General features: G+C 47.6%; 1 protein-coding gene across 1 annotated transcript; it reads right to left on the minus strand.

Annotated features, from left to right (window-relative positions):
* Positions 1 to 34,489: 34,489 nt before the first annotated feature.
* Positions 34,490 to 116,459, minus strand: VAV1 (vav guanine nucleotide exchange factor 1). The gene is made up of 27 exons (XM_033200263.1): positions 116,121 to 116,459; positions 70,871 to 70,987; positions 70,022 to 70,080; positions 69,842 to 69,910; positions 69,427 to 69,535; positions 69,234 to 69,329; positions 66,686 to 66,754; positions 66,429 to 66,532; positions 65,125 to 65,224; positions 63,346 to 63,441; positions 63,030 to 63,098; positions 62,810 to 62,896; positions 62,622 to 62,707; positions 61,531 to 61,663; positions 58,910 to 59,019; positions 57,853 to 57,954; positions 57,513 to 57,610; positions 57,405 to 57,427; positions 57,184 to 57,229; positions 53,699 to 53,835; positions 53,235 to 53,300; positions 48,585 to 48,616; positions 43,415 to 43,531; positions 41,326 to 41,413; positions 39,349 to 39,463; positions 38,268 to 38,419; positions 34,490 to 34,797 (listed from the first exon to the last, which is right to left on the minus strand). Exons 1-27 carry the CDS (start codon positions 116,322 to 116,324, stop codon positions 34,744 to 34,746), a joined length of 2,538 nt encoding a protein of 845 aa, XP_033056154.1. The 5' UTR covers positions 116,325 to 116,459; the 3' UTR covers positions 34,490 to 34,743.
* Positions 116,460 to 117,171: the final 712 nt, after the last annotated feature.

Genomic DNA, 117,171 nt, shown 5'->3' on the forward strand with positions numbered 1-117,171 from the left:
GGAAGGAGAAAGTGAAACAGGAAAGGCAAAGAGCCAATACTGGGTGTGTCTTCAAACAAGTTACATGGTGAGAAAGTGGAACTTAACCTTCCCAGGTACATCTGGGAAGTGGCATGGAACATACTCTTCAGTTATTCCAACCGAGGGGTGAGGGAGCTGAGGTATTTATATCCCACCTACTGTCAGTCATGGGTTGACTTGAGGCTTGCTCCTAGGGGGTGTCAACCCCTTGAAACTTCACGCCTGGCCTCCAAGCAGATAGAATGTGGTGCAGTTGATATAATCCCACTGATAACACTGATAACACTGAAGTAGTATCATCCATCTGGGGTAAAACCCAAGGTTGATTGCCTCACACCAAGGAAATAAAAAATGCAGACACGGGCAGGCGCCATGGCTCACACCTGTAATCCCAGCACTTTGGGAGGCTAAGGAGGATGGATCATGAGGTCAGGAGTTCAAGACCAGCCTGGCCAAGATGGTGAAATCCCGTTTCTACTAAAAATACAAAAAATTAGCCAGCGGGCGTGGTGTTAAGTGCCTGTAATCCCAGCTACCCCGGAGGCTGAGGCAGAGAATTGCTTGAACCCAGGAGGCGGAGGCTACAGTGAGCCGAGATCGTGCCACTGCACTCCAGCCTGGGCAACAGAGTGAGACTCCGTCTCAAAATAAAATAAAATAAAATAAAATAAAATAATGCAGACACACAAAAAATGAGTTTTAGGCAAAGGTTTAGGCTGGGCACAGTGGCTCATGCCTGTAATCCCAGCACTTTGGGAGGCCAAGACGGGTGGATCACCTAAGATCAGGAGTTCAAAACCAGCCTGGGCAACATGGTAAAACCCCGTCTCTACGAAAAATACAAAAATTAGCCGGGCGTGGTGGCGCATGTCTGTAATTCCAGATGCTCAGGAGGCTGAGGCAAGAGAATCGCTTGAACCCGGGAGGCAGAGGTTGCAATAAGCCGAGATCACGCTATTGCACTCCAGCCTGGGTGACAGAGTGAGACTCCATCTCAAAAAAAAAAGAAAGTCTGCCAATGGATATTTGGGTCTCTGAGACCTATGAGAAACACCAGCTCCAATTTGTTGGCTTCTGAGTCTTGGTTTATTTTGACTTTTCATGTCCCCTAGTTAGTATGTGAGGTCTATGTGCTCTTTTTTTCTTTTCCTTTTTTGGGCTGGGCACAGTGGCTCACGCCTGTAATCCCAGCACTTTCGGAGGCCGAGGCGGGTGGGTCACGAAGTCAGGAGTTTGGATCAGCCTGGTCAACATGGTAAAATCCCGTCTCTACTAAAAACACGAAAATTAGCTGGGCGTGGTGGTGGGTGCCTGTAATCCCAGCTACACGGAGGCTGAGGCAGGAGAATTGCTTAAACCTGGGAGGCAGAGGTTGCAGTGAGCCTAGACTGTGCCACTGCACTCAAGCCTGGGCGACAGAGCAAGACTCTGTCTCAAAAAAAAAAAAGAAAAGAAAAAACATTCTTTTTTGAATTGACAAATTAAATTGTATATATTTAGGGTGTACAACATGATGTTCTGAGATATGTGTATGTGGTGGAATGACTAAATCGAGGCAATAAACCTATCCGTTCCTTTGCATGCACGTCATTTTTTTTGTGGTAAGAATAGTTACATCTACCCTCTTAGCAATTTTCAAGGATATGCTACATTGTTCATTGTTATTAACTACAGTCACCATGTTGTACAATAGATCTCTTGAACATATGCCACTTGTTCAACGAAACTTTGTATTCTTTGACCAATGTCTCCCCACCCATAGCTTCTCCATCTGCTCCTGATCATAGGATGCTGAGTGTGGAGTCTCAGCATCTTATGAGGTCTCAGAGGACAAGTATCTCAGAGGTCTCAGATACCCAAATATCCAACTGGGGACTCACAAAGATTGTAAAGAAAAGGGATTGCCTGGAAAAGTGTCTGCTCTGCAGAGACCACAGATGTAGCTCTCCCCTCCCACCTCCCATCCCCTGGTGATATTGGGGATATTACCAATATTACCCTTCTCCTCCCCCCATAACTCCCTTTCAGGTAATGTTATCTACTAGAAGCGACTGCCAGAAGCTTGCACTTTCTCCTATAATCCTTGTTCAATGTATCCAGGAGTGTGGACTCTAGAGGCAGGTTCACCAGTGTGGTGGTTTTAACATATGTCCACCAATTCTTTAATATCTTCAGATGGTAAAGACTAATCCCCCTCTCCTTGAACATAGACTTAGTGACTTGCTTCTCTCTCTCTCTCTCTCTTTCTTTAAGACAGAATCTTGCTCTGTTGCCCAGGCTGGAGTACAGTGGCGTGATCATAGCTCATTGCAGCCTCCAAGTCCTGGGCTCAAGTGATCCTCCAACATGAGCCTCCCAAGTAGCTGGGACGACAAGCATGTGCCACCACACCCAGCTGACTTTTTGTTTGTTTGTTTGTTTGCAGAGACAGGATCTTGCTATGTTGCCCAGGTTGGTCTTGAACTCCTGGGTCCAAGTGGTCTTCCTGCCTCAGCCTCCCAAAGTGCTGGGATTACAGGCATGAGACACTATGCCCAGTGTGACTTGCTTCTATTGATCAGAAAAAGGAGCATGTGACAGTTTGTGACTAGGTCATACGTGCCATCGTGGCATCCTCGTTGCTCTCTCTTTCCAGGATCATGCACTGGGGAGAAGCCAGTCGCCATGTCATAAGGAGATTCAAGCAGCGCTGTGGAGGAACTGAGCCTCCCACCAACAGTCATGGGTGAGTTGCCCTGGAAGCAAAGCTTCCCACCCCAGTTGAACTTTCAGATGAGCCAGCCCTGGTCAATGGCTTGACTATAACCTCATGCGACAGCTGGAGCTGGAATTATTCAGCTCAGTCACCCCCAGACTCCTGACCCTCAGAAACTGTAAGAGACTAAGAGTTCCCTATTTTAAGCTGCCAAGTTTTTACATCATTTGATACACAGCAAGAGATAACCAATACACATAAGAAGCAGTTTTCACCATTAATAAAATGAGGGTAATAATGTATCTAACTAGGGCCAGGCACGGTGGCTCACGCCTGTAATCCCAGCAGTTTGAGAGGCCAAAGCAGGCAGATCATGAGGTCAGGAGATCAAGACCAGCCTGGTTAACATGGTAAAACCCCATCTCCACTAAAAATACAAAAAAATTAGGCAGGCATGGGGGCACACGCCTGTAGTGTCCCAGCTACTCGGGAGACTGAGGCAGGAGAATCACTTGAACCTGGGAGGCAGAGGTTGCAGTGAGCAGAGATGATGCTACTGCACTCCAGCCTGGGCAACAGAGCAAGAATCTGTCTCAAAAATAAATAAATAAATAAATAAATAAATAAATAAATAAATAAACAAAGTGTCTAGCTTCACAGGGTTTGAGGGTTAAGGTGATACAATAATAAAACCTTGCCTGGCACAGATTAAATGCTTAAATACTATTAGTTATTATTGCCATGATTATTATTGCACCATGCTAAATGGTCACAGCTACTCATAGAAAAAATCCTGATACCAGCAAAACTTGAATTGGAGAAGCCAGCAAATTTCATATCAGACAGAACCTTATAATGTGGGTGAAAGAGTTTAGGCTTTACCCTCGGGGCCATAAAAGGGGGTTCAGCAAGGGAGCCACAGGCTCAGGTTGGAATTTTACGCCTGTGTTTTGTAGGTGGGTATTGGACAGGATGGGTTCACAGATGGACAGATAGGGAGGAGGCTGGGGATACAGCCAGGAGAGAGAGAAGAGAGCAGTGGCCTGGTCTGGGGCGGGGGCTGTAGTGATGGAGAAGAATTTAGGAGACAGGAACAACCAAATTTGAGGACTGTCTCGATGTAGCAGGGGAGTTTGAGACGGAAGAAGGAGTTGACATTTGCAGGCTGGGCTAAAGAGTTGAAGGTTTTGCAAGCAAGCCCAGATCCCTCCTGGGGATGGGCATGGGATGAGGTTGGCCACGGACCCGGCAGATTGGGGAAACATAGATTAAGTATACGATTGATCCAGAGGTCAGAGTCCTCTTGAGTCTTATGGGACTGAAACCAAGATACCAGCAGGGCTGCGCTCCTTCCCGAGGTTCCAGGGCAGAATCCATTCCTTGTCTTTTCCGGCTTCTGGAGGCAACCCGCATGCCCTGGCTCACGGTTCCTTCCTTCCCATGCAAAGCCAGCAGCTTCAAATGTCTCTGGCATACTCTAAATCTCTCGTTCTTGCTCTCTCTCACTTTCCCTCCCTCTTGCTCTCTCATTCTCTCTCTCGCTCTCCCTCTCTCTTTTTCTCTGTCTCTCTCTCTCTCTAGTTCTCTCTCTAGCTTATTCTCTCACTTTTCCCTCCCTCTTGCTCTTTCATTCTCTCTTTTTTTCTTCTTTTTTTTTTTTTTTTGAGACAGAGTCTCACTCTGTCACCCAGGCTGGAGTGCAGTGGTACAATCTCGGCTCACTGCAACCTCCTCCTGTCGGGTTCAAGCAATTCTCCTGCCTCAGCCTCCCCAGTATAGCTGGGATTACAGGCATCTGCCACCATGCCTGGCTAACTTTTGTATTTTTAGAAGAGATGGGGTTTCATTCACCATATTGGCCAGGCCGACCTCGATCTTCTGACCTCAGGTGATCCGCCGGCCTCAGCCTCCCAAAGTGCTGGGATTACAGGTGTGAGCCACCACACCCGGCCCAGTGTCTCTGTCTTGTTCTCTCTTGTTGCTCTTGTTCTCTCTCTCTCTCTCTCTCTGTATATCTCTATCTCACCATCTCTATCTTTCCATCTCTCTCTCTCTAATCCTCCCATCTCCTTCTCATAAGAATTCTCGTAATGACATTGGGCGGAGGTTGCAGTGAGCCGAGATCGTGCCATTGCACTCCAGCCTGGGCAGCAGAGTAAGACTCTGTCCCCCAGCTCCTCCAAAAAAAATATAGTCCTTAACTGAATCCCATCTGCAAAAGTCCCTTTTGTCATAGAAGGGAACATATCCATGGGTTTTAGGTATTAGGCTGTGGATGCCTCGTGGAGGGAGAGGAGATCCCTTTATCCCACCTACCACAGGTGGGGTCTCGGGTCCTGGTGAGAAACTGAAGACCCAAGACTCCAGACACCCTTCAAACCCGCAGAGGTGACCGAGGTTATAGAGACCGTCCTGCAGCGGCCCTGCAAGTTGCAGGTGGGGGTGTGAGAACGAGAAGAGGAAGGATGTGGAAGAGGAAATCAACAATTCTGGCCAAGCAGCTTACAAAGTCTAACCCCTAATGACTTCCCTAGCAAAGGGGAATACAAGGGACTCTCAAGATTGAAGAAATAAGCCTTGGGAGTTGCAGGAACATCACTTACTGTCACACAGAGTGCAGGGAAGGGACGGGGAAGCTGGGGAATCCCTGCCTAACCTGTCCATGCCCTGCTTAGAGTCTAAACCCTTCCCTGGCTCCCTATTGCCCTCAGGATGAAGTTCAGGCTTATTAATACGGCACTCAAGGCTCTACTTAGTCTGACTCTGGTCTCCCCCTAAAGCTCTAGTGATGAGCTAGACACAGTGGCTCGTGCCTGTCATCCCACCCCTTTGGGAAATCAAGGTGGGAGGATCACTTGAGCCCAGGAGTTCAAGGTCAGCCTGGGTAACATACTGAGATCCTGTCTCTACAGAAAAAAAATTTTTTTTTAATTAGCTGGGCATAGTGGCTGGTGCACACCTGTGGTCCCAGCTACTCAAGAGGCTGAGGTGGGAGGATCATTTGAGTCCAGGAGTTCAAGGCCAGCTTGAGCAACGTGGCGAAATCCCATCTCTGCAAAAGAAAATTTTTAATAAGCCAGGCACAGTGGTGCATGCCTGTAGTCCCAGCTACTCGGGAGGATTGCTTGAGCCCAGGAGGTCAAGGTTCCAGTGAGCCGTGATGGCACCTCTACACTCCAGCCTGGGCAACAGAGTGAGACCCTGTCTCAAAACAACAACAACAACAAAAAGCCCCCCAGTGATTATAAAATACTTGAAGCCCCTGTTGTGGGTGCAGTCAACGCTGTGCCCGCTGGCCTTTCCCAGATTGGTGCACCCATCCCGGGGCTGCTGTGAGTGAGTGCTGCCTACAGTAGCTCATAGCTCACAGCTTTCCCCTTCTCCTCAGCTGAGCAACTGTGCAAACTCTCAGACCCAGCCCACAGCCATGACGGATGGTTACAGAAGTGCAGAATGCCAGCCTCATGCCCCCAGGGTGAGATCAACCTGGTGGCGCCAGTCACACTCCAGGGCTCCCCCTGGGATCTGGCTAAGGCTGGACTCCAGCTGAGACCACTTCCTTGCTTAGTTCTTTCCCTTGCTCTGTCCTGATCTTCTCCCTCAAAAACACCTGTGCACAAGAAACCTCACAGCAAGTTCTACTTCAAACTCTCTCTCTTTTTTTTTTTTGAGACAGGGTCTTGCTGTGTTGCCCAGGCTGGAGTGCAATGGCTCAATCACAGCTCACTGCAGCCTCAACTGCCTGAGTTCAAGCAATCCTCCCACCTCAGCCTCCTAAGTAGCTGAGATCACAGGCGTACACTACCATACCCTTTTTTTAGAGATGAGCTCTTGCTTTATTGCCCAGGCTGGTTTCAAACTCCTGGGCTCAAATGATCCTCTTGCCTCAGCCTCCCGAAGTGTTGGGATTACAGGCATGAGCCACCACACCCAGTTCTCTCTTGATGCCAAGTCTGAAATGCACATTCACCCCAATCTTATGCAACCTGTCTGCATAAATATCACCTCCTCCAGGAAGTCTTCCTTGACTTCCACTTGAGAGTGAGGCACCTCCTCCATCCTCCCCCACATCACTATAGTCGGTATTATCTATGCTTGCTTGAATGTCTGTTTCCCTCAAAAGACTGAGCATTTTCTCAGGGCAGGGAAATAATTTCACTGGCTGTTGTATCCTAGAAAGTAAAGAAACAAATGAGGAAAAAAAAGGGAAGAGAAATGGATGAATCTACTGACTTTTGCATCCCTACCCCGCTGCCCCAGAAAGAAGACCACGATTCTTGAGGGGGTGAGAAGTGAACAGCAGCTGCGCTTTTGCTGGAGAAAAGAATCAGGGTTTCTAAGAGGGAGGTGGATGCAAAGACCTCATCATCCTCCAAAGACTTCGTGGTTTATCTATGACTCCTAAGGCTCTTTCTTTAAAGGTAGGGGTGGTTTATCAGGAATCCCCAAAACTCCTCTCCCCAAACTCAATGATTCTCTAAGAAGACTCAGCATACAGTCATGCTAATGGCTACGATTTATGACAGTGAAAGGATACAGGGCAAAAATAAGAGGGAGCCCGGCATGATGGCTCACGTCTGTAATCCCAGTACTTTGGGAGGCCGAGGTAGGTGGATCGCTTGAGGTCAGCAATTCAAGACTAGCCTGACCAACATGGAGAAATCCCATCTCTACTAAAAATACAAAAATTACTACAAGTCTGTAGTTCCAGCTACTTGGGAGGCTGAGGTAGGAGGATCGCTTGAGCCCAGGAGTTCGAGGCTACCATGAGCCGTGATTGCGCCCCTGCACTCCAGCCTGAGTGACAGAGGAAGACCTCCATCCCTAAAAAAACAAAAAAAAATTGAGAAGCCATTCTGACGGTCCCACTTCTAGGTCACTACCCAGATGAAAAGAAATCATTTTCTCAAAAAGGTACCATACTTGTAGGTTTATTACAGCACTCTTCACAAGAGCAAAGATATGGAATCAGTTCAAGTGTCTATCTACAGAGAACTGGGTAAAGAAAACGTGGTGTATATGTACTGGGTCTGTCCCACAAACCCTGGCTGACGGGATAAAATGAGTACTCAGACACAGGTATGCAGTGTAAGAGCAGTTAGGTGACTGCCCGGCTCTAGCAGCCAGAGAGCAGCCCTGAGAAGTTGGAGCTGCTTGCATTTATTCAGTGTGGGCACAATGCCGAAAACATGGAGCACACACAACCCGCAGGTAATGAACATGTATACTTCCCCTTTTAGGGAACATCACATATGCAGATGATCAAAGGTCAGTTCCTGGTCAACACAAGTAAACAGGCCTGCTTAAGATAAATTTGCCCACATTCCCTTGTGCCTACTCCTTGCCCTCTGCCTCAGGGTTATAGAACAGTTGCCTTCAGCTATTCTTCCCCCGGGGCTCTGAAGAATCTCCCGATCTTTTAGAAGGTTTGAGTCCTTTCCATATAGTTTTTCCTACCACTCTGACCGAACCCCACATATATGAACCGTGAAATACTACTCAGCCATAAAAAAAGAATGAGATCTTGTCTTTTGCAACACTTGGATGGAACTGAAGGCCCACTATCTTAAGTAAAACGACTCAGAAACAGAAAGCCAAATACCACATACTCTCACTTACAAATAGGAGCTCAATAATGCGTGCACATGGACGTAGAGTGTGGAATAATAGACACTGGGGACTTGGAAGGGTGGAAGGGGAGTGAGGGATGAGAAATTACTTAGTGGGTGCAATATACATGGCTCAGGTGATGGCTACACTAAAAGCCCAGACTTCACCACTAAGCAGTACATCCATGTACCAAAACTGGCCTTGTACCCCACACATTATGCAAATTTTTGAAAAAAGAAAAGAAGCCAGACACAAAGAGGGAATAAACTAAAAGGATCTTGTATTATTCAAGGTTCCCCAGAGAAACAAAACTAAGTGGAGAGACAGAGAGACAGAAAGAGAGACAGAGAGGGGGAGACAGAAAGTCAGAGAAAGAGAGTGATTTTAAGGAATTGGCTCATGGGATTGTAGAGGTTACAAGTCCAAATTCCCTAGGGCAGTCTGACAGGCTGCAGATTCAGGTAAGAGGTGATACTGCAGTCTTGAGCCCAAAGGCTTAAAGCACAGGCAGAATTTCTTTCTTTTTTTAAAATTTATTTTATCCATTTTTTGAGACAAAGTCTCACTCTGTCACCAAGGCTGTAGTGCAATGGCATGATCTTGGCTCACTGCAACCTCTGCCTCCTGGGTTCAAGCAATTCTCCCATCTCAGCCTCCCGAGTAGCTGGGATTACAAGCATGCGCCACCACGCCTGGCTAACTTTTATATTTTTAGTAGAGACTAAAAATGGGGTTTCACCGTGTTGGCCAGGCTGCTCTCGAACTCCTGACCTCAGGTGATCCACCCGCCTTGGCCTCCCAAGGTGCTGGGATTACAGGTGTGAGCCACTGCATCCAGCCTTGTTTCTTTTTAAACATATTTTTAAATTTGTATTTTTAGTTCTGGGGTACATGTGCAGGATGTGCAGGTTTGTTACACAGGTAGACACGTGCCATGGTGGTTTGCTGCACCTATCATCCTGTCACCTAGGTATTAAGCCCAGCCTGTGTTAGCTGTTTATCCTAATACTCTCCCTCTCCCAACCCCACTCCCTGACAGGCCCCAGTGTATGTTGTTCCCCTTCCTGTGTCCCTATGTTCTCATTTTTCAGCTCCCACTCTAAGTGAGAACATGTGGTATTTGGTTTTCTGTTCTTGCATCAGTTTGCTGAGGATAATGGCTTCCAGCTTCATCCACATCCCTGCAAAGGACACTATCTCATTCCTATTTATGGCTGCATAGTATTCCATGGTGTATATGTACCATATTTTTTTAATCCAGTCTATCATTGATGGGCATTTGGGTAGATTCCATGTCCTTGCTATCGTGAGTAGTGCTGCAGTGAACGTAGGCATACATGTATCTTTGTAAGAGCATGATTTATATTCCTTTGGGTATATTTGCAGTAATGGGATTGCTGGGTCAAATGGTATTTCCGGTTCTAGATCTTTGAGGAATCGCCACACCATCTTCCATGATGGCTGAACTAACGTACTTTCCCACCAACAGTGTAAAAGCATTCCTATTTCTCTGCAGCCTCACCAGCATCTATTGTTTCTTGACTTTTTAATAGTGGTCATTCTGACTGGCATGAGATGGTATCTCACTGTGGTTTCAATTTGCATTTCTCTAATGATCATTGATGTTGAGCTTTTCTTCATATGTTTGTTGACTGCATGAATGTCTTCTTTTGAGAAGTGTCTGTTCATGTCCTTTGCCCACTTTTCAATGGCATTGTTTGTTTTTTTCTTGTAAATTTGTTTGAGTTCCTTGTAGATTCTGGGTATTCGACCTTTGTCAGATGAATAAATTGCAAAGATTTTCTCCCACTCTGTAGGTTGCCTGTTCACTTGTTTCTTGTTTGTTTGTTGCTTTTGGTTTTGTTTTTGTTTGTTTGTTTTTTTTTGAGACGGAGTCTCGCTCTGTTGCCCAGGCTGGAGTGCAGTGGTACAATCTCGGCGCACTGCAGCCTCAGCCTCCTGGGCTCAAGTGATCCTCCCACCTCAGCCACCCGAGTAGCTAGAACTACAGGCATGTGCCATCATGCCCAGTTAATTTTTTGTTTGTTTGAGATGGAGTCTTGCTCTGTCACCCAGGCTAGAGTGCAGTGGCATAATCTCGGCTCACTGCAACCTCCGCCTCCCAGGTTCAAGCAATTCTCCTGCCTCAGCCTCCCACGTAGTTGGGACTACAGGTGCCCGCCACCACGCCCAGCTAGTTTTTGTATTTTTAGTAAAGACAGGGTTTCACCATGTTGGGCAGGCTGGTCTCGAACTCCTGACCTCATGATCCACTCTCCTCAGCCTCCCAAAGTGCTGGGATTACAAGTGTGAGTCACCAGGCCTGGCCATTGCCTGTTCACTCTGATGACAGTTTCTTTTGCTGTGCAGGAGCTCTTTAGTTTAATTAGATCCCATTGGTCAATTTTTGCTTTCGTTGCAATTCACAGGCAGAATTTCTATATCTCTATGTTAAAGTTTGAAGTCAGAATTCCTTCTTCTTCGGGAAACCTGTCTTTGCTCCTAAGGAATCCAACTGATTAGAAGTGGCCCACTTACGTTATAGAGAGTCATCTAATTTACTGAAAGTCAACTGACTATAAACATTAATCATAACTTAAAAATACCTTCCCACAGTCTGGACAGGTTGACACATAAAATTAACCACTCTAAGCCTATGTATTTGAAATTCTAGAAAACACAACCACATATGGTTAGCGGTAGAGGAAGCAAATCAGCTGTTACCTAGGGCCAGGGGTGCAGGGAGGGATGAATTACAAGAGGGTCCCAGGGGACTTAGGGGGATGATAGAAATGATCTATGCATATTTTTTTAAGACGGGATCTTATTCTGTTGCCTAGGCTGGAGTGCAGTGGTGCAATCTTGGCTCACTGCAACCTCCGCCTCTTGGGTTCAAGCAATTCTTCTGCCTCAGCCTCCCGAGTAGCTGGGATGACAGGTATGCACCACCATGCCCAGCTAATTTTTGCATTTTTAGTAGAGATGGGGTTTCACCATGTTGGTCAGGCTGGTCTCCAACTCCTGACCTTGAGTGATCCGCCCGCCTCGGCCTTCCAAAGTGCTGGGATTACAGGCGTGAGCCACTGCGCCCAGACTGATCTATATTTTTACTGTAGCATTGTAGCAGCGCTTGTCAAAACATCACATTGTACACTGCCAAAGGATGCTATTTGTTGTACACACGATATTCCTTAATGAAGTTGATAAAATAGGCCCCAAAATAAAAGAGCACCCACCATCCTGTCAAATTATTTTATGGTGCATGCTGCATGAGGGGACCTCGCTCTTTTGTTGGCGCCTGTTCTACAAAGCAACCACATTATTTTATGGTGCCTGCTAAATGGAGGAATCAAATTATTTTATTGTGTATGCCATATCAAGCGACCTAATGACATTTGTTCTGAGCATCTGCAATGAAATATGATCTCTTAAATTTCTTTTAATATAGAGTTGATTTCATCGCTCAATGATAAAGACATGTGACCAGCCGGGTGCGGTGGCTCACGCCTGTCATCCCAGCACTTTCAGAGGCCGAGACGGGTGAATCACCTGAGGTCAGGAGTTCGATGTAGGGTCCAGTCCTACGGGGCTTAGCGGGTGTTCTCCCCGTGTGCGGAGATGAGAGATTGTAATAAATAAAGACATAAGACAAAAAAATAAAGAGAAAGCAGCAGGGCCCAGAGGACCACTACCATCAAGATGCGGAAACTGGTAGTGGCCCCGAACAGCTGGACGCGCTGACATTTATTGAATACAAGAGAAGGGGGCAGGATAAGGAGGGTGAATCTTCTAAGTGGATTGACAAGGCGAAGCAAGTCACGTGATTACAGGATAGGGCCCTTCCCTTTTAGGTAGCCGAAGCAGAGACAGAAGGCAGCATACGTCAGCGTTTTCTTCCCTGCACTTGTAAGAAGGATCAGTGACTTTAAGACTTTCACTGTTTCTTCTACTGCTATCTACTAGGAACGTCAAAGAGGAGCCAGGAGTACCGGAGGAGCATGAAAGTGGACAAGGAGCCTGACCACTGAAGCACAGCACCACAGGGAAGGGTTTAGGCCTCCCGATGACTGCGGGCAGGCCTGGATAATATCCAGCCTCCCACAGGAAGGTGGTGGAGCTGAGCGTTCCCTGACTCCTCCAAGGAAAGGAGACTCTCTTTCGCGGTCTGCTAAGTAATGGGTGTCTTCCCAGACACTGGGGTTACCGCTTGACCAAGGAGCCCTCAAGCGGCTCTTATGCTGGCGTGACAGAGGGCCCACCTCCTGCCTTCTAGGTCACTTCTCACAATGTCTCTTCAGCACCTGACCCTATACCCGCCGGTTATTCCTAGGTTATATTAGTAATCCAACAAAGAGTAATATTAAAAGCTAATGATTAATAATTTTTATGATAATGATTGATAATTGTTCGTGATCATCTCTATATCTAATCTGTATTATGACTATTCTTATTCTAACTATCTTCTTTATTATACTGAAACAGTTTCTGTCTTCAGTCTCTTGCCTCGGCACCTATGTAATCCTCCGCCGACAGTTCGAGACCAGCCTGGCCAACATGGTGAAACCCTGTCTCTCCTAAAAATACAAAAATTACCCGGGTGTGGTGGTGCATGCCTGTAATCCTAGCTACTTGGGAGGCTGAGGCAAGAGAATTGCTTGAACCCCAGAGGCGGAGGTTGCAATGAGCTGAGATCATGACACTGCACTCCAGCCTGGGCAACAGAGCAACACTCCATCTCAAAAAATAATAATAATAAAATAAAATAAATTAAAAAAAAGAAAAGAAAAAGACATATGACCTTATAAACCTTAGCAACAATCTAACCATATACTTCCTTAAAAACTAAAATAAAGCAATAAAAACTGGCGCAATTTTTGTTTCCTAACTGCGTGTTGCTGATAAGAAATACATCTTGGAAACCTTTCCCCAGTCCTGTTTAGAGCTCGGGGCACAGGCTCGTGAACTTACACAGTGTGCGGCTGTGTGTTTATCCAGTCCCTTTGCAAGGGTTACCTAACGTCTGCAAGCATTGCTATGCACAGACTCTTCCTCTGCAAATTTCTGCAAGTGTTTCTGGCTGAGCTCCAAGCCAGTTCCCTGAATGGTTTTACTTATCCTTGCAATTCACAGGGGGCAGAAGAACCAGCTAGAGGAACTGACACTCTAGACTGTCTTTGGACATTATGAGAAGATGACCCAGAAGAACATGTGAAAATGCCAAATGACTGAAGAAAAAAACAATAAATCATCACATTCATCCCCAAAGATAGGACCCCTGAGACCAGGCAGATGGGGAGCTGAATTTGAAGGAAGTGGGTCTCAAAGAATCTAGAGAAAGGAAATGGATCTCCAGGCCTAAGCGTCTGAGAAGGTAGAGGGTTCTCGGAAGTGGAGGAGTTACACAAAGATATTGTCTAAATAAGGGGCAATAGATCAGGCACGGTGGCTCATGCCTGTAATCCCAGCACTTTGGGAGGCTGAGGCGGGTGGATCACGAGGTCAGGAGTTCAAGACCAGCCAATATGATGACACCTCATCTCTGCTAAAAATATAGAAATTAGCCAGGCGTGGTGGTGGATGCCTGTAATCCCAGCTACTCGGGAGGCCAAGGCAGAAGAATCGCTTGAACCCAGGAGGTGGAGGTTGCAGTGAGCCAAGATCGTGCCATTGCACTCCAACCTGGGCGACAGAGCAACACTCTGTCTAAAAAAATTTTACAAAAGGGGCAATATATTCTGTCAGCTCACAGACTGGGCTTTTCTGGCAGATAGACCTAGTTTCACTGTATTGGTCTGTTAGGAATGGCATAACTAAGTACTACAGACTGGATGAGGGTTGGGTTTTTTAAATTACTATTATTGTTTTTGCTTTTGTTTTGAGATGGGGGTCTTGCTCTGTTGCCCAGGCTGGAGCACAATGGTACAGTTTTAGCTCACTGCAGCCTCAGCCTCCTGTGCTCAAGCCATCCTCTCACCTCAGCCTCCAGAGTAGCTGAGACTACAGGTGCAAGCTCCCACGCCCAGCTGATTTTTAAATTTTTTGTAGAGATGGGGGTCTCACTATGCTGAACAGGCTAGTCTTAAACTCTTGAGCTCAAACGATCCTCCCAGCTTGGTTTCCCAAAGTGCTGGGATTACAGGCATGAGCCACTGCCTGTGGCCCAGACTGGGTGGTTTAAACAACAGAAATTTGTCTCAATATTCTGGAGGCTGGAAGTCCTAGATCAGGTGTCGGTAGGGTTACTTTCTCCTGAGGCCCCTCTCCTGGCTTGTAGACAGCCATCTTCTTCCTGTGTCCTCACATGGTCATCCTTCTTCTGTTCATGTCTGTGTCCTAATCTCCTCTTTTTCTTTCTTTCTTTCTTTTTTTTTTTAAGACAGAGTCTCCCTCTGTTGCCCCGGCTGGAGTACAGTGGCACAATCTCGGCTCACTGCAACCTCTGCCTCCCGGGTTCAAGTGATCCCCCTGCCCCAGCGTTCCGAGTAGCTGAGATTACAGGCATGTGCCACCACACCCAGCTAATTTTTGTATTTTTAGTAGAGACACAGTTTCACCATGTGGGCCAGGCTGGTCTCGAACTCCTGACCTCAAGTGATCTGCCCGCCTCAATCTCCCAACATGCTGAGATTACAGGCGTGAGCCACCATGCCCAGCCCTAATCTCCTCTTCTTGGAAGGACCTCAGTCATACTGGATAAAGACTCACTCATATGACCTCATTTTAACTCAATTACCTTTTTAAAGACTCTGTCTCCAAACTCAGTCACATTGGGGGGTACTGAAGGTTAGGACTTCAACACAGGAATTTGGCAGGAGACACAACTGTGTCCCTAACATTCATATACCAGCCTCAACTGCTTACTGTGTACCCTTAACACGTGACTTCCTTAGCCTCTCTGATCCCCATTTTTCTCATCTGTTTGTAAACCAAAAATAAAATTCAAAGCCCCCCGGCCAGCTATCGGAATGGGTCCCTCCTGTCAGTCAAGGGCATTCCAAAGTTAACCTGAAAAACTTCAGGCCATGATGAGAAGGGAGGGTCAGAAATGATTCATTCTACCCTCCTCCCTTTTGGAATTCAGGAAGAGATGACCAGCACTAACATCAATACAGACCCTAAATCTGATAAGAAACCTTTACAATCTATTCTCTCTGAAGCCTGCTACCCGGAGGCTTCATCTACGTGATAAAACTCTGATCTCCACAACACCTTATTATCATAACCTGGACATTCTTTTCTATTGATTCCAGGTCTTCAGATAATAACTTACTTTGAGAGGCTGAGACAGGCAGATCATGAGGTCAGGAGTTCGAGACCAGCCTGGCCAACAGGGTGAAATGCCGTCTCTACTAAAAATATAAAAATTAGCCGGGCATGGTGGTGCAAACCTGTAATCCCAGCTACTTGGGAGGCTGAGGCAAGAGAATTGCTTGAACCCAGGAGGCGGAAGTTGCAGTGAGCCGAGATCGTGCCACTGCACTCCAGCCTGGGTGACAAAGCCAGACTCCATCTTGAAAATAAATAAGAATAATAACTTCAGTCTTTCAACCAATTGCCAATCAGAAAATGTTTAAATCCACCTATAACCTGGAAACGCCCCACTTCGGATTATACCACTTTTCCAGATCAAACCAATGTATACCTTACAGGTCTTGACTGATGTCTCCCTAAAAGATGTAAAAGCTAGCTGTACCCCAACCACCTTGGGCACAGGTCATCTGGATCTCCTGGGGCTGTATCACAAGTAGGTCCTTAACCCTGGCAGAATAGACTTTCTAAATTGATTGAGACCTGTCTCAGATACTTTGGGGTCCATGTACTCAAAAATAGATATTGACAACCAAAATGAGTGACTGAAAACAGGTGTTTCATTAATTGAAATGTATTGAGCCAGCTAGAGGGTGCACCCAGGAAAAACAGACTCACCTGGTGCTGTCTGTTTGTTTGTTTTTGTTTGTTTTGAGAGACAGAGTCTTGCTCTGCCACCCAGGTTGGAGTGCAGTGGCGCGATCTTGAGCTCGCTGCAACCTCTGCCTCCTGGGTTCAAATGATTCTCCTGCCTCAGCCTCCCAAGTAGCTGGAACTACAGGTGTGCACCACCACACCCAGTTGATTTTAGTAGAGATGAGGTTTCACTATATGTTGGCTAGGCTGGTCTCGAACTCCTGACCTTAGGTGATCTGCCGGCCTTGGCCTCCCAAAGTGCTGGGATTACAGGCATGAGCCACTGTGCCTGGCCTGGAGCTGTTTTTTCCAAAGAGGTTCTTAGGAGGTTCAGTATTTATACATTTTCCCTGGAAAGGGGAAGGCTGGCAGTAAGAGGAGTGGTTGCATACTTGTGAGACTTTAGTTAGTGTAAATGTACTGTCTATGAAAAGATTAAAACTCTGTAAAATATTTGAAGAGATTTAGTTTGAGCCAAATATGAGTGACCATGACCCATGACACAGCCTTTAGGAGGTCCTGAGAACATGTACCCAAGGTGGTCTGGGTGCAGCTTGGTTTTGTACGTTTTACGGAGGCATGAGACATCAATCAGATACATTTAAGAAATACATTGGTTTGACCGGGCACGGTGGCTCATGCCTGTAATCCCAGTACTTTGGGAGGCGCTGACAGGTGGATCATGAGGTCAGGAGATCAAGACCATCCTGGCTAACACAGTGAAAACCCGTCTGTACTAAAAAAATCCAAAAAAAAAAAAAAAAAAAATTAGCTGGGCATGGTGGCAGGAGCCTGTAGTCCCAGCTACTTGGAGGCTGAGGCAGAATAATGGCATGAACTCAAGAGGCAGAGCTTGCAGTGAGCCCAGATCACGCCACTGCACTCCAGTTTGGGCGACAGAGCAAGACTCGGTCTCAAAAAAAAAGAAAGAAAGAAAGAGAGAGAGAGAGAGAGAGAGAGAGAGAGAGAGAGAGAGAAAGAAAGAAAGAAAGAAAGAAAGAAAGAAAGAAAGAAAGAAAGAAAGAAAGAAAGAAAGAAAGAAAAAGAAATACATTGGTTTGGTCCAGAAAGGAGTGGCAACTCAAAGGGAGGGGCCAGCAGGGAGTGGGGGCTTCCAGACTATAGGTGAATTTAAATATTTTCTGGTTGACAATTGGTTGAGTTTGTCTAAAGACCTGGGATCGATAGAAAGGAAATGTTTAGGTTAAGATAAAAGATTGTGGAGACCAAGGTTCTTTTGAAGTCTTATAGTAGTTCCCCTTAGAGAGAATAAATGACAAATGTGTTTTCTATTCAGACTTTTTTTTTTTTTTTTTGAGATGGAGTCTTGCTCTGTTGCCCAGGCTGGAGTGCAGTGGTATGATCTTGGCTCACTGCAACCTCTGCCTCCCAGGTTTAAGTGATTCTCCTGCCTCAGCCTCATGAGTAGCTGGGACTACAGGCACGTGCCACCACGCCCAGCTAATTTTTGTTGTATTTTTAGTAGAGACGGGGTTTCACTATATTGGCCAGGCTAGTCTCGAACTCCTGACCTCATAATCTGCCAGCCTTGGCCTCCCAAAGTGCTGGGATTACAGGTTTGAGCTGCCGCACCCAGCCTCCTATTCAGATCTTTAAAAGGTGCTAGATTCTTAATCTCTTCAGGATTGAGAGGACCTGGAAGAAAAAGATGTAGCTATGTTAATAGAGATTCTTTACAGATGCAAATTTTCCCCCACAAAGGGCTGCTTTGCGGGGCGTTTCAAAACATGGCAAAAGAACGTATTTTGGGGTGAAAGTTTTACTTTCTTCTTTGTCACATAATGTTATGCCAGAGTCAGGTTGCAAAGTAAGTCACAATATATAGGGTTAAATAAAACCCATCTGATGAGAATGTATGGTTTGCAGGGCATGACTTTTCAGACCCCTTAGATAGGAATTTGGGCAAGATTTAAAAAACAAACAAACAAACAACAACAACAAAAACCAGCTTAGTCCTCACTACATTTTACATAAGAAAAGGTGAACATTTGAAGAAAAAAAGACTAGAAGAAGCAGGTGTCTTGGGGAGGAGTGAAGGAAGAATTGATCTCATCTTGTCTTTGTTCTGCATCTAGGAGGATAAGCTAGTAACGGACATTATCAGTGTGGAGTGTTTTGAAAGGGTTGGTTTCTGCTGAGCCCTTAGGGAAGAAAGCTATTAACAAAGGAGCAGCCGGGCGCAGTGGCTCACGCCTGTAATCCCAGCACTTTGGGAGGCCGAGGCAGGCGGATCATGAGTTCGGGAGACTGAGACCATACTGGCCAACATGGTGAAGCCCTGTCTCTACTAAAATACAAAAAACTTAACTGGAGGGTGTGGTGGTGCCTGCACCTGTAGTTCCAGCTACTCGGGAGGCTGAGGCAGGGAAATCGCTTGAACCTGGGAGGTGGAGGTTGCGGTGAGCTGAGATCGCACCGTTGCACTCCAGCCTGGGCGACAAGAGCGAAACTCCGTCTCAAAAAAAAAAAACCAAAAAACCAGGAGTGAGGTTCACAGTCCAGGGGCACTGCCTCACAAAAGATAGACACCTCGGGGAGTGGACATGTTCTCATCTTGTTTATCACTTTTCACCTTTATCACGAAGGGTAACGAAGGATGAGCACCCGAGATTCGTTAACGCTCCCAAGAACAAGCCACTGCGTCAGGAAGAACTTGCAAAGATCAATGTTCCTCACCTTTCTCAACATCATGGGGGACAGAGAAGGGGCAGGAGCCCACACACGTAAAGATTCTGCTCCAGGTGGGTGAGGAGGTGCACACCTGTAATCCCAGCACTTTGGGAGGCCGAGAGGGGAGGATCGCTTGAGCTTAGGAGTTTGAGACCAACCTGGGCAACATAATGAGACCCTGTCTCTACAAAAAATTAGCTAGGTGTGGTGGATGGTGCCTGTAGTCCCAGCTACTTGGGAGGCTGAGACAGGAGGTTTGCTTGAGCCTGGGGAGGTCAAGATTGCAGTGAGCTATGATGGTGCCACTACACTCCAGCCCGCACAACAGAACAAGACCCTATCTCAAAAAGAGAAAATGGTAAAAAAAAAAAAAAAAAAAGAGTACATTTTATGTGAGTTTGTGTTTCATGTTATGAAATTTTTGCTATGAATTTTATGTTATGAATAATTTGTTGTTATGAATTACGGGTTGTGTCTATTTCACCATACTTTAAAAATATAATTTTTAAAATCTTCCAATGGCTTCCTGTGACACCTACTGATGGCCTAAGAGGAGGCTTTGTGAGAATGCGAAAAAGATGTCCCAGCCGGGCATGGTGGCTCACTCCTGTAATAAATCCCAGCACTCTGGGAGGCCGAGGTGGGTGGATCATCTGAGGTCAGGAGTTCGAGACCAGCCTCGACCAACACAGTGAAACCTTGTCTCTACTAAAAATACAAAAATTAGCCAGGCGTAGTGGCACACCCTGTAATCCCAGCTGCTCAGGAAACTGAGGCAGGAGAATGGCATGAACCCAGGAGGCAGAGGTTGCAGTGAGCCGAGATCGCACCACTGCACTCCAGCCTGGGTGACAGATTGAGACTCTGTCTCAAAAAAAGAAAAAGAAAGAAAGAAAGAAAAAATGCTCTCGTCTGACAGATGCAGCCCAACTCTCAGAGTATCTGACTTAGCTCTGTTTAAGTTTCAGTCCTCAGCTGGGCACGGTGGCTCACGCCTGTAATCCTAGCACTTTGGGAGGCCAAGGTCAGGGGATTGCCTGAGCTCAGGAGTTCAAGAACAGCCTGGGCAACATGGTAAAACCCAGTCTGTATTAAAATTTTTAAAAAATAAACAAATAAAAATTATCAGGCCGTGGTGGTGCACACCTGTACTCCCAGCTCCTTGGGAGGCTGAGGCAGGAGAATCACTAGAACCCAGGAGGCAGCAGAGGTTGCAATGAGCCGAGATCATGCCACTGCACTCCAGCTTGGGCAACGGAGTAAGACTATGTCTCCAAAAAACTAAATAAATAAAGTTTCAGTCCTCACTTTATCCCTCATCCTGGCACCTTTCTGCAAAGCACAACTGTACACAGAGACACTGGCTTCCCATTATGATTAGAAAAAAATGTCAAGTTTTCACCATTGTTTGTCCCTGATGATCTCACCGCCTCCTCCTTTCCCCTCCTTACTCACTGGGTGCCAGGCCACTGTGGTCTTATGACTGTTCCCTCCCTCTTTCTTTCCTTCTTTCTTTCCTTCTTTCTTTCCTTCTTTCTTTCTTTCCTTCTTTCCTTCTTTCCTTCTTTCTTTCCTTCTTCTTTCTTTCTTTTCTTTTCTTTCTTTTCTTTCTTTCTTTCTTTCTTTCTCTTTCTTTTCTTTTCTTTCCTTCCTTCCTTCCTTCCTTCCTTTCCTTCCTCCCTCCCTCTCTCTTTCTTTCTTTCCTCTCTCTCTCTCTCTGTCTCTCTCTCTCTCTTTCTTTCTTTTTTGAGAGACTCCAGCTCTATATCCTAGGCTAGAGTACAGTGGTGGGATCATAGCTCACTGCAGCCTCAACCTCCTGGACTCAAGTGATCCTCCCTCCTCAAACTCCAAAAGTACTGAGATTGCAAGCATGAGCCACTGCACTCAGCCATTATGGCTACTTCTTGATTGCACCAAGCTCTTTCCCTAGTCAGAGGTTTCAGCTTGCTGTTCCTTCTGCCTAGAATACACATGTTTCAGCTCACTCTTGGGACTTGGATCTCAGCTCAAATATCAGAGACGCTTTCTCTAGTCACCCAATCAACAATAACCATCCACCACCATCAAGTGGTTCTTTGGCATAATTCTTTCTTTTCCTTTCTTTTCTTTTCTTTTCTTTTCTTTCTGACGGAGTTTCGCTCTTGTTGCCCAGGCTGGAGTGCAGTGGCACGATCTCGGCTCACCGCAACCTCTGCCTCCCGAGTTCAAGCGATTCTCTTGCCTCAGCCTCCCAAGTAGCTGGGATTATGTAGGGACCAGCCCTACAGGTTCTGTGGGTTTTTCTCCTCATGTGCGGAGATGAGAGATCATAGAAATAAAGACACAAGACAAAGAGATAGAAGAGAAGACAGCTGGGCACCGGAGGACCACTACCACCGAGACGCGGAGACTGATAGTGGCCCCGAATGCCTGGCTGCACTGTTATTTATTGGATACAAGGCAGAATGGGCAGGATAAGGAGTGTGAGTCATCTCCAGTGATTGATAAGGTCACATGAGTCATATGTCCACCGGACAGGAGACCCTTCCCTGTTTGGCAGCCAAGGTGGAGACAGAGAGAGAACAGCTATGCCATTATTTCTTCTATGCATTTCAAAGACTTTTAGTACTTTCACTAATTGTGCTACTGTTATCTAGAAGGCGGAGCCAGGTGTACAGGATGGAACATGAAGGCGGACTAGGAGCGTGACCGCTGAAGCGCAGCATCACAGGGAGACGGTCAGGCCTCCGGATGGCTGTGGGCGGGCCTGACTGATGTCAGACCTTTCACAAGAGGTGGTGGGACAGAGTCTTCTCTAACTCCCCTGGGGAAAGGGAGACTCCCTTTCCCAGTCTGCTAAGTAACGAGTGCCTTCCCAGGCACTGGCGCTACTGCTAGACCAAGGTCTGCTAAGTAACGGGTGCCTCCCTCAGGCACTGGTGCTACTGCTAGACCAAGGTCTGCTAAGGAACAGGTGACTTCCCAGGCACTGGCGTTATCACTGGACTATGACGCCTTCTAGTGGCTCTGTCTGGGCATAACAGAGGGCTCATACTCGTCTTCCGGTCACTTCTCACCACATACCTTCAGCTGCTCTCTCTGTATGGCCTGGTTTTTCCTAGGTTATAATTGTACAGCAAAGATTATTATAATATTGGAATAAAGAGTAATGCTACAAGTGAATGATTAATGATTTTCATATATAATCATATATATAATCTATTTCTAGTGTAATTATTTTTATTCTATATATTTTCTTTATTTTACTGGAACAGCTCGTGCCCTCGATCTCTTGCCTTGGCACCTGGGTGGCTTGCCACCCACAGGATTACAGGCAAGTGCCACCACGCCCGGGTAATTTTGTATTTTTAGTAGAGACAGGGTTTCTCCATGTTGGTCAGGCTGGTCTTGAACTCCCGACCTCAGGTGATCTGCCTGCCTCGGCCTCCCAAAGTGCTGGGATTACAGGCGTGAGCCACCATGCCCAGCCAATTTTTTTCTTTTTAAAGGCAGAGTCTCACTCTGTCTTCCAGGCTAGAGTACAGTGGCACGATCACAGCTCGCTGCAGCCTCAAACTCCTGGGCTCAAGTGATCCTGTCACCTCAGCCTCCCAGATAGCTGTGACCACAGGTGTGCACCATCACGCCCTGCTAAGTTTTTTAGTTTTTGTATAGATGGGAGTCTCAATATGTTGCCCAGACTGGTCTCGAACTCCTCCTCAACCGATCCTCCCACCTCAGCCTCCCGAGTAGCTGAGATTACAGGCACGTGCCACCACATCAGGTTCTAATGTGAATTTTAAAATCTGGTCTCCACACACAACAGAATGCTATTCAGCCTTTAAAAAGAAGGAAACCCTGTCATTTTCAATCACATGAATAAATCTTTATAACATTATATCTAAGTGAAATAAGCCTAAGACAGAAAGACTAATATTGGATGATCTCACTTACATGTGGAATCTAAAAAGTCGACCTAATCTGAAAACATCCAAAGAAGTAGAAAGGGCCAGGCCCGGTGGCTCACACATGTAATCCTAACATTTTGGGAGGCCGAGGTGGGTGGATCACTTGAGGTCAGGAGTTCAAGACCAGCCTGGCCAACATGGTGAAACCCCGTCTCTACTAAAAATACAAAAATGAGCCGGGCATGGTGGCGGGCACCTGTAATCCCAGCTACTCGGGAAGCCAAGGCAGGAGAATTGCTTGAACCTGGGAGGTGGAGGTTGCGGTGAACCAAAATGGTGCCATTGCACTCCAGCCCGGGTGACAGAGCAAGACTCCCTCTCAAAAAAAAGAAAATAAATAAAAAGTAGAATAGTAGTTGCCAGAGGCTGGGGAAAAGCTGTTCAAAGCACACAACGTTTCAGTTACACAGGAGGAATAAGTGCAAGAGATGTATTGTACAACATGGTGACTATATTAATAACAATATATTGTACTTCTTTTGGTGAAGGCAGGGTCTCACTCTGTCCTGGCTCAGGCTAGAGTGCAGTGGCACAATCATAGCTCACTGCAGCCTGAATCTCCTGAACTCAACCATCCTCCCGCCTCAACCCCCCGGGAGCTGGAACTACAGGCACCCACCACTATACCCAACTAATTTTTAATTTTTTGTACAGATGGGGTTTCACTATGTTGCCCAAGCTGGTCTCGAACTCCTGGGCTCAAGCAATCCTACCACCTCAGCGCCTCAAAGCACTGGGATTATAGGTGTGAGCCACCCTGCCCAGTCTGTATTCTTTTTTTTTTTTTCTCCCCGAGACAGAGTCTTGCTCTGTCCCAGGCTGGAGCATAGTGCTGTGATCTCGGCTCACTGCAACCTCTGCCTCCAGTGTTCAAGCAATTCTCCTACATCAGCCTCCCGAGTAGCTGGGATTACAGGCGCCCACCACTGTGCCCGGCTAATTTTTGTATTTTTAGTAGAGATGGGGTTTCACCATGTTGGCCAGGCTGGTCTCAAACTCGTGACCTCGTGATCCACCCGCCTTGGCCTCCCAAAGTTCTGGGATTACAGGTGTGATTTCTTTTTTTTTCCTTTTTTTTTTTTTTGGACAGATTCTTGCTCTGTCACCCAGTCTGGAGTGCAGCGGTGCCATCTTGGCTCACTGCAACCTCTACCTCCTGGGTTCAAGTGACTCTCCTGCCTCAGCCTCCTGAGTACCAGCCTGTATTTTTTTTTAAAATTAGCTGGGAGTAGATTTTGAGTATTCTCATCGCAATAAAATAAGTATGTGAGTAATGCATATGTTAATTAGCTCAATTTAGTCATTCTATAATGTGTGTGTCTCTCTATATATATATATTTCCTTCTTTTTTTTTTTTTTTTTTGAGACAGAGTCTCACTCTGTCACCCAGGCTGGAGTACAATGGCGCCATCTTAGCTCACTGCAACCTCCCCCTCCTAGGTTCAAGCAATTCTCACGCCTCAGCCTCCCGAGTAGCTGCGACTATAGTCATGCGCCACCACACCCAGCTAATTTTTTGTATTTTTAGTAGAGACAGGCCTTGCTATGTTGCCCTGATTGGTCTCAAACTCCTGACCTCAAGTGATCTGCCCACCTCAGCCTTCTAAAGTGCTGGGACGGATTACAGACGTGAGCCACTGCACCTGGTCAATATCTATATATTTCAGAACATCATGATGACCGCCATGAATATATACAATTTTTATGTGTCAATTTCAAAAAACTAAAAATAAAAAATAAAAACAAAACCTTTTTTGTTTTTCAAGTTTTAAATAAAAACTTGCTAGCATGTTACTCCACTTTATTTTTCTCCATGGAGCTAATCTCTAAGTAAACTCCAGCTGAAGCCACATCCTCACCCAGCTCTTTCCTCTGCCCCTTCCTGCTGACTGTGGCCAGCATGGCCAAGGCAGGAAGGGAGATGCAGATTAAATAGGACCTTGTAGTTATCCCCGTGCCTGAGGTCTCTGATGTTGGTTGTGCTTTTGCTGGGTGGACTGGAGGCAAGAAAAGTGAAGATACTTACGATGACTTGAAATCAGCTGTGGGCCAGGTGCGGTGGCCCACACCTGCAATCCCAGCACTTTAGGAGGCCGAGGTGGGCAGATGATCTGAGGTTGGGTGTTCAAGGCCAGCCTGGCCAACATGGCAAAACCCGGTCTCTGCTAAAAATACAAAAGTTAGCTGGGTGTGGTGGTGGGCACCTGTAATCCCAGCTACTCAGGCAGCTGAGGCAGGGAGAATTGCTGGAACCCAGGAGGGGGAGGGTGCAGTGACCTGAGATTGTGCCCCTGCATTCCAGCCTGGGCAACAGAGAGAGACTCCATGAAGAAAGAAAGAAAGAAAGAAAGAAAGAAAGAAAGAAAGAAGAAAGAAAGAAAGAAAGAAAGAAAGAGAGAAAGAGAGAGAGACAGGGAGGGAGGGAGGGAGGAAGGAAGGAAGGAAGGAAGGAAGGAAGGAAGGAGGGAAGGAAGGAAAGAAAGAAAGAGAAAAAAGAAATCAGGTGTGGTGGGACTATTTACACCATAGGAATGGGCACATGATACGCGAATATCCACTGTTTGAATCATCCCCACTCTGGCCAGGCACGGTGGCTCACACCTGTAATCCCAGCACTTTGGAAAGCCAAAGCCGATGGATCACCTGAGGTCAGGAGTTCGAGACCAGCCTGGCCAACATGGTGAAACCCCCCCCTCTCTACTCAAAAGAAAATACAAAAATTAGCTGGGCATGGTGGAGGGCTTTTGTAGTACCAGCTACTCGGGAGGCTGAGGGAGGAGAATCACTTGAACCTGGGAGGTGGAGGTTGCAGTGAGCCAAGATCACACCATTGCACTTCAGCCTGGGCGACAGAGCGAGACTGTGTCTCAAAAATAAATAAATAAATAAATAAATAAATAAATAAATAAATAAATAAATCACCCCCACACCACGGCTCCCCAAATCCTGCAGCTTAGAGCTCAAACATCCAAGCCTGACTTCTGAGGCCCCTTAACAGCCGTGTCTTTGGAAACAGTCTAGAGTTTGAGACACTGAAGCCAAATCACCGAAGGCCACCAGAGGGCAGCACATAGCTTCAAATTGGTGCTGTGCGGTTACAATGGGCAAGATACGGGGAACTTGGTTCCGAGGCTCAAAAGCCAGGGCAACGCGGAAGTATTGGCTGCCTAAGAACAAGTCCCGCCTTGCGTGAATGGTACCCATGAAATATGACGGCTTCCTGTGTGAAAATCTGCCCTGCGCCTAACTTCATTGCCTGGAATTCCACCATTAAGGAGTCATTCCTTTGGATAAAAAATGTTCCTCTGAAAGAAAAAAGGTTCCTCTGGGCCGGGCGCGGTGGCTCACGCCTGTAATCCCAACACTTTGGGAGGCTGAGGTGGGAGGATGACTTGGGGCCAGGAGTTCGAGACCAGCCTGGGCAACAGAGCAAGACCCCCGTCTCTACAAAAAAAATTTTTTTAATTAGCTGGGCATGGTGGTGTGCATCTGTAGTCCCAGCTACTCAGGATGCTAAGGGTGAGAGGATCACTTGAACTCAGGAGTCTAAGGATGCCATGAATTATGATTTCACCAATGTACCCCAGCCTGGACACCATAGCAAGACCCTGTCTCTTAAAAAAGATGAAAGAAAGAAAGAAAGAGGGTGTTTGTATTTTTGCTTCTTTTTTTTTCTTCTTTTTTTGGATGGAGTTAAGCTCTTGTTGCCCAGGCTGGAGTGCAGTGGTGCAATCAAGGCTCACTGCAAGCTCCGCCTCCCAGGTTCACGCCATTCTCCTGCCTCAGCCTCCTGAGTAGCTGGAGCTACAGGCGCCCGCCACCACACCTGGCTAATTTTTTATTCTTAGTAGAGATGGGTTTTCACCATGTTAGCCAGGATGGTCTTGATCTCCTGACCTCGTGATCCACCTGCCTCGGCCTCCCAAAGTGCTGGGATTACAGGTGTGAGCCACCACGCCCAGTCAGCAAGTAGTTTTTGACTGTCTGGGTCTATGTCCATCTGTGCATCTGCTTACCAAGAATGTAGGGTCATGGGGAGGGAATCTTTGTCTCTGTGAATCTCTGCAGTGTGTGCTTGTTTGTGTGTTATCTCCGGGGCTGTCTTCTTTATAAACATCTATGTGTCTGTTTTGGCCAGTTGCACACATAGGTATTTCTATGAGGACCTTTGTGTACAGTGTGTATGTGTGTTTGTCTGTCTGTCCTAGGGGTTGAATTGCTGCACCCCCTCCTCAAATTCACATATTGAAATCCTAATCCCCGGGACCTCCGAATGTGACCTTATTTGGAAACAGAGTCTTTACAGATGGAGTTAGTTAAGGATCTTGAGATGAAATCATGCTGGATTTAGGGTAGATCCTAAATATAATGACAATGTCTTTATGAGACAGGAGAAGGAGATTTGGACACAGAGGAGCTGTCCATATGAAGACAGAGGCAGAGATCGGGGCGATGTGTCTGCAAGGCAAGGAACACTGGAGATTGCCCGCCACCACCGGAAGCTGGAACAGGCAAGCAGAGATCCTGCCCTGGAGCTGTTAGGGCGAATGTGGCCCTGCCTACACCTTGATCTTAGACTTCTGGCCTCCAGAACTGGGAGAGAATCCGTTTCTGTTGTTTCAGACACTTTGGTGGTGGTGGTTTGGTATGGCAGCCCTAGACAACCAATACAGCGCCTGTGTGTGTGCACATGTGTGTGCCATGCACGTGGGTCTAGCAAGCTGATACAGTGTGTGCACACAGGTGCATGTGTGTGTGCACACGTGTGTGTATGAGTGTGCCACGCTTGTGGGTCCAGCAAACTAATAATAGTGTCTGTGTGCACGCACAAGTGTTTGTGTATGTGTGTGCATGTGTGTGTGCCACACAGGTGGGTCTAGCAAACTAATTGTGTGTGTGTCCACATATGTGCGTGTATGTGTGTGCGTGTGTATGTGCTATGCATGTGGGTCTAGCAAACTCATACAGGGTGTGTGAGCACACACGTGTGTGCCTGTGTGTGTGTGCACGTGAACACACACACACCTCCAGGCAGCCAGGAGTAACTGACATCCAGCCCCAGAGGGCTACCCAGTTAGAGCATTGTGAGGCCACTGTGTGAACTTTGAACCTCTGTATTTGCATATTGGGGTACCAGCTGTTCCTTCAAACCCAACTCCCCAGCCATCAGCAGAGGCCGCTTCAGGGCACACCTGAGGCCCTCAGAGCTGACCAAGGGCCCTTCATCACCTCCACCACACCTGCAAGAAGTGGCTTCCTCCATCGAGGTGCCTTCAGGATTCAGTTACTCCCTCTTTCTTCCTGGTCCCCCGGGGACACATAAGAAGGGAAATCTTGCATCAGGCCTCACCTGGGCTTCATCCGACTCCCAACAACCCTTTCTTTTCTTTTTCTTTTCCCTTTCTTTTTTTTTTTTTTTTTTTTTTTTTTGAGACGGAGTCTCGCTCTGTCGCCCAGGCTGGAGTGCAGTGGCCAGATCTTGGCTCACTGCAAGCTCCGCCTCCCGGCTTTACGCCAGTCTCCTGCCTCAGCCTCCCCAGTAGCTGGGACTACAGGCGCCCACCACCTCGCCCAGCTAGTTTTTTTGTATTTTTTAGTAGAAACGGGGTTTCACTGGGTTAGCCAGGATGGTCTCGATCTCCTGACCTCGTGATCCTCCTGTCTCGGTACAGGCTTGAGCCACCGCGCCCGGCCTTTTTTTTTTTTTTTTTTTTGAGATGGGATCTTGCTCCGTCATCCAGGCTGGAGTGCAGTGATGTAATCACAGCTCACTACAACCTCCCCCTCCTGGGTTCAAGTGATTCTCCTGCCACAGCCTCCTGGGTAGCTGGGATTACAGGTACATACCACCAAACCCGGCTAATTATATATATGTGTGTGTGTGTGTGTGTGTGTGTATTTTTTTTTAAGTAGAGATGGTGTTTCACCGTGTTGGCCAGGCTGGTTTCAAGCTCCTGACCTCAAGTGATCCACCTGCCTCAGCCTCCCACAGTGCTAGGATTATAGGCCTGAGCCACCGTGCCCAGTCTCCCAACAACTTTTCACCCACCCCACCCCCACTTTCCTCCCTCTCCAAGCAAAATGAGCCCCTTGAAGTTCCCGGAACCTCCCAGGATCACCATCATTTGCACCTCTCCCTAAAAAGCTTTCCCTTCATTTTTAATTTATTATTACTATTATTAGTGAGTCTCACTCTGTCATCCAGGCTGGGGCGCAGTGGCGCAATCTCAGCTCACTGCAATCTCCACCTCCCAGGTTCAAGTGATTCTCATGTCTCGACCTCCCAAGTAGCTGGGATTACAGGCACCTGCCACCATGCCCGGCTAATTTTTATATTTTTAGCAGAGACGAGATTTCACCATGTTGGCCAGGCTGGTCTCAAACTCCTGACCTCAACTGATCTGCCCGCCTCGGCCTCCCAAAGTGCTGGGATTACAGGTGTGAGCCACCGCACCTGGTCTGGTTGGTTTTTAGAGATGAAGTCTCACTCTGTTGCCTAGGCTGGAGTGCAGTGGTGCAATCATAGTTCACCACAGCCTCCACCTCCTGGGCATAAGCAGTCCTCCCACCTCAGCCTCCTGAGTAGCTGGGACTACAGTTGTGTGCCACCACGCAGAGCTAATTTTTTTTTTTTTTCTTTGTAGAGAGGAAGGTCTCACTATACTGTGCAGGCTGATCTCGAGCTCCTCGCCTGAAGCAATTCTCCGGCCTCAGCCTTCCTGGCTTTCAAACTTCAAAATCTTCCTTGGAGATCCTGAATCTTAATTTATGAGCGTTAAAAAAAAGTCTAAGGGCTGGGCGCGGTGGCTCACGCCTGTAATCCCAGCACTTTGGAAGGCCGAGGCAGGTGGATCATGAGGTCAGGAGATCGAGACCATCCTGGCCAACATGGGGAAACCCCATTTCTACTAAAACTATACAAATTAACTGGGCATGGTGGCTGGTGCCTGTATTCCCAGCTTCTTGAGAGACTGAAGCAGGAGAATCGCTTGAACCTCGGAGTCGGAAGTTACAGTGAGCCCAGATCACCACCACTGCATCCCAGCCTGGCGACAGAGCGAGACTCCGTCTCAAAAAAAAAAAAAAAAAAAAAAAAAATAGTAAAGAAAAGAAAAGTCTAAGCTCTAAAGGACTCCAGACAAAAATCTGGTCATAGTAGGTGCTAGGGGATAGGGGCAGAGAGGAATGGCAAGTTGATTAATGAGTACAGAGTTTCAGTTTTGCAAGATGAAAAAGTTCTGGAGATGGATAGTGGTGACGGTTGCACAACAGTGTGAATGTACTTAACACTATTGAACACTTAAAAATGGTTAAGATTGGCCAGGTGCAGTGGCTCACGCCTGTCATCCCAGCACTTTGGGAGGTTGAGGAGGGTGGATCACGAGGTCAGGAGTTCGAGACCAGCCTGGCCAAGATGGTGAACCCTCGTCTCTACTAAAAATACAAAAATTAGCCAGGTGCGGTGGCAGGCGCCTGTAATCCCAGCTACGAGGGAGGCTGAGATAGGAGAATCGCTTCAACCTGGAAGGCGAAGGTTTCAGTGAGCTGCGATCACGCCACTGCACTCTAGCCTGGGCAACAGAGCAAGACACCATCTCAGAAACAAACAAAAAAATCAAAACAAAACGGGCACTGTGGTTCATGCCTATAATCCCAGCACTTTGGGAGGCCAAGGTGGGTGGATCACAAGGTCAGGAGTTCAAGACCATCCTGGCTAACATTGTGAAACCCCGTCTCTACTAAAAATACAAAAAATTAGCCAAGCGTGGTGGCGGGTACCTGTAATCCCAGCTACTTGGGAGACTGAGGCAGGAGAATGGCATGAATCCAGGAGGTGGAGCTTGCAGTGAGCTGAGACGGCACCACTGCACTCCAGCCTGGGTGACAGAGCGAGACTCCGTCACCAAAAAAAAAAAAAAAAAATGGTTAAGATAATTTCATGTGATGTATATTTTACTGCAACTTTAATAATTAGTAAAGACTATTAAATAAAAAATGGCTGGGCGTGGTGGCTGACCCCTGTAATCCCAGCACTTTGGGAGGCCAAGCAGGTGGATCACCTGAGGTCAGGAGTTCCAGACCAGACCAGGCTGGCCAACATGGCAAAACCCCGTCTCTACTAAAAACACAAAAAATTAGCCGGGCATGGTGGCACATGCCCATAATTCCAGCTACTCGGGAGACTAAGGCAGGAAAATCACTTGAACCCAGGAAGCAAAGGTTGCAGTAAGCCGAGATTGCACCACTGCACTCCAGCCTAGGCAACAGAGCAAGACTCTGTCTCAAAAAGAAAAACAAATGAGGCCAGGTGCAGTGGTTCACACCTGTAATCCCAGCACTTTGGGAGGCCAGTGTGAGAGGACTGCTTGAGCCCATGAGATCGAGACCAGCCTGGCCGACATAGCAACACCCCCTCCCTACAAAAAAGAAAATAAAATATTAGTCAGGTGTGGTGGTGCTTGCTTTTAGTCCCAGCTACTTGGGAGGCTGATGTGGGAGGATCACTTGACACCAGGAGGTGGAGGCTGCAGTGATCTATGATCATGCCACTGCGCTCTGGCCTGGGCAACAGAGTAAGACTCTGTCCCTGAAAAAAATAAAATAAAATAATTTAAAAAGAAAGAAAAACGAATGAGCAGTACATTTTTGTGATCTTGAATCTTTGAGTATAAAATTCTTTCCTGAGTATAAAAATCTTTGAGTATAAACAAAAGAAATTCTCGCTTTTATTTATTTTCATTTATTTATTTATTTTATTATTATTTTTTTTTTGAGACAGAGTCTTTTTTTTGTTTGTTTGTTTTTTGTTTTTTTTTTTTGTTTTGTTTTGAGACGGAGTCTCGCTCTGTCGCCCAGGCTGGAGTGCAGTGGCCGGATCTCAGCTCACTGCAAGCTCCGCCTCCCGGGTTTACGCCATTCTCTCGCCTCAGCCTCCCGAGTAGCTGGGACTACAGGCGCCCGCCATCTCGCCCGGCTAATTTTTTGTATTTTTTTAGTAGAGACGGGGTTTCACCGTGTTAGCCAGGATGGTCTCGATCTCCTGACCTCGTGATCCGCCCGTCTCGGCCTCCCAAAGTGCTGGGATTACAGGCTTGAGCCACCGCGCCCGGCCGAGACAGAGTCTTGCTCTGTCACCCAGGCTGGAGTGCAGTGGCATGATCTCGGCTCACAGCAACCTCTGCCTCCTTGGTTCAAGTGATTCTCCTGCCTCAGCCTCCTGAGTAGCTGGGATTACAGGCACCTGCCACCACACCTGGTTAGTTTTTGTATGTTTAGTAAAGAGGGGGTTTCACCATATTGGCCAGGTTGGTCTTGAACTCCTGACCTCAGGCAATCCGCCCGCTTCAACCTCCCAAAGTGCTGGGATTACAAGCATGAGCTACTGCGCCCAGCAAATTCCCGCTTTGTTTGTTTGTTTGTTTGTTTATGAGATGGAGTCTCTGTTGACCAGGCTGAAGTGCAGTGGTGCAATCTCGGCTCACTGCAACCTCCGCCTCCCAGGTTCAAGCGATTCTCCTGCCTCAGCCTCCTGAGTAGTTGGGATTATAGGCACCAGGTAGTTTTTGTATTTTTATTAGAGACAGGGTTTTGCCATGTTGGCCAGGCTGGTCTTGAGCTCCCTGACCTCAGGTGATCCGCCCACCACGGCCTCCCAAAGTGCTGGGATTACAGGCATGAAGCACCACGCCGAGCCCAAAGGAAGGAATTTCATATCCCAGATTCAAGTTGTATTGTATTAATAAATGACAGAGAACAGCAATCAAGTTGGGAGACAGAAATTGGTGAGGGGCTTTTTGATTGGTGAGGGGCTTTGTGATTGGTGAGGGGCTTTGTCTGTGATTGGTGAGGGGCTTTGTCTGTGGATTGGTGAGGGGCTTTGTCTGTGATTGGTGAGGGGCTTTGTGATTGGTGAGGGGCTTTGTGATTGGTGAGGGGCTTTGTCTGTGATTGGTGAGGGGCTTTGTGATTGGTGAGGGGCTTTGTCTGTGATTGGTGAGGGGCTTTGTGATTGGTGAGGGGCTTTGTGATTGGTGAGGGGGCTTTGTCTGTGATTGGTGAGGGGCTTTGTGATTGGTGAGGGGTTTTGTCTATGGATTGGTGAGGGGGCTTTGTCTGTGGTTTGGTGAGGGGCTTTGTCTGTGGTTTGGTGAGGGGCTTTGTCTGTGATTGGTGAGGGGCTTTGTGATTGGTGAGGGGCTTTGTCTGTGATTGGTGAGGGGGCTTTGTCTGTGATTGGTGAGGGGCTTTGTCTGTGATTGGTGAGGGGCTTTGTGATTGGTGAGGGGCTTTGTGATTGGTGAGGGGTTTTGTCTATGGATTGGTGAGGGGCTTTGTCTGTGATTGGTGAGGGGCTTTGTGATTGGTGAGGGGCTTTGTGATTGGTGAGGGGCTTTGTCTGTGATTGGTGAGGGGCTTTGTCTGTGATTGGTGAGGGGCTTTGTGATTGGTGAGGGGCTTTGTGATTGGTGAGGGGGCTTTGTCTGTGATTGGTGAGGGGCTTTGTGATTGGTGAGGGGCTTTGTCTGTGGTTGGTGAAGGGCCTTTGTCTGTGATTGGTGAGGGGCTTTGTCTGTGGTTGGTGAAGGGCCTTTGTCTGTGATTGGTGAGGGGCTTTGTCTGTGCTTGGTGAGGGCCTTGTCTGTGATTGGTGAGGGGCTTTGTCTGTGATTGGTGAGGGACTTTGTCTGTGATTGGTGAGGGGCTTTGTCTGTGGATTGGTGAGGGGCTTTGTGGATGGTGAGGGCTTTGTGATTGGTGAGGGCTTTGTCTGTGATTGGTGAGGGGCTTTGTGATTGGTGAGGGGCTTTGTCTGTGATTGGTGAGGGGCTTGTGATTGGTGAGGGGCTTTGTCTGTGGATTGGTGAGGGCTTTGTGATTGATGAGGGGCTTTGTGATTGGTGAGGGCTTTGTCTGTGATTGGTGAGGGGCTTTGTCTGTGATTGGTGAGGGGCTTTGTCTTGTGTGATTGGTGAGGGGCTTTGTGATTGGTGGGGGCTTTGTCTGTGATTGGTGAGGGGCTTTGTGATTGGTGAGGGGCTTTGTCTGTGATTGGTGAGGGGCTTTGTCTGTGGATTGGTGAGGGGCTTTGTGATTGGTGAGGGCTTTGTCTGTGATTGGTGAGGGGCTTTGTGATTGGTGAGGGGCTTTGTGATTGGTGATGGGCTTTGTCTGTGATTGGTGAGGGGCTTGTGATTGGTGAGGGGCTTTGTCTGTGATTGGTGAGGGGCTTTGTCTGTGATTGGTGAGGGGCTTTGTGATTGGTGAGGGGCTTTGTCTGTGATTGGTGAGGGGCTTTGTCTGTGATTGGTGAGGGGCTTTATGATTGGTAAGGGGCTTTGTCTGTGATTGGTGAGGGGCTTTGTGATTGGTGAGGGGCTTTGTCTGTGATTGGTGAGGGGCTTTGTCTGTGGATTGGTGAGGGGCTTTGTGATTGGTGAGGGCTTTGTGATTGGTGAGGGGCTTTGTCTGTGGATTGGTGAGGGGCTTTGTCTGTGATTGGTGAGGGGCTTTGTCGGTGTGGCACACTCTTTCCCCATCTCTCTCCTGGCAGGTCCTTCTGAACGACACCAGGCCTTCCATCCATCTTCATCCTTTTATTAAATGTAACCCCCTTGAGCCCATCTGCTTGAGGGGACCCAAGAGGAAATCGGGGTGTTATAAATTAACCGTGACAGGGCACATCGCGGGAGCACCGCCAGCTGGACGCTGGTCTCCTCCAGTCCATCCCAAAGTCTCCACCCGCCGGGAGCTGTCACAGCCCCTGGCCCCACTGCCTGACCACGCCGGGCTCAGAGCCTGGAGTTTCTCGTCTCTCTGCCAATGCACCAGGGCTCAGCAGTATTCAGAATAATCTTCCTCCACGTAGTTGGCAGGGAACCAGCCAACCTGGAAACAGATGAGGAGTTCATCAGAGCAGCCTTCGCACATCCTCCTACTGCCCTTCCACACACCAGGCAGGCTCCCTCCCACCTCAGGGCCTTTGCACCTGCTATTCCTTCTACCCCAGAAAACACATCGCCCAACATACCCAAGGCTGACCACATACACACAGACACACACACACATACACACAGACACACACACACAGACACACACATACACACACACACACACACACACACACACCCATTACCTCCTAAAAGTCCCTCCCTAAATGTCACTTTATCAGCAAGGCCTTCCTACCCACCCTATTCAAAATTGCAAGCTCCACCCGCCCCAGGACTCACTCCTTAGCCCCTTTCCTTTTTCTTTTCTTTTCTTTTCTTTTTTTTTTTTTTTTGAGACAGAGTCTTGCTCTGTCCCCCAGGCTGGAGTGCAATGGCGCAATCTCAGCTCACTGCAACCTCCACCTCCTGGGTTCCAGTGATTCTCCTGCCTCAGCCTCCCGATTAGCTGGGATTACAGGCGCCTGCCACTACACCCGGCTAATTGTTTTGTATTTTTAGTAGAGACGGGGTTTCACCATGTTGGCCAGGCTGGTTTCAAACCTCGGACCTCTGGTGATCTGCCCACCTCAGCCTCCCAAAACGCTAGGATTACAGGCGTGAGCCACCGCGCCTGGATCCCGTTTTGTGCTTTATCTTTCTCTATAGCACCTATCACCATCGGATTCATTATGTTTCATTTGATTATTTACAAGCTTTATGTCTGTTCCCCTCCCTGCAACTACAATGTGAGCTTTGCAAGGGATAATTTTTTTTTTTTTTTTTTTTTTTTTTGAGACAGAATCTCACTTTGTTGCCCAGGCTAGAGTGCAGTGGCACGATCTCAGCTCACCACAACCTCCGCCTCCTGGGTTCAAGGAATTCTCCTGCCTCAGCTTAACGAGTAGCTGGGATTACAGGTGCATGTCACCATGTCCAGCTAATTTTTTTGTATCTTTAGTTAAGACAGGGTTTCACCATGTTGGCCAGGCGAGTCTCAAACTCCTCTCCTCAAGTGATCAACCCACCTTGACCTCCCAAAGTGCTCGGATTACAAGCATGAGCCACCACGCCTGGCCAGCAGGGATTTTTGTCTTTATTAATTGTCACTGAATCCCAAGAGCCTAGAACAGTTCCTGGCACACAGTAGCTACTTGATGAATATTTGTTGGATGGATGGATAGATGAATGGATGGATTATTGGATTGATGGGTAGGTGGATAGGTAGAAAGAAAGAAAGAAAGAAAGAAAGAAAGAAAGAAAGAAAGAAAGAAAGAAAATAGATAGATAGATAGATAATGGATAGGTAATGGATGGATGGAGGATGGATGGATGGATAGATGAATGGGTGGGTGGATACATGCTTTGGTGGATGGTGGTTGGATGGATGGATGGATGAATTAATGGCCTGGTGGGTAGGTAGATGGATGGATAAATATAGAGATAGATTAACAGATGGCTGCATGCATAGATAGATGGATGGATGCACAGACAGAAATGGATGAACAGATATTGGATGGATGGTGGATTAATGGATAGATTAATGTTTTAATGAGTGGGTAGGTGGATGGATGAATAGAGACAGATAGGTGAATGGAAGGGTGGGTGGATGAATGGATAGATGCATAGGCTGAGATGGATGGATGCACAGATGAATGGATGATTTGTGGATGGATGGATGGATGGATAGATGGATGGACGGATGAATGAATCCTTTACATCCCAATCCTTCCTCAATGCTCCAAAAGCCTCTCTCAAACCCTAATTGTCCTCCACTGCTCATTAAACTGACTCTCCAATGTTTTAACAAAACTCCTCATCTATGCAATTATCCAGATCATTTTTTCTTGTATGTTTTCCCCAGTAGAATGTAAGCTTTAACCACTGTCCTTGTCATCATCACACAAATATTTCTAAGAAATCATCATAATCAAGGCGGAATTCTAGAGACTGAGAAGTCATCAGTGGATGAAATAAAGAAAGTGCTCTGCCTTCATGGAACAAAAATAAGAACTTGGCAGAAACAAGTGGGCTTGAAGAGCCTTGAGGTCTATTCCACTCCTTAGAGTCGGAATTCAAGCAGGCAAGTGAGCAGTGGTTTAGTCCCAGCTCTACCTCTTTGCATATTCAGTACTGATTAGGCACCTACTATGTGCCAGGCACTCACTGTCCCAAGCACTGGTGTGATGTTGCAGTGAGCAAGACAGACACGGATCCCTGCCTCCTGCCTCGACGTTTTCCAAACATGCCAACCACCCTCTCACCCCAGGGCCTTTGCACACGCTGGTCCTTCTGTCTGGAACACTTTGCCCCAACACATCTACAACGTTTTCACTTGGATGACTTTATTTATCCCTTATTAATCAGTTTGGACTTTCAGAAGTCATTCTGATCTGCTCCTAGGGTGGATCAGGGGCTCCCTCAGTGCTCCCACGTGGCCCTGCGATTTTCCACCAGTCTCTTTTATTCTTTCTTTCTGTCTTTTCTTTTCTTTTTTTTTTTTTTTGAGATACAATCTCGCTCTGTCACCCAGACTGGAGTGCAGTGGCATGATCTTCATTCACTGCAAGCTCCGCCTCCTAGGTTCATGCCTTTCTCCTGCCTCAGCCTCCCAAGTAGCTGGGATTACAGGCACTCGTTACCACGCCCAGTTAATGTTTTTTGTATTTTTAGTAGAGACAGGGTTTCACCATGTTAACCAGGATGGTCTTAATCTCCTGACCTCATGATCCACCCACCTCGGCCTCCCAAAGTGCTGGGATTACAGGCGTGAGCCACTGAGCCTGGCCTCTTTCTTCTATTTTTTTTTTAAAGACAGGATCTTGTTCTGTTGCCCAGGCTAGAGTGCAGTGCCACAATCATAGCTCACTGCAGCCTTCAACTCCTGGACTCAAGCAATCCACCTACCTCAGCCTCCCGAGTACCTGGGACTACAAGCACACACTACCACACCCAACTGATGTTTTTATTTTTATTTATGGAGAGGTGGGATCTCACTATTTTAGCCAGACTGGTCTTGAATTTGTGGCCTCAAGAGATCCTCCCACCTCAGCCTCCCAAAGCACTAGGATTACAGGCATAAGCCACCGTGACCAGCACCCTTGTTAATCTTGACCACTCAGCGTCATGACTGCTTGGTTGTAAGTCTGTCCTCCACATTCGATTATAAGTTTCATGAGGGCAGTCCTTGTACCATGCTTGTTTCTGTCTCCTTGGCACCCAGCACCATGTCTGTACACAGCAGGTGCTCAATACATGCAGGTAGGTTGCATAAATGCATAAATGACATCCCTGTGTCCCTTCCTTCCCTCCAACCAGGAGAGACCTCCACGGGAGCCACTCCTCATATTCTCCAGTCCCCAATTCCAGTCCCCTCCACCACCAGGTCAACCCCCATGCCTTCCCCCTGTCACCCAGCCCTGTCTGCCTCACCCGGCCATAGATCTCCCCTCGCCACCAGCCTTGCTGTCCCTTCTTGTTAAGGATCTTGATGATGTCACCCTCCTTGAGCGACAGCTCTGATCGGTCCCGGGCGCAGAAGTCATAGCGGGCTTTGGCTGTGCCAAAATACTTTGTGCTTCCCACTGTGGAGAGAGAACAGAACTGAGAAAAGGGTCTGGGGCAGATACGCACTCACTGTCGGGGGTCACAAGCTCTTGAGATGGCAACTCCAGGATAAAGGAGTTATCAGTGCTCTTAGTTGCAGAGTATTAGATGCCCTCTGCTGTAAGGGGATACAACTGTACTCCCAGCATCATCTTCCCATTCAAATTTAGAAAATAAGCCTTTTTTTTTTTTTTTTTTTGAGATAGAGTCTCGCTCTGTTGCCCAGACTGGAGTGCAATGGCACGATCTCAGCTCACTGCAACCTATGCCTCCCGGGTTCAAGCGATTCTCCTGCCTCAGCCTCCTGAATAGCTGGGATTACAGGCCTGTGCCACCATGCCCAGCTGATTTTTATGTTTTTAGTAGAGATGGGGCTTCACCATGTTGGCCAGGCTGGTCTTGAACTCCTGACCTCAAGTGATCCACCCGCCTTGGCCTCCCGAAGTGCTGGAGTTACAGGCGTGAGCCACCGTGTCCTGCCGGAAAATAAAACTGTTTTTGAATTTTTATTTTTGTTTTTTTATTTTGAGGCTGAGGCATGAGAATCCCTTGAACCCGGGAGGTGGGAGGCAAAGGTTGCAGTGAGCTAAGATTGCACCACTGCACTCCAGCCTAGGCAACAGAGTGAGACGTGAGACTGTCTCAAAAAAAAAAAAAAAATATATATATATATATATATATGTATATGTATGTATGTGTGTGTGTATATATATGTATGTGTGTGTGTATATATATGCATGTGTATATATATATATGAAGGGATAGACAGGAGTGGAAAGAGGTTCCTGCTACTGCACAGATACAACCTCTGCAAACCCATTGGCAGGGGTGTCAGTGTCATCCCCAAACTTTCCCTCCACAATGGGAAGGGGCGGGGGCTGTAAGCCCCCATTCTGAGACCTCCTACCTGCTGGCTTGCTGATGGTCCTCTTCTCAGGCTCCTTGAAGGGGAACTGCAAGGTGGTGTCCAGAGACTTGAAGCAATCCTTTAGGGAGTTCTGCTGGTAAAACTCCACCAGCTCCTAGAAGGCAGACAACATGGCAGATGCTATCCCAGCAGGCCAGCCCATAAGGGGGCAGAGCTAGGAAGAGCCGTATGCAACTCCTCATATGAAGCAGGCCCTGCCTCTGGCCTCTTGGGCAAGTGACCCCTTGAATGCCTCCCATGATGGGGAGTTCATCACCTTCCTGAGCAGCCAGGACCATTTATGGGGAAGGTACCACATTCCCTAAAACAAGTTCTTCTAATAGTGGATTAATTCACTTCGTGATAAACTTGCCAGATAATTAGCTCGCCAAATTCGAAACCTTCTATGGGTGCCACGTGCCTTAATTTACAATTAACAATCATCATTGGACCAGATGCAGTGGCTCATGCCTGTAATCTCAGCACCTTGGGAAGCCAACGTGGGAGGATCACTTGAAGCCAAGAGTTCAAGACCAGCCTGGGCAACAAAGCAAGATCCCATCTCTACAAAATATTTAAAAATTAGCCAGGCATGATAGTGCATGCCTGTATTCCCAGCTATTCAGGAGGCTGAGGAAGGAGGATTGCCTGAGCCCAGGGGTTTGAAGCTACAGTGAGCTATGATCACAACACTGCATTCTAGCCTGGGCCACAGAGCAAGACCCTGTCTCTTATATTTTTTTTTAAAGTAAACCTATATGAAAGGTTCATAGATACTCATTACCCTATTCCAACAACTTGTCTGAAATTTTTCAGAAGTTAAAAATTGGGGGAATGTGTTTCAGAATAAAAAGTATGGAGAAAAAAAGAGATTTGTTGAATAAATTAAACTTTGGGGGAGTCAAGGATCCATTTGAGAATCGAGTGAAATCTAAGACAAAAAATATAGATGCATGCACAATTCTGGACTTTCTTTCAGAGGACTCAGCTTCTCAAGGGCTCACAGACCATGGGTAAAAACCATATGCCTTAGACCACTAGGCCTAAAATGTCTAAAATATGGCTGAAAATTACAAGGCACCAAACAGAAGTAAGAACATTCAAAAGGCATTTGAATTATTGCCGAAACAATTATGCAACAGATTAGGCAAAGACAAGCTATGAGTCTGCCATTCAGTGAAGCTAGATGAGCAGTAAACCTCAGTTTTACCCATCTGTGAAATGGGAACTCAGAAAGAAGGTTGAGGGGATTAATTAGGTTCCTATCTATAACATATTTGAGGGCTGAATGCAGTAACTCACACCTGTAATCCCAACACTTTGGGAGGCCAAGACAGAAGGATTATTTGAGCCCAGGAGTTCAAGGCCAGCCTGAGCAACAAAGCAAGTCCCCATCTCTACAAAAAAAAATTTTTTTTAATTAGCCAGGCATGATGGTGCATGCCTATAGTCCCAGCTACTCAGGAGGCTGAGGCGAGAGGATTATTTAGCCCAGGAATTTGAGGCTGCAGTGTACTATGATTGCACCACTGCACTCCAGCCTGGGCAACAGAGCAAGACTCTGTCTCTATCTATATAAATAAACAGACACACATATACACATATATACTACATATGTATACATACCTATACATACATATGTAGTATATATGTAAGTAAAATGTAAATACACACATACATATATGATATATACATATATACACACATACATATATACATAATATATGTATATATGTATAAATAAAATTTACAAATTAATATATCTTACACTTAAATGCTCTGTCAATACTCAACTGCTGTTAGTCATTATTACTCCCATTGTTCATCATTAAGAATATAAGTTTAAGGTCACTTGCACTGTAGTGCCACTGGAGGGGGGTCACCCTGAATGTAGGAAAAGGGGGTCCCAAGGCGCAGGTGCAGGGAGGGTCCTCCTAGGTTCTGGAAAGCTGGGGTTGAGCGGACATTGGCCCTTACCGTAAGCCCCCGGAAAGCCTTTTTCTCTGTGATCCGGTACAGTCCCTCTGCTGTCATGATTTTAATGTGCTTGACCTCGACGTTATATCTGGAACCAGATGGTCACCGGACCCTGAGTCCAGGGACCGGAACCCAAACCCTGAAGCTGTCCCAACAGAACCCATTCCCTGGGCCCTTTGCTACTCTAAGCCTTCATGTCTTCCTCTCGTAGAAGAGGAATCATCTTCCCTGACTCACAGGTTTGTTGAGAAGTCAGTAGGACCTTGTAAAGAAAGCAGTGTTCTAGAATAGATAGGAAGAGGCCTCCCCGTCCACCAATATAGACGACCACAGGATATAAAGGAAGAGGGAAGAGAGACCCATTTCTGTCAATATGGTGGACATAGACTAAAAGGGGCCTTGGAGGAGACCTCCACTCCTGCTCATCTGGCAAACTAGATGAAAAACAAACAAATAAACAACAACAACAACAAGAAAAACCTCTTCCTATTACAAAAACCCTAGGAATGTTGAGAAAAAAAAAATGCTGAGCTCTAAAAAAAAAAAGTAAGGGAAATTCACAGAAGCCAAAAATAAAAACGAAATTACAAACTCAGCAACATGTGAGAGAAGGGAATTCTTCTGCACTGTGGGTTGGAATGTAAATTGGTTCAGCCACTGTGGAAAGCAGTTTGGAGGTTTCTCAAAGAACTAAAAACAGAACCACCATTTGATTCAGCAACCCCAGGACTGGGTATCTACCCAAAGGAGAAAGTAATTGTGTTGCCAAAAAGACACACGCCCTCGTACGTTCGTCACAGCACCACTCACGATAGCAACGACCTGGAGTCAACCCAGGTGCCCATCAACAGTGGACTGGATAAGAAAATGTGGTACATATACACTATGGAATACTATACAGCCACAAAAAAGAATAAGATCATGTGTACTGCAGCAGCGTGGATGCACTGGGTGTTATTATCCTAAGCCAATTAACACAGAAACAGAAAACCAAATAGCCCATGTTCTCACTTATAAGCAGGGATTAAACATTGGGTACACATGGACATAAAGATGGGAACAATATTGGCCAGGCACGGTGGCTCATGCCTATAATCCCAGCACTTTGGGAATCCGAAGCCGGTGGATCACCTGAGGTCAGGAGTTTGAGACCAACCTGGCCAACATGGTGAAACTGCCCCGCCCCCACCACCCCACTGTCTCTACTAAAAATACAAAAAAATTAGCCGGGCATGGTGACATGCACCTGTAATCCCAGCTACTCAAGAGGCTGAGGCAGAAGAATCGCTTGAACCTGGGAGGTAGAGGTTGCAGTGAGCTGAGATCTCACCACTGCACTCTAGCCTGGGCAATAGAGAGAGACTCTGTCATAAATAAATAAAATAAATAAATAAATAAATAAATAAATAAAATTTTTAAAAATTAGAAATTCCTGGAAATTAAAAAAAAAAGATATATATATGAAAATTGGTTAAAAATAAAAGCCTTCAGGCCAGGCACGATGGCTCATGCCTGTAATCCCAGCACATTGGGAGGCCAAGGCAGGTGGATCACTTGAGGTCAGGAGTTTGAGACCAGGCTGACCAACATGGAGAAACCCCATCTTTACTAAAACTACAAAAATTAGCTGGGCATGGTGGCAGGCGCCTGTAATCCCAGCTACTCGGGAGTCTGAGGCAGGATAATCGCTTGAACCCGGGAGGCAGAGGTTGCAGTAAGCTGAGATCATGCCACTGCACTCCAGCCTGGGAGACAGAGGGACTCTGTCTCAAAAAAAAAAAAAGAAAAGAAAAGAAAAAGAAAAAAAAAGAGAAAAAATAAAGGTCAGGGCGACAGAGGGAGACTGACTCTAATTAATTAATTAATTTTTAAAAGCCTTTTTGAGCCTCTATAGAAATCATATCTCTTTCTTGTGGTTGTCAATGAAAAGAAATAAGAAAGGCGAAAGGCACTCGGGACCCCGCAGGGGTTCAGTAAAAGGTGGACGTTATTACTGTACACTTCTATAAAGTAAAACCTGGATATCCTTTTTCCCCGGCCCACAGGGCCCAGGCCCCAAAAGGGTATGGGTCAGGGAGAGAGGAGTTACTTAATGCTGATGGCAAATTCTGCTGCATCCTTCACCCTCTGCCGCACCAAGAAAGTCCCGTCCGAGCGGTTGGCGAGGATGCTTTCTGCCCCTGCCCGTTCCATGGGGCCTGCGTACCTGCAAAGAGACACCAAAGACAGAGGTGGCACGGCCCCCGTGCCTGGGTCCCCCTATTGCCATATGGAGGCTGCTTTTCCCCCTGAATCTCTTTGATTTTTTTAAGTTGGTGACAGCCTGGATCTAATAGCCGTTCAGCACCAAGGTAGGTCCCGTGGAGGCAGGGGCCGGAGCCCAAGCATGGGAGTGGGCTTCCACTTCTGTAGGTCACCACCAAGGTCTGACACACGGACTCGGGGGAATGGCTCAGCCCTTTGGGTCTGGCTGGGTCTCTGGAATTTGGCGATGGCTTCGCCGGGCATTTCCTGAAGGCTCACTGTGTGCCCATCTCCGTGGTCACCCGGACAGAAGTAGGGGAAGGAGAATGAGTCACGAGCCTCAGGTGCAAAATATAAGTGAGAGCCAAAAAACCCAGTCATCAAGGTAAACGACAATAAGTAAAACACTCAGTATTCTAATACAATATTCTTAGAAATCACAATGAATAAAAAATCAGCCATCAAAAGGGAAGCAGCACTGACATGGCCTACAATAGAGATGAGCCTTCAAAACCTCGCACTCAGTGAGGGAAGGCAGGAACGAACGGCCACACCCTGTGGGATTCCACTTGTAGGAAATGTCCAGGACAGGCCAGTCCGCAGAGACAGGAAGGAGACTCTTGGTTCCCGGGGGCTGCGGGAGGCAGGAGCAACTGCCCGGGATGGGGTTTCTCTGGGGGTGATGAGAATGTTTTGGAGCCAAATGGCGGTGATGGCGGCGCAGCATTGCAAATATACTAAATGCCAGTGGCCGGGCGCGGTGGCTCACGCCTGTAATCCCAGCACTTTGGGAGGCCGAGGTGGGCGAATCACAAGGTCAGGAGTTCGAGACCAGCCTGGGCAACATGATGAAACCCTGTCTCTACTAAACAAAAGTTAGCTGGGCTTGATGGCGGGCACCTGTAATCCCAGCTATTCAGGAGGCTGAGGCAGGAGAATCACTTGAACTCGGAAGGCGGAGGTTGCAGTGAGCTGAGATCACACCACTGCACTCCAGCCCAGGCAACAGAGAGAAACTCTGTCTCCAAAACAAAAACCAAAAAAAAGCCACTGAATGTAAATGTAATGTGAATATATTTATAATGTGAACGTAAATATTCAATATAAATAATAGTTATATGTAATATATAACATATAATCATTATATAATAATATATAACTATTTATATTGTAGATAGCTATATATAATAATTATAGATAGTTATCTATAACTCTATAATATATAATACGAATATAATATAAATATACATGTAATATTTATATTACATAGACTACACATATATAGTCTATGTAAATGTAAAATATATGGTATAACATATACTATAAATGTAAATGGACAACATAAATAATACATGTTAATTATATGTAATACATAATATATAATTTTTTTTTTTAGACAGAGCCTTGCTCTGTCGACCAGGCTGGAGTGCAGTGGCATGGTCTTGGCTCACTGCAATCTCTGCCTCCTGGGTTCAAGCGATTCTCCTGCCTCAGCCTCCCAAGTAGCTGGGATTACAGGTGCACACCACCACATCCAGCTAATTTTTTGTACTTTTAGTAGAGGCAGGGTTTCACCATGTAGGCCAAGTTGGTCTTGAACTCTTGACCTCAAGTGATCCACCCGCCTCAGCCTCCCAAAGTGCTGGGATTACAGGCGTGAGCCACCACGCCCAGCCCATAATACATAATTTCATATAAGCATAAATATCTCATGTTAATGTAATGTATATTATAGTGTATAATGTGCAACATGATAGAAATGTAACATACAATAAGGAATATTAACTATGTGTAATATATAATTATACATAGTATATAAGTTTATATAAGTGTAAATATGTCATGTTGATGTAAATGTATATTAAATATATAATGTACAATATGATGTAAATGTACATTATATAAATAATACATATTAATTATGCATAATATATAATTTTATGTCACCTAACATAATGTAAACATAAATATGTAATATATAAAGCTACAGTATAGTGTATTATATAACGCATATGATATATAAACATAAATGTGCAATATAAATCATAAATGTTAATATGTAGAATATATAGCATAATATAAAGGTAAATCTGTAATATAAATACGTTATGATATATGGTATAATATGTGATATAAGATATAAATGTAAATATACAATATAAAGAATAAATGTTAGTTATATATTATGTGTAATTGTATATAAATGTAAATAGGTAATATATAAATCTATATTATAATATATTGTATACTGTATAATATAATATAAACAAATGTGCAATATAAATAAAAAGCATTAATTTGTGATAATACATAGCATAATATAAATATATATTATGATATGTGGCATAATATATAATAGGTTATAAGCATAAATATACAATGTAAAGAGTAAGTATTAATTATAAATCATATGTAATTGCGTATAATATCTAACATCATGTAAATGTTAATATGTAATATAAATGTAAATATGAATAGAAATAGAAATGCCAGTAACCATTACAAGGTTAATTTTATATTGCATGAATTTCACCTCATTTTTTAAAATTTAATTTATTATTATTATTTTTTGAGACAGAGTCTCACTCTGTCACCCAGGCTGGAGTGCAATGGTGCAATCTCGGCTCACTGGAAGCTCCACCTCCCAGGTTCAAGCGATTCCCCTGCCTCAGCCTCCCGAGTAGCTGGGACTACAGACGTGCGTCACCATGCCCAGTTAATTTTTGTATTTTTAGCAGAGACAGGGTTTCACCATGTTGCCAGGCTGGTCTTGAACTCCTGATCTCAAGTGATCCACCTTCCTCGGCCTCCGAAAGGGCTGGGATTATAGGCATGAGCCACCACGTCCAGCCGAATTTCACCTCAATTTTAAAAAATGAATGCAAATCTGGTTCAAGTTGGTGTTTAACATTTTTTTTTAATGAATGCAAAGAAATCATGATGAACAAACGTCAAATTTTTGAATAAAGACAGAACTGACTGCCCGACTCACCTCACCCACCTCCTCTTAGTCCCGGCTCTATTGGGCCCTGTCTTTAGTTACAATTTTGATATTTGTTCATCTCAAATTTTTTTTGCCTTGTTTTTGATTTTTTTAATGTTGCATTAAAACATGATGGACCTTAATCACTGAGATTTTCAGCATCCCCTTAAATCTTGCACCCACAAGAGAGCCTCCCTGGTCTCACCCTGGTCCCCACCCCACTGACCACATCTTGGCGTGGAAGGGCAGAAGGAGCGCTAACACAAGAGACCATGGTTCAAATCCTGACCCTGACCCTTGAGCGTTCTAAGACCTCGACAACTGGTTTTGCCTCTCTGGGCCTCAATTTCCTCTTCTGAAAAGAGGGAGATGCCATAGATGCACGTTTTTTATAAATGGCAATAGTGCACCTGCTACTATGTGGTAGGCACTTAGAAGGTGGGAGCGTCAGGCAGTCGTGGCGGCTCACACCTGTAATCCCAGAACTTTGGGAGGCCAAGGCGAGTGGATCACATGAGGTCATGAGTTCAAGACCAGCCTGGCCAACATGGTGAAACCCTGTCTTTACTAAAAATATAAAACATTAGCTGGGTGTGGTGGCAGGTGCCTGTAATCCCAGCTACTCGGGAGGCTGAGGCAGGAGAATCGCTTGAATCTGGGAGGTGGAGGTTGCAGTGAGCCGAGATCACACCACTGCACTCCAGCCTGGGCGACAAGAAGATGGGAGCATAATCATGCTGTGTTTTATTACTAGCAAGAGATGGTAAACTGAGGCACTGAGGCTTTGGGTTCAAATCCCATCTCCATCACCTCCTCACCATGTGAAGTTAAGTAAGTCACTTCCCCTCAGCCTCCTTTGAAAAAAAAAAAAAGAAGAAGAAAAGAAAAAAGTAGGGGACAGGGAGAAAGAATGAAATCTATTTTTCAAAGGGCTTTTGTGAAAATTAAAGAAGCTCATTAAAGAGCTGAGGTGCCAGCAATTGTTCAATGCACCATTCTTTTATGTGCCATCACGAAAGAACATTTCCTGCCTATAAAATTCAGCCAAAGATGGATACTGTGGATCGCAAGAGCCATTTCAATGACAGAGATGTTCCAATGTGAAGGAAAAAAAAAAAACATGCATCTTAGAACAGATTAAATGTAGTAATAACAACAACTAATGCTGTATAAAGTCCTCATTATGTGTCAGGATCAGAACTAAGCACTTGATAGACTCATTTACACCTCCTAACAACACTATGAAGTAGATACTGTGATTAAGCTATTTTCCAGAGAGGAATGCTGAAACAGAGAGAGGTTAAGTTACCAGCCCAAGGTCACACAGCTAGGTAAGGTTGGGGTCAGAATTTGAATCCAGGTCACAGGCCCCAAAAGCCACACTGTAAACCTCCACCCCTATATGCTTGACATGCTGTAGGTGCAAAACAAACAAACAAGCAAGACAAAAAATCCTACAAAAACAACTGGGACTGTCATGACCATCACCACCATCATCATCATCATCATCATTGTCATCGTCATCATCATTGTCAGCATCATCATCATTACCATCACCACTGCCATCATTATCACCATCATCACCATCGTCATCATCATCACTGTCATCATCATTGTCATCATCATCATTGTTACCATCACCACCATCATCATCATCATCATTGTCATCATCATCATCATCACCATCACCATCATCATCATCATCACTACCATCACCACCATCATCATCGTCATCATCATGATCGTTACCATCACCATATCATCATTATCACCATCGTCACATCACCATTATCGTCATCATCATCGTAACTATTTTCTTTCCAACAAGACTATCATCTCCCAAGGTCAGGGGCCCTCCTTTGTCCTTCCCATCCCCAGCAGCCCCCAGCCCAGAGCTAGATTCAGAAGTCAGTGCTCAGGGAACACAGAATGCATACATAACTAATTGGATCAGAGGTTCCTCCCATACCCAGCCTGGAACCCCAACCCAGAAACCTCTCATTGAAACAAAATAAGAAATGTTTCTACTCACCAGAGATGAACAGACAGGTCCTGAGGAGGGCCCTAAGAACACAGAGAGAGACCCCGACTTAGTGTAAAGACCCCAGCGTGACAGCAGAGGGCAGGGCATTTCATTCATTCATTCATTCCTTCCTTCCTTCATTCATTCATTCCACTTGCGTTTAGTGAGTGTCTATTATGTGCCAGGCACTGTGGTACTCTTTGGGGATAAAGTCCCAGAATATCGGAGGAGAGACTGTCCCAGTGTCGTATAAGGCAGGGGTTCTCTTCCCAGCAGTTTATCATAACCTTCAAGTCAAGGATGGTTTTTACATTTTTAGATGGTTGGCAAAAATCAAAAGAAATTTTTTTATATATATTTTTAGGGACAGAGTCTCACTATGTTGTCCAGGTTGGAGTGCAGTGGTACAATCATAGCTCACTGCAGCCTCGACCTTCCAGGTTCACGCGATCCTCCCATCTCAGCCTCCAATGCAGCTGGAACTACAGGCATGCACCACCACACCCACTGATTTTTAATTTTTTTAATATCCTCGAGATGAGGGGGAGGGTCTCCCTTTGTTTCCCAGGCTGGTCTCAAACTCCTGGCCTCAAGCAATCCTCCTGCTTTGGCCTCCCAAAGGGCTGGGATTGTAAGCATGAGCCACCATGACTAGCCAAAATAATATTTTGGGGATTGTGAAAATTATATGAAATTCGTCTGTCAGTGCCCATGAATTATGCTTTATAGGAAAATAGCCATGGCCACACATCATTTACAGATTATCTAGAGCTACTTTTGCACTATAGGGGCGGAGCTGAAGAGTTGCAAAACTGTATGGGACCCTGGAGGGTGAGCATGTTTACACTACTACTCGGCTCTTTACAGAAAAAGTTTGCCAATCCTCATCTGAATATGGGTGAAAGTGCTCACTGTCTTATTTATTTATTTATTTATTTATTTATTTATTTATTTATTTATTATTTAGAGATGGATTTTGCTCTTCTTGCCCAGGCTGTAGTGCAATGGCATGATCTCGGCTCACCACAACCTCTGCCTACCAGGTTCAAACGATTCTCCTGCGTCAGCCTCCCGAGTAGCTGGGATTACAGGCATGTGTCACCACACCCGGTTAATTTTGTATTTTTCGTAGAGATGGGGTTTCTTCCATGTTGGTCAGGCTGGTCTCGAACTCCCGACCTCAGGTGATCCGCCCGCCTCCGCCTCCCAAAATACAGGGATTAGAGGCATGAACCAGCACGCCCGGCTGAAAGTGCTCACTTTCACTACCTTAAAACCATTAGGACAGCTACTATAAGGCAAAAACAAATCAACAAACAAAACAGAAAGTAGCAAATGTGGGCAAAGATTTGGAGAAATCAGAACCCTTGTGCACCGTTGGTGGGAATGTCAAATGGTGCACTATGAAAAACAGTATGTGCTGGGGGTGGTGGTTCACGCCTGTAGTCCCAGCACTTTGGGAGGCTAAAACAAGTGGATCATGAGGTTAGGAGGCTGAGGCAGAAGAATCGCTTGAACCCGGGAGGTGGAGTTTGCAGTGAACCGAGATCGTTCCATTGCACTCCAGCACTCCAGCCTGGGGACAGAGCAAAACTCCCTATCGAAATAAATAAATAAATAAAAATAAAAATAATGGTGGTTCCTTAAAACATTAAAAACTAGAACTACCACAGAAAAGTCCCATTTCCGAGTATATACCCAAAGGAACTGAAAGCAAGGATTTGAAACGATATTTGCACACCCATGTTCGTAGCAGCTTTATTCACAATAACGCAAAAGTTGAAGCAGCCGATTGTTCACTGATGGGAAAACGGATAAACAGAACTTAAAGTATAATAAAAATAAAAATAAAAAAAAAGAAAGGAGTAAAAAAAAAAAAAATTCTTAACAATTAAGAAAATTGCCTGGGCACGGTGGCTCATGCCTGTAATCCCAGCACCTTGGGAAGCCAAGGAGGGTGGGTCGTTTGAGCCCAGAAGTTGTAGACCAGCCTAGGCAACAAGACGAAACCCCGTCCCTACAAAAAAAACACTAAAATTAGGCCGGACATGGTGGATCACATTTGTTCTCCCAGCACTTTGGGAGGCCAAGGCGGGCAGATTCCCTGAGGTCAGGAGTTAGAGACCAGCCTGGCCAACATGGTGAAACCCCGTCGAGATCGCACCATTCCACTCCAGCCTGGGCAACAAGAGTGAAACTCCGTCTCAAAAATAAAAATAAAAAAAAGTACAAAAATTAGCCAGGCATGGTGGCGCATGCCTATAGTCCCAGCTACTCAGGAGGCTGAAGTGGGAGGATCACTTAAGCTTAGGCGATCCAGGCTGCTGTGAGTTATATATAATTGCACCACCACTGCACCAGCCTGGGTAACAGAATCACACCCTATCGCCAAAAAAAAAAAAAAAAAAAAACACCGGGCGCGGTGGCTCACGGCTGTAATCCCAGCACTTTGGGAGGCCAAGGCGGGTGGATCACGAGGTCAGGAGATCGAGACCACCCTGGCTAACACGGTGAAACCCAGTCTCTACTGAAAGTACAAAAAATTAGCCAAGCGTGGTGGTGCACGCCTGTAATCTCAGCTACACTGTAATGGTCAGTTTTATGTTTTGCAAATTTCACTTTAATTTTTTAAAAGAAAAAAGGGAAGGATGTTCTATGAGATGACTGCTTGAGCCCAGGAGTTCAAGACCAGCTTGTGCAACATAGTGAGACCCCATCTCTGCAAAAGAATCACACACAAAAAAATGGCTGTGACTGGGCACGGCGGCTCACGCCTGTAATCCCAACACTTTGGGAGGCCGAGACTGGCGGTTCACAAGGTCAGGAGCTCGAAACCAGCCTGGCCAACATGGTGAAACTCCATCTCTACTAAAAATACAAAAATTATCCAGGCGTGGTAGCAGGCACCTGTAATTCCAGCTAGTTGGGAGGCTGAGGCAGGAGAATCGCTTGAAACCAGAAGGCAGAGGTTGCAATGAGCCAAGATCACCCCACTGCACTCCAGCCTGGGCAACAAGAGTGCAACTCCATCATAAATAAATAAATAAATAAATAAATAAAGCTGAGCATAATGGCATGCATCTGGGGTCCCAGCCACTCAGGAGGGTGAGGTGGGAGAATTGCTCGAGCCCAGGAGGTCAAGGCTGCAGTGAGTTAAAATCACTCCAGCCTGGGTGACAGAACGAGACCCTCTCTCTAAAACAAAAAATTAAGAGATAGATAGAATAGATGGATGATGGATAGATAGGTAATAGGTACATGGATAGATGACAGATGATAAACAGACAGGTGATAGATAAGTGATAAATGAATAGATGAGAGAGAAATGATAATAAATAGGTAATAGACAGATAATAGATGGTTAGATAGGTAGGTGAAAAATAGGTAGAGAGATGATCAGTGAATAGATAGATGATAGATAATACATAGATGATACATAGATAAATGATAGGTGGATGAATAGATCATGAATGTATTGATAAGCGGATAGATGATGGATGATGGATGGATTGATGGATGGATGGATGGATGGATGAATGGATGGATGGAAGAATTGATTGATGAATGGATGGACTGATGGGTAGGTAGGTACATGGATAGATAGATAGATAGATAGATAGACAGATGGGGACAGAAAGGACAGCTCTTCCTTGCAGCAGAACACCAGCTAATAAATGTGGAAAGAATGATGGAGTTGGAAACTCACATTGCAACTTGACAGTGGAGAAACCACAGGAACAAAAAAATTTTTGATAAAAGTTTTGGGGAAATTGGCAACATTTAAATACAGACCATGAATTCAATAATAGTATAATGTCAATGTTGAATTTTGTGTCTTTTAAAATCTTGCTCTGGTTATGTACAAGAAGGTTCTTGCTCTTAAGAAGTATTTAGGGGTAAAGGGGAACGTCATCTGCAAATTAACTTTTAACTCTTCCAGGAAAAATAAATACTATGTGTGGGTAGAGAGAGGAAATGACAGAGCAAATGGAACAAAACATTAGCAGAACCAACGCAACTGGGTAAAGGCTAATGGGGGCTCTTTGCATTATTCTCATAGCTTTGCTAGAAGTCTGAAATAATATAAAGTTAAAGTTAAAGCAACACTGGAGAGAATTTCCCTCTGTAGGCTGTGAAGTGGACAGTGGGGGTCATTTGCTATGAATGAGCTAGGGGACATCTGAGGTTGGGGAGAGAGGGAGAGCTTTGAAGTCATCGTGAAGAGTGAGGGGTCCATCGAGAAGAGAACACTAGAAGAACAGCAGAGGCTGGGGTGGACAGGTGTATCCACCAGGAGCAGGGCAAGGACGCAGGTAATGGAGGCCACAGCACTCTCACAGAACTCAATTCAGTGTCTCAGAAGGAAGCCACGGGCAGGCCCACTTTCTAGGTCCCTGCTCCTTCCTCCCTACCATACCTGTGTAGGAAGGAAAGGACCTTGATACAAAAATGATCAAGGAGAAAAAGATCCATCATTGTTTCCAGGGTGGCCCCTCTCTGGACTCAGTTGGTGGGGTGGGCAAAGCCTCCAGTTGGAGAAAGACCTGCCATGATGGGCAGCCCCTTCCCAACTCCAGGGGCGTCTTTTCGATTCTGCCCATCCTCCAGGACCCACCCTGAACCCCTCGCCCTTGTTCCATTCAGACTTGAGGCACTCACACGGATGTAGGGTTTCACCCTGTTACAAGGAAACCAGCCAATTTCATTAGTAGATGTGTTCCTGCCCTAAACACCCAGGAGACAAAAACAGGAACAGAGAGGTTATAGGATCCATAACTCCACCCACCACCTAAACCCATAACCCTCCACATGGATCCTGCCCCATCCCTCGTGTGTGTGTGTGTGTGTGTGTGTGTGTCCATCTCTCTGCTCAATGGTCACTCTGCGTGTCCATCTATCTCAGGATGGCCTGGAGAGCCCAGAGAGGAGACAACCAGTATTAACTTCCTGGGAAGATGGCCATCTCAGAAAAGCCATGCCCAGAAATCTCAGTGTACCTCCCCGACTCCTCAGGCATCACCTCCAGAGCACACTGGGACTATGACCCAACTCCCTGAGACCACGTGAATCCATAACCCTACACTTGGGTCCCACCTCATCACTCCTCTGGCCCCAGCCTGTACCTCCCACCAGTTCTGTTCAGCCTCAGCCTTTGTGAGCTCCACAATGTCTCCAGGGTTGAGTCGTAGAAAGGGTCCAATGGCTCCAGGGGGTGGAGGAAGCCCATAGTATTCCTGGAACACCTCCATCTTGGGCAGACCTGGAGGACAGGGTACAGGAGCACAGGGTGATTGGCAATCAACTTTCAATGCTGAATCTTGCCACCACCAGAATGGCTAAAGTTTTTCTTTTTAGACTGGCAATATCAAGTGTTGACAAGAACGTGGAGCAACTGGAACTCTCACTCATTGCTAGTGGGGATACTCTTTGGAAAACTATTAAACAATATCTACCGAAGCTAAACATTGTATCTACTCTGTAACCCAGCAATCCAAGAGAAATAAAAACATGTGTCCTGGCCAGGTGAGGTGGCTCACGCCTGTAATCCCATCACTTTGAGAGGCCGAGGTGGACGGATCACCTGAGGTCAGGAGTTCAAGACCAGACTGGCCAATGTGGTAAAACCCCGTCTCTACTAAAACTACAGAAATTAGCCAGGCATGGTGGCAGGCTCCTGTAATCCCAGCTACTTGGGAGGCAGGGGGCATGAGAATCGCTTGAACTCAGGAGGCAGAGGTTGCAGTGAGCTGAGATCATGCCACTGCACTCCAGCCTGGGCAATGGAGTGAGACTCCGTCTCAAAAAAACAAACAAACAAAAAACAAACAAACAAAAGTCCTTCAAAAATTGCAGCTTTATTCAGATTATCCAAAAACTGGCAACCAACCAAATGTCCTCAATAGGTTGATCAATCAGTAAACAAATTGTGGACCAGGCGCGGTGGCTCAAGCCTGTAATCCCAGCACTTTGGGAGGCCAAGACGGGCGGATCACGAGGTCAGGAGATCGAGGCCATCCTGGCTAACACGGTGAAACCCCGTCTCTACTAAAAAATACAAAAAACTAGCCAGGCGAGGTGGCGGGCGCCTGTAGTCCCAACTACTCGGGAGGCTGAGCCAGGAGAATGGCGTGAACCCGGGAGGCGGAGCTTGCAGTGAGCTGAGATCCGGCCACTGCACTCCAGCCCCGGGCGACAGAGCGAGACTCCGTCTCAAAACAAACAAACAAACAAACAAACAAAAAACAAATTGTGATACCATCACATAATGGAATACTATACAGCAATAAAAAAGAAAAAGCTGTTGCTACAGGCAACCACATCGATGCATCTCACCATCATTATGTCAGATAAAAGAAACCAGATGAAATAAGCATGCACTATATGATTTTATTTATAGAAAACTCAAGAGCAGGCAAAATTAATCTATGGTGATAGAGGTCAGACAGTAGTTCCCTATGGGAGATAGGTGAGTAGCAGTGCTTTCTGATAAAACTTTCTGTGGTGATGGATATGTCCAATATGGTAGCAACTAGCCACAGGCAGTTATTGAGAGCTTCAAGGCTAATGTAAGTAAAAAAAATTTGGCCGGGCGCGGTGGCTCAAGCCTGTAATCCCAGCACTTTGGGAGGCCGAGACGGGCGGATCACAAGGTCAGGAGATCGAGAGACCATCCTGGCTAATACGGTGAAACCCCGTCTCTACTAAAGAATACAAAAAACTAGCCGGGCGACGAGGCGGGCGCCTGTAGTCCCAGCTACTTGGGAGGCGGAGGCAGGAGAATAGCGTGAACCTGGGAGGCGGAGCTTGCAGTGAGCTGAGATCCGGCCACCGCACTCCAGCCTGGGCGACAGAGCCAGACTCCGTCTCAAAAAAACAAAAAAAAAAAGTAAAAAAAATTTTAAGATGATTTCATTTTAATTAATTTATATTGGACAGTGTGGTTCTGGAGGGATGGAAATGTTCTATACTTTTATTTGATTGTTGGTTGCATGGATAAAAATGTATTAACCCATATACTTAAGATTTATTGATTTTTACATACCTTAAAGTATGTATTTCCTCTGTCAAGAAAATACATGTATGTGTGTGCATATATATGTATATATATGCTTTTGTATAAAGGACACTTGGGCTGTTTCTAATTTTGACTGTTGCTAATAAAGCTGACTGACTATTGCTAATTACATAATAAGTAACAATAAGAAGAAAACATACCCATTCATAGATTTCATATATTTATTTTTTTATTTCCTTGAAACAGGATCTTGCTTGTTGCCCAGGCTGGAGTGCAGTGGTGTGATCATGGCTCACCGCAACCTTGAACTCCTGGGCTCAAGCAGGAACCCCACTAATTTAAAAAAAAATTTTGTAGACACAGGGTCTCGTTATGTTGCCCAGGCTGGTCTCAAACTCCTGGCCTTGGAGTTTGAGTGCGGGGATTACAGACATGAGCCACCACACCTGACTTATGTTATATATTTATACTTCATATAGATGGCATATAAGTGGAACACTCCTGCCACTGCTCTCCAGCCTGGGATACAGAACAAGACCCTGCTTCTAAAAATTTTTTTTAAAAAACATGTATTATATACATACATATACGATATATGACATATATGTATCAGCTTTATTTGCAGTAGTAAAAAACTAGAAACAACTCAAATGTCCTCAATACAACAGAAGGAGATATGTTTTTTTTTTTTTTTAAGTTTTTTTTTTTTTGAGACAGAGTCTTGCTCTGTCGCCCAGGCTGGAGTGCAGTGGCCGGATCTCAGCTCACTGCAAGCTCCGCCTCCCGGGTTTACGCCATTCTCCTGCCTCAGCCTCCTGAGTAGCTGGGACTACAGGCACCCGCCACCTCGCCCGTCTAGTTTTTTGTATTTTTTTAGTAGAGACGGGGTTTCACCGTGTCCGCCAGGATGGTCTCGACCTCCTGACCTCGTGATCCGCCTGTCTCAGCCTCCTGGGATTACAGGCTTGAGCCACCGCGCCCGGCCTTAAGTTTTTTTTTAAATTAAGGTTAGGCATGGTGGCTCATGCCTGTAATCCCAGCACTCTGGGAGGCCAAGCAGGCAGATCACCTGAGGTTAAGGGTTCGAGACCAGCCTGCCCAACATGGCGAAACACCATCTCTACTAAAAATATAAAAATTAGCCAAGCATGGTGGCATGTGCCTGCAGTCCCAGCTGCTCAGGAGGCTGAGGCAGGAGAATCATTTGAACTTTGGGGGTGGAGGTTGTAGTGAGCCAAGATCGCACCACTGCACTCCAGCCTGGGCAATGGGGCAAGATTCCATCTCCAAAAATAAATTAATTAATTAACTAAAATAAGCACATATTGTATGAGTTAATTTATACAGTATGACTGGGCAACATAGCAAGACCTCATCTCTATTTAAAAAATTTAAAAATTAGGCGTGGTGGCGTGCACCTGACTTCAAGCGATCCTCCCGCCTTGGCCTCCCAAATTGCTGGGATTACAGGTGTGAGCCATTGCACCCAGCCCAATGTGGCTGTTAATATGATTATGGAGATCTGTCCCTGGGCCAACATGAATGGAGATAAATTCTCCTCCTGTCCCCACACAGCATCCCCTGCCAACTCACCCAGCTCATTCCTCTTTTTGTCCTGAGCCCTGCGATGCAGTTTGTCCTGGAAGGAGAGACAAAGAAAGCCTGTCTACCTATGCCCAGCCTGGGGGCTTGTAGGCCCCCATCACTGTCCTCACCCCACAAAGGATCACCCCCAGTTCCGGGATGCCCTGGGTCCTCCCCGCACTCTTGCCCATTATTTGCAGTGCATAGGAAGGAGCGTGGGAAAGTCTTACCTTCTTCATAGTTCCTGGGAAATCTATGGGAGAGTAAAGGTAATGATGAGAACGGGAAATAACCCACCGAGAACCAAGCTCGCCTCCCAGCCTCCCTCCCACTCGTACCTTGCCCATGTCGGCCACATGGAGGGACCCTCCCCAGACACTCCTTGTGTGCAGGTGCCCGGCACCGATGGCAGCGATAGCCCTGATAGAAGGTACCTCTGAGATGCAGGGGACACATAAAGAAGAGTGAGTGACCTTTACAGACATGGCCAAATATTCTGCCAAGAACATAAAGGGCCCCCTTGGGTTCTCTTTAGATCAGGAGAGTGACGGAGAAGCAGAAGATCAAAGTAGGAACCCCCCCATCTCCCAGTTTAGGGAACCAATTACTGGGGCAGCTTCTCTAGCAAGGAACTGATGACCAAGCCCAGGATGCAGGACCTTCCTCCTAGATTCCCACCTAAGCAGCATCTGACAAGCCTTGCAGGACGTGGTCTCCTCAAAGGAGAACATCTGGAAGTCATGCCCGTTGGCGGTGGCATTCTCCGGGTAGATGTTGGAGCTGGCAGAGGAAAATTTAAAAAAAAAACAAAGAGGATCAGCATTTTATTCCTTTTTATGGCTGTATACTATTCCATGGTATGAACAGACCATATTTTGTGCGTCCACTCATTCACTGATTGGTGTTTGGGTCATTTCCACCCTTTGGCCACACTGAATCATGCTGCTATGCACATCGGGAGAAAGAGAAAGCAGGTTAGGAGTTTCCAGGGGCTGCGAGAGCGGGGAGTTGGGAGTGAATGTTTAATGGGTATGAGGTCTCCTTTGGGCTGATGAAAAGGTTTTGAAACTGGATAGAGGTGATGGTTGCACAACACTGTTCGTGTACAAAGTGCCATGCAATCATGCAGTTTGAAATTGTTAGATTTTTGTTGTGGGAATTTTGCCTCATGTAAAAAGGAGGAGGAGAAGACAGAAGTGGAAGATGAGGAAGAGAGGAAGAAGAAGGAGGAGGAGGAAGAGGAGGAGAAGGAAGAGGAAGAAAGGGAGGAAAGGGAGGAGGAGGAAGAAGGGGTGGAGGAGGAATAGGAGGAAGAGGAAGAGAAGGAAGGAAAGGAGGAGGAAGGGGAGGAAGGAGAGGAGGAGGAAGAACAAGAGGAAGAGCAGGAGGAGGAAAGAGGAGGAGGAAAGGAGGAGAAGGAGAAAGAGGAGGAGGAGGAGGAGGTGGAGGAGGAGGGGTAGGAAGGAAACCAGGAGGAGGAGAAGGAAGAAGAGAGGGGAACGGGAAAGAGGAGGAGGAGAGAAGAGTCTGGGCTGGTAGCTGAAGCTTGCACACAACCCTGGCATTCCAAGGATAAAGACAACCTTGGGCCTGTCCCTCTTATTTCCCAAATGAAGAGACTGAGGTTCAGAGTGGTCCCATGGCATGTCAGGACAGAGTAGGGACTAGAGCACATTCCTCTTTTCCAGCCCCTGCCCCTCTGAGGACAGAAAGAGGAAGGAAGACGGGGACTCACATGGCCATCTCAAACTGCTCCATCCACTTCTTCTTCAATTCTCTTGTCTTGAAGAACAGTTCATAGCCCTGGGCACCTTGGTCCTCAATCAGGAGGAACATGTGGCTCCACTGCAGGGAAGCAGAGCTCAGACTGAAGGCACTGCCCCTGCGGAGGGCGGGAGCACACACCCGCTGACCCCTCCCTCTGTAGGGAACAGTCAAGCCCATGACAGTCTCTATGCCCCCAGCACCATGCACGGATATCCTTGTAAAAGGGCTTTCTAGGATATCCAAATATACAACAATAAACCCAAAACCACACACACATGCGTGCACATGCACACATACACACCCCTTTGCAGAGGCACACACCAGACACAGCATGTCACTCATCATTGATTTGTCTGTTCAACAAAGCATTGGTGCAGCGCCTGCTGAGAAACAGACACTGCTAGGAGCTGGGGACAGAGCAGTGAATAGGATGTGGTCCCCAGAGCTCCAGCTCGGTAGGAGAGACGGATGCCGGAAGCAGGCAGTCACAAGACAGCAACTGGCTCCTCGGGAGGCACAGGCTGAGAAACAGAGAAGCTGGCCAGGTGTGGTGGCTCACACCTGTAATCCCAGCACTTTGGGCGGCTGAGACGGGTGAATCACGAGGTCAGCACCAAGATGGGTGAATCACAAAGTCAGCAGTTCAAGAACAGCCTGACCAACGTGGTGAAACTCCGTCTCTACTAAAAACACCAAAAATTAGCCAGGCGTGGTGGCATGCGCCTGTAATCCCAGCTACTCGGGAGGCTGAGGCAGGAGAATTGCTTGAACCTGGGAGGCGGGAGGTTGCAGTGAGCCGAGATCATGCCACGGCACTCCAGCCTGGGTGACAAAGCGAGACTACGTCTCAAAAAAAAAAAAGAGAAGCCACAGACCAGAGCTCAGGGAGGATCTCCAGGGGAAAGACTAAAGCAAAGGGAAGAGTTCACAGGAGAAAAAGCAAAAGGAAGCAAGGAAGAGCCAAGAGGGAGAGGGGTCTCAGCTCAAATGTCACTGCCACAGAGAGTGTCCCTTTCACACAGTGTCCCTGAACAATGGAGGTAAGATGTGACTGTGGTAGGTGAGGGGGGCCCATCCTCCTGTTTTGTTTTATTCATTTATTTTTTAATAGAGACTGGGTCTCACTCTGTGGCCCCGGCTGGAGTGCAATGATAGCTCACTGCAGCCTCCAACTCTCAGCCACAAGTGATCCTCCAACCTCAGCCTCCCATGTAGTTAGGGCTACAGGCATGTGCCACCAAGCCCAACTACATTTTTTTTTTTTTATGTTTTTTAGAAACGAGGATCTCCCTATGTTGCCCAGGCTGGTCTCAAACTCCTGGGCTCAAGAGATTCTCCCACCTCGGCCTCCCGAAGTGCTGGGATTACAGGTGTGAGCCACTGTACCCAGCCACCTACTTTATTTTCTTTGTAGAAAGCATCCCATAAGAAGGCAAGTACCATACAAGAAATAAAATAGACCAGACATAGTGGCCCATGCCTGTAATCTCAGCACTTTGGGAGGCTGAGGCGGGCAGATCACTTGAGGTCAGGGGTTTGAGACCAGCCTGGCCCACATGGTGAAACCTGGTCTCTACTAAAAATACAAAAATTAGCTGGGCGTGGTGGTGGGCATCTGTAATTTCAGCTACTTGGGAGGCTGAGGCAGGAGAATCGCTTGAACCTGGGAGCCAGAGGTTGCAGCGATCCGAGATCGTGCCACTGCACTCCAGCCTGAAGGACAGAGTAAGATTGTCTAAAAAAAAAAAAAGAAAGAAAGAAAAGAAAAGAAACAAAATAAAAACTCGGTATTGCTCTCCATTTTAGTCCTAGTGCCTAGAAGAGTGCCCTGGATAGAGTAGGTGCTCAATTTAAAAACTATTGAGGCCGAGCGCGGTGGCTCAAGCCTGTAATCCCAGTACTTTGGGAGGCCGAGACGGGTGGATCATGAGGTCAGGAGATCGAGACCATCCTGGCTAACATGGTGAAACCCCGTCTCTACTAAAAAATACAAAAAAATAGCCGGGCAAGGTGGTGGGCGCCTGTAGTCCCAGCTACTCCGGAGGCTGAGGCAGGAGAATGGCGTGAACCTGGGAGGCGGAGCCTGCAGTGAGCTGAGATCTGGCCACTGCACTCCAGTCCGGGCGACAGAGCGAGACTCCGTCTCAAAAAAAAAAAAAAAAAAAAAAAAAAAAAACTATTGAGTGGCTCATGCCTGTAAACCCAGCACTTCGGGAGGCCGAGGCAGGTGGATCACGAGGTCAGGAGAATGAGACCATCCTGGCTAACATGGGGAAACCCCATCTCTACTAAAAATACAAAAAATTAGCCAGGCGTGGTGGTGTGTGCCTGGAGTCCTAGCTACTCAGGAGGCTGAGCCAGGAGAATGGCATGAACCCGGGAGGCAGAGGTTGCAGTGAGCCAAGATTGTGCCACTGGACTCCAGCCTGGCAACAGAGCAATACTCCGTCTTAAAAAAACAAAAAACAAAACACAAAAAAACTGTGAGTGGATTAACACACACTTCCATGTAGATGTAGTCTGGCAAACACAGGGGTATGTCCAAGTGGAGAGGGCTAAGCTGCCGACTGCGTGACATCAAAGCCCCACCTTCTTGTTGTCTCGGTCTCCTGAAGAGTCATCCCGAATCTGGAAGCTGTGCAGGTTCACAAAGTCCTTGAGGTCATAGGAGTCTCCCCGGCGCTTACAGATGAGCAGAGCTTTGTCGAGCAGGAAGGCATACCTGGAAGGATGGATAAGGCATTCCTGTCTGGCTCTTCCCAACTGTCCCCATCAGCTCTCTGGCCAGTTCCTCCACATCCTGGTCCCACCCTGACCTTCTCCTCCTCCTTGGCCAACTTGATCATGCCCACCTGTCCATCCTGATCTCACCCACGTGATCCACGTTGGCCCTACTGCCTGTCAGTCTTGGCTCCACCCATATTCCTCGCTGGCTCCGTCCTGCCTGTCCATCAAGGCTCCACTGCCTTGTCTGGATGGATCTACCACCTGTCCGTCTAGAAATCTTGTCTCACCCCCGCTCAGGTCCCTACCCAAATTCATCTTAATTCCACCTGCAAGTCTACATAGGAACTGGCCCCACCCCTACCCAGGCTCCCCACAAGATCTGTGTTGACTCCACCCACCTGTCCATCTAGGAGTCTGGTCACGCCCCTATCCAGGCTCTTCCCCAGATCTGTGTTGACTCCACCCAACCACCCATCTAGAAACCTGGCCCTATTCCTACCCAGGCTCCATCCAGATCTGTGTTGACTCCACGCACCTGCCCATCTAGGAGCCTGGCCCCACCCCTGCCCAGGCTCCACCCAGATCTGTGTTGACTCCTCCCATCTGCCCATCTAGAAGCCTGGCTGCGCCCCCGCCCAGGCTCTGCCCCAGATCTATGTTGACTCCACCCACCTACCCATCTAGAAGCCTGGCCCCGCCCCTGCCCAGGCTCCACCCAGATCTATGTTGACTCCATCCACCTGCCCATCTAGGAGCCTGGCCCCACCCCTTTGCCCAGGCTCCATCCCAGATCCATGTTGACTCCATCCACCTGCCCATCTAGGAGCCTGGCCCCACCCCTTTGCCCAGGCTCCATCCCATATCCATGTTGACTCCATCCACCTGCCCATCTAGGAGCCTGGCCCCACCCCTTTGCCCAGGCTCCATCCCAGATCCATGTTGACTCCACCCACCTGTCCATCTTGGAGCGCCGTTCCACGGAGGTGATCTTGAGCTCCCCGTCGATCTTGGGCCGGCCATAGTGAGCCAGAGACTGGTCCTATGCAGCAGGCAGGGGGTCTAGCAAGGGTCTCCCAAGAAAGGAGCCAGACACCCTCCCCACGTGGCCACACCCCTGGCCCACCCGGCTTCACCACCTCACCAGGTTCTCAATGGAGAGCTGGAAATTGGTGATTTGCCGCAGTGTCTCGTTGTCTCGCTTGACCTCGTTCACGCATTGAGCCAGGTCCTGGGGAAGGGACGGGGTGAACCTGGCCCCCCAACAGCCGACCCAGGCTCCTACCTAACCGCAGCTAGAGGATCAGCCTCCACCAGGAGGGTGTCTGCAGCAGGTGAGTGACCATCACCCCACACCCACTTACCCTCATGGCATCCAGGGCCAGCCGCAGGTTCTCCTTCTCCATCGCCTCCTGCGTGTGTTTCACCAGCTCCTGCGAGAACCAAGACGTCAGACGTCACCTGGCCCCTCCCCTTCTCCCTGGGGGGAGGGCCTTCCAAACAATGCTAGCTCACCAGCTCCTCCCTCGTACTGGTGGCCCTGGAGGCTGAGACATGACCCCAGTGACCCATCCCCGAGTGTCCTAGAGACCCAACTCCCAGAAGCCAACCCCGTCCCCACTTTTATAGACACAGGAGAGTAGATACGTGGAGCCCACGCCTCAGGGATGTGCCCGGCACCTGGAGGAGAAGGTGATATTTGAGAACTCGCTGCATAGGCACCATCAGTAGGTCCCGCAAGGTGAACCTCCCGTTGTTGGCTCGCTGAGAACATTCCTGGTGAATCAGAGAACAATGGGGAAACTGAGGCAGGTCCCAGAAAGAGCCAGTTGCAGGGTGGGTGCAGATAGATCTGAATAAATACGTGGGCAGCACTCTACCCCAGAGCTGTGGGGATTTCTCTAGAGGCCAAAGCATCATATCTGCCCCCAAGGAAACAGGGAAAGGACTCCATGAGGTGGGGGCAGCTTAAGAACCACTGGAAGGGCCGGGCGCGGTGGCTCAAGCCTGTAATCCCAGCACTTTGGGAGGCCGAGACGGGTGGATCACGAGGTCAGGAGATCGAGACCATCCTGGTCTACACGGTGAAACCCCGTCTCTACTAAAAAATACAAAAAAAAAAAAAAACTAGCCGGGCGAGATGGCGGGCGCCTGTAGTCCCAGCTACTCGGGAGGCTGAGGCAGGAGAATGGCGTAAACCCGGGAGGCGGAGCTTGCAGTGAGCCGAGATCGCGCCACTGCACTCCAGCCTGGGTGACAGAGCAAGACTCCGTCTCAAAAAAAAAAAAAAAAAAAAAAAAAAAAAAAAGAACCACTGGAAGGAACTTTGGGAGGCCGAGGCGGGAGGATCACTTGAGGTCAGTAGTTCAAGACCAGCCGGCAACATGGGTAAACCCCGTCTCTGCTGGAAAAAAAAAAAGGCTGGTGTGGTGGTGGACTCCTGTAATCCCAGCTACTCAGGAGACTGAGGCAAGAGAACTGCTTGAACCCAGGAGGCAGAGATTGCAGTGAGCTGAGATTGCACCACTGCACTCAAACCTGGGTAATAGAGGGAGACTCCATCTCAAAAAACAAACAAACAAACAAACAAACAAAACAATGGGAAGAGGCTGGGTACAACTGCTCACGCCTGTAATCCTAGCTCTTTGAGAGGCTGAGGTGGGTGAATTGCTTGAGCCCTGGAGTTCGAGATCACCCTGGACAACATGGTGAAATCCCGTCTCTACAAAAAACACAAAAATTAGCCAGGAATGGTGGCATGCATCTGTAGTCCCAGCTACTCAGGAGGCCGAGGTAGGAGCTGGGAGGATTGCTTGAGTCCAGGAGTTCGAGGCTGCGGTAAGCTATGATCATGCCACTGCACTCCAGCTTGGGGGACAGAATGAGACCCTGTCTCAAAAAAAAACAAACAAACAAACAAAAAAAACACAAAAAAACCCCACTGGAATGTGGCAAATGCTGCCTGGGATAGAGGTCCAGTATTCTGCCTGCTGAAGGGGGCCGCAGAGGGGGAGAGGGACAGGTCTGCAGAGCCCCCATCCTCACCACCCCTACCCTGTCTGTGTTTCCACCAGACAAACAGATCCAGGTTGAAGTTCAATTCTAGATCAGGTTCAGCCTGGGATCAGGGGTTGGTTGGAATTGGGGTTCAGTGAGAAGTGGGAGCTCAGCCCAGACTTGGGGTACCATCAGTGCTAGGGCTCAGCCAAGGGCTTGGGTTCGGTGTGGCATCAGAGCTCAGTTCAGGGTCAGGACTTCACCCTGATGTCAGGGGTCAGCCCAGACCCGGGGCTGGCCCATTTCTGTTCTTCTCCATTTCCTCCACTTGGCTGGCCAGTACCTCCCTCCCCAGTCCTTTGACGGATCCCTGGCTGGGCTGTAGCAGAAAGTGGACCATGTGCAATTCAGTGTCCTCCCTGCTGCCCTCAGGGCCTGGGGAGGAGCGGAAGAGGCCCCCACCTCCAGCTTCATCTGAACGTCCTCCCGGGCTGCGGCCACACGATCCAGGTGTTTGCTGGCTGACTCCACTTGGCTGCAGTAGCGGCCATAGATGAGGAACCTATAGGGAGAGGACAGGCCACCAGGTAAGGGTGGCTGGCATCAAGGTCGGGCAGAGACTGGCGTCAGCCTTGGCCTCGCTCTTCCCAGCTGGAGAAGAAACCTGACTCTCAGTTTCCCCATCTGTGAAATGGGAATAACAATAGCATCTCCCATGCGAGGCTATTGTAGCGTTATCTCAATTAACACTACGGTAATCTCACCACACTACCTGGTATTGTCTCTGCCCAATGGTTGTTTATTTTTATTTTATTTTATATTATTTATTTATTTTTGGGATGGAGTTTCACTCTTGTCGCCCAGGCTGGAGCACAGTGGTGCGATCTCAGCTCACTGCAACCTCCACCTCCCGGGTTCAAGCAATTCTCCTGCCTCAGCCTCCTGAGTAGCTGGCATTACAGGTGCCCGCCACCATGCCTGGCTAATTTTTGTATTTTTAGTAGAGATGAGGTTTCATCATGTTGGCCGGTCTGATCTCCAACTCCTGATCTCAAGTGATCTGCCCTCCTTGGCCTCCCAAAGTGCTGGATTTATAGGTGTGAGCCACCACACCTGGCCTGTTTTTTATTTTTGAGACAGTCTTGCTCTGCTGCCGGGCTGCAGTCCAATGGCGTGATCTGAACTCACTGCAACCTCCTCCTCCCGGGTTCAAGCAATTCTCCTGAGTAACTAGGATTACAGGTGCATGCCACCACGCCTGGCTAATTGATTTTTTGTATTTTTAGTCCTGTTTTAGTTGTATTTGCAGGCGATGCAGACGGGGTTTCACCATATTGGCCAGCCTGGTCTTGAACCCCTGACCTCAAATGATCCACCCGCCTCAGCCTCCAAAGTGCTGGGATTACAGGCGTGAGCCACCGCACTTGGCCAATGTTCCTTCATTTAACAAATACTTATTGAGCACCTACTATGTGCCAGGCCCTGTGTGCATCCGTATATTCCACCCTCACCACCAGCCTAGGAGGCACATTCCTGTGACCCACTGATGTACAGATGAGGAAGCAGAAGCACAGAGAGATTAAGTGACTACCCAGTGCCACACAGCAGAGCTGGGAATTGAACCAGAGATGGGCAGCCCCTCACCCATGAGCACACAGCACAAAGTCCTCCCCGTCCAGTGGTGTCTGAGAGTAAGGTCTCTCGAATGTCCAGCCTAGGCAAGGCAGAGTGACCCCAGAGCTTCAGTCTGGCCAGCTGAGTCTCACCTCTCCTTGTATTTGATGAAGACCTGGTAGAGATTGGCTGCGCCAGGGGTGCCCAGGGCTTCCTTCATCTCCTTTAGGAAGTGAGTATGAACACGAAGCAGGTCCTACTCGGAGGGAACGGTGAGGGCTGGGACCACAGCCCAGGGCTCAAGGGGCCATGCTGTTCAACTCCCAACCCCCGTACTCCAGGGACAGGTAGGGGCAGCAGGTTGCCCACACTAGACAGATCCAAGAGGGCTGGGGATCGGCTGGCTCACCTCAATGTTGATAAAGATGATCTCAATGTCTTGAGGTTTCAGGAACCGTTGCAGGGGCTTCATGAAATGCTGCAGGGAAAGGAGAGAAAGATGATGGAAGACAAGATTCCTTCCTCCAGACCAGTCTCAGAGAGACAGGGGAAGGAGACAGAGAGAGGGAGATAACGAGAGGGAGCGTGTCCACACAAAAACTTGTACAAGAATGTTCACAGCGAAATTATTCATAATAACCCAAAAGCAGAAATAACCAAAATGCTTATCAATGGGTGAATGGATGTATAAAATGTGGTCCGGCCAGGTGCGGTGGCTCATGCCTGTAATCCCAGCACTTTGGGAGGCCGAGGCAGGTGGATCACGAGGTCAGGAGTTCAAGACCAGCCTGACCAAGATGGTGAAACCCCATCTCTACTAAAACTACAACAATTAGCTGGGCACGGTAGCAGGTGCCTGTAATCCCAGCTACTCAGGAGGCTGAGGCAGGAGAATCGCTTGCACCTGGATGGCAGAGGTTGCAGTGAGCCGAAATCACACCACTACACTCCAGCCTGGGTGACAGAGTGAGACTGGTCTCAAAAAAGAAAAAAAAAAATGTGGTCCATCTGTACAATGGAATATTATTCAGCCATGAAAAGGAATGAAGCTCTGACACAGGTTACAGTGTGGATTAACCTTGAAAACACCACACTCAGCGAAAGAAGCCAGATGCGTATAAACCACATAGTATGTAATTCCCTTTATACGAAATGTCCAGAAGAGGCCAATCCACAGAAACAGGGAGGAAGCTCATGGTTGCCATGGACTGGGGGAAGATAAGAGATTAAGAGGGGACAGCTAAAGAGTTTGGAGTTTCTTTGGGGATAATGAAAATGTTCTAAAATAAAGGCCAGGAGTGGTGGCTCACACCTGTAATCCCAACACTTTGGGAGGCCAAGGCAGGAGGATCGCTTGAAGCCAGGAGTATGAGACCAGCCTGGGCAACAAAGCAAGTCTCCATATCTATAAAAAATTTAAAGAATTAAGCAGGATGTGGTGGCATGCATCTGCAGCCCCAGCTCCTCAGGAGGCTAAGGCAGGAGGATCATTTGAGCCCAGGAGTTCGAGGCTGCAGTGAACTATGATCGTGCCACTGCACTCCAGCCTGGATGGGAGAGTGAGATCCCATTTCAAAACAAAACAGATCAAAACAAAACAAACAAACAAACAAACAAACAAATGAAAATGTTCCAAAATTAGATAGTAGTGATGACTGCATAATCTTGTGTGTATACCAAAAACCATTAAATTGTATACTCTAAATGGATGGATTATATGTATATTAATGAAATCTCAATAAAGCTATTCTTAAAAGAAATGGAGAGATGAAGATACAGAAAAAGACTGAGCCAGGGATAAAGAGCTACAAAGGGAGAGACTGACACACTGAGGAAGAAAGTAGCAAGAGAAGACCCAGAGGAAAAAGGAGACAGAGTGAGAGATAAAGAGAGAGACAGAGAGACAAGAAAAAGAGACCCAGTGCGGCCTCCCAAAAGGCTTGGATTACAGGAGGATTGCTTGAGCCAGGAGTTTAAGACCAGCCTGGGTAACATAGCAAAATATATATATATATATATATATATATATATATTAAATATATTATATATCTTATATATACTTCATATATATATCTAAATAAAGATATATGTCTTTAAAAGATAGACATATAAGCTGGGCACAGTGGCTCATGCCTGTAATCCCAGCACTTTTGGAGGCCGAGGTGGGCAGATCACTTGAGGTCAGAGTTCGAGACCAGCCCAGCCAATATGGCAAAACCTCGTCTCTAGTAAAAATACAAAAATTAGTCGGGCATGGTGGTGCATGCCTGTAATCCCAGCTACTCGGGAGGCTGAAGCAGAGGGATCGCTTGAGCCCAGTAGACAGAGATTGTAGTAAAGCGAGAGCTTGCCATTGCCCTCCAGCCTGGGCAATAAGAGAGAAACCCTGTCCCCCCAAAAAAAGATAGATAGATAAAGATATATATTTATATGTATATAAGACAAAGATATATATGTGTACATATGGATTATTTATCTTGTATATTAAATATATATGTATATAAAAATATATATGCCTATATTAATATATCTACATATTATTTATATTGTATATTGTATATATTGTTTATACATAGCTCTATATAAAAACTATATATATCTTGTAAATATCATATATTTATATTTTATACATGTTTATATTTTTATATATACTTTGTATATATTATATATTTTCTATTTATGTATAATTATATATTTTTATTTTTGTATTTATTTTGTTGTTTTTGTTTTTTTGACTGCTTCTGCAGGCGGAGTATCCTATATTTTATATATATATATATATATATGTATGTCGGACTCATATTTATATATACATATGTAAGTCAGAGAAATCCAGAGACGGAGACAGTCACAGAAAGGAAAAGCGATGGGGGCAGGAAAAGCTTCAGCTGCCCAGAGGCGGCCGGACAGGTGGACCCGCGCATCCGCCCGGCAGGCGCTGGGTGGGAGGCGCCCACCTGCTGGATGGAGCCCAGCGTGTCCGTGTATTTCTCCTCCGTCTGCTGAATCTCCCGCAGGCAGCAGCAGCGCTTGTCATACTCTGTCATCTTGGGCTGAGAGCGAGGGGAGAGAACGGTGTTGGGGCACCTGGGGCTGCTCCCGCCCGCCCGCGCCCTCCCCAGGCCCGATCCTCCCCTCCGCCTCGCGCACCGGCATGGACACGGGCTCCGAGCGCATGAGGTCCTCATAGATCTCGTCGCCTTCCGCCTCCTCATTCTCCACGCAGTCATACAGGTCCTCATCCTCTTCCACCGTATCGCTGTGGGTTGTGAGGTCAGGGATCCCTCGGACCTCTCCCAGATCACAGCAGGGTCCCCTCAGACCGCAGGACAGGGCTTTGTTCCCCCAAGACTCCCAGGGTGGGACCTCAGACTCCAAGGGCAGGCCATGTCCCTCCAAGACCCCAGGGCAGGGCTGTGTCTCCCCAGACTCCCAGGCAAGGTTGTGTGCCCCAGACACCTGGGTATGACCTTATTTCCCGGAGGCCAAGGCCAGGTCCCCTCAGACCCTCCACCCCCAGGACGGTGCTGAAATGAGCTGTACCGCCACAGGCCTGAGCACTCACTCGATCTGGTCGGACAGGCCACTGTAGATGTCTTCGTCACCTATACTCTCCTCCTCGGTGGGGAAGGGCCTGGGGGGGTCAAGAGGGTGTGAGCCAGGGGCCTGGGGGCTGGGTAGAAGTGGGGCTTCACGGAGGGAGAGGATTGAGGCTAAATGGCCCAAGGCCCAGGTGGTTACTCACATGATCCCCCTGTTCTGGGCAATCGGGGTCCAGGACAGAGCAGACAGGGTGTAGATGACCTGTGACGAGGCAGTGGCCACCCAGTGAGCTCCTTGTACACCCCCATGGCAGAAAACAGCCTCCAACTACAAGGCTCTGTCTGAGGTTAGACCCCACGTCTCTTGGGAACCTAATTCGGGATTTTCTCTACCTCCCCATTCCCCATACCATTGTTCCCTTAAGTGAGCCCCACCCTTTGCTCCTCTCTTCCTTATTTATTTATTTATTTTAAGTGGAGTCTCACTCTGTTGCCCAGGCTGGAGGGAAGTGGCATGATCTCAGCTGTCTGCAACCTCCGCCTCCTGGGTTCAAGCAATTTTCCTGCCTCAGCCTCCCCAGTAGCTGGGACTACAGGTGCCCACCACCACACCCGGCTAATTTTTTGTATTTTTAGTAGAAACAAGGTTTAACTGTATTAGCCAGGGTGGTCTTGATCTCCTGACCTTGTGATCCGCCCACCTCAGCCTCCCAAAGTGCTGGGATTACAGGCTTGAGCCACTGCGCCCTGCCCTCTATCTTTCTATTTAATCCTCATAGCCACTCAGAGAGGGCAGGATGATAATATTCCCATATTTAAGGTGAGAAGCAGGGGCTCAGAGAGGCACAGCCACGTATCTAAGGTCATACAGCAAGTGTCAGAGTGAGGACTCAAACTCAGTCCCACATATCCTAAGTCAGGGCTATCTGCACCTTGTATACGGCCTGGTCTGGCTTGTCTGCCTGTCCCCTGACAGCCCTTAGCTTGCCCAGTGTAGACGTCAATGGAAATGAACTGAAACTCAGTCTTTGCGTTTCAAGTGGGCAGCTCACCTTGCCAAAATCCTGCACATCGAAGAGGTCAAAGGCTTCGAAGAGCTCACTCCGCTTGAGGCCGAACTTCTCACAGCAGGTGGACAGGAAGGTTCTAATGTTCTTAAGGCACAGGAACTGTGAGGAGACAGAGAAATGAGGGTAGGGGAGAATGAAAGGACAGGGGAGAAACTGACCCCCAGGCCACCTGGCTTGGGGACTGGTGTGGAGGGGAAATGAAAGCACAGACCCCCTTCCATGAAACTGCATCCTCTTCTGATAAAGATAAAACTGTGCCTGATCCAGATCTATGCTCTGCACTTTTTTATCGAGTTAAAATTCACAAAACGTAAAATGAATCACTAATGGTTAAACAAATGTGGTATATCCATACAATGGAGTAGTATTCAGCCATAAAAAGGAATGAAGTACTGATTCATACTACAATGTGGATGACCTCAAAAACATTCTGAACTACACAGGAGGCTGTGATAAGTGGATCGCTGAGCCCAGGAATTCGAGCCTGCAGTGGGCTATAATGGCACCGATGCACTTCAGCCTGGGCAACAAAGCAAGCCCTGTCTCAAACAAACAAACAAACAAACAAAAATCAGGCCTCCTGCCTCCACCTCCCAAGTAGCTGGGACTACAGGCATGTGCCGCAACACCGAGCTAATTTCTGTATTTTTTGTGCAGACGAGGTCTCGCTATATTGCCCAGGCTGGTCTTGAACTCCTGGACTTGAGGAATCCGCCTGCCTCAGCCTCCTAAAGTGCTGAGATTATAGGTGGGAGCCACCATGCCTGGCCATCCCTGAACTTTTTTATTTCATGAGCCAAAACATTCTTTTTCTTGTTTAAGTCAGTTTAGATTGGGTTGCCATGGCCTGCAACCAAAAGATATTAACTAATGAAATGATCGGGCACATGTAACACGGCCCCAGCTTTTGAGTACCTGGAAAAAGAAAAAGAAAGAAAGAAACCTTCATATTCTTGCATTTGCCAAGTATTGGCTCATTCAACGTCCCAACAGGTTCAGCACTCTCTGAAGTTCCCCAGATCCGGAAGAATTCTAACCAGCCTTCCATCCACCAGCCTCCTGCAGCTTGTAGACTTGGCCTCTCCCATAGCCCCCAACACTCTCCATGAAGTCAGTGTGGACCAAGAGTCCTGAAGCAGACTCATCAGGAGAATTGGTTAAAATTCATCTTCCAAAGCCACATATTGTATGCATCTATTTATATGAAATGTCCAGTACAGGTGAATCCACACAATGGAATATTACTCAGCCACAAAAAGGAGAAAATACTGTTCCACACTATGACATGGATGAACCTTAAAAATATGCTCAGTGAAAAAAGCAAATCACAAAATACCATGTATTGTACCATTCTATTCATAGGAAATGTCCGGAACAGTTCTGAGACTAGAAGTCCAAGATTAAGGTGTCGGTAGGGTTGGTTTCTTCAAAGCACAGGTCCCATTCTGTGATATGAAACAGCAGAGCCAGGTGCGGTGACTCAAGCCTGTAATCCCAGCACTTTGGGAGGCCGAGATGGGCAGATCACGAGGTCAGGAGATCGAGACCATCCTGGCTAACACCGTGAAACCCCGTCTCTACTAAAAAAATACAAAAAACTAGCCGGGTGTGGTGGTGGGGTGCCTAGAGTGCAATGGCGCGATCTCAGCTCACTGCAACCTCTGCCTCCCAGGTTCCAGCAATTCTCCTGCCTCAGCCTCCTGAGTAGCTGGGATGATAGGCGCCCACTATCACACCCAGCTTATTCTTGTGTTTTTAGTAGAGATGAGGTTTCACCATGTTGGTCGGGCCGGTCTTGAACTCCTGATCTCAGGTGATCCACCCGCCTCGGCCTCCCAAAGTGCTGGAATTACAGGTGTGAGCCACCGCGCCTGGCCAGCTTGATTCTACTTTTTAGGACTGGATATTTGTAGGTTCCTCTGAGGGCTCGTGTTAGTAGACAGCCACCTTCTCTCTGCACTGTGACGTGGTCTTGCCCTGCCTGTGCCCTGGTTTACTCTTGTTATAAGGACGTCAGTCATAGTGCATTAGCCCACGCAGACAACCTTATTCTAACTTAACTACCTCTGTAAATACTCTATGTCCAAATACAGCCACATTCTGAGGTACTAGGAGTTAAGACTTCAATGTATAAATTTTGAGGGACCCAGTTTGACTCATAACACAAAAGAAACTGTATTCCAAGAAGAGGGAACAGCGCATGCAATGGTCCTGAGGCAAGACCTTGCCTAACATGTTGGAGGAACAGCAAGGAGGCCCATGTGGCTGGAGGTAGAGTGGGTGAGGAGGAAGAAGAGAGGAGGACAGAGAGGTGACCAAGACATTTATTATGAGAAAATAAATTTCTGCTGTTTAAGCCTCCAAGCTTGTGGTACTTTGTTATGGCACCCACGCAAACAAATACACCCTGGTATCCAGAAGAAAGTTCCTTGCTAACTTCTTTGCCTTTCCTCAAAGGACACATTTTCTATGAGACCTCCTCTAACCACCCTATTTAAAATCACACTCCCAGGTTGATATGAGCCCAGGAGTTCAAGACCAGCCTGGTCAACACACAGAGACCCTGTCTCCACAAAAAATAAAAAGTCAGCTGGGTGTGGTGGTGCACACCTGTAATCCCAGCACATTGGGAGGCAGAAGTGAGATAATCACTTGAACCCAGGTGTTCAAAATCAACCTGGGGCCACATAATGAGATCCCATCTCTACAAAAAATATTTAAAAATTAGCCAGGCATGGTGGCGCATACCTGTAGTCCCAGCTACTTGGGAGGCTGCGAGAGGAGGATTGTTTGAGCCTGGGAGGTGGAGGCTGCAGTGAGCCATGACCGTGCCACTGCACTCCAGCCTGGGCAACACAGCAAGATCCCATCTCAAAAAATAAATACATATATAAATTAATTAAAATTTTGTAAAATCCCACTCCCCTACTCTGGCGTTTTCTATCCCCTTAGCTTTGCTTCACTTGTGTTTATTGTTCATCTCACCCAAATAAAATGTCAGTTTGAAGAGGGGAGGACCATCGTTCTGTTTCTTGAATGCCCAGCAACTATAACAGTACCTTGTGGGGAGGAGGCCCCTGATCTATGTTTGTTAACCGGATGGATGGAGGCGGGGCCTGGGAATATGCATATTAACACTCTTCTCAGGTGATTCTGACATACCTGCCAACCCCTACTCTGTGCCCCTAATGTAACAATATTTGCAATTTTTTTTGGCTGGGCGCAACGACTCATGCCTGTAATCCCAGCACTTTGGAAGGGTGAGGCAGGCAGATCACTTGAGGTCAGGAGTTCAAAACCAGCCTGGGCAACATGGTGAAACCCCATCTCTATTAAAATACCAAAAAAAAGAAAAATAGCCAGGCGTGGTGGCGGGCACCTGTAATCCCAGCTACTCAGGAGGCTGAGGCAGGAAAATGGCTTGAACCCAGGAAGTGGAGGTTGCAGTGAGCTGAGATAGCACCCCTGCACTCCAGCCTGGGCAACAAGAGTGAGACTCCGTCTCAAAAGAAAAAAAAATTGCGTTTCTTGGATGCCTACTACGCATGGTTAGGCATTCAGATTAACTCCATTCTCATAACCACACTGTGAGTGTTTATGCCTTTTTGAGATGGAGTCTTGCTCTGTCGCCCAGGCTGGAGGGTAGTGGCACCATCTCAGCAACTTCTGCCTCCCAGGTTCAAGCGATTCTCCCACCTCAGCCTCCTGAGTAGCTGGAACTACAGGTGTGTGCCACCACGTCCAGCTGATTTTTGTATTTTTTGGTAGAGATGGGGGTTTCACCAAGTTGTCCAGGCTGGTCTTGAACTCCTGACCTCAAGTAATGCACCTGCCTCAGCCTCCCAAAGTGCAGGGATTACAGGCATGAGCTACCACGCCCGTCTATGTCCATTTTACCTACAAGAAAGCAGGCTTAGATTGGTGTAGGGGTTCTGCTTGAGATTAACAGCAAGAGTAAGTTAGGGGAGGAGCTGCAATTAAATTCCAAGATGGTGTGAATCTAGAACCCACGTTCTGTGTGTGTGTGTCTCTGGTGTGTGTGTGTGTCTCTCTCTATGTGTGTGTGTCTCTGTGTGTGTGTGTGTCTCTGTGTGTGTGTGTGTGTGTCTGTGTGTGTGTGTGTCTCTGTGTGTGTGTGTGTGTGTGTGTCTCTGTGTGTGTGACAGAGAGAGAGAGAGAGAGATAGAGAGAGAAAGATGCTCTCACTCTGCTGTCCAGGCTGGAGTGCAGTGGTGCAATCATAGCTCACTGCATCCTTCACCTCCTGGGCCCAAGCAATGCACCCAACTCAGCCTCCCGAGTAGCCAGGACAACAGATGTGTGCCACCACACCCAGCTAATTTTAAAAATGTTTTTGTGGCCGGGCGCGGTGGCTCAAGCCTGTAATCCCAGCACTTTGGGAGGCCGAGACGGGCGGGTCACGAGGTCAGGAGATCGAAACCATCCTGGCTAACACGGTGAAACCCCGTCTCTACTAAAAATACAAAAAAACTAGCCGGGCGAGGTGGTGGACGCCTATAGTCCCAGCTACTCCAGAGGCTGAGGCAGGAGAATGGCGTGAACCCGGGAGGCGGAGCTTGCAGTGAGCCGAGATTGCGCCACTGCACTCCAGCCTGGGGGCAGAGCGAGACTCTGTCTAAAAAAAAAAAAATTTTTTGTAGAGACAGAGAGTTTCATTATGTTGCCCAGGCTGGTCCTCAGGCAGTCCTCCTGCCTCAGCCTCGCTAAACGTTGATTATTACAGGTAGGAGCCACAACTCCCAGCTAAGCCCGCTTTCTTAACCACAGCCTTTTCTCTTTCCCTTGTGTGTAGGGGAAGCTAGCATGAGCTTCCACCCACCGTGCCCTCAATTTTTCAGCATGCTACAGAGATAACATGGACTCCTCCCAACAACTCTTCAAGGTAAGTAATATTATTATCCTCATTTTACAGAGAAGGAAGCTGAAGTGAGACGCACAGCTGGGATGCAAACTCAGGCAGCATGACTTCCAAGCCTGTGCCTAACCATTATGCCATAGCTGTGTGTGCAAATTGATTTGGTACTTAGTACCTGTTGTAACCCTGTTTCTCACACTTCCATGTGTAGAATGTATCATCTTCTCAATTGCTGCCACAGTCTATGTAACCCATTACATACAGAATATGAACTTTAAATTAACTTTAACTCTTGTGTGTTTAAGAAGAGAACTTTCCATCCTCCTACAAAACTAAGCTCATGTGCTACAAACAGAAGCAACTGTCTGACGGGTGTAATGGCTCATACCTGTAATCCCAGCACTCTGGGAAGTCGAGACGGGAGGATCACTTTGAGGTCAGGGGTTTGAGACCAGCCTGAGCAACGTGGAGAGACCCTGTCTTTACAAAAATTTCAAAAATTAGCCCGGTGTGATGGCCAGTAGTCCCAGCTACTCGGGAGGCTGAGGCAAGAGCATCACTGGAGCCCAGGAGGTAGAGGCTGCAGTGAGCTATGATCACGCCACTGCACTCCAGCCTGGGCAACACAATGAGACCCTGTCTCAAAATAAATAAATAAATAAGCAACTATAGAATAAATATGGTTCAAACAATGTTATTACATTCTAGGTAGATTCTGTTGCTTGCCCAAGGCTCTGACCCAAGACGTGTTCTCTCTTTGTCAAAAAGAGAAATTTGCGGCCAGGCGCGGTGGCTCAAGCCTCTAATCCCAGCACTTTGGGAGGCCGAGACGGGCGGATCACAAGGTCAGGAGATCGAGACCATCCTGGCTAACACAGTGAAACCCCATCTCTACTAAAAAAAAAAAAAATACAAAAAAACTAGCCGGGCGAGGTGGTGGGTGCCTGCAGTCCCAGCTACTCGGGAGGCTGAGGCAGGAGAATGGCGTAAACCCGGGAGGCGGAGCTTGCAGTGAGCCGAGATCTGGCCATTGCACTCCAGCCTGGGCGACAGAGCGAGACTCCGTCTCAAAAAAAAAAAAAAAAAAAAAGAAATTCGTAACAGAGACACATGAAAGATGCGGTAGCAACTCAATATTCATTCCTGATCAAAAGAAAGTGGGAGAAAAAATCTCTTGGTAAAGTAAAAATGGAAGGGAACTTCTGTAACCTGATAAAGAAGGTCTTCCAAAAACCTAGACTGGAAGACTATACTTAATAATGAGATGTTGAAAAGATTCCCTTTGAAATCAGAACTACCCAAGGGAATCTGCTATCACCATTTCTATTCAACATTGTATTGAAGATCTCAGCCTGTACTGCAAGACAAGACAGAAGGAAAAGGGAAAGAAAGAAGAAAGAAAGAAAGAGAGGGAGAAAGAGAGAAAGAAAGAAAGGAAAGAAAGAAGAAAGAAGAAAGAAGAAAGAAAGAAAGAAAGAAAGAAAGAAAGAAAGAGGGGGGGAGGGAGGGAGAGAGGGAGGGAAGGAAGGAGAAAAGAAGAAAGAAAGAGAAAGAGAGAAAGAAAAAGAAAGAAAGAGAAAGAAAGAAAGAGAAAGAGAGAAAGAAAGAAAGAAAAAAGGAAAGGAAGAAAGGAAGAAAGAAAGACAGTGGTCATTTTTGCAGAAGAAGCAATCGTCAACATAGAAATTCCCAAAGAATATACAGATAAATTGCTGAAATTAACAAAATTATTTGGCAGTGTGGCTGAATCCAAAATCAATATACAAAGTGTACTAAGTGTCAGTACATAAGCAAAAATAACTCACAAATTTTTTTTTTTTTTAAAAAGATACCATGTGTGAAATCCTAGAGTAAGCAAAACTAACCTATGATGATAGAAATCAAATCAGTGGTTGCTTCTGGGGCAAGAGAGAAGGTAGAGATTGACTCAGAGAGGCCGCAAGTGGTAGAAATGTTCTGTTTTGATAAGGGTGTGGATTGCACAATTGTCCACAGTTGCCAGAACCAATTGAATGGTAAAATGAAGAATTTAGCATTTCACATAGGGAAATCAGACTTTGATTTTAAAAGGATACTATTGACCATAGTCTAGGAGATGTGAAACAAACCTATATAAAGCTAGTGACCTCAACAAAATAGAATGTATACGAGTTGCTTTCTAGCAAGACTCAATGTTTTGTTTTATTTTATTTATTCATTCACTGATTTATTTTTAGAGAAAGGATATCACTCTGTCACAAAGGCTAGAGTGCAGTGGCACGATCATAGCTCACTATAACCTTGACTTCCTGGGCTCAAAAGATCCTCCTGCGTCAGTCTCCCAAGTCACTGGGACCTCAGGCCTATGCCACTGTACCTGGCTAATTTTTTTTAAAGATTTTTTATAGAGACAGGGTGTCACTATTGTCACCCAGGCTGGTCTTCAATTCCTGGCCTCAAGCGACTCTCCCACCACAGGCTCTCAAAGTGCTGCGATTACAGGTATGAGCCACTGCACACAGCCCCAAGACTTAAAGTTTTAAAATCTTCAATTCTCTCCAGAATTGAGCTGTAGATTTAACGCAATTACAATTAAAAACCCCAGAATGGGCCGGGCGCGGTGGCTCAAGCCTGTAATCCCAGCACTTTGGGAGGCCGAGATGGGCGGATCACGAGGTCAGGAGATCGAGACCATCCTGGCTAACATGGTGAAACCCCGTCTCTACTAAAAAATACAAAAAACTAGCCGGGCGAGGTGGCGGGCGCCTGTAGTCCCAGCTACTCGGGAGGCTGAGGCAGGAGAATGATGTAAACCCAGGAGGCATAGCTTGCAGTGAGCTGAGATCTGGCCACTGCACTCCAGCCTGGGCGACAGAGCGAGACTCTGTCTCAAAAAAAAAAAAAATCCAGAATGTTTTTTCCTTGAATTTGACATACAAATCCTAAGATTTGTATAGAACACCTCAGTCATGAGTAGCCAATATACTCCTACAGAGGGAAAATAAAGGGTACGAGTCCCACCAAATATCAAGACACCATAAATCTACAGTAATTAAGACAATGTATTTGTAGTTGCCAGCCTCCAAGATGGCCCCCAATGGTCCATAGCTCCTAGTATTCACACATAAGTAAAAAATGCCCTTTTGTAATCCCCTCTCACATTGAACCAAGACTGGCCATGTGTCACAAAAAGAATAGGGTGGAAGTAACAAGATGTGAGTTCTCAAGACTAAATAATGAAACATATTGAAGCTCCACTTTGGTCTCTTGGACCACTCACCAGCGACCATGTTGTGAGGCCACTCAGTCCTGTGGGGAGCCCCAGGTGGAGAGGAACTGAAGCTCTATGTGACCCAGCCATTCAGGAAGTAGATCCTCCAGCTAAAGCCTTCAGATGACTGTAGCCCCAGCCGACATCTGTGCGCAACCTCATTAGAAACCCCAAACGGGAACTGCCTAGATGAGCTATTTCAGAATTCCTGACCCAGATAATCCAAAAGCATAATCAATGGTTGTTTTATACAATTAAGTTTGGGGATAATTTGTTACTCCGCAATAAATAGGTAACATAAAGAGAAAGACAAATGAACCAACGTGAAGGGTTTATGTCTACTGTGTCATGTTGCTGTAATTCAATTATATAATGCATAAAAAGGGCTGGACGTGGCCGGGCGAGGTGGCTCACACCTGTAATCCCAGCACTTTAGGAGGCCGAGGCGGGCGGATCACAAGGTCAGGAGATCGAGACCATCCTGGCTAATACAGTGAAACCCCGTCTCTACTAAAAATGCAAAAAAATTAGCCAGGCATGGCGGCGGGCACCTGTAGTCACAGCTACTTGGGAGGCTGAGGCAGGAGAATGGCGTGAACCCGGGAGGTGGAGCTTGCAGTGAGCCCAGATCGCACCACTGCACTCCAGCCTGGGCCACTGAGCGAGACTCCGTCTCAAAAAAAAAGAAAGGGCTGGACATTTCAAGTTCTGGAAATTATCATTATCATCATAATAGTGATATCATCATCACCACCATCATCATCATCACCATTCTCGTCATTATCACTCTTATCATCATCCTCGTCATTATTATCACCACCATCACCATCATCGTTACCATTATAACCATCACCACCATCATTACCACAATCGTATTCATGACCATGACCATCATCACCATCATCATCATCATCATCACCATCATCATCTTAGCTCCAGCTCGGAAACCCAAGAGCATTCACCGACCCATCGATTTTCGTATTTTTGGTTGTTTTTGTTTCTGTTTTTGTTTTGAGACAGAGTCTCCCTCTGTCACCCAGGCTGGAGTGCAGTGGTGTGATCTTGGCTCACTGCAACCTCCGCCTCCCAGGTTCAAGTGATTCTCATGGCTCAACCTCCCCAGTAGCTGGCATTACAGGCGCCTGCTGCCATGCCCAGCTAATCTTTGTATTTTCTGTTTAGTAGAGACAGTGCTTCACATTGTTGACCAGGTTGGTCTTGAACTCCTGACCTCAAGCAATCTGCCTGCCTTGGCCTCCCAAAGTGCTGGGATTACAGGCATGAGCCACTGTACCTGGTCAATTTTTGAAACTAGAAAAGACCTCAGATATTAACTGGTTTTCAATCTTCATCACTCAGAAGAGAAACCCAAGGAGGGAGAAGAAGGGTTTACTCAAGTGCATAAATCAAACTGAGTGTTACTGCCTCCAAGCCCTTAGTTCTATTCCTGCTGCCTACCTCGGGCAGAGGCCACTAAAGATCCACCAAAATTCGTGCTTTCTCTTCCATAATATGGAATTGCTGCTGGAAAATGGCTGCCCAGCTAAGGACTGCATTTCCCATCTCTCCTCGCATGTGGATGCAGTCATGTGACTGCTTCCGGCCAATAGAATAAGAGCATTTGTCATAAGCATCACTTTCAGGGCACTGTATTTAAGGAGAAATTACTTCTCCATACCTCCTCTCTCCCTATTTCCTGCAGGCTGAGACTCTAAGGGATGGCAAAACTGCAAATGAAAGTAGCCTGGGTCCCTGAATTACTCCGTTGGGAAAAGCCCCCCGATCTGGAACCAGAAGCACATGCATTGTACTGTTTTGTGTACAAGAAATAAATTTTTACCATGTTAAGTCACTGAAATGTCTTGTTTGTTACAGTAGCTGGTGTCATCCTAAGGAATACCCTTTGGGCCAGAGTTAGTTGTGATGTGTCTGTCTGATCCTCAGAGACCTCATGACTCTCCATTCCAGCTTCTCTTGCCAATTCTTACAGTAATTATATACAGGGAGATGTATAAAGGACTGGTGTCTGGGCTAAAAGTTCCTCTCCTATTTGCCTGGTGAACTCCTATTCATCCTTCAAGGCCCATCTCCAATATCTCTTCTTCCAGGAAGCCTTCCCCAGTGTCTTCAGCCAAGCAGAGTCCTCATTCTCCCCCCACTGCAGCCTCCCTTAATATGATGTCCCTCCCCATCCCAGGCCTGACAACAAAGATGCCTGTGCTGAGTTCTCTCCAGATGAAGTCAGAACCCAGGGTTGAGTCACCTCTGAATCCTGAACATCACATGGTGGCATGCAATAGTAGCCAATACAATTTATTGAATAAATAAATGAGGCTGGGCATGGAGGCTATCACCTATAATCCCAGTACTATGCGAGGCCAAAGAGGGTGGATCACTCGAAGTCAGGAGTTCGAGACCAGCCTGGCCAACATGGTGAAATGCCATCTCTGCTAAAAATACAAAACTTAGCTGGGCATGATGGTGCATGCCTATAATCCCAGCTACTTGAGAGGCTGAGGCAGGAGGATCACTTGAACCTGGAAGGTGGAGGTTGCAGTGAGCTGAGATGGTGCCACTGCACTCCAGCCTGGGCAACACAGCAAGACGCTATCTCAAAAAATAAAATTTAATTTAATTTAATTTAATTTTTAAAAATGAATAACAGAGTAACTAGAAGATAGTCTGTACCTCCGTTCCAGACCAGGACCAAGGTTTTGGAACAACAGTTGAAAGCATGCCTTTTCATTGCAATCCATTTCTTTGCTTACAACTGGGGAAACAGGTTCATTCTTTCAACAATGGGCACCTCAAACTTAAGATTTTCAACACTCCCCAATCCTTCAGAATCAAGTTAGAGTAATTTCTTTCTTTCTTTTTTTTTTTTTTTTGAGATGGCATTTATCTCTTGTCACCAGGCTGGAGTTCGAGACCATCCTGACCAACATGGTGAAACCCCGTCTCTACTAAAAATACAAAAATTAGCCAGGTGTGGTGGAATGCACCTGTAATCCCAGCTACTCAGGAGGCTAAGGCAGGAGAATTGTTTGAACCCTGGAGGCGGAGGTTGCAGTGAGCCGAGATCGTGCCACTGTACTCCAACCTGGGTGACAGAGTGAGACTCCGTCTCAAAAAAAAAACAAAAAAAAACCTTCATTTACAAAAACAGGTGGCAGGCTGCATTTGGCCCACAGGTCATGGTTTGTTGACCTATAATTAGGCTTTCTGTCATTTGCAAACTTCTTGGGGACATACGCACTGCCTTGATGGAACACTAGACCTTGTTAGATGGGAGGAGGTTGAGGGAATCAGACCATAAACCCCTTTAGCATCCAAGACACTTCCATCAGGGCAGTCCAGAGGCTCCAGGCTGGCCTTTCCTTCCTTCCTTCCTTCCTTCCTTCCTTCCTTCCTTCCTTCCTTCCTTCCTTCCTTCTTCCTGCCTTCCTTTCCTCCTCTCTCTTATTTTCTTTTTTATTCATATATATGAATATTACCATGTATAATATTCATATGTGTGTGCATGTATATATACACACATACATATGTGTGAGCTGTATAATTATTTCATTATATATTACAATGTAATAATAATAGAACTAAAGAGAACAATAAATGTAATGTGCTTGATTCATCCTGAAACCATCCCCCCAACTCATATATATCTATATGAAACCATGCCCCCGACTCATGTGTGTGTGTGCATGTATATATATGTTTGTGTATATATATTTATCTGTAGAGGTGGGGGTCTCACTATGTTGCCCAGGCTGGTCTCGAACTCCTGGGCTCAAGTGATCCTCCTGCCTCAGCCTCCTAAGGCGCTGGAATTACAGATGTGAGCCACCAAGCCTGGTCTCTTTTCTTTGATTTTGTTTTGTTTTGTTTGAGATGGAGTGTCACTCTATGGTCCAGGCTAGAGTGCAGTATTGTGATCTTGGCTCGCTGCAACCTCCACCTCCCTGGTTCGAGTTATTCTCCTGCCTCAGCCTCCCGAGTAGCTGGGATCACAGGTGTGTGCCACCATGCCCAACTAATTTTTGTATTTTTAGGAGAGATGGAGTTTCACTATGTTGGCCAGGCTGGTCTCGAACTCCTGACCTTAGGTGATCCGCCTGCCTCAGCCTCCCAAAGTGCTGGGATTATAGGCGTGAGCCACTGTGCCCGGCCTTACCACCCCTTTCCATGGCAATTACCTGATCACCCAAAAGTTACTACCCCTTCCCTAGAAATTTCTGCATAAACTGCCCCTTACTCTACATGTAATTAAAAGGAGGTATGGGATGGGCACAGTGGTTCATGCCTGTAATCCCAGCACTTTGGGAGGCCGAGGCAGGCAGATCACCTGAGGTCGGGAATTTGAGACCAGCCTGGCCAACATGGCGAAACCCCATCTCTACTAAAAATACAAAAATTAGTCAGGCGTGGTGGCATGTGCATGTAATCCCAGCTACTCAGCAGGCTGAGGCAGGAGAATTACTTGAACTTGGGAGGCGGAGGTTGCAGTGAGCTGAGATTGCACCACTGCACTGCAGCCTGGGCAACAGAGCAAGACTCCGTAGATAGATAGATAGATAGATAGATAGATAGATAGATAGATAGACAGATAGATAACTATAAATAAGACTGCAAAACTGCCCTGAGCTGCTACTCTCAGCCTGCGGGTAGCCCTGCAAGAGCAGTCATGGAGTTGCAACACTGCCACTGCAATAAAGCTGTTTTCTTCTACCCTACCACTGGACTCACCCTTAAATTCTTTCCAAGATTTTTTGAAACCAAGAAGCCTCGCAGGCTAAGCCACTTGCCTGCCATGTGTCACATTCTCTGGATTTGGATAAATGTATGATGACAGGTATCCACTATTATAGTGTCATGCAGAGTATTTTCACTGCCGTCGAAAGCGTCCATGCTCCGCCTATCCATCCCCCCCTTTCCCACTAACCTCTGACAACTACTGATCTTTCCCCTGCCTCTACAGTTTTGCCTTTTCTGAAACATCACATAGCTGGTGTCACACAGTATGTAGCTTTGGCGACTGGTTTCTTTCACTTAGTAATATGCATTTGGGCTTCCTGCGTGTCTCTTCATGGCTTGAGAGCTCATCTCATCTCTCTTTAGTCCTGAATAATATTCCATTGTCTGGGCTGGGTGCGGTGGCTCACACCTGTAATCCCAGCACTTTGGGAGGCCGAAGTGGGTGGATCACCTGAGGTCAGGAGTTTGAGACCAGCCTGGCCAACATGGTGAAATCTCATCTCTACTAAAAATACAAAAATTAGCCAGGCGTGGTGGTAGGTACCTGTAATCCTAGTTATTCAGGAGGCTGATGTAGGAGAATCGGTTGAACCTGGGAAGCAGAGGTTGCAGTGAGCCGAGACCACACCATTGCACTCCAGCCTGAGCAACAAGGGTGAAAGTCTATCTCTAATAATAATAGTAATAATAATAATAATAATAATAATACACCATCGTCTGGATGCACCACAGCTTATTTATCCATATGAGGAAGGCGGTGGAACTTGACTCCGGAGGTTCGGCTCAGACAATGGACCAAATTGAGAACTAGCTAAAACAGGGCTGGAGCAGAAGCACCTTTCCGTAAGATATGCCCACCAGTGTGCCACGGCAGTTTGCCATTGTGATGGTAATGCCAGCAGTTACTACTCCTTTTCCATGGCAATGACCCGACAACCCAGAAGTTACCATCCTTTTCCTAAAAATTTGCATAATCTGCCCTTTAATTTGCATATAATTTGCATACAATTAAAGTGGGTATAAATACCACTGCAACACTGAGCACTCTGGGCTCACAGCCTGTGGGGTAGCCTGCTCTGCAAGGAGCAGGACTTCTGAGGCTGCCGCTATGCACTTTCACTTCAGTAAAAGCTGCTAACCTCCAGCTCACCCTTAAATTCTTTCCTGGGCAAAACCAAGAACCCTCCCAGGCTAAGCCCCAATTTAGGGCTTGCCTTGCCCTACGTCTCATTCACCTACCAAAGGACATCTTTGTTGCTTCCCAGTTTCAGCAATCATGAACAAAGCCGCTACAAAGACTTGTGTGCGAGTTTTTGTGCGGACATAAATGTTCAACTCCTTTGGGTAAACAGAGGACCTCAATACCTAGTACCATGTCTGGCACATAGTAGATGCTCAATAAAATTTGTCGAATGAATAAATCTCCCTTTGACAGTGGAAACAACTGAGGTTCAGCGAGGGGATACTGCCCGTCCAGGGCCACACAGATAGGAATGGAGAATCAGATACCAGCACTGTGAGCCCAAAGTGTGTGCCTCTAACCTCTGTACAACACTGACTCTTTGAACCACACTAAGCTGCTCCTGGTGCCTCCTAGACAGTGGCATAATGAGGGCGGTCATGGTCAGGCAGGTCACCAGCGACAACAGAGCAGATGGTTGTGCCTGTGGCTCAAGGGAGGAAGTCCGCTCCTGACCTCAGGGAGATCAGCTGAGCCCTGAGACGGCTTCCTTCCAGTCATGTGATGCCTCAAAGAGGGGAAAGGGGGCATGATTCATCCCCTCTCTGGGCTGCGGTGGGGCCAGCTACAGAAAGCAGCTCCGTCAGACAGCAGCAGTGACTGCAGTTAGACCACTAGAAAGGACTTCCCGGTCGCCCAAAGAAGAGTGTGAGAAAGTGGCAAAGGACAGGAGATCCTTTAAAAAAACGTAGGAGGGGCATGTGAGGACAGTTCCTCCCTGCTGGGGGCAACCCCCCTCAGTGCCCCTCTTCCTTCCTCCAGGAAGAGGCGGGCACCCCCGTTGTGCTGGCATCTAGCCCATATGCAAATCAGCACCCAGGCGCACTGCGGCGAACCCTGAGGTTCATTCTTCCCCATTTACCAGTCAGTCTCCCATCAACAAAACCCCTGCCCAAGAAGAAGAAAGAGCCAGAGAGGTCGGCTGGCTTTCCACGCTCCTTCGGGGAAGCAGTGTGCAGGGACAGAGGCCTCTGGGGTCTGGGAGAAGGGGACCCAGAGCCAAGCACGATGGCTGCCATCAACTCCCTACCCCCACCCCAGCCCCAGGGAGCCGGCCGGAAACCGGAAATGCCTGTTACCAGGGCTTGGTTGGGGAGACAGAAAGAAGGGTGGGTGGAGGGCCCCTTAATCAGGCAACCTCAAGCTCCCGAGGGTTCCCAGAGAGAGCGGGTGTGCTGTGCACCCTTTCAAAGCTCTAAAGCAGAGGTGCAGAGTGTGCACGCCTCATCCTAGCTCTCAAACCCTTCTGCGAGGAAGCCTGTCTCTCTTCTGCCTCATCCCCTACCACCCCACCACACACGCCACTTTTCAGCACCGGTGGGAGGGTCAGGCAGATCTGGTTCTACTCCCAAACCAGCCCAGCAAGCTGAGGGAGCTTGGATGGGTCATTTTGCTTTCCATTGATTCAGTTGACACATCTGTACATCGGGAATGAACATACTTGACCAAATGTTTGTGGTAGAGCCTGGTGTGAAACCCAGCACCCCAGACCTGGTCATGCATTAATTCAGCAAGCATGTATGGAATGCCCGCTGTACCCCAAGCACCAGAACCTGGTGGTGGTCAAGGCAAACAGAGCTCTGTCCTTACAGGGCTTAGGTAATCCAGCCAGGAGACAGACACTAAGCAGACAGCAACATGAATAATTGATGATGAGGGTGGTGAGAGGGTGTACCAGGAAGCACAGAGAGCTATGGGACCTGGTTAAATATAGGAGGCACTTGGTAAGGCTTTGGGGTGGTGCAGGAGAGAATGCTGCCATGCAGGTGACAAAGAGATGGTGAGCGGCTGGGTGCGGTGGCTCACGCCTGTAATCCCAGCACTTTGGGAGGCTGAGGCGGGTGGACCACTTGAGGTCAGGGGTTCAAGACCAGCCTGTGCAACATGGTGAAACCCCGACTCTACAAAAAATACAAAAAAAAAAAAAAATTAGCCAGGCGTGGTGACAGGCGCCTGTAGTCCCAGCTACTCTGGAGGCTGAAGCAGGAGAATCGCTTGAACCCAGGAGGCGGAGGTGGCAGTGAGCTGAGATCACGCCACTGCACAGCCTGGGCAACAGACGGAGAATGTCTCAAAAAAACAAAAGCAAAAAACAAAGCAAAGCAAAGCAAAAAAAGAAGCTGGGCGTGACGGCTCATGCCTGTCATCCCAACACTTTGGGACGTCGAGGTGGGTGGATCACTTGAAGTCAAGACTTTGAGACGAGCCTGGCCAACATATAGTGAAACCTGTCTCTACTAAAAACACAAAATTAGCTGGGTGTGGTGGTACACGCCTGTAGTCCAGCTACTTGGAAAGCGGAGGCAGGAGAATCGCTTGAACCCAGGAGGCAGAGGTTGCAGTGAGCCGAGATCGTGCCACTGTACTCCAGCCTGAGCAACAGAGTGAGACCTCATCTCAAAAAAAAAAAAAAAAAAAAAAATTGAGACAGATAGTGAAGCAAAGAGAAGGGTGCTGAGCAGCTGGCAGGAACATCACCTGGTAGATCCACTTTGGAAAAGTTGGTACGTTTTCCTTGTTAGTATTATTATTATTTTGCCTTGTAATTCCAGCACAAAGGAAGAAAAGTTGGTACATTTTCTTCTTATCAAAAAAAAAAAAAAAATTTTAAGAGACAAGAGTCTTACTATGTTGGCCAGGTTGGTCTCAAACTCCTAGGCTCCAGCGATCCTCCCGCCTCATTCCCCAAAGTGCTGGGATGACAGGTGTGAGCCACCGTGACTGGCCTGGTAAGTTTTCTTAAAACGTTAAGCATGCGCTTATCATACGATATATTCCATTCCCAGGCATTTACTCAAAGAAATGAAAGCACATAGCCATACAAAGACTTGTACAGAATGTTCATAGCAGCTTGATTCTGTTTTCTTTTCTTTCCTTTTTTTTTTTTTTTGAGACAGAGTCTCACTCTGTCACCCGGGCTGGAGTGCATCCTGGGACAATCATAGCTCACTGCCGTCTCAAATTCCTGGGCTCAAGCAATCCTCCTGCCTCAGCCTTCCAAAGAGTTAGGACTACGGGCATGTGCTACCATACCCAGCTAGCAACTTGATTTATCATAGCCAAAAGCACCGTCAGCAATTCAAACCTCAGCCAACAGGAACATCACACACCAGGGCCTGTCGCGGGTTGGGGGGCTAGGGGAGGAATAGCATTAGGAGAAATACCTAATGTAGATGATGGGTTGATGGATGCAGCAATGGCATGGCACGTGTATACCTGTGTAACAAACCTGCACGTTCTGCACATGTATCCCAGACCTTAAAGTATAGGTCGGGCGCGGTGGCTCATGCTTGTAATCCCAGCACTTTGGGAGGCTGAAGTGGGCAGATCACGAGGTCAGGAGTTCGAGACCAGCCTGGCCAACATGGTGAAACCCCGACTCTACAAAAAATACAAAAAAAAAAAAAATTAGCCAGGCGTGGTGACAGGCGCCTGTAGTCCCAGCTACTCTGGAGGCTGAAGCAGGAGAATCGCTTGAACCCAGGAGGCGGAGGTGGCAGTGAGCTGAGATCACGCCACTGCACAGCCTGGGCAACAGACGGAGAATGTCTCAAAAAAACAAAAAGCAAAAAACAAAGCAAAGCAAAGCAAAAAAAGAAGCTGGGCGTGACGGCTCATGCCTGTCATCCCAACACTTTGGGACGTCGAGGTGGGTGGATCACTTGAAGTCAAGACTTTGAGACGAGCCTGGCCAACATATAGTGAAACCTGTCTCTACTAAAAACACAAAATTAGCTGGGTGTGGTGGTACACGCCTGTAGTCCCAGCTACTTGGAAAGCGGAGGCAGGAGAATCGCTTGAACCCAGGAGGCAGAGGTTGCAGTGAGCCGAGATCGTGCCACTGTACTCCAGCCTGAGCAACAGAGTGAGACCTCATCTCAAAAAAAAAAAAAAAAAAAAATTGAGACAGATAGTGAAGCAAAGAGAAGGGTGCTGAGCAGCTGGCAGGAACATCACCTGGTAGATCCACTTTGGAAAAGTTGGTACGTTTTCCTTGTTAGTATTATTATTATTTTGCCTTGTAATTCCAGCACAAAGGAAGAAAAGTTGGTACATTTTCTTCTTATCAAAAAAAAAAAAAAATTTTAAGAGACAAGAGTCTTACTATGTTGGCCAGGTTGGTCTCAAACTCCTAGGCTCCAGCGATCCTCCCGCCTCATTTCCCCAAAGTGCTGGGATGACAGGTGTGAGCCACCGTGACTGGCCTGGTAAGTTTTCTTAAAACGTTAAGCATGCGCTTATCATACGATATATTCCATTCCCAGGCATTTACTCAAAGAAATGAAAGCACATAGCCATACAAAGACTTGTACAGAATGTTCATAGCAGCTTGATTCTGTTTTCTTTTCTTTCCTTTTTTTTTTTTTTTGAGACAGAGTCTCACTCTGTCACCCGGGCTGGAGTGCATCCTGGGACAATCATAGCTCACTGCCGTCTCAAATTCCTGGGCTCAAGCAATCCTCCTGCCTCAGCCTTCCAAAGAGTTAGGACTACGGGCATGTGCTACCATACCCAGCTAGCAACTTGATTTATCATAGCCAAAAGCACCGTCAGCAATTCAAACCTCAGCCAACAGGAACATCACACACCAGGGCCTGTCGCGGGTTGGGGGGCTAGGGGAGGAATAGCATTAGGAGAAATACCTAATGTAGATGATGGGTTGATGGATGCAGCAATGGCATGGCACGTGTATACCTGTGTAACAAACCTGCACGTTCTGCACATGTATCCCAGACCTTAAAGTATAGGTCGGGCGCGGTGGCTCATGCTTGTAATCCCAGCACTTTGGGAGGCTGAAGTGGGCAGATCACGAGGTCAGGAGTTCGAGACCAGCCTGGCCAACATGGTGAAACCCTGTCTCTCCTAAAAATACAAAAAATTAGCCAGGCATGGTGGCGCACACCTGCAGTCCCAGCTATTCGAGAGACTGAGGCAGAAGAATGGCTTGAACCTGGGAGGCAGAGGTTGCAGCAAGCCGAGATCGCGCCATTGCACTCCAGCCTGGGAGACAGAGCAAGATTCCATCTCAAGAAAACAAAGCGAAACAAACAAATAAAAAATCTCCATCAAGTGACAAATGGATAAGCAAACCGTGAGGCGTCCCTACAACAGAATGGTAGACTGATAACATACAACAACATGGATGAACCAGGACAACATCATGCTCAGGGAAAGCAGCCTGTCACAGAAGACCGCAGATGGTACCATTCTACTTACATAAAACTCCAGGAAATACAAACTAAAGGACAGTGACTAGCAGCAAATCAGGAGGTACCCGGGAATGAGAGGTAGGAGGAGAGGGAGGCAGGGAGGGGTGGGATGAGAGAAAACTTTGAGAGGCAAAGGATATGATCCGCTGATTTCGAGACTGGGGTTCATAGTTGCATACATATGTCAAAATTTATCAAATCAGGCCAGGTTCAGTGGCACACACCTGTAATCCCAGCTACTCAGGAGGCTAGGGTAGGAGGATTGCTTGAGCCCAGGAGTTCAAGGCCAGTCTGGGCAACACAGGGAGACCCTGATTCTTTCTCTTTTTTCCCTTTTCTTTGGGTGGCAGGGAAGGGGAGAGACAGGGTCTCACTCTGTCACCCAGACTGGAGTGCAGTGGTGCAGTCATGGCTCACTGCAGCCTCGACCTCCTGGGTTCAAATATCCTCCCATCTCAGCCTCCCGAGTAGCTGGGACCACAGGCACATGCCACCATGCCCAGCTAATTATTTTATTTATTTATTTATGTATTAGCAATGAGGCTGGTCTCACTATGTTGCCCAGGCTGGTCTTGAACTCCTGAACTCAAAGAATCCTCCTACATCAGCTTCCCAAAGGGGCAAGATTACAGGCTTCAGGCACCATGCCCTGCCAACACCGTTTCTGAAAACAAATCTAGAAATTAAAGAAAAAATTGTTTATCAAATCTCATATATATATATATTTTGAGACAGAGTCTCACTCTGTTGCCCAGGCTGGAGTGCAATGGTGCAATCTTGGCTCACTGCAGCCTTGCCTCCCAGGCTCAGGTGGTCCTGCATAGATAGGATGATTATCAGCTTAGAGAGTGGGCGGGAGAGTATGGGGTGGAAAATAAGGAAATAATATAAACCATCACTGGTCAATAACGCAAAATATAGCCTTAGTCATATTTTTGCTCCTACTCTTTTTTTTTTTTTTTTTTTTTAGACGAAGTTTCACTCTTGTTGCCCAGGCTGGAGTACAATGGTGCAATCTCGGCTCACAACAACCTCTGCCTCCGGGATTCAAACAATCCTCCTGCCTCAGCCTCCTGAGTAGCTGGGATTATAGGCATGCGCCACCATGCCCAGCTACTTTTGCAGTTTTAGTAGCGGGTTTCACCATGTTGGTTAGGCTGAGTTTCGAACTCCCGACCTCAGGTGATCCGCCCACCTCAGCCTCCCAAAGTGCTGGGATTACAGGCGTGAGTCACTGTGCCTGGTCATTTTGCTTCTACTCTTGGTAAAACATACTGAATGAGAGATAAATTTATATTCTTTATCATTCAAACTATTCTTAGAGTGTGAAGAGGGGAAAAAGTGTTCCAGGCAGAGGGAACAGCAAGCAAGAAGGCCTTGGTCATTCAGACACTCTGTCATTCACTATGCAATTTTTTGGTTGTTGTTGAGACTGAGTCTCACTCTGTCACCCAGTCTGGAGTGCAGTGGTGCAATCTCGGCTTACTGCAACCTCCACCTCCTGAGTTCAAGTGATTCTCCTGCCTCAGCCTCCCGAGTAGCTAGGATTATAGGCACCTGCCACCATGCCTGGCTAATTTTTGTACTTTTAGTGGAGATGGGGTTTTATCATGTTGGCCAGACTGGTCTCCTGACCTCAAGTGATCCACCTGTCTCGGCCTCCCAAAGTGCTGGAATTACAGACATGAGCGACTGTGCCTGGCCAAATATGCAAATATTTATTGAGCACCTACTATACACCCAGTACTGGTCTAGGTGCTGGAGATACAGCTATGAACCAAAGAGATAAGCATCTCTGCCCTCATGGAGCTGATATTCTGGCAAAGGAAGACAATGAATGTATTGTAGGAATATATTACATAGCTTGTCAGAAGGTGGTAAGTGTTAAGGGAGAAAAAAGTAAATAGGAAAAGAAATGGAGAATGTCAGGAGGGGGTGCAATTTTAAATAGGGAGGTCCACAAAGCCTCATCAAGAGAGTGGCATTTGAGTAAAGGTTTGAAGGAGGTGAGGGGACAATCCAGGTGGGTGTCTGGAGGAAAAGCATTTCAGGCAGAGGGAACAGTCAGTGCAAAGGCCCTGAGGCCTTGGCATGTTGGAACAAGGAGATCTGTGTGCCTGGAGCAGACTGAGCAAGGGGGAGGGAGGGAGGAAGGGAGTCAACCAAGGGTGGTCTCAGGTGCTGATCTGCCTAAACTGTGGCCGTGTAATCAAAATGGGGCAAGTGGTTGTCACCCCAGGCACCCCACATCCTGCCATATCTCCCAGAGTCCCTATCAAGAAGGACAAATAAATGATTGTGAAGCCTTTGAAGTATTTCTCCCACCTCTCTCTCGAGTACACACTCAATAGCAAGTCAGGTTGAAGGCGATAGACCCACATCCTTGGAGTGCTTGAATGCTGCTGTGGTTTGGATGTGTACGTGCTGGGAACGTATAATCCCCAATGCAACGGTGTTGAGAAGCGGAACCTTTAAGAGGTGATTAGATCACGGGGGCATATCTCTAACAGGCAGCGAGAAGGAAGGCAACGTGTCTTGGTAACTCATGGCAGAGACGGTCACAAGAAAGGAGATCTGGGCTTGATCTGAGAGTGGACTAGCCGGGCACAGTGGCTCATGCCTGTAATCCCAACACATTGGGAGGCTGAGACAGAAGGATCACGAGGTCAGGAGTTTGAGACCAGCCTGGCCAATATGGTGAAACCCCGTCTCTACTAAAAATACAAAAATTCGCTGGGCGCAGTGGCACGCCTCTGTAGTCCCAGCCACTCGGCAGGCTGAGACAGGAGAATCACTTGAACTCGGGAGGTGAAGGTTGCAGTGAGCTGAGATCGCGCCACTGCACTTCAGCCTGGGCGACAGGGTGAGACTCCATCTCAAAAAAAAAAAAAAAAAAAAAAATGGACTAAACCCCAAAACCAGCAGGACCAGTGGAGCTAAGACGTGCCACCCTGTGCCAGGACATAGTAAACCGTTACATATCATCAGTTCTCAGACCAATAGCAATATTGACAGCTCCCATCAATTGAGAACCAGGCTCCTTACCCATTAGAGTTATAAATAAAATTAATTCAATAAATAAATAAAAGAACTACGCCCTGGGTGAAGCAGTTCGTGTGCATTACAACTGTCTCCTCTGGTCTTCAAAACGATCCTGCAATAAAGTAGGGCTTCTATTTCGCGAGCGATACACAAGGCTCAGAGAAGGAGAGCCATTTGCTCAAGGTTCATGCAGGTCATTAACTTGATTGGTTAATGACCCATCCCCTTCCTTTGTTTTTCGCTGCCAGGAAGAGAACTACATTTCCCAGGCTCCTTTGCACCCTGGCTCCTAGATAGGTTCAGCCAATTGGAGGTCCTTGCTGGTGCCTAGGAAGAGAGAATCCAGGGTATGGCTTCTTGTCGCGAAAACTGCAGTGAAGTGACACTGCGTGATTTCCAAGTAGGTTAGAAGAACGCCTTGTGGCTTCTGGCTTGATCTTTTGAGAAATACTTGCTCTCTTTCCGGGTTTCTTGAAACCTAGTCGCCATGTTGTGGGGAAGCCCAAGCCACTTGGAGAGACCACAGGTAAGTGCTCCAGTCAATAGCCCCAACTGAGCATAGCCTCAAGTCCTCCTAGCCCAGACACCCATCATGTGACAAAGAATCCTCCAGAGGATTCTAGTTCCCAGAAAGTCAAGGTTTCTCACCATGGAGCTGAGACACCATCATCGCTATGCCCTGTCTGAATTCCTGAGTCATAGAATCTGTGAGAATAAAAAATCATGTTTTTCTTACATCACTCAGTTTGGAGTGCTTTGTTTCACAGCAATAACTAATAACCTAAATATATGGTTGTGCCAACACCATGGATTTGTTGTGAAAATTCAAAAGTGTTAATAAGTATTAAGTACCTAGAACAACACCTGAACATAGTGGGTGCTCATTAAAGTGACCCATTGTTTTTGTTGCTATTCGTGACACTTTCTGAATCTACTCCTCTCAAGGGCATTGGTGTCTTGACACCACACCCATCTGGTTATCCTCTTTGTTTTGTTTTGTTTTGTTTTGTTTTGAGACAGAATCTCATTGTGTTGCCCAGGCTTGAGTGCAGTGATGCAATCATAGCTCACTGCAGCCTCAAACTCCTGGGCTCAAGCAATCCTCCTGCCTTGGCCTCCCAAAATGCTGAAATTACAGGCATAGGCCATCACGCCTGGCCTGGTTTTCCTCTTCAGTCACTGTATTCTCCTCTCCCCAATGTTTTTATGCTGTTACAACCTAAGGCCCAACCCTCAGACCACCACTTTCCCCTCTCTCTTCTTGTCCCAAATGATTTCACTCATTGATAAATCATTCATTACCAATAAACCAAAAAACTGATAATTGATTTATTACCAATAAGTCATTTATCAATGAGTGAAATTTACCCTTGGTAAATAAATAATTTACCATTGATTTATTGGTAAATAAATCATTTATCAATATCACTGGTAAATCATTTACCAATGATTTATTTACCAATCACTTAACAGATACTGCTTGAAGCACTTTACAACTTTACAATTATTACCTCATTTTTAATTCTTATAACAACCCTATAAGGTAGGGACTATTTTTATCACCATTGAAAAGATGGGGAAACTGAGTCATGGAGAGGTTCTGTGTGTAGACAAAAGTGGCCCCATCTTGGATGCTAATCACCATGTTGACTTCTGATTAACCCCAGTCCTGGGAACATCTCCTGAGTTCTACGTTATTTGCTGTCCCTAGTGTAAGAACATATCAAAGCAAACTTGATGTTATCATACAAATTATAGGCTGTGATGCACATGGTGTTCTTGCCTGTTCTGGAGGACTGCCTTTAATTGTCCTGCACATTTTCCTATACTATATAAGCCCTGGGTCTGCGAGGTAATGGTGCAGAGAGGTACCTGTCTTGCCACCGCCCAAGACCATGTTTCTGTCCATAAGCTCCCCCACAAATCACCCTTTACCAACAAACAGGATTTGTCTGCTTTGGTGTCTTAGCTCCTTCTGACAGGATTTGTCTTTCTTTGGTGTCTTAGCTCCTTCTGCATTTGGGGTCACTTTTGATATATGGTCCTTTCTTGAAGCATTTGATAACTTGTCCAAGATCCCACAGCTGTGACTGGAACCTGGACATCCCAGGCAACTGGAGTCCATGTGCCTAGCACTGAGTCCCTCTGTCTCAGCTCTGTTGACATTTGGTGGGAGAGGGGCGTGTCCTGGGCATTGGAAGACACTCAGAAACATCTCTGGCCTCTACTTAATAGGTACCAGTGCACACCAGGCCATCCAGTAGTGACAACTGAAACTGTCTCCAGGCATTGCCGAATGTCCCCTGGAAGGACAGAGTCACTCCCCTTACCCCGACTGCTACCCCACATCACCCCATAGTTAAGAACCATCCACTGGACAGGCATGGTGGCTCATGCCTTGTAATCCCAGCATTGAGGCTGGGATGGGAGGATCGCCTGAGCCCAAGATGTCAAGAGCAGCCTGGGCAACATAGTGAGACCCTGTCTCTACAAAAACAAACAAACAAAACAAAACAAAATAGAAAAAAGAACCATGTGCTAGCCATTATGCTGTACTGCCTTCCTTCCCTAGCTTGATCAAACTCTCCAAGACCTGTTCCTGCCCTGGTCTTCCCACCACAGTAGAAGATACCCTAATTCACAAAGTCCCTAAGCTGTAAACCTAGACACCACGCTGCCTCCTCTTTTCATTTCATTTCACTTCATTTTTCTCTCTCTTTTTAAAAAATGTGTGGCTTCCTGGAATATGAGACCTGCCTCCTCTTTTCATCCACCTCTTTTCATCCACCCCCACCCTTCTTCCTCAACGAAAATGTGAGCTGGATCCATGACTCCTGACTCCCAGTCGAGGCCACCATCACTTCTCATGGGGATGCCTTAATCAACCTGCTTTTTCCAGATCCCTATGCTTTTTTTTTTTTTTTTTGTAGAGGTGGGATCTCACTATGTTGTCCAGGATGGTTTGAAACCCTTGGCCTCAAGTGATCCTCCTGCCTCAACCTCCCAAAACACTGAGATTGCAGGCATGAGCCACCACACCTGGTCAGGGGCCTCTTTAAACCACTGATCTGCTTAAATGCTCCAAGGATTTCCCATCCCCCTTAAGTTCCACACACATCCCCATAGCCACTTTAACTAAGTGCCTTCCTCCTAAACCTTATTCTTTACTATTCTCCTTCCACTCACTCCCTTCCTTCCAGAAGCTCCTTCATTCTGATTCTTCTCACTTTAGGGCATTTGCACAGTCTTTGCCCTCTCTGCCTCATGCTTTCCAGAGCTGGCTCCTCCTCCTTCAGCTCTCAGGTTTCCTTGACCACCCTCCAGAAAGCATGCCCTCCTCTTCTTCTCCCCCTTGATCCCTGAGTTTGTTTCATCTGTGATATTTATTACAACGTGCCAGCATTTTGTCTATTTGTTTACTGTCTGGAATGGGTCTGGCCCCCTGAAACAATGCATCCAGGTCAAATCTCTGGAACCTGTGAAGGTGACCTGTGAACGTATTTTGGAGAAAACGACTTTGTAAGATGTAAGGTAAGGATCTCGAGATGGGGAGATGTCTCAGGGACCTTGAGATGAGGACATAGCTCAAGGACCTCAAAATGAGGAGATATCTCAGGGACCTTGAGACAAGGAGGTAGCTCAAGGACCTCAAGATGAGGAGGTATCTCAAGGACCTCAAGATGAAGAGATAGCTTCAGGGCCTCGAGATGAGGAGATATCTCAAGGACCTTGAGATGAGGAGATAGCTTCAGGGCCTCGAGATGAGGAGATATCTCAAGGACCTCAAGATGAGGAGGTATCTCAAGGACCTCAAGATGAAGAGATTCAGGGCCACGAGATGAGGAGATATCTCAAGGACCTCGAGATGAGGAAATAGTTTGAGGACCTCGAGATGAGGAGATATCTCAAGGACTTCAAGATGAGGAGGTATCTCAAGGACTTCAAGATGAGGAGATATTTAAGACCCACCCAGGTCATCCAGGATCATCTAGATGGGCCCTAAATCCAATGACAAGGGTCCTTGTAAGAGACCCATGGACACAGGAGAAAACCATGTAAAGATGGAGTCACAATCCAAGGATGCCTGTGAGGTAGGAGGCAGGACTCGACTCTGGAGGTGGGGCTCAGACCCTGGACCAGATTGAGGACTAGCTAAAACAGGGAAGAGGCAAAAGCGCCTCTCCATAAAACACGGCCACCAGTGCTATGTCAGTTTACCATTGCCATGGCAACACCCAGAAGCTGACACTCCTTTCCATGGCAAAGACCTGATAACTCAGAAGTTATCACTTTATTTCTAAAAATATCTGCATAATTCGCCCCTTGATTTGCATATAATTAAAATGGGTATAAATATGCCTGCAGCACTGCTTGTGAGCTGCTACTCTGGGCTCACCGCCTGTGGGGTAGCCCTGCTCTGCAAGGAACAGTACCTCTGCTGCTGCTCTGCATGGCTGCTTCAATACAACTTGCTAACACCACCAGCTCGCCCTTGAATTCTTTCCTGGGTGAAGCCAAGAGCCCTCCCGGGCTAAGCCCCAATCTAGGGACTCGCCTGTCCTGGATTGCCTGGAGCCCCCGGAAGCAGGAATAGGCAGAGACAGATTCTCCTTTGAAGCCTCCAGAGGGAGTGCAGCTCTGCAGACATCTTGAGTTCAGACCTCTGGCCTCTAGGATTATGAGAGAATAAATGTCCATTGTTCTAAGCCATCAATCCCTGGTCCTTTGTTACAAAAGCCACAAGGAACAAAAACACTGCCCCCTCCCTCATGAGGACATGAACTTGGAAAAGCATTAACTGTGTCCATTATGTCCTTTGCTGTAACCCCAGCAATCAGTGTAGCCCCTGTTGCTGATGATAAAATAATATCAAATGAGTCTTCCTCCCCTCTTCCTTTCCCCAGCATTTATTTTATTTTATTTTATTTTATTATTTTATTTTTGAGACAGAGTCTCACTTTCTCACCCAGACTGGAGTGCAGTTACATGATCTCAGCTCGCTGCAACCTCCATCTCCTGGGCTCAAGTGATTCTCCTGCCTCAGCCTCTAAGAAGCTGGGATTACAGGTGCCTGCCACCATGGCTAGCTAATTTTTTTGTATTTTGAGTAGAGACGGGGTTTCGCCATGTTGGAGATCCACCTGCCTCAGCCTCCCAAAGTACTGGGGTTACAGGCATGAGCCACCACGCCTGGCCTCTCCCCACCATTAAATAAAAAATAAGGCTGGGCACGGTGGCTCATGCCTGTAATCCAGAACTTTGGGAGGCCAAGGCAGGCAGGTCACTTGAGGTCAGGAGTTCCAGACCAGCCTGGCCAAGATGGCAAAACCCCATCTCTACTAAAAATACAAAAATTAGCTGGGCATGCTGGCATGTGCCTGTAAACCCAGCTACTCTGGAGGCTGAGGCAGGAGAATCACTCGAACCCGTAATGCAGAGGTTGCAGTGAGCCGAGATCACACCACTGCACTCCAGTCTGGGTGACAGAGGGAGATTCCATCAGAAAGGAAGGCAGGGAGGGAGGGAGGGAGGGAGGGATGGAAGGAAGGGGGAGAGAGAGAGAGAGAGAGGAAGGAAGGAAGGAAGGAGGGAGGGAGGGAGGGAGGGGGGGAAGGCAGGCAGGCAGGCGGGCAGGCGCAGTGGCTTATGCCTGTAATCCCAGCACTTTGAGAGGCCGAGGCGGGCAGATCACGAGGTCAGGAGATCAAGACCATCCTGGCTAACACGGTGAAACCCCGTCTCTACTGAAAATACAAAAAATTAGCCGGATGGGGTGGCGGGCGCTTGTAGTCCCAGCTACTCAGGAGGCTGAGGCAGGAGAATGGCGTGAACCCGGGAGGCAGAGCTTGCAGTGAGCCAAGATCGCACTGCACTCCAGCCTGGGTGAAAAAAAAAACACGAAAAGAAAGAAAGGAAGGAAGGACGGAAGGAAGGAAGGAGGGAGGGAGGGAGGGAGGGAGGGAAGGAGGGAAGGAAGGAGCTAGCAAAAGAAAGAAAGAAAGAAATTAAAATGAATATTCTAATTCAAAGAAGCCCTCAATCTCTTCTTTGCTGTTCTCAGCCAGTAATCATCAGGTCTCTTTGGATCTTCCCCCAGACAGCAAGCTCACTCCCTCCAAAACAGTGGTTTGCCCGCCCCCAGGGCGATTCTGCTTCCCAGGGGACATTTGGCAATGTCTGGAGATATTGGGGAGCGGTGCTACTTGTGTGAAATGGATAGAGTCCAAGGATACTGCTAAGCATTTTAGAATACACAGGGCAGCTCTCAGGACAGAAAATGATCCGGCCCCAAATGTCTACAGGACTGAGAATCGGAAATTCTGGCTTAAATTTAGAACTCGGTGCTCATAGAAGCCCTGATTGCCTCCTGACATCTTATTTCCCCTTCTGAGGTAACAATTCCTCACTTTCCCCTGTGGAAGCTGCTTCAACCTCAACTCAAGGAATAGGCATGTGACCCTGGCCTGGCCCTTCAGAGCATGGTATTCTCCTGGCCACAGCAGCTGGTTCAGAAATAGACATGTGACCAGCCACCCCCCGACACAAAAAAAGAATCATGTTCAAACAGCCAGGTGCAGTGGCTCACACCTGTAATCGCAGCACTTGGGGAGGCCAAGGCGGGCAGATCACGTGAGGTCAAGAGTTCAAGACCACCCTGGCCAATCTGGTGAAACCCTGTCTCTACTAAAAATACAAAAATTAGCCAGCTGTGGTGGCACCTGTCTGTAATCCCAGCTACTAGGGAGGCGGAGGCACAAGAATTGCTTGAACCCAGGAGGTGGAGGTTGCACTGAGCCGAGATTGCGCCCCTGCACTCCAGCCACGGTGACAGAGCAAGATTCAGTCTGGAAAAAAAAAAAAAAAAAAAAAGGCCAGGAGCGGTGACTCAGGCCTGTAATCCCAGCACTTTGGGAGGCTGAAGCAGGTGGATCACAAGGTCAGGAGATCAAGACCAGCTTGGCCAACATGGTGAAACCCCGTCTCTACTAAAAATACAAAAAAATTAGCCAGGCATGGTGGCACGTGACTGTAGTCCCAGTTACTCAGGAGGCTGAAGCTGGAGAATTGCTTGAACCTGGGAAGCGGAGGCTACAGTGAGCTGAGATCGTCCACTGCACTCCAGCCTTGGCAATAGAGTGGGACTCCGTCTCAAAAAAAAAAAAAAAAGAATCATGTTCAATGAAGGATAAGGCTAGACCTTGGCTTCAGTGACCAGAAAGTTAACCCCCCTATTTTCCATCGAACTCAGAGTGATGAGAATATAAATTTAGAGCAGTCTGGACACAGTGGCTCATTCCTGTAATCCCAAAGCTTTGGGAGGCTGAGGCAGAAGGATCATTTGAGGCCAGAAGTTCCAGATCAGCCTGAGCAACATAGTGAGGTCCATCTCCATTGAATGTTTTAATGTTTTTAAAATATTAAAAAAAATAGTTGGACATGTTGGCGCACACTTGCAGTCCCAACTTCTTGGGAAGCTGAGGCAGGAGGATCTCCTGAGCCTAGAAGTTTGAGGCTACAGGGAGCTATGACTGTGCCACTGTGCTCCAGCCTGTGTGACAGAGCAAAACTTAGACTCAAATAAATAAATAAATTTGGAGTAGTTGGTCACCCTCATCTGCCTCCATGAGGGAAAAGAATGACTGAGGATGAATGAAAACACCCCAAAGAAAGCAGAGTTAAGAGATGGAGGGCTGGGTGCGGTGACTTATGCCTACAATCCCAGCATTTTTGGAGGCCAAGGCGGGGAGGATTGCTTGAGGTCAGGAGTTCAAGACCAGCCTTGCCAACTTGGTGAAACCCCATCTCTACTAAAAATACAAAAATCAGCCTGGCATGGCGGTGTGCACCTGTAGTCCCAGCTACTTAGGAGGCTGAGTTGGGAGAATCACTTGAGGCCAGGAGGTGGAGGTTGCAGTTAGCCAAGATCGCACCACTGCACTCCAGCCTTGGTGACAGAGTGAGACCCTGTCTCAAAAAACAAAAAAAGCAAACAAACAAAAAATAGATAGAGAGAGAGATGGAAAGACCAAGGGTGAGGAGGACGTGTCCTGAGATATTGCCTGAGCCCCTGGAGCCAGCCAGACCTGAAGGCCACTGCACTCCAGCCTGGACGACAGAGCAAGACTCATCTCAACAAAAAAAAAATAGTGTGTCAACAAATGGGCCTGACCGTGTATTGGTTAAATTTTATTTTCAAAATAAGGCAGTAAGACTCTACTTTCAGGGATCATTTTTATAGATTGTTACTAGAGAAGTTTCTCTGAATATGTGGAATACAAAAAATAATAACAATAATAAAATATAAAAATAGTAAACTTCAAATCAATAACAAGAAAAGTAAATAAATAAGTTTTATTTTGTTTTGTTTCATTTTGTTTTGAGATCCTGTGTCACTCTGTTGCTCAGGCTGGAGTGCAGTGGTGTAGTCATGGTTCACTGCAGCCTCCACCTCCCGGGCTCAAGTGATCCTTCTACCTCAGCCTCTTGAGTAGCTGGGACTATAGGCACGCACCATCACACCCAGGTAATTTTTGTAGTTTTTGCAGAGATGGGGTTTTGCCACGTTGCCCAGGCTGGTCTCAAACTTTTGGGCTCAAGTGATCCTCCTGCCTCAGCCTCCCAAAGTCTTAAGATTACAGGCGTGAGCCACTGCACCCAGCCATAATTTGTATTTTTAATTTTTTAAATTAATTTATTTATTTAGAGACGGGCTTGCTGTATTGCCCAGGCTGGCTTGCAGTGGCAGGATCATGGTTCACTGCATCCTCAAACTCCTGGGCTCAAGGGATCATCCCATCTCAGCCTCCCAGGTAGCTGGGACTACAGACACATGCTAAAATAATTTTTAAAACACGAGTCGGCCGGGCGCGGTGGCTCAAGCCTGTAATCCCAGCACTTTGGGAGGCCGAGACGGGTGGATCACGAGGTCAGGAGATCGAGACCATCCTGGCTAACACAGTGAAACCCCATCTCTACTAAAAAATACAAAAAACTAGCCGGGCGAGGTGGTGGGCGCCTGTAGTCCCAGCTACTCGGGAGGCTGAGGCAGGAGAATGGCAGGAACCCAGGAGGCGGAGCTTGCGTGAGCCGGGATCACGCCACTGCACTCCAGCCCGGACAACAGAGCAAGACTCTGTCTCAAAAAAAAAAAAAAATTAGCTGGGTGTGGTGGTGCGTGCCTGTAATCTCTGCTACTTGGGAGGCTGAGGCAGGAGAATCTTTGGGCCCAGGAGGTGGAGGTTGCAGTGAGCTGAGATCATGCCACTGCACTCCAGCCTGGGTGACAGAATAAGACTCCGTCTCAGCAAAGAAAGAAAAAAAGAAAGAAAGGAAGAAAAGGGACCCGGCCGCTGACCAAGTGTGGTGGCTCACATCAGTAATCCCAGCACTTTGAAAGGCCGAGGTGGGCAGATCACCTGAAGTCAGGAGTTTGAGACCAGCCTGGCCAACACGGTGAAACCCCATCTCTACTAAAAATACAGAAATTAGCCAGGCATGGTAGCTCATGCCTGTAATCCCACCTACTCGGGAGGCTGAGGCAAGAGAATCGCTTGAATCCAAGAGGCGGAGGTTGCAGTGAGCTGAGATCACATCAGTGCACTCCAGCCTGGGTGACAGAGAGAAAGAAAGAGAGAGAGGGAGGGAGGGAGGGAGAGAAGAGAGGGGAGGGGAGGGGAGGGGAGGGAGGAAGGAAGGAAGGAAGGAAGGAAGGAAGGAAGGAAGGAAGGAAGAAAGGGGAAAGAAAGAGAAAGAAAAAGGTGAAGTGGCTCATGTCTATATTGGAGCACTTTGGGAGGCAGAGGAAAGAGGATCAGTTGAGCCCAGAAGTTGGACGAAGGAAGGAAGGAAGGAAGGGAGGGAGGGAGGGAGGGAGGGAAGGAGAAAGAAAGAAAGAGAGAGAGGGAGGGAGGGAGGGAGAGAAGAGAGGGGAGGGGAGGGGAGGAAGGAAGGAAGGAAGGAAGGAAGGAAGGAAGGAAGGAAGGAAGGAAGGAAGAAAGGGGAAAGAAAGAGAAAGAAAAAGGTGAAGTGGCTCATGTCTATATTGGAGCACTTTGGGAGGCAGAGGAAAGAGGATCAGTTGAGCCCAGAAGTTGGACGAAGGAAGGAAGGAAGGAAGGGAGGGAGGGAGGGAGGGAAGGAGAAAGAAAGAAAGAGAAAGAAAAAGGCGAAGTGGCTCATGTCTGTATCGGAGCACTTTGGGAGGCAGAGGTGAGAGGATCACTTGAGCCCAGAAGTTGGAGGCTGCAGTGAGCTATAATAATGCCACTGCACTCCAGCCTGGGCAATAGCAAGACCCCTTCTCCGAAAAAAAAAGAGACGGAGAGAGAGAAAGAGAAACCTGAAGGAGATAAGAGAACACTCACAGTGTATACCTGAGGGAAGAGAAATCCCTGAAGAAGGAAGAGGCAGTGCAAAGGCCCTGAGGCTGGATTCTGCTGGGTGGCTGATATGGCTGCAGTACAGAGAGCAATGGGCAGAGAGGGAGCAGGGGAGGGCTGAGAGGTGGACAGAGGCCAAATGCATAAGCCTTTGTGGGCTACAGTGAGGAGTTTGTCTTTTTCACCAAAGGCAGTGGGGACCCAGGGGAGGGCTGTGAGTAGGGAAGGGACAGAGATTTCCAGCATCCTCTGTGAAAGTCCTGAAAGGTGACATTTCCCAGCACTGGACCGAGAGAGGAGGTCAGTAATTAGAACAGGATGCAGGCTGGGCGTGGTGATTCACATCTGTAATTCCAGCACTTTGGGAGGCTGAGGCGGGCGGATTGCTTGAGGCCAGGAGTTCGAGACCAGCTTGGCCAACATGGTGAAACCCCATCTCTACTAAAAATACAAAAATCAGCTAGGTGTGGTGGCACTTGCCTGTAATCCCAGCTACTCAGGAGGCTGAGGCAGGAGAATCGCTTGAACACGGGAGGCAGAGGCTGCCGTGAGCCAAGATGGTGCCACTGCACTCCAGCCTGGCAGAAAGAGTGACTCTGTCTCAAAAAAAAAAAAAAAAAAACAGAATGGAAAGGAAGAGCGGTGCCAAGTGCTGACCCTCCTAGGCGCCCGTCCTGTTCGCCCTAGCAGGCAAGGTAAGAGGAGGTTTTCCAATCAGCCCAACCCATTTTGCTGAGGTTTGCTGTCACCCAGCCCCCTCATCCCCAACTGAATTCCTCCCCCATGGCCTTGGCTCAGGTCCTTCTCATTCTGCATTCCATTGAGATTTCCACAGACCTGCACAGATATATTTAGAGACAGGGTGTTACTCTCTTGTCCAGGCTGGAGTACAGTAGCACAATCATAGCTGACTGCAGCATCAAACTCCTGGGCTCAAGCGATCCTCCTGCCTCAACTTCCTGAGTAGCTGAGACTATAGGCGTGCACCACCATGCTGGGCTAATTTTTTAATATTTTGTAGAGACGGGACCTTGGTATGTTGCCCAGGCTGGTCTCGAACTCCAGGCCTCAAGCAATCCTCCTGTCGCGGCCTCCCAAAGTGCGAAGATTACAGACATGAGCCACCATGCCCGGCCCTAGACCTGCATTCCTGAAACCCCCTCCATGCCTGCATTTCTGGAGCCAGCTAGGCATTACCCTGAGGTTCTAGGGCACTGACTTCTCTGTGTCCAACCAACCTATCTCCTTTTGATCCCCAGCTCCAGTTTAACCACATTCTTAGTCTCCCTGGTAGTTAAATGGAGCCATATGACCAAGTTCTGGCCAATAACAAGAATGGAGGCCAGGCACGGTGGCTCACGCCTGTAATCCCAGCACTTTGGGAGGCTGAGGCAGGCGAATCACCTGAGGTCGGGAGTTCGAGGCCACCCTGACCAACATGGAGAAACCCCATCTCTACTAAAAATACACAAAATTAGCCAGGTGTGATGGTGCGTGCCTGTAATCCCAGCTACTTGGGAGGCTGAGGCAGGAGAATCACTTGAACCCGGGAGGCAGAGGTTGCAGTGGTGCAGTGAGCAGAGATCGCACCATTGCACTCCAGTCTGGACAAGAAGAACGAAACTCCGTCTCAAAAAGAAAAAAAGAAGAAGAAGAAGAAGAATGGAGGTGATGGCACCACTTTCAGGCCTGGCCTATGAAATTCTTTCATGGCGCTCTTTCCCCAGTAGAAAAGACTCCAAGACTGCAAGGCCTTGCGGAAGTGAAGACCATGAGATGATGGAGCCTGGGCCCCAGGGTGACTTTATAACATTGAGCCCTCCTCCTCCAACCCCCCAGGTTGACCCAAACTGAATTGTGACAAGAATAAGAAGTAAACTCTGACTATCACTGAAGGCATGTAATTTGGTTTTGTGTTTTGAGGGTTTGGTTTTTGTTCTTGTTTTGTTTTTGTTTTTGTTTTTGAGACGGAGTCTCGCTCTGTCGCCAGGCTGGAGTGCAGTGGCATGACCGCAGCTCACTGCAACCTCCGCCTCCCAGGTTCAAGCGATTTTCCTGCCTCAGCCTCCCGAGTAGCTGGGACGACAAGTGCCCGCCACCACACCTGGCTAATTTATGTATTTTCAGTAGAGATGGGATTTCCCCATGTTGGCCAGGCTGGTCTCAAACTCCTGATCTCATGATCCGCCTGCCTCAGCCTCCCAAAGTGCTGGGATTACAGGCTTGAGCCACCACACCTGGCCTTTTCTTTTCTTCCAAGACAAGGTCTCCCTCTGTCACCCAGGCCGGACTGCAGTGGCACAATCATAGCCCACTGCAACCTCCAACTCCTACACTCAAGCGATCCTCCTGCCTCAGCCTCCTAGATAGCTGGGACGACAGGCACATGCCACCATGCCCTGCTAATATTTTTGTTTGTTTGTTTGGTTGGTTGGTTGGTATTTTGTAGAGATAGGGGGTCTTGTGTGTTGCCCAGGCTAGTCTGGAACTCCTGGCCTCAAACGATTAGCCTGCCTTGGCTTCCCAAAGTGTTGGGATTATAGGCGTCAGCCATTGTGCCTGGCAAAATGATGCAATTTGTTACAGCAGTTAACATACATACCCTGACTTACACACCATTGCCTACAGGCCGCTCGGACTCAATGGAATTCAATTAACAAAAATAATGACTCTCATTCATTTAGCACTCACTATATGTTAATTGCCGTGCTGGGAAATTAATTTACCTTATCACATTTAATCCTTGCACAACTCTGAAATAAAGGTACTATCAACATTTCCATTTTATTTTATTTTTATTTTTATTTATTTTTATTTTAGTTGGAGTCTCACTCTGTCACCTAGGCTGGAGTGCAGTGGTGCAATCTTGGCTCGCTACAGCCTTCGCCTCCTAGGTTCAAGGGAGTCTCCTGCCTCAGCCTCCCAAGTAGCTGGGATTACAGGTGCCCACCACCACACCCGGCTAATTATTATATTTGTGGTAGAGTCGGGGTTTCGCCATGTTGGACAGGCTGGTCTTGAACTCCTGACCTCAGGTGATCCACCCACTTCAGCCTCCCAAAGTGCTGGGATTACAGGTGTGAGCCGTGTGCACAGCCAACATTCCCATTTTATAGATTTCCTGTTTTATAGATAAGACAATTAGGGATCCGATAGGTTAAGTAATTATTTTTTCCTCCAAGACCACAAAGCTAGCAAATACCTGATTTGCAGTTTAAGTCAACCTAATATATAAAGAGCTCCTAAAAATCACTAAGAGATGCCTGTAATCCCAGCACTTTGGGAGGCCAAGGCAGGAGGATCACTCGAGGTCAGGAGTTTGAGACCAGCCAGGCCAACATGGCGAAACGCTATCTCTACTAAAAATACAAAAATTAGCTGGGCATCTTGGTGCATGCCTGTAATCACAGCTACTTGTGAGGCTGAGGCACAAGAATCACTTGAACCTGGGAGGCGGAGGTTGCAGTGAGCTGAGATCACGCCACTATACTGCAGCCTGTACAACAGAGAAACAGCCTCAAAAAAAAAAAAAATCAATAAGAGAAAAGGTCAATAGTTCTAGAAAGGACAACAATAGTAAGCAAGTAACATGAACAGAGATTGTATCACAGGAAGAAAATATAAATGGCTCTTAAACATAAGGAAAGAGGTTCGGCTTCACTCGGAATAAGAGAAAATGTAAATTGAGCCTTAATGAGCTCCACTGATTACCCATCCAGCTGGCAAAACTCCAGAATCTTACAACAGAACCGTCTGTCGGGGAGGCGGCAGAGAAGCCGGTCCTCTGTCTGGCATGTGGTGGTATAATTGAAACAATTCATATGGAAACAATCCCAGACGGATAACAATTTGGCAATATCTATCAAAAACACTAAGATTGGCTAGCACTTCCGTTGACAAAATAAAACGTCTTAAAATTTGAAAAATAAAAACACAAGGGCTGGGCGGAGCACAATGATTCATGTTTATCATCCCAGCACTTTGGGAGGCCGAGGTGGGAGGATCTCTTGAGGCCAGGAGTTTGAGACCAGCCTGGGCAACATGGTGAGACCCCCCATCTCTACTTTAAAAAATGGTGGGCTTGGTGGTGTGCACCTGTAGTCCCAGCTGCTCAGGAGGCTGAGGCAGGAGGATCACTTGAACCCGGGAAGCGGAGGTTGCAGTGAGCAGATATCGTGCCAATGCACCCCAGCCTGGGTGACAGAGCGAGACTCTGTCTCAAAAGAAAGATAAGAAATCTTTGTATAAAATGTGGTATAAATGATAAGAAATTGCCTGGGCATGGTGACTCATGCCCATAATCCCAGCACTTTGGGAGGCCAAGGCGGGCGGATCACCTGAGGTCAGGAGTTCAAGACCAGCCTGGCCAACATGGTGAAATCCCGTGTCTACTAAAAATACAAAAAAATTAGCCGAATGTGGTGGCACATGCCTGTAATCCCAGGTACTCGGGAAGCTGAGGCAGGAGAATCTCTTGAACCCAGGAAGTGGAGGTTGTTGTGAGCCGAGATCACGCCATTGCACTCCAGCCTGGGGAACAGAGTGAGACTCTATCTCAAAAAAAAGAAAAGAAAAGAAAAGAAATCTTGTAACACAATGTAAGTATTCAGTGCAGTCCCATGCTGTACAGGTTTGTAGCCTAGGAACAATAAGTTATACCATATCGTCCAGGTGTGCAGTACACTGTACCATCTAGGTTTGTTTAAATGTACTCTACGATGCTCACACAACTATGAAACCACCTACCTATGCATTTCTCAGAACAGATTCCTTTTATTAAGCAACACACGACTGTATATGCAGCTAAATACTTTTCTAAGTTCTTTATAATAATTCACTTATCCCCCACGACGATGCCATAAATAGGGATTTAGCATCCTCATTGTACGGAAGAGAAACCAGGAAACGGAGAGGTTTACTAACGTGCCCAAGATCACACAGCAGAGGAGCTGGAAAGTGATTCATGGATGAGGTTATTATTGTTTTTTAGGAGCTATAATTGGGCCAGGCACGGTGGCTCACACCTGTAATCCCAGCACTCCGGGAGGCCAAGGCGGGCGGATCACCTGAGGTCAGGAGTTCGAGACCAGCCTGGCCAACATGGTGAAACCCTGTCTCTATTAAAAATACAAAAATTAGCCGGGCATGATGGTGGATGCCTGTAATCCCAGCTACTTGGGAGGCTGAGGCAAGAGAATCGCTTGAACCCGGGAGGCAGAGGTTGCAGTGAGCTGAGATCGCGCCATTGCACTCCAGCCTGGGCAACAAGAGCAAAACTCCATCTCAAAAATAATTAATTAATTCAAAGAAAATATTCTTCATGATGTGCTTATTTCACGTTGCATAGGTGCCCACAAAAAGTAAAAATGTTTTAAAAAAATGTTTAAATCTTAGGCGTGGTAGCATGCTCCTGTCGTCCCAGTTACTTGGGAGGGTGACGTAGGAGGATCACTTGGGCCTGGGAGACTGAGAATGTAGTGGGCCCTGATCGAACCATTGCACCACTATGCTATACCCTGGGGGACAAAGCACAGAAAACCTCGTCCCAAAAAAAAAAAGAAAAGGAAGCTGTAATTGTAGAATAGAGAAATTATTTCCCCCCCTTTTATTTTATTTTGTTTCATTTAATTTCATTTTTGACATCGAGTCTCATTCTGTTGCCCAGGCTGGAGTACAGTGGTGTGATCTCGGCTCACCGCAACCTCCGCCTTCCGGGTTCGAGTGATTCTCCTCCCTCAGCCTCCATAGTTGCTGGGATTACAGGCGCCCGCCACCACACTGAGCTAAGTTTTGTATTTTTATTAGACACAGGGTTTCACCATGTTAGCCAGACTGGTCTCAAACTCCTGACCTCAGGTGATCTGCCTGCCTCAGCCTCCCAAAGTGCTGGGATTACAGGCATGAGCCACCGCACCCAGCCCCCAGCTTTATTTTATTTTTATTTTTCATTTTTATAGAGACGAGGTCACACTCTGTTGCCCAGGCTGGCCTCTAACTCCTGGACTCAAGCAGTCCTCCCGCCTCGGCCTCCCAAACTGCTGGGATTACAGGCCTGAACCACTGCACCCAGCCAGGCCCCTCCCTGGTTTAGACTAATGTCTAGCACAGAGCAAGCAAAATACAAGTCTTTCTTAAAATCAATGGAATACACAGTCATGTTATAAAGAATAATTATAATCTCTACAGACTGACTTGGAAACACTGCCAAGGTGATTAGTGAGGAAAGCAGGCAGAGAGCGGCGGGTGGCGTGTGTCATCTTTCCTGTTACGGGAGGATAGAGATAAGAACCCCTATTCTGGCCGGGTGCAGTGGCTCACGCCTGTAATCCCAGCACTTTGGAAGGCCGAGGTGGAGGATTGCTTGAGGCCAGGAGTTCAAGACCAGCCTGGGCATCATAGCAAAACCCCATCTCTACAAAAAAATAAAAAAATTTAGCCAGGTATTGCTGGCACACACTGGTAGTCCCAGCTACTCGGGAGGCTGAGGCAGGAGGACTGCTTGAGCCCAGGAGTTTGAGGCTGGCTGCAGTGAGCTGTGATCGTACCACTGCACTCCAGCCTGGGTGACAGATTGAGACCTGTCTCAAAAAACAGACAGACAGACAAAAAAAATCACCCAGATATGCTGATGCACATCTGTAGTCCCAGCTACTCGGGAGGCTGAGGCAGGAGGGTTGCTGGAGCCCAGGAGTTGGAGGCTGCAGTGAGCTGTGATCATACCGCTGCACTCCAGCCTGGCCCACAGAGCAAAACTCTGTCTCTTAAGGAAAAAAAAAAAAAGCCAGGCGCAGTGTAATCCTAGCACTTTGGTAGGCTGAAGCAGGCGGATCACGAGGTCAGGAGATCGAGACCATCCTGGCTAACACGGTGAAACCCGTCTCTACTAAAAATACAAAAAAATTAGCCAGGCGAGGTGGTGGGCGCCTGTAGTCCCAGCTACTCGGGAGGCTGAGGCAGGAGAATGTTGTGAACCCGGGAGGCGGAGCTTGCAGTGAGCTGAGATTGTGCCACTGCACTCCAGCCTGGGCGACAGAGCGAGACTCCATCTCACAAAAAAAAAAAAGTAGATATGGTGTCTCACTATGTTACCAGGCTTTGAACTCCTGAACTCAAGCTGTTCACCCACCTCGGCCTCCCAAAGTGCTGGGATTACAGATATGAGCCACCACGCCCAGGCAAAATTGGGTTTTGTTTTGTTTTGAGACAAAGTCTCTCTGTTGCCCAGGCTGGCATGCAGTGGTGCCATCGCAGCTCACTGCAGCCTAGGCTTAAGTGATCCTCCCCACTTAGCCTCTTGGGTAGCTGGGACCACAGGCATGAGCCACCGCCCAGCCTTAAAAGGTGCCATTTTTATCTGTGTTTCACAGATGGAGAAACTGAAGCTCAGAGAGGTGAAACCAGGAAGCAGTGGTACCAGAATTTGAACCGAGGTGTGGCTCTCCTAAGCCACCACCCACCACACTCCCCAGTCCACCCCCTACTCTTAACTGTCCCACCCTCTCCCCACTATTCACTGATGCTGGGGACCTTAACATCATCTTGTCCCGGGCACCTGCCCACATCCTAGGTCTAACCAGCTCCCAAGTCCTGGTGGATCTTTCCAACAATCTGTTCTTTCCTCTGCAGTCTCTTGGCCTTCAAGTTTCATCTCTGCAGCCCAGATTTTGGACTTCAAGAGCACAGTGGTGGCTGGGCGTGGTGACTCACCCCTGTAATCCCAGCACTTTGGGAGGCCGAGGCCTGTGGATCACTTGAGGTCGGGAGTTTGAGATCAGCCTGGCCAACATGCTGAAACCCTGTCTCTACTAAAAATACAGAAATTAGCCAGGCGTGGTGGCACACATCTGTAGCCCCAGCTACTCAGGAGGCTGAGACAGGAGAATCGCTTGAACCTGGGAGGTGAAGGCTGCAGTGAGCCAAGATCATGCCACTGCACTCCAGCCTAGGCAACAGAAATTAGCCAGGCGTGGTGGCGGTTGCCTGTAATCCCAGCTACTCAGGAGGCTGAGGCAGGAGAATTGCTGGAACCTGGGAGGTGAAGGCTGCAGTGAGTTGGGACTGTGCCACTGCCCTCCAGCCTGGGAGAGAGCAAGGCTCTGTCTCATTTAAAAAAAAAAATCATAATGGAGAGTTGGGTGTCTCGGTATAGCTGTGGCTTCTCATGATGGTATCATCCTCTCCCTGGGCCTCAGATCTCAAGGGGAACAGTCGCTTGGAGATTCACTCCAATCTGACCTCCTTTACCATTCCCACCAGCTGGGCCAGTCACTGCCCTGAACATACAGGCACTGACGAGCTCCTACCTCAGGGCCTTGGCACTGGCGTTATTAACCACTGTCTGGGACACCATTTCGCCAGATCCACATGGTTCATTCCTTAATTTTCCCCAGGTCTCTGCTCCAATGTCACCTTACCACTAGCCCTCCTCATCAAAGTGCCCCCTGCATACCCTGTTCCACTTTGTTTTCTCCAGAGCAGTACATACCACCTCCTGCACCTCCTGACGTCTTATACATTGTCTTATTTCCTCACTGTCAGCCTCCCTCACTAGAATGCAGGCTCCTCAACAACAGGGGTGTGTGTGTGTGTGTGTGTGCTATTCACACTGTCCCCAGCACCAAGAACAGGGCCTGGTAGACCTTGTCACTGTTGGATGGATGGATGGATGGATGGATGGATGGATGGACAGATAAATGGTTGGATGAATGAATGGATGGATGGGTAGATGGATGGATAGATGAGTAGACGGGTGGATGAGTGGATGGATGGAGGGGGTGGGTGGGTGGGTGGATGGATGGATGGATGGAGTGGGTGGTGGGTGGATGGATGGATGGATGGATGGATGAGTGGATGGATGGATGAGTACATGGAAGGATGAGTGGGTGGGCAGGTGGATGACAGATAGATGAATGGATGGGCCGGGTGCGGTGGCTCACACCTGTAAACCTAGCACTTTGGAAAGCTGAGACGAACGGATCACAAGGTCAGGAGTTCAAGACCAGCCTGGCCAATATGGTGAAACCTCATCTCTACTAAAAATACAAAATTAGCCAGACGTGGTGGCGGGTGCCTGTAGTCCCAGCTACTTGGGAGGCTGAGGAAGGAAAATTGCTTGAACCTGGGAGGCAGAGGTTGTAGTGAGCCGAGATCACGCCACTGCACTCCAGCCTGGCCAACAGAGCGAGACTCCGTAAAAATAACAAATAAAAAATAATAATAAAAGATAGATTAGTGGATGGATGGATCCATGGATAGATGGGTGGGTGGATGGATGGATAGATGGAGGGAAAAATAGATGGATGGATGGATAGATTGATAGATGGATAAATGAGTAGATGGATGATGGGTGGATGGATGAGTGGATGGACAGATGAGTGGATGAATGGGTGGGTGGTTGAATGGATGGATAGATGGATGGATAAGTTGATGGATGAATGGATGAGTGGATGGATGGATGGATGGATAGATGAGTGGATGAATGAATGGATGGATGGATGGGTGGGTGGATGAATGGATGGACAGGTGGGTGGGTGGGTGGATGAATGGATGGATGGATGAATGGATGGATGGATGGATGGATAGATGAGTGGATGGATGAATGGATGAGCAGATGGATGGATAAGTGAATGGATGGATGGATGGATGGATGAGTGGATGGATGGATGGATGGATGGATGGATAAATGGATGGATGGATGGGTAGATGGATGGATAATTGGAGGGATAGATGAGTGGATGAATGGGTGGGTGGGTGGGTGGATGGATGGATGGATGGATGGATGGATGGATATGTTCTTTCCACTCTCTTCCCAAGAAACAACTGAGAAAAAAGAGAGGGACTCTGAAGAGAAATGACAGAAACTGGGAAGAATTCTCATTCCAGCATGCACACCTTTATTTATGCCATTTCCTCCACAGAAACACCTTTCCTTTTTCCCTCTGCCCTTTCACATCCCATGGGGCATTCACAGCTCCAGCTTCAATCTGTGGACAGTTAGGCACCCAGAAACCCAGAGAGGTTGTTCCTGTGGCAGCTTCCTGTGGGCTTCTTGACAATACATTTTACCTTCCCACATACATCCCCACTATATACCAGACACAGGGCCAGGCTTCAAAGGGTGACAAAATGGGTAGGGGCAGGAATGTGCCCCCTCCCAGAGGGAAAGGGTCCAGGTACACCCCTGCCCAGCCTGTAGCCTGATACAGCTGGGCACAGGAAGCCCGAACAATGAGAAATACTCCTATGTACTCTTCAAAATCCCAGCACAAATGTCCCCTCTTGCACAAAGCCTGACCCCACCTGGGTTCCCGCTGTTCCCTGTTACAGAGGATTAGAACTGTCTTTGGAGTGCAACTGCTCTCCCAGGGATTAGCATCATGCACCCTTGCCCTTCATCTGAAAACTGGCTTTAGCTAAGACACACACAGGAGTGGAAGTTCATCCTTAAGTCTATCCACTTTCCCATCAGCTGCTATTGAAGCATCACGGAGACCTTGACTCCCTGCCAGGTCTAACAGATGGGTCCTAACAGATCCCATGACTACTTCCTCATGCCCTAGAAACCAGAAGAAGATTGAGCAAATGTAGGCAAAGCTGGGATGGGCTGTGGCCAGAGAGGATGGATGCTTAGGTTGGGTGGGGGAGTGCCTTCTCCTTTCGGGAAACCCTGTCGCAGCTGAGGATGGTGTAATCCCCTGGCACTAAAGAAACAGAAGGGCCAGGCATGGTGGCTTATGACTGTAATCCCAGCATTTTGAGAGGCCGAGGTGGGCAGATCACCTGAGGTCAGGAGTTTGAGGCCAGCTTGGTCAACATGGCAAAATCCCATCTCTACTAAAAATAAAAAATAAATAAATAAATTAGGCAGGCATGGTGGTGCATGCCTGTAGTCCCAGCTACTCGGGAGGCTGGGGCAGGAGAACCGTTTGAACCCAGGAGGTGGAGGTTGCAGTGAGCTGAGATTGCACCACCGCGTTCCAGCCTGGGTGACAGAGTAAGACTGCATCTCAAAAAGTAAAACATAAAACAACAACAACAAACAAACAAACAAAAAAAACAGAAGGAGCAGCCAGGAGTGGTGGCTCACACCTGTAATCCCAGCACTTTGGAAGGCCGAGGCAGGTGGATCATTTGAGGTCAGGAGTTCAAGACCAGCCTTGCCAACATGGTGAAACCCTGTCTCTACTAAAAATACAAAAATTAGCCAGGTGTGGTGGCGTGCGCCTGCAATCCCAGCTACTCGGGAGGCTGAGGCAGGAGAATTGCTTGATCCTGAGAGGTTCAGGTTGCAGTGAGCTGAGATCGCACCACTGCACTCCAGCCTGGGTGACAGAGTGAGACCCTGTCTTTAAAAAATTAATTAATGAATTAATTAATTAAAAAATAACCACAGAAGGAGTAAAGGCCCATGGATCTCTTCCACCAATGGCCCTACTCCTGAAAATCACCCCCCAGGAACCCCCATGGGCCCATCTCCTTTAACTTATCCTTCCAGCTCCCGGCCTGAGGACCAGATGGGAGCTCTCCCCTCAGACCTCAGGGCAAGACTGTGTCCCCCAGGCCCCAGGATAGGGCTGTATCTCCTTTCATCCCAGAGCAGATGGGACTCCACCAGCCCTGCCCCATTCCCTGTTCCCACCCAGCAGCCCTGGGGAACCAGACGAGATGCTACAGAAACATCAGGCAGCCACATCACACGCCCACCCAACCACATTCAAATAGGGATTTGAATATATTTCCTGAGCCAGGCTCATGCAGTCACAGTCAAATCTGCCACTACCCCTCCAGCCTGGGCCCCTGCAGAAATCCCTGCCGAGAAAATGCAGCTATTCCAGGCACCAAAACCTCAGGACCCACTCTCTAAGCTCAGGACCGCACCCTGCCTCACTGTCTCCCCTGAGATGGATACAGGGAGGAAGCTCAGATCCTTGGGGCCACAGCCCCCCACCTGCCCCACGCTGCCCCAGGCCCAGGCAGGAAGCCAAGGGGAAGGAAGATGTAAGGGGAAGGAAGGGGCCCAGGGCCCGGGAGGAGGAGACACATGTCGGGGAAGATGTTGGCGGAGGCTCCTCCCCCACATCCAGACTCAGGGGGTCAAAGGAGTCCAAAGCCCCAGGTAACCCAATGGCCGCCCTGAGGGTTCTGAGGCGCTCCCCAGGGACCTCTGGTTGGTCCTATTTGGGAGCATGAACCGCAGTAGAGGCAGCCTTGGGTTTGAGAGTGTTAACCCCTAGTTTGCCAGTTCTCAGTGTAGATGCAGGCCAACAACTCAGGGCCCGTGAACCCACACAGGGGTCCTGTTAAGCTTGGGGAGGCCACCCCAGAATCTCAGATTGTGACAACGCCCTGGCCCAGCCTTGGAGCTGTAAGCATATTCCCCCTCCTTTGCAGGCCCAGAGGTGGAGCACGTCAACCCCTCCACGGTCAGCCCCGGGGAGGACCCCCTTCTCCAACCCTCAGCACACCTGCCCGCGGAGGGCTCACCTGGGACATCTGGGGGCGCAGGTTGACCTCACGCAGGTTGATGGCATGGGGTAGCAGGTTGTTAAGCAGCTGACACAGGAGGACACCATCCCGGAGGGCCTGGGCCAGTTCACACACCTGAGCCCCATCCCAGGTCACGCGGTGGCTGGGCGGCAGTACTCGGCACTGGATGAGCCAGTGGGTGCACTGGCGCCACAGCTCCATGGCTGCTGCCTGCTCAGGGCCGGTCGTGCACCCTCGCGGCCTCCACCACCCACCCGCCCGCACGCCTGCCCTGCTGGCCTGTGGAGCGACAGCTAGCGCTACCACTTCCTCTTCTTTGCCTGTAACTGTTACCCTGAGAGGGGGTGGAGGAGGAGGAGCCATGGGGCGGGGGGGAGAGCTGGGGGAGCACCTGCGGCCCAGCCCCACCCCACCCCTTCCATGCAGAATCTGACATCTCTTTCTTCCGCCCACTCGACACAGGCCTGTGCACGGGGAGTTGGGGGGCTGGGGGAGTCAGGCCAGCTAGACTATGAGACGGGGGAGCTTCCTCCATATGCAGACAGCGGCAGTGACACTCTGAAATATACCCAGAATTCACCCACTTCTCACCCCCTCGTCTGTCTGGTCCAGCCCCATCATCACTCAGCTGGTCTCCTGACTCCAGCTCCCGTCCTCCACAGTCTGTCCTCCCTGCAGCCACCACAAGAGGTTGCCTGTGAGCATCTGAATCAGGGTATACCCATCTTCTGCCCACAACTCTCTATGGCTCCCACTTTCCTCCAGGGACAAGCCCAAGTCCTCCCCAAGGCCCACAAAACCCTGCTTGAATTGCCCAGTTCCCTCCCTGCCCTCCTCACTCCCTCTTTCCCCCTCTTCACTGTGCTTCAGCCACATGGGCCTCTTCACTCTTCTTCCAACGTGCCAGGAACATACGGCCCTGCCCCAGGGCCTTTGCATGGGCTGTGTCCTCCACCTTAAGCAACTTCACAGCTAGCTCCCTCACCCCTACAGGTCTTTGCTCAAATGCTACCTTCTCAGGAGGTCTTCCTAAACCCCCTGATTTCAG

This window comes from Trachypithecus francoisi, unplaced genomic scaffold (assembly GCF_009764315.1).
Source record: "Trachypithecus francoisi isolate TF-2019V2 unplaced genomic scaffold, Tfra_2.0 Lachesis_group5, whole genome shotgun sequence".
NCBI lineage: Eukaryota > Metazoa > Chordata > Mammalia > Primates > Cercopithecidae > Trachypithecus > Trachypithecus francoisi.

Bases quoted from the DNA above. Each gene is read 5' to 3' on its own strand.
- VAV1 (XM_033200263.1), bottom strand. From the start codon at position 116,324: ATGGAGCTGTGGCGCCAGTGCACCCACTGGCTCATCCAGTGCCGAGTA. The intron at 63,442-65,124 runs GTGGGGGCCTCT...CTGATTCACCAG, and splicing joins ACGTTCAGATGAAGCTGGAG to GAATGTTCTCAGCGAGCCAA. The intron at 53,836-57,183 runs GTGAGTTGGCAG...CCTGTCCTCCAG, and splicing joins CAAAAAGAGGAATGAGCTGG to GTCTGCCCAAGATGGAGGTG.